Here is a 144,179-nt window from a genome sequence, read left to right as displayed (position 1 = left end):
AGGGCACTTTGCCAGAGATTGTCCCAACATGGATATTTGTGCTAAATAGTTGAGTTGCAACGAGAAATATAGTAGTAGTAGTGGGGACATTTCTTTTATTAGTGAGGTGTTGAGTTGAGGCATGTAAGGGATGTGCAAGAGATTATAATAAATTCATGAAGTCAATAAAGTTAGCATCGTTGTTACTGATTTGGATTTTATGAGTAGTTACTTTATGAAAAAAGAATTTGACCATTTTCAAGGATATGAGAAATATGGTCTATGGATGAATTTTGCATTTCAAGGGTGGTAGTACCTTGTGAGGACACTTGACCACTGGAAAAGATAATGATATTTCCACGGACTGGACTTCGGATAAAGTAAGTACAAGTTTTGTCTCGATATGTGGGATACCCCAAGAATATGAAGGGATGAAGTACTATTGGATATAAAGGAGGTATAATGTTGGTAATATGGAGCAATTGTAACTCCATAATGAGTTGAGTAATCACATCTTAGTTTGGTACAAACAGAAGGAAGGGTGTGATGCCCGGATAATTAAGCTACAGTAATCCCCGCTAATGGTGCCATGTCATCATGTTACTGTTGCTAACCTGTGCTTGATTCAAATCATAATTCAAATTCAAATTAAAGACCAAAATTCAAAATTCTCAAACACGCAAAATAAAATGTTCAAAGTGTGGCAAATATTCCATAACCAATTATGGTGGTTACCCAACACTTTTGAAAAGTATTTTAATGCTCTTTTGTGAATAAAACAGTGCCAAAATAGCAATATTTATCCCATTTATAATTAATACAAATACAAATGAAATCATCTTGCCATCAAACCTTTTTCTGATAGTGCTAAGTATTGCATGTAATTTATTGAGCCAAGTCTCATATTTTACAAATGTGAATGGGTGGTCTAACAATTTGCAAATCAAAGTAGAAATAAAAGAAACAGAGAACAAAACATAGGGGAAGACCTAAACCTATTGGGCCACTTGGCCCCTTTAGCCAACAAGGTCAGGTCCAACCACCCTCCTCCCACCTCCTATTCACCGGGAGGGGGCCGTGGCAGCCATCCACGGCACCTTGCCGCGGTGACAGCCATTGGCCGGCTCTGCCCTCGCCTACAAGACCATGTCCGTTCGCCCCTCGAACCCTAGATCCCCAGTTCCCCCTCTCCTCTCCCCTCGCTCCCTTTCTCGATCTGGACCGGCGCCCGAGCGCTGCCATGGCTGCGCCATCGTCGTCCACGTAGCCGCCGGCCTCCTCCCGCTGCTCCGTCGAGTCCATGAGCTCCGCCCGCTTCCTCTACGTCGTCCTCAACCACAAGTCTGAGTCAAGGATCACTACATCGCCGCCACGCCTCGTCATCTTCTTCCTCGGCTCCAACGCACTCTGGCGATGGTTCCGGCACCAGCGAGCCTTCCCCAAGCCGCCTTTTGCACACCTACAGGCTACCTGTGAGCCCCTACATCTCTCCCCTCTTCCCCTAGCTCGATCCCGTGCCTCGGTTAAGCTGCTGCTGTTGCCGAGCCCCTGTCGCCGCCGATGGGCTCGCCCCCATCGATGCCGTTCGTTCCAGAGCATGTGGAGCACGCCACCGTGCTCGTGGCCTAGCGTAGGAGTTGCCTGGGCCACGTGATTGTCGAACCTGGGCGCATGAGCTCGATTCCTTCGGGCTCCAACTCTGGCCACTGCCCGCAGTTGCTCGCTGCCATCGCACGCCCACGCCCCTGCACGCCCTCGCGTCACGCCCCTGGTTGCCTTGCGCCCCCCTCCGCGCTCACTCGCCGGCTCCGCCCTGCTGCTTCTGCCAGCACCGTCCGCTGTGCCGCTGCACGAGCTGCTTCTGCTGCTACATAATGCTGCTGCTGCCTTGCATTGTCGCTCGTCTGTCGCGCTGCACGTCACCGTCGCCGCGTGCTACCGCTGCTGGCTGCTGACGCTCGCTGCCCCAACTGCCGCTACTCGTCGCCTGCAGCGCCTGAACCACACCACTGCCTGCCTGCTGCTTGCTCTGCCTCGCTCGTCGACCGCTTGCTGCTACACGCTGCTACTGCGGTGCCTCACGCGCATGCAGTCGCGTCCGCCGCAGCTCCGGGCCGCCCGCGGTGGCCTGCTGCCGCCGCTGCCTCCGGCGGCCACCTGCTACTGGCGCTGCCTTGCACACCCGCGCACGCACCCAGCTGTGCCAGCCCGCGCCCTTCCGCCGCTGCCTCTCACGCGCGTCCCAGCTGCCTGTTGCTGCCGCCGTTGTTGCTGCCCACCGATGCTCTGCCTATACTACTGCTAGTTGCTAGTTATTGTAGCTACGCTAGCTAGCTTTGCTAAATCTACAAAGACTAACCCTCTAGACAGTCTCTAAACTGCGGTTAACATGAGTGAAAATAATATGAGTAGAAAGTATACATGACAAACTTCAATATACCCAACTAGACCAAATCCATTTGATGCGCGGATTAAATCCTACAAAAATCAAAAAATGCTAAGTTCTATCAAGTGAAAAACTAAAAAACGGCTTTATTTTCATAGCTACTTTAGTGCTGTTGATGATCAAGCAAATGAACTCTAATATGGATGTAATTGGTACTAACATGTAGATCACAGAAAAATGCTCAAAATTGATATAAGGCACAAAATCATTGGATGTACAGAACAATAGTTGTAGCATTTTGAAAACAGCTAAAACATGTTTAAAACTGGCGAATTCTCAGACTTAGCAAAATTTCAGGGAATTTAGGAATATTGTTTAAAACTTTAGAAAGTCATATAAAATAATCCGTAACTCGGATGAAAAAGTTTTATACATGAAAGTTGCTCAGAACGACGAGACGAATCGGAATGCTCTCCATTCATCTGTCACATGCCCCTAGCATAGTGAACATCGAACTTTTCCCCTTCGGTTCGTCTGTCCGAAAATGCCTAACTCAGGGAAAACTTTCCGGATGTTATCACCCTTCGCCGTTATCATGTAGCACCGCGTTAGAACACCCCTAGCTCTGCTTATTCTCTTGTCATGCATAGTGTTGCACTTGTTTGCTCTGTATTTATTGTTTCTTCCCCCTCTTCTCTCCGGTAGACCCTGAGACTGATGTTACCCCTGTGATCGACTACATCAACGATGACCCTTCTTCCCTTTCAGCGGAGCTTCCAGGAAAGCCCCCCTTTGACCATCCCGATATCGCCCATTCCATTCTCTCATGCTTGCATTAGATTTTGCTACTGTACTTGATTGCTCCTGTTCTGATGCATAGCCTGCTTTTGTACCTGCTGTTGTTACCTACCTGCTTACCCTAAATTGCTTAGTATAGGTTGGTTAGTGATCCATCAGTGACCCCCACCTTGTCCTTGTTGCCCCTGCTTCATCATTGACGACTCGATCAACGTGATCGACGACCAGAGCCCAACACCTCACATCACTTCACGCCCCTTTTTGTTGCTCGACTCTGCAGAGTTACCATCGAGTGCCGAGGGTGGAACCTCATACATCACTCTTGATGAGATCTCTGTAGTGTAGCTATTCGGTTGTGGTCATCGAGGGTGATTTCCTCCTTAACCACTTCTGATACGGCTCTGTCGTGCAACACCTTAAGTGTGAACCTCAAGGGTGGTTCCTCTTACGTTCACCTTGATGATTACATCGAGTGGAATCCACCGGGGGTGATTCCTCGGGTTTTCCCCTTGATGTCTAGACACACAGTTACCTTGACTTTACTTGAGACCGTTGTGAAAGCCGGGCGGGCCCGGAGAGCACCCGTGGGATGTGACGGTGGCGGCTGGCTGTTTAGCGGTATCACCCAGGAGGGGTGATAGCTCGGGACTTGTCTTGACAGCCGTCACTACTTTAATTGTTAATGCACTAACAGGTTTGGGTATTTGTTCTGAATTGGCCTTTGGCCTTTACGCACTAACCACCACGTGAGAATAGTTATGGGCCTCGACGACGTAGTATTAGCCGAAGCTTTGTCAGACGTCTAGTTCAGCATTGCGGCACGGCTGGGCCGGCACCATCCTGTAGTGGTGGAGCCTGGTCCGCCCTGCTCGCAACGACCCGGAGTGCAACGGGCGATGGGCCCAGACCCCGGAGTGCTTAGAATGTAGACCGGCGGGGACCTCTCTGCTGAGCCTAGGTAGGGCTACAACGTGTTGATCTTCCGAGGCCGGGCATTGACCGCAGAAAGGTGTGTCCGGCCAGAGTGATCGAGCGTGTTGGAAAACGTGGTGCACCCCTGCAGGGAAGACATATATGCGAATACCGTGTCCACGGTAATGGACGTTCAGACTTGTATCCTGATCTTATACAACTAGAAATGGATACTTGATACATGTGATGGATATGTGGCTCCGGGATTGCTTTCTCGCAGGGAGTCGAGGAAGGATCTCTGGGCATTAATGTTACGACATGCTTGTTAATTATAAACTGCTATTCTTTACTCTTCTACATGCTGCAAGATGATTGGAGCTGCTTGAAGATGCTAGTCTTCGATAGGCTAGGCCTTCCCCTCTATTCTGGCATTCTGCAGTTCAGTCCACAGATACAACCATTCCATTTGATACCAATGCATACTTAGTATAGATCTGATGCTTGCGAGTACTTTGGATGAGTACTGACGGTTGCTTTGCTCCCCCTTTCCCCCCTTCTTTCTTCTTTCAGGTTGTTGCAACCAGATGGTGGATCCCAGGAGCCAGATGCCACCCCAGTCGACTACTACTACCACCCCGAGGGTGCCTACTACTACGTGGACCGCCGGCGACTAGGAGTAGTTAGGAGCCTCTTCGATCATTGTTGCTTTTGTGTTTGCCTTCTTAAGGCAGTCTTGTTTAACTAATGTCTGTACTCAGATATTATTGCTTCCGCTGACTCTTGTGTATCGAGCTATGTATTCGAGCCCTCGAGGCCCCTGGCTTGTAATATGAAGCTTGGATCTTTTCAATTTGTGTTTAGAGTTGTGTTGTGATATCTTCCCGTGAGTCCCTGATCTTGATCGTACACGTTTGCGTGTATGATTAGCGTACGACTGAATCGGGGGCGTCACAAAGGGAGATAGTACAATTGGATGGATTTAAGAATGCTAGGAAGCTGGATGTTGGAATAATGATCAGTTGCCCCTGATGATGAGTTCAAGGTTTACAAGTGATGAGATGGGCCATAACCCATAGGCCCCAGGACCTGCCAAGAAGCAAGCACACTCTTGCTGAAGGAAAAAACCCTGGAAGAGATTACGACCTTACCCACTGATGATCTTATAGGAGTAACGCAAAACCTGAGAGTTGTGAAGGAACGATAGATGTTTGGTTGGCTTGCAGAATTAATGGATTTATCCGAACTTAGTTCGGATACAAGAGAAATTTTGCAATGTTTGTGAGGATGACCGAGTGTTAGAATGCGAGATTCGCTAAACCATATACAAGGTAATGATTTGGGTGCGGGATGGATTGATCACCATACCGACTTACTCTTATTATTCGCCTTGCTATACGGGATGGTAAATCTGAGTGACTTACCCATAGTAGAGAGACGACGATCAAAACCTTGTTTAAACCTTAGAATGGTATGAAGATTTTGCCTTGTACAAGGCAGCTGTTACCAACCGTAGGTCATACGGTGAGGTTCAACCCAGACTCATTTCCTGCAGGAGAAACCATAAATGGTTGACCACCATGAGATATCGATAGTTGTTTAGTATTGGCGCCAGACCCGTCAGCTAAGAAGACCCAGTCACAGAAGAACCGTACCAAGATGAAGGGACAGAAGAATTGAGGAAAAGGGTATGCCACTACCAGAAGAGCCAGAGAAGGAATTTTCCCGAGGATATGAGAAGACCGACCCTGTCAACAATAAGGATGGAGTATAAAAGTTTTGATGGAACCGTAACCATGTTTCTAAGGGTGGTAGCACCCCAGACCCCCTATGACGATCGATGGATTTTGAGAAGACCCCCGAACCTAACATATTTCTTTCTAGCCTCTCCGAATCTCGAGGGCGAGATTCATCTTAAGGGTGGTAGGTTTGTAACATCCCAAAATTCTTAATTTTGGAATATTATATTAAATAAATAGTTTTGATTGATTGTTTCATTGTGGTGTGGTTGCTTGTGTGAAATTGAGTGAAATTTGAAACTTTTTGAAAATTAAATGAGAGGGAATAAAAGGACTTTCCCAAACTTTCACCTGGCATTTATGATCTCCATGAATTCAAATTCATTTCATCACAAAACCCTAGAGAGAAGATGACATGACTTCTTCCATTTAAATAAATGAAAAGGGTTTTGAAAAGATTTGAATTCCATTTGGAACTATTTCAAATTCAGAAACTTTCAGCAACTCAATGATTTTCATGAGAGAAGATAAAATGACTTCTTCAAAACATATGAAATATGAGTTTGAAGTTTAAAAGAATCAAATTGAAAGTCTCTTTGAAATTATTTTCAATTTGGAGTTATTTGATTTTTATTCAAATTATTTTTCTCGAAAATAAAATATACGGAAATTAGGGTAAAATGATTCCCTACAGTAGAAAAATGGATAGAAATAAATTTGAAATTATTTTGGTATTTTTAAAATGATTTTTATGAGGTTTTATTGCAACAGTCGCACTGTTTGCTTTACATAATTATTGTGGATTTTATTTGACACTAGAAAAATGATCATGTTGTAGAAAATCTTTTTCTGAAAATTTTGATATATAATATGCCTATATAAAATTTTATTTTTATTTTCTTTATTCAGTTTTTCCTTTTCTGTTTCTATTAAAAAAACAAACTGCGTGTGTGGCCTATAACTATCCGTCACCCACGTGCGCAACATAGTCAGCAGACAGGCCCGTAACTATTTTTATTTTATTTTTTGGTTATGCTTAGTGAGAAAAAAATATTATTTTCAAAAATATTACAAAAAAACTCTGCCACATGCGCGCACACGAGTAGGCCGGCCGAAGCTTTTGGCCCATGACGCACCCCTTCTTTCTTTCTCTTTTCGTCTACGTTTAGTCCCACATTGCCTAGCCTTTGACCCCTAAGCCTTTTTTCCACCTATAAATATAGACCCATACAGCCTCCAAAAATCATCCGATTCGGGTTAAATCAATATTTTGGTTTGACTAGATTCACTAAAGAAAAATATATTAATATATTTCTTCTCTCCGGCGGGACTTCTGGAAGTTGTCTCTTCTTTCTGTAGTCGTCTTTTGTCTACCTTATAAAGGTATCTTTGTTCGTTTTTTATACTTCCGTAGTTTATTATTTCTAGACTAGTACGGTAAAATAATTAGATTATCAATTAGTCTATGTATTTATACATTAGACCTAGAATTCTTTTAGCCGTAGCTATTTTTCTTCCGTAAAACAGCTTGGCCCTGATTTTTCAAATAGCATAATTTTTACTCGTTCATCCAAATTAGATGAAACCAGCGCCTATAGTTTCGTCTTGTTTTCACCTATCCAGTGAACCTGTCAAATTTCAAAATTTGTTCAGATTCATATTCAAACTTCTTTTGTTCATAACTTGAGTTTCATAACTCCGATTTGATAAATTCTTTTTGCAAATCGAAGATCTTGACCTAAAATTTTTGATAAGACCAAATCCACCTAATTTTGGTACTGTTAGAATTTTTTTTCTGTTGCAAGAGTTAATTACTTGTTGTCTAGGTTTTCTGAGATCTTTTCTTCGATTATTTTGCATGATTGCTTATGTGTGGTTACTTTGCTTGCTTACGATAGATTGACCAGAGTGTGACGAGTAGAACTATCAGGAGTTATGAGTGCGAATCATCTTCAACAACAGTACAAGGCAAGTTCATACTTTGATCATACTTTTTATTACCCAGTTTTTATGCATTAGTTTCAACTCTCAAACATTGCATGAGTAGGATTGATAACATGTGGGTATTGGGAAGTAGTTGATGAGGTAGAACCTATTGTCTTGCAATTCAAACCTCGGGTGTTACTATGTTATGCTTACTGCTATGCTATGCTCGTAGACGTGGTTCGGTTTTGAGAGAATTCATGAAACACTACTAGGAAAAGGCCTGCTAGTGGCGCACCAGTTTTGCCTACTAATGGCGCACTACTAGTGCGCCACTAGTACCACGCCACTAGTATTTTTACTAATGGCGCACCACTGGTGCGCCATTAGTATCTGGTATACTAATGGCGCACCAGGCAGTGCGCCATTAGTATAGGCCACAGTGCGCCATTAGTATGCCCCCCGGGGCCATATTTACCCATGTGCCTAGCCATACTAATGGCGCACCACGGGGTGATGCGCCATTAGTATCCTTTGGCATACTAATGGTGCACTGCGGGGTGATGCGCCATTAGTATTCTTTGGCATACTAATGGCGCACTGCGGTGTGATGTGCCATTAGTATCCTTTGGCATACTAATGGCGCACGTTGGGGTGATGCGCCATTAGTATGTATATTAGGGATTATTTTTTTCCTTTTTTGATTTTTGCACAGATTACAAAATATATTATTGGACAGAATATAAGCAGCACCACACAGCAACAGCAGATTCATCAAATACAATAGAAGATTAGTCTCTGAATACAATTCATCATATTAGTCTCCAAATTCAGAAGACCGAACAAAGATAGAACATTACAAGTCTCGAGACCGCGAGTAGCGAGTTTGTCTTCACATTACAAGTCGATATCGATCATCTAAACTACCATCACATAGAAGAGAGCTGCGGTCATCATGATGAGCATCATCGCGATGAAACTGGTCTTCATCCGGTTCCTCCAACGCTCCCTCCTCTCTCCCGCTAGATAGCGCACGTATCTAGATTCCGCCTCCGCCCTAGTGGTGTACCCTTTGTAACTGTTACCGCTGAAACGGTGAACCTGTCTCCGACACTCCTCCCAGTCGTCGTAGACTCCGGGAACCTTACCCTTGTACACGACATACGACGGCATCTCTATGCACTAGCCAAACAACAGACAATACATAAGCAATATATAAGTATGCAACAAAAGGATCGGAAGAGAAAATCAAGACATTAATAGCATGATTCATGGTCCTACTAATAAATAGCATTGATTACATCTAAGTTGAACGACTGTCCAAACCAAAGAGACATACAAGTTCATTAAAGTTTAATTACAACATGAGCTAATCAATGTTTCAGAACTACACATAGCATCACTACTTTTGACTCGACTCATGGGACCGGAGCGTGGATGAAGCCACCGTCTGTCGTGATGGTCATGAAGTCGCGGGCGTTGTCAGCCTGCATTTGTAGCGTTGTGTCTATCTCACTGTTGGACGGTTGAAATTTGAGGTAGAACTGCCCCGAGGTATGAAGGACATCTTGATGGATGATTTCTGCAAACTCTGACTGGATGCGAAAGAATTCTTGTCGGATGTCCGCGTCCTGGATTGCCGCCAAGCTTGCGGCCCAATCTTTGAGATTATTTGGTAGCAGAAGGTGATTATGGTCCCGCACGATCGCCCGCATGTGATGGAGGGCGTAGTAGGCATCCTTCTGACCGCCAGGCGGCTGCTTGACGCAGGGGAACGTCGTATTGTGGGTGAACACGTGCCTGCCGTACCTACGAACTGGCCTCTTAAAGGTGCCTCCAGATGCCGCGTAGCCGGGGAGAGCATCATCAAGAACTTTCTTGATATTTTTGTAGTCTATCTTGGAGTCACGGTCCGGGTCGAAAGACGTGGCCATGGAATATTTCGGGCTTAAGAGGATGAGTGTGCAATGTGTGTCACTGCACAGAACACGGAATGTTAGAAAAAAAAAGAACGATCGAAATCTAAGAAATCATATGTTACGGGGCGGCTAGGAGATGACTTACTCGGGAAAGTAAGGCACGAGGAAGTTATCCTTATCTGGGTTTGCCAGAATGACGCCTTCGAGGTGTGAACTCGCGACTTGCCGGTCCCCAGCGCTGCCCAAGATCTTGGCACGCATGTAGAAGGGGTCGACTATCACAATGTCCGGGGTCTTGTCTCTAATGATCCGCATCTCCATACTCAGCGAAAACAGCCGAACGAAGGTGTAGTGCAGCGGATGAAGGTTAAGCATAGCAAAGATGTCATCAAACCGCAGGACGATCGTACCCCCGACGGCGCTATCCACAAAGCCCTTGCCCTCTGGCACCTTGGCCACGAAAACTGGGTATGCCACATCATTCTCTCTGAGATGCCGCTTCTCCAAAGAAAGAACACTGTCATGGAGACTCCGCATAGCACCGGTTGCAGCATTGAGCATATTTGTCGGTAGCATCGGCCTACCCGCCACATGCACCCTCCTCGAGATATCCTTAGGTGAAGGTGGCCCGTCCTGAGCACGGATCGTACTCGGTGCCGGCTGGCTCGCACTGGCGCCCTTGTTAGTCTTTCGTTTCCGTCCCTTCTTCCTGATCTGCTGTAATGGGATCGAGTTCTGCTCACAGACCGCCTTCTTGAGCGTGTTGGGGCTGATAATATTTGGCACCTCAGCTATCTGAGGCTCGGTGAAGGCGGCAGCTGGAGGCGTCTCCTGAGAACTGAACGCCAGACGACGCCTGTTGCAATTGGGTTTCTCCGTCGTACCAGCTAGATCGCGGTCGTCTTTTTCAGGGTTGGGTTCTTGAGAAGGAGGCCCGCAGAACTCGTCACTGTACCCATGTTCGGCAAAGTACTTATCGACGTTGGAAAATGTACCGTCGTCGTTGTCGTCGTCGTCCGGATCCTGTGCCATATGCATGTCCGGATCCTGTGCCATAGGGATGTCCGGCATGTCCGGTAGCATTGCGGCGTTCTTGCCATGGCTTGGCGCTGGCACGACTGGCGGTCTTGTCTGTGGGGTGGTGTCCCCCGCCCCCAAACGAATCTGGCTCTTCGGCCAAAGCAGGGGCCAGCTTACGCAGGCGCTGAGGGTCATCACATCATCTTCGTTGGCCCCAGCGGGCCGAATCGGAGGTAACAACTCATCGCAGCCTGGCAGCACCCGAACCAGTTCAACCCTATACAAGGTGGGTGGCATCGGATTACCGTGGAACACGCGGTTGCCCGGTTGAACGATTCTGCCCTTGGCGACATCGACCAACTCGCCGCCCACGAAGTGCAGGAGAGTGCAAGGAACATCGGTGGCGCCCTGCGAAAACATGTAGGGCGTCAGGGATGCCCAGTCAAAGGCAAGGAGATGAAATCATCGGCCGAGAGGCTTAGTTACCCTGATGCCGTCGAGCTCGGCTAATGTCAAGGCACCGCCAACGGCGGGCGTGCGCGTGCAACTGACGGAGGGGCCGCTTGCTGGCGAGGTGCCGGCCGGCGTACACCCGGGTGCATTAAGCTCCAATGCCCGTGCCGGCGCCGGAGACACGAATACCGCCTCCGCCGGAGACACCAATGGCGCCGCCTGCGCGTTGTGCGAGTTGCTAGCCGTGAAGCTAGGAACCGGGGGAGGCCCCTGTTGGCCGCCCGCAATCCACGTCGTCAGCCCCTGAATCAAGGTAGGCACAATGGCGGTGAGCGTCGTTCCCAGTTGTTGTTGCACTTGCTCTTGGACAATCTCCGGAATCCGCGCCACTTGTGTCTTGAGTTCTTGAACCTCGCGCGACTGGCTTTCCGAGCTGGTCTTTTTCTCCTTTCGCCCACCAGCGGTATAGTATGACGACCATTTTGTGGACAAGCCTTTGCCGGCCACACGACCAGCTGACGACGGCTTACTGAGCTTATCCTTGTTTTTCATTATGTTCAACGCCCTATTTAAAGGGGTGTCAAAAGGGGAGCTCTGAGACGACCCCGCGCTACTGCTTTCAGCCTCCTGCGGAAGGAATGTGAACCATTTAGAAATTTGGCTTCATTAATTAGAATGCAACCATATGGAGCTAATTACGCGGGGGTGTATTCCTTACCAGAACAAGCTCAAGCGCCCTGGTCTTCGGATCCGTGGTAAGCTCCTTTGTTACCGGGTCCTCCTTGTACCGGGCCCTGACAAAGTTCCTGGTCTGCTTGTCACGTAATTTCTCGAAGCAGGGCGGTAGGCCTTGCTCGGCACGCTCCGCGTCCTCCTTGTCCCATATAGGCTCCGCCACTCTGTAACTGCCGGGACCGAGTTGGTGGACCCCTAAGTTCAACTCCCGCATTTCTTTCCCCCACTGACTTGATTCGGAGGTTGCGCTGCTCTCGCACTTGATCTTGAACTCCTTGTAGTCATCTTCGCTCATCAAAGGATATTTCACCTTGATCTTCTCATAACTATCACCTTTTTCAATCATTGCCTTCACCGTGCTTCTCCATGTAGACAGGGCCGTGCTCATCCTCGTGAGGGCGGCACTGTTCACTTTATTCCCTGAGAGGCGTGTGTTTGCAAACTCAGCGGGGAACTTGTATCGTTCGTGCAGCTTCGTGAAGAGGAGGCTGCGCAAATTCCCTCGGTCCTTATGCCTTAGGTTCTCGGTGTTGATCGAGACGGTGCTCCGGAGAATGCACCCGAGCTGAACCGAGTACCCCTTGACTACATGTTTGGGCGCCGTTGGATGCCCGTCGGAGTTCACTTCAGTAAATTCCTCCTTGACGGTGCCGAGCACGTTCGGGCGCCGGTCCTTCCGTTGCCTCTTCGGTTGGCTGCCATCTGTGCGTGCGCCGCCATCATCAGTGGTGGCATCCTCGGCGGCACCATCAGTGGTGTCATCCCCGACGCCACTAGGGGTTGTGTAGTCAGGATCGGTGTCTTCCGCAGCGGCGTCCTCATAGCGGTGAGGTTCTTCCTCCATCTCCTGGGACAGCTCCCAGAATTGCTTGCCGCCCGAACCACCGGCCTCATCATTGTGGGCCATGTTTCGCTCTAAATAGGAAAAAAGTTTGGTCAAAAAGTTGGTTATTGTCAAGGAACAAGATCATGGTCTCATCATTTAGGGTTTGTCGACACCGAGGCATCCTAAAAGCTAAGCTTTTATCATTTAGGGTTTGTCGACGCCGAGGCACCCTAAAAGCCTAAGCGTACATCATTTAGGTTCTCATCGACACCGAGGCACCCTAGATGCTAAGTTAAGTTTTCATCATTTAGGGTTTATCGATGCCGAGGCACCCTAGGTTGACTGATATATATGGGTATCTTCTAATAATATACCCTACTTAATTAAGGACAAACACCAAGAGACAGTAAACATATCACACTTCTATATGTATAACACAAGAGGCAGTTGATCCTACTTAATTAAGTACTAAGATACCCCGGCCCATGCATTAGTCGCAAGTACCCCATATGTCCTATTTTTAGCAAAGTCATGCTAAAATTCACGGAAAATTTCAACATGACCTTTGCTGAAAATAGGACATATGGAGTACCCGAATTTGCCGGAACGGAAGTTAATCGACATTCCGGCAAACTCAAGGGCCTCTCGGGGTACCTGCAAAATCATCATGACACGATGGTCGGAGACAAAACCCAGCAAACTAGCACCACAATGTGCCTCTACTTTCATATGGATGAAAAGGCCATAGACCATATGGTCCTCTGCTTTCATATGGACAAAAAGCAGCTCAACTTATGTGAGCTTCCATTCCAGATCTAATAGCAGCAAGTTGTTCACTTGTACTTGCAGGCTAAGAAACATTCCAGATCTACATTCCAGTTCTTTCCAACTTATCTAACAGATTCTAGGACTATAGAATCGGAAGCTAAGAGGTAAAACAGTTCGGAAAACTCATATTCGACGTAAAACAGCTCAAAACTACTCAGTGTTAGCAGCTCAACATACAGTTCAAGTGTAGAGGCACTACATAGTTCAGCACACGACTCATACTAAAATCCATACTGCAACACCTGAAAAGAATTCTGCACACTCTAGATACATAAATCTCCAAATTAAGGGCACTTCAGTCCTATCTTTTCTGTTGTTGATAAACGGAAGAAAGCATAATATAAGGAGAACCTTTTTCCAGTGTATCTTTCTTAGCAGTGACAAATGAAAGAAGAAGTTTTCTTTTTTGCAGTGAGCCATTGACAAAGACAAGATCATTTGCTGAACCAAATGACACAAGATTTTCAGAATGCATAAGCTAGAAAATTGGCTGGTACTTTAAACAAAAAAGATTTCAGATCTTCAGTTGTATGGGCACAAACACAACCACACAAGCATATGTAGATCACAAGTACAGCAGCTGCTGCAGTGAATACAGGCATAACAGCAGCAGCAGCAAGTTTAATTAACTACTGTCAACATCACATTGAAATCACATCACATTGCCTACAAACAACGATTCTTTCCTTTCTTTTCATTTTTGCCAAGTGATAGCAAATGATTAGCCACTTATTAAACGAGATGAAAAAGAAAGAAGCTCCATCTACTCTAAATGAGAGATAACTTGTTGAGCAACCACAACAATCAATAGTAGTAGTTTGTTTGAATTAAAACAAAGAAGCTCCATCTACTCTAAATTTTTTTATATGAATACTCTCCGCTTCATGTCTTGGCTACTGAAACTTCTTCGCTATGATAAACACCAAAAAATTAATTGTTTGTCCATCAACCACCTTTAATTACCAGCAAGTACAGACCAAAAAGTGCTGGAGAAAATTGATTGGATTTAATTGTTTGTCCATCAACCACCTTTAACCAGCAAGTACAGACCAAAAAAGTATTGCACTAAAATCGTAGGTACCAGAAACACAGAGCTCTAAAACAAATAGTCAAACCAGCTGTCACCCAAAAACTTGGTCATGGTATATAATTCAACATGCATACAGTTTATGTAAACAAAAAGTAACACTGGGGAAAGGTTAAAAAACAGTGGATGGTTTTATTTTCTAAGCTACTAATACAGCAAGCGGATAACTGGGGTACCAATGAGTATTACAGATTTAAAAGTGGCAGCAAGATTTCAACAGTAGAATAGTGCTGACTGTAGGCTGTAGCTACATAAAGAGCATGTAGGAGTAGGACAGTAGAAGTCCTATGGCATATGCACATCTACTGCTGGTTCAGTAACTTGTCCCCTTGCAACTAGGGATTATAAAGATTGGCAGACTTTGTGTGAGGATAAACTAGTCTTGTTAACTTGATACTGAGCGGAGCAATCATACGCTGTCAACATAAGTGAGCCAAGCCTGACAGGCATTAGCAGTTTAGCACCAATATGGACCATTTGATGTATTACAGTGAGAAAAATCTGTAGCTATACACTGCAAAACGCTGAAGAAACAGAGCACAAACACACAGCAGGCCCAAATTTGCGTGGAGTCAAGGTCCTGCAACCAGTTCACTGAAGAAACAAAAATGATCCATGGAAGAACTCACCTCGGTGGACGCGGTCGCAGACGAGGTCGTAGACGGCGGCGGAGCAAAGATGAGGTCGCAGACGCAGTCGTGGTGCTCCGGTGGACGCGGCTGCATCAATCGTTTGAATTGACATTTAATCAAACACCTCACAGGCAAGAACAGAAGGTGGAGACAGAGAAGAGAGGGGATCAAGCAGGGAGGGAGAGGGCAAGGAGGAAGGAGCAGAGAGGGAGAGGGCAGGGCGTGGTGGCTCACCGGTGACGTCGGAGGAGAGGCCCCGACGAGCACGTCTACAACGGCGAGCACGTCTACTAGGGGCGGGCGAGCACGTCTACAATGGCGAGTTCGGCTCTGCTTCCGCTTCGGCTCTGCTTCCCCGAGGAAGAAGAGGCGGAGATGGTGGGGGCGGAAGGGCTCGTCGCCGCCGGTGAAGACTGAAGACTACGGCTGGAGCGCGAGGGTCGGAGCGGGGGAGGCGGCGGGGGCGCGGGGGCAGCGGCGGCGCAGTACGGGTCGGGGCAGTGGGCGGGTGAGAGAGATGGGGAAGATAGAAAGGACTTGGGGATTTTAGTGGGGGGGAAGGGTTAGCAATGGCGCACCCCCGAGCGGTGCGCCATTATAAAAAAAATTGTATAGCAATGGCACATCCCGGAGAGGTGCGCCATCAGTAATCTTTTTTTTTGAATAGCAATGGCACACCCCAGAGAGGTGCGCCATTAGTAATCTTTTTTTTGTATAGCAATGGCGCTCGGGGGGGGGGACGGAAGGGGAACCGAGCGAGGAGACAGGGGATGGTGCGGGGGGTCGGCGGCGGCGGTGGAGCGGGGAGGATGCGGGGGGTCGGCGGAGGCGGTGGAGCGGGGAGGGTGCGGGGGGGTCGGCGGCGGCGGTGGAGCGGGGAAGGGTGCGGTGGGTGCTCGGCGGCAGTGGAGCGGGGGGTCGGTGGCGGCGGTGGAGCGGGGAGGGTGCGGGGGGTCGGCAGCGGCGGTGGAGCGGGGGAGGGTGCGGTGGGTGCTCGGCGGCGGTGGAGCGGGGAAGGGTGCGGGGGGTCGGCGGCGGCGGTGGAGCGGGGAAGGGTGGGGGGTGCTCGGCGGCGAGGGGGATCTGGCGAGGGGGATAGCGATCGAGATGGAGGGGGATCGAGATCGAGTGTCGACCTCATGAATATTCAATATTTTTTCATATTGAATATGAAAAAATATCATCAAATTTAAAAAATATTCATGAATTCAAAAAGTGCCCATGAAATTTAATATGTCGAAATACAATCGAGAAATGGAGTTCTTAGCTAGCTATCTGTTCACAATCTTCTTGTCCTTATTTTTCGTAAATGGAGTTCTTCTCTTGAACGGACGTCCTTTAGGTAGGGTGGTCCTGCTTCTTCTTGTGGTGTATGCTGATACTTCATCGTCGTCGTCATGTTCCATCTTCGGGTCACCGTACTTGTCGAAGTCTTGCTCATTGGCAACTCCATCCATTCCGATGATCTTCCTTTTGCCTCTCCTCACGACAACACGACTGGGCTTTGACGGGTCGGTAATGAAGAAGCATTGGTCCACTTGGGAAGCCAGTACCCATGGCTCATTTTTCGCGGTGACGTTCGCACCTGCGGTCTTGGATTTGGCTTCGGGTATAACCATGGTGGTGAAATACCGGTCTTCTTTTATGACGCTCTTGGCCCATCTGACACGGAACATCGGGACCTTCTCTCCAGCGTAGCTCAGCTCCCAGGTCTCCTCGACCCTTCCGTAGTATCTGTCCTTGTCGTTACCGGTGTAGGATTCCATTGTTACCGCGGAGTTCTGATAACCATCGCTTTTCATGTCCTTGTCCTCGGTGTAGAATGTGTAGCCGTAGATATCGTACGCCTCATACGTCATCAGGTTGTGCTCGGCGCCCTGTGACAAGGCGAATATGAGTTGTTTTTCCGCGGAAGAATCCTCATGTAAAGGGTACGACAGAAGCTTCTGCTTGAACCAACGCGTGAAACATGAGTTGTGCTCTTTGATTATATCTCCGTCCGTCCTCTGTTGGCCTCGGTCATTGTACGTCTTCTCAATAAACGTTTTGTGCTGTACCACCCAAGGATCGACCATGTCTATGTGTTGTAGCGCGACTAGGTTTGCTCTTTCAAAGTCGGCGAGTCGACCCTCGAAGTCGACATGCATTTCGCGGCGACCCTCACGGTGACCCCATCCAGCGAGCCTGCCGAGGTGCCTGTTGACGGGCAGACCAACGGGGTTCTCGATGCCTAGATAATTCGTGCAGTAGGAGATGCACTCTTCGGTCAGAAAGCCCCTGGCTATGCTTCCCTCTGGACGTGACATGTTGCGAACGTATCCTTTGATGACACCATTCATCCTTTCGAACGGCATCATGCTGTGCAGGAACGTCGGCCCGAGTTGGATGATATCGTCCACGATATGGACCAGCAGATGCACCATAACGTCGAAGAATGCGGGCGGGAAGTACATCTCAAGCTCGCATAGTATCACCACGATCTCTTCCTGTAGCCTTCTGAGTTGCCTCACGCCAACAGACTTCCGAGAGATGACGTCGAAAAAGTTGCATAGGCCAAAGAGCGTTTCACGGACGTGCGCGTCCATGATCCCACGGATTGCAACTGGAAGTATCTGCGTCATCAGCACGTGACAGTCGTGAGACTTCATCCCGCTGAACTTCTGCTTCGCTGAGTCTAGGTATCTGCTTATCTTCCCCGCGTAACCGTAAGGAAGTTTTACTCCTACGAGGCAGGTGAAAAACTGATCGATCTCCTCCTGACTTAGAGTGAAGCACGCGGGAGGGAAGTCATTTCCGGTCTTCTTGGCCTTTTTGCCTTTGCGACGACTTTCCGTGTCCTGCTTCGCCTCATCATCATCATCATCATTAGCGTGAAGCTCCTCCCTCATGCCCATTGATTTCAAGTCTGCCCTTGCTTTCGGCCCATCTTTGGTCCTCTCTGGCATGTTGAGCAGGGTACCAAGCAGACTCTCGCACACGTTCTTCGTGATATGCATGAGATCAAGGCTGTGAGGCACACGGTGGATCTTCCAGTACGGCAAGTCCCAGAAAACAGACCTCGTTTTCCATACCTTCAGTAGTGGCTCTGGCGCCTTTCGCTTCTTTCCCGGCTCTGGCGCCTTTTGCTTCTTTCCCGGCAGTGGGCAATCTTTCCAATTTTTCAACAACTCGTCTATTTCCTCGCCGCTCCTCGTACGCGGGCGTCTTCGGGGTTCGGTTTCACCATCGAACAGATCCTTGCGTTTCCTCCACGGGTCATCATCGCGAAGCCACCTTCGATGTCCCATGAACACGGTTTTCGAAGACCCGAGATCTCTATCTAGCTGGCGATACGTTGTGTCATCCATGCACCTGACGCATCCAGAAAATCCGTGGACCACCTGCCCCGCGAGATATCCGAAACCGAGATAGTCGTGCACCGTCGTGAGCAGTGCGGCTCCCATAGGGAAATATTCTTTCTCTGCAGCGCCCCACGTATTGGCTGGCATTTTCCACAGCGTGTCTAGCTCCTCTTTCAGCAGCCCCAGATACAGATTTATGTCGTTCCCTGGTTGTTTCGGCCCTTCAATTAGCATACTCATGTGAATGTACTTCCTCTTCATGCACAACCAGGGGGAAAGGTTGTACATCCACACAAACACAGGCCAGGTGCTATGTGTGCTTCTCTGGCTGCCAAACGGATTGACTCCATCGGTGCTCACGCCTAGCACGATGTTCCTTGGATCATTCCCAAATTCTGGGTGTTCGAAGTTCAACGCTTGCCACTGGCTCCCATCCTTAGGGTGACTCAGCATCTTGTCTTTTTTATTTATCTCCGGATCATTTGCGTCATCTTCTCGCTTCTTCTCCTTCCTATCCGCGTGCCAATGCAGGAGCTTTGCTACCTTAGGGTCCGTGAAATACCGCTGCAGACGAGGAGTGATCGGAAAGTACCACACCACTTTTCGAGGAGCTTTCTTCCTCTTCTTGTATCGAGTGACGCCGCACACCGGACATATGGTAGACTCCGCGTGCTCGTCCCGATAAATGATGCAATTGTTCATGCACACATGGTATTTCACGTGCGGTAAATCCAGAGGACACACGATTTTCTTCGCCTCCTCGAAACTGGTCGGGCACTTGTTCCCCTTGGGAAGACGTTCGTGCCAGAATGACATGTTCTCGTTGAAGCATGCGTCGGTCATTTTGTGTTTTACCTTCATCTCCAGAGCCATGAGCGTTACTTTCAGGCGGGTATCCTCGGGCCTGCATCCTTCATACAATGGAGTAACCGCGTCTATCTCCAGTTGATCCATCTTGGCTTTCTCTCGGGCGGCAGCTCTTGCGTTATCCGTCTGCTTGAGAAGCAGCTCTTGAATATGAGGGTCCTGCACCCAGCCCATCGATGGTCCATCGTCGTCTGCTCCGCCGGCATCTTCATCTTCATGATCATGCCCTTTGTCTGCTCCCGCATCTTCCTCATCATCAAGTCTGGCATCTTCTACATGATGACTGTGTACAGCATCACCGTCGTGATCATGTCCTGGAGATTCTTCGTCTTCTCGCCCGCCCGAGCCACGGTGGTTGTCTTGCTGCCCATCCTCATTTCTTGCCCGACCCCCATGGACGACTTCATAGTCATCATCATCACCTTGCCACCGATAGCCATCCATGAAACCACGCAAGAGCAAGTGGTCCCGCACCTGCCCCGAATCCGGGTCCGTAATAAGGCTCTTCAGCTTGCATCTTCGACACGGACATCTTATCTCTGTCTCGTTCTTTTCAAGCATCTCGGCCTTTGCGGAGCTCAAAAACCTATTCACGATGCCTTCGGTCATCGTGCGGACCATGGTCGCCTACGGGGTAGAGCAAAACGATATTTTAGAACCAAGAAAAAATTTGGCATTACTTTCCCTAAAAATAGGACCAAAAAGAATGCATAGTGCCAAAATTCTCGCCGAAACGGAAATGAATCAACATTCCGGCAAAATATTGGCAACTATCGCATTTCAAATACCGGTACCTGCAAACACAAACATATATGCAACACCACAAACATATGCAACACCACTAACATACATAGATCTAGCTAGGCCATAAAAAGTGCATGTGCACGTTGTTCGAGAGGGAGAACAACATAAAGATAGCTTCCCCTTACTTACCTATCAAAAAAAGGTAATTTAACCACTTAATTTGGATGAATTTATGGTGCAAATGAGGTGAGGAGGAGGAGGCAGCCGAGACAAGCTTGGAGGAGGAGGTGGAGAGAATGAAGTGGGGAAATTGAGTGGGTAGGTGTGGCTGTCCAAAATATCTAGCTCATCCCAGGTTACTAATGGCGCACCACCACCCAATGTGCCATTAGTAACCCTGGTTACTAATGGCGCACCTGCTGGTGGTGCACCATTAGTAGTTTTGCAAAAAAAATATACACTAATGGTGCACCAGGGAACAGTGCGCCATTACTAGTTTAAACTAGTAATGGCGCACTTTTCTCTGGTGCGCCATTAGTAGTTTTGCAAAAAAATAAAAATAAAAAAATATAGTAGTGGCGCACTATGTGGCTGGTGCGCCATTACTAGTTAGAACTAGTAATGGCGCACTGTGCCCTGGTGCGCCATTAGTATGTTTGGAAAAAAAATTGTTACTAATGGCGCACCGTGTGTCTGGTGCGCCATTAGTGTCTTTCACACTAATGGCGCACCAGCACATGGTGCGCGACTGCTATATAGCAATGGCGCACCACATGTCTGGTGCGCCATTAGTGGCCATTCCATCTATAGCCCTTTTCCTAGTAGTGAAAGATGTGAGAGTTATTGTTAACTAAGGTTTAACTTAAGTTGGCAACATTAACACACATATGGGTGGAATGGTTGGGGCACCCTGGAGCACCCAGTGGTTTGCCTGGGCACCTGGAGAACCTAGTGCTTGCCCAAGGGGATCCCGGAGTACCCATGTGATCACCCTATGGAATGCCACCCAGGCTCAAACGGATCATAAGATTATTCATGCTAGAAACTTCTGTGTGCAGCCACAAGCCATTATGGGCTCTGGCATACTTGAGTAAGTTGTGGGAAACCTTTCCATGATGGGCTAGCAGATGTAGGGGATTGTAGGTGTACCGTCCTATCTATCGGTTAAGGGGACCTCTTCGGAAAGACTGTGTCTCGGTCATCCATTTCTCAAACATCAGGTAGTGCAGAAATCCAACGGAGGAGATCGAGTCTTGTGGGGAAAAGTGCGCAAACCTCTGCAGAGTGTACAAACTAACCATGATTAGCCGTGTCCCCGGTTATGGACATCTTGAGTATCTGGTACTTGAATTATTGATTTGATCTCATCACTTTACTTAAATTAATTTGTTGGGTTATAATTATTATTTTGGGATTGAGTTGGAGGAACCTTCTAAATAATTTTTCAACCAACTTGGTAGTTAAATAAAAATATATTCCTTTGTTGTAGGGAAAAAATAGCTTTATGCAAAAAATAAACTTGGAGCCTCCACTAGCCAAATATGCATGTAGTGATAGCCATTATTCAGCATTTCTTTACAGTGTGAAATTGCCAGTACATTCAATGTACTGACCTATATGGCTGCAACGTCTCATGTTGCAGGAATCTTACGACGAGTAAGTGATACGTTAGGGTTACGATTTCTACACTCAACTTTCCCGTTGGTGTTGATGGGAATCCACAACCTTATTGTTACTTCCGCTATATGGATTGAGGTAATAGTATTTACGTTACTTTACACATGTGATTTACCTCTGTTATAAATCGTCGAGTACTGTGTGTGTCAGCATACCGATCCAGGGATGACACTTAAGCACAGAGACTTGACCGTCTGAGGTCGGGTCGCTACAGAAGGGGGGCACCCCAAAGGCACAACAGTTGTTTCTTAGCCGTGTGCGGTGCCCCCCTCCACCGTTTACCACCTCAGTCATATTGTCGTAGTGCTTAGGCGAAGCCCTGCGTGGATCACATCACCAACACCGTCGCCATGCCGTCGTGCTGACGGAACTCTCCCTCGACCCTCTACTGGACAAGAGCTTGAGGGACGTCATCGAGCTGAATGTGTGCTGAACACGGAGGTACCGTACGTTCGGTACTTGGATCGGTTGGACCGGGAAGACGTTCGACTACATCAACCGTGTTAACTAAACGCTTCCGCTTTCGGTCTATGAGGGTACGTGGACACACTCTCCCCTCTCGTTGCTATGCATCTCCTAGATAGATCTTGCGTGATCGTAGGATTTTTTTGATTTACCACGTTCCCCAACAAAGTTAATCGTGCTCGGGCTGGAGTAGTCCAAGGATGGGTGACCCGGTGGGAAGTTGCATATCTCAAGCTTCATTTATCTCTATAATGACCGTGTCATGGCGATTATATAAACCTTGGGATCCTTGTTTTGCTAATTTGTAGACTATGTTTTTATTGATTATTTTTTGCTCCAAAATAATTAAAGAATGATTGACTCTATAGTGACCTATCATGGCGATTATATAAACCTTTTTCAGGTCGCATGCAGGGTATAGGGGGCAGGGTGTTCTGATCGAGCATGTCTTCCTTGTGCGGTTTATAGACGCTGCACATATCTGTGGGCTCCCCGAGGTATATATATTATCCATTACCGACAATGAGGGGGCCCCCCACAATCTATCCCTTTAACCCAACAACAAGAAGGGTTTGACCATGATGGTTTCCTATTGATACTAGTAAGGTACACGTGCATTGCACGCATGAGATTTGGTAACCAAATTATGAATAAATACCACACTATAGCATGTAAGCTTTGAGTCATATATGCATGATGTAGATGTTTGTTTAATTCTTATAGTTCATCTCATTCAAAATCAATTAGTTTTATAAAAAAATCTATTTTAAGATTCATGGAATTATGCATTGTAAAGCATAAAGTAAAAACAATAGTGATAATTCATTTAGAAAAAAAAGTTTGGGCAATTAAGATATGGAAGATTCTAGAACAAAGGAGAAGTGCTTGTGTTTTGAGGTTTGTGCATTATGCTTAAGTTCAACCATGGAGTCTTCTAGATTGTAGATGTGGCAGAATCTGGTGGAATGTAGATGATATCCAACAGCTAGTTGTGCTCAGATTTGCCATCTCTGTACCGTCGGATTGGCTTCATCCAACGACCAACTTTCAAAGTCATCCGCACACTATATAGGAGTATAGATGTGTGCCATGCTAGACCAAAAAAAGTTTGAGTGCATGCGTGGGACGACCCCCCCCCCCCCCCCCCCGCCGCCTCAAAGTTGGGAAACCGACATCGTACGTATTGAACCAGGCTTGGAGTCGGGTATGGTGTTCGGTTTGTAATGTAGTTGGTGGCCCATCGAAGTTGTGCATTCGGGATTTAAACACATCACACTCCATCGTACCCATACATATTTTCTGGCCGCATGCATTGTATACGGGGTCTTCTGATCGACCACGTCTCCCTTGTGCGAATTTTTTGTGACGACACGCATATCTGTGGGCTCCCCGAGTGTGTGTATATATATATATCATCCCTTTGATGGATAACGAGGGGTATGTGTTGTCCATGAATGGATTCCACCTAGTTCATGTTAGGGCCGGTCACCGTCACATGTCTCTCAACCAAAGCTCAAGCTCATGCGTTGTCAGGATTCCCTCCCACATGCTTGGATTGCTGGGTTCGACCTACATCGTACCCTGCGTATCTCGTCCTTAACTACCTTGCATTCATGGTTGTTGTCTGTATCGAGAGGTAGGCACCACATCTAAATTGTACATTATTCTATATTGAAAACACACATCATCCCTTCCCAACGTACATCATTTTGGTCTGCATGCAATAAGTGCTGGTTTTGTGGTCCCTCTTGTGCGATTTTTATGATGGTTCAATCTATTGGCCCAAGCGGTTTACCGACAACAATAGTTGTCGTTTGACCAAACGATAGATTCATTGGTCCGTCTTATGGTAGGTCATGGCGACATGCATGTATGACCAAAGTATCATTACGTGTCCGCCTCGCTGACACGAAGTTGGAGGTGGTGGGCCAAGCATCCTATCTAGCTACGACATTATGTCATTATAGATATATCCAAGGGTGATTTCGGGTTTGCGAGGCAGGTGCCACCAAAGTTGTGCATTGTGTATTTAAAGTTTTAAACATCACACCCAATATTCCTACATATATTTGGCCACTTCCAAGTGGTTCTTGACTTCTGGCCCCTCTCATCGATCTTCGAGCGCCCAACCATGGGCCCGTGCGGTCATGTGCATTGGAATTTTGAACATCACAGACCACCCTTTTCACTCATATATATTTGGGCCACATGCTGGTGTGGCTGTCTTCTGACCCTCTCTAACGTTTTTTTGCTGCAAAGACTCCGATGACGCTCAACGGACACGGGTATAATGTCTTAACAGTGTGCGATGCAAGTGCGCTATGAATCACGATGATTGCGCAAGCGCGAGCAAAGGTGGAGGTACTGGCTCAACCGTGTGCGATGCAAGTGCGCTGTAAAATCACCACGACTGCGCAAGCGCGAGCAAAGGGTGGACGTACTGGCTTAACCATGTGTGATGCAAATGCGCTATAAAATCATGATAACCCACAAGTATAGGGGATCAATTGTAGCCTCTTTCGATAAGTAAGAGTGTCGAACCCAACGAGGAGCTAAAGGTAGAACAAATATTCCCTCAAGTTTTATCGACCACCGATACAACTCTACGCACGCTTGACGTTCGCTTTACCTAGAACAAGTATGAAACTAGAAGTACTTTGTAGGTGTTGTTGGATAGGTTTGCAAGATAATAAGAGAATGTAAATAAAATCTAGGGGCTATTTAGGTAAAGACACAACTAAGTTAGTTTTAGTAGAGATTTTTTGTCAACAAGAAAGTTATTTGTCCCTAGGCAATCGATAACTAGACCAGTAATCATTATTGCAATTTTATTTGAGGGGGAGGCATAAGCTAACATACTTTCTCTTCTTGGATCATATGCACTTATGATTGGAACTCTAGCAAGCAGCCGCAACTACTAAAGATCATTAAGGTAAAACCCAACCATAGCATTATAAGGCATCAAGTCCTCTTTATTCCCATACGCAAACAACCTACTTACTCGGGTTTGTGCTTCTGTCACTCACGCCACCCACCATAAGCAAATCATGAACATATTGCGAACCCTACAGTGGGGATCCCTCACGCTTGCGCGACAAGGAGAGCACCATAGGACAGCGCCAATAATAAAACATGCAACTCAAAACAATCACGATCATCAATTAACCCATAGGACAAAACGGATCTACTCAAACATCATAGGATAGCCATACATCATTGGGAAATAATATATAGCATTGAGCACCATGTTTAAGTAGAGATTACAGTGGGTAAAAGAGGGGTTACACCGCTGCATAGAGGGGGGGGAGAGTTGGTGATGATGGCGGTGAAGTTGTTGGTGTAGATCGTTGTCGCGATGATGGCCCCGGCGGCGTTCCGGCGCCACCGGGAGAGAGGGGGAGAGAGCCCCCCTTATTATTTTTCTTCTTCTTCTTCTTCTTCTTCTTCTTCTTCTTCCTTGACCTTCCCCCTAGATGGGAGAAGGGTTTCCCCTCTCGTCCTTGGCTTCCATGGCGGCGGAGGGGCGGGAGCCCCTCCAAAATTGGATCTCTCTCTCTGTTTCCTTCTGTTTCTGCGCTCCCTGATTCTGCCCTTTCACCGTTTCTTAAATTCCCGGAGATCCGTAACTCCGATTGGGCTGAAATTTGGACATGACTTTTATCCGGATATTGGCTTTCTTGCGGTGAAAGAAGGGCACCAACCGCCTTACGGAGTGGCCACGAGGGCCGAGGGCGCGCCCTACCCCCTGGGGGGCGCCCCTCACCCTCGTGGGCCCCTCGGGCACCGTCTCGCGTTAATTCCACTTCCCAAAATTCACATATATTCCAAAAAAATCTTCGTCAGTTTTTATCCTGTTTGGACTCTGTTTGATATGGATTTTCTGCAAAACAAAAAACATGCAACAAACAGGAACTGGCACTGGGCACTGGATCAATATGTTAGTCCCAAAAATAGTATAAAAAGTTGCCAAAAGTATGTAAAAGCTGTAGAATATTGGCATGGAACAATATAAAATTATAGATACAACAGAGACGTATCAAATCACCACCTGCGCAAGCTAAAGGCGGGTAAGTTTATTTAGAAATTAGGACAAACCATGTGTGATAGACCAGCTAGCTAGAAATATAAAAACAAACTACCTGCCTTGAGCGTTGCAAAAATTGGCGGTTCCGCCACTTTTCCTTATTATCATACACACATATTCTTATTGGACCATGCCCGATCTTGGGCACTCCCGCCCCGCATCAATTCCTTTACCCAAATTTTAGTAGCCGCCGTACTTCAACCGTCGCCCACACTCCTCTAGCACCGACCTTATAGTAAAATTGCAGTAGCTGAGGCATTTGAACCGTTGCCCTCACCACCATCTCCACCCACCATTACTAAAATTTTCAGTAGCCGCGGCGTGTCCTCAAACACCATCCCCCCTCCACAGTCCCCCACCCACCCCCTCCCCCCTCGAACCCTAGCTCGAGGCCGCCGCCGGCGCCGCCTCCAACCCCTGCCGGTCTGCCCATTCCTCCTAGCTTAGATAATAAAGTTCAGGTTACCCAGCGATTCCTATACCGTCGCCCCACTCCCCTAAGTTTTTAGATGAGGCCTACGGTGTCCCTCCCCGCCAGATCCACATCCCCTGCTCCTTAATGTCGCGGCCTAAGCTCGACCACGTATCCCAGGGAGCCCGACGAGCGTTCGGCCAAGAAGAGGTTTATCATGGCCTCTCCGACGGATGTTGGCGAGGTGGCCGCTGTTTGCCCCGACCTGTCGATCCCGGAGCAACACGTCACCGCGGAAGCCGGCAAAGACGTTGACTACGTTGCCATGCCAAAGGCTTCATGTTAGCGGGCTAGCGGATTACTGTATCTCGGGAAAGCTGGCTACGACATCCGGCTCGTCGACAACGACGACTTCACGCAGGCCATGTCATAGGTTAAGTGGTCCATCCCCAACACCTCTGGTCCAACCGCCGTCGATCTCTTCGATGGTCCTGCCGCTGATTGCCTTCGCCAAGCGGTCAAGGATTTGCGATCCTTATACGCCATCGAGCCCATTTTGTCATTTCTGAATGACACGTCCTACGGTAGCGGCTTGGGATTCTCAATTGCCAAGTCAGATCTCATCGACCACGACCACGGCCACGAGGAGGGCACCCACAAAGGTTCTTCCAAGGTGAAAAAACCCATGTCTGACATCATAGAGAACACCATGGGTCTGTGCTTCCAACTGGAAGGATCTCATCCATGAAATGTGAGGCAACATCCTATCAGCAAATCTTACCTTTTCTAGCTTGCCAACCCATACCCTTTGTTGTAGTAGCATTTGCCGTGCGGTGCTTTAACTGTGCCATGTTTAATTATTTCAGTTATGCAAAAATGTATTGTCCAATAGGGCTATGTGATGTTTAAGTATGAATTGTCCACTTCAGTTTCACGAATGGCTATATTTGGTTGTTTATAGTGAGCAGATGCCTTGTTTATCTGTATTTGGTTGTTAGGATGGTTGAAGTGAGCATGTATCCAGTTATCGAGCAGATGCCTTGTTTATATGTATTTGGTTCTTACTTTGGTTGAAGTGAGCATTTGTCCAGTTATTAAGCAGATGCCTTGTTTATCTGTATTTGGTTGTTAGGTTGTTTTTTTAGCATTTGTCCCGTTATCAAGCAGATGCCTTGTTTATATGTATTTGCTTGTTAGGTTGGTTGAAGTGAGCATTTGTCCAGTTTTCAAGCATATGCCCTGTTTACCTGTATTTGCTTGTTAGGTTGGTTGCAGTGAGACTTTGTCCAGTTTTTAATGGCCATATTTGGTTGTTATACTGATCATTTATGCCTTGTTTATCTCAGTCATTCACAATGTGTTGTTCATTATGTGCAAGTCGGAACTGTGCTGCTCGACTGCATCAATACCAGTTTGAATGGCTATATTTGGTTCCAGTTATGCCTGGTGTAGTTAACACATGCCCTTTATTTCAGTTTTACACATTTATCCAGTGTGATGTTTAAGCATTACCTACGTTCTATTTATTTTCAACAATACCAGTTTGAATTGCAATATTTGATGGCTGTTAAGCCTGCTGTCGGTAACATTGCCTTCCATTTTATATCTGCTTTAATAGCATGCTGAAACCAACACATTCAAGCTATCATTTGGACATGATATTGTTTACCTTTGCTATATTTGTTTGATGTTAAGGTTGCTATACTTATCATGCCTTTCCACTACTTATGCAGGACAACAATGGGAGTGGCCACCATTTTCCGCCGAGGTTAGCTTTATCCCTCGGCTTGTACTCCCCCCGTCGTTCCATAATGTAGTGCATATAGATCCAGGCCTGGACACTTGTTAGCTTCTAATATTGACTTGTTGCTTGTAGGTACCATGATGGTCTCCTATTAATACTAGTAAGGTGCACGTGCATTGCATGCATGATATTTGGTAACCAAATTATGAATAAATACCACACTATAGCATGTAAGCTTCGAGTCATATATGCATGATATAGATGTTGGTTTAATTCTTATAGTTCATCTCATCCAAAATCAATTAGTTTTATAAAAAATCTATTTTAAGATTCATGAAATTGTGCATTGTAAAGCATAAAGTAAAAACAAAAAGTGACAATTCATTTAAAAAAGTTTGGGAAATTAAGATATGGAAGATTCTAGAGAACAAAGGATAAGTGCTTGTGTTTTGAGGTTTGTGCATTATGCTTAAGTTCAACCATGGAGTCTTCTAGATTGTACATGTGGCAGAATCTGGTGGTATGTAGATGATATCCAACGGCCAGTAGTGCTCGGATTTGCCATTTCTGTACCGTCGGATTGTCTTCGTCCAACGACCAACTTTCAAAGTTATTCGCACACTATATAGGGGTATAGATATATATGTATCCCATGCTAGACCAAATAAAGTTTGAGCGCATGCGTGGGACGACCACCCCCCCCCCCCCCCCCGGCGCCGCCACCGCCTTGAAGTTGGGTGTGACGCCCCCGATTTGACCGTACACTAATCATGCACGCAAATGTGTACGACCAAGATCAGGGACTCACAGGAAGATATCACAACACAACTGTAAAACATAAATAAGTCATACAAGCATCATAATACAAGCCAGGGGCCTCGAGGGCTCGAATACAAGTGCTCGGTCATAAACGAGTCAGCGGAAGCAATAATATCTGAGTACAGACATAAGTTAAACAAGTTTGCCTTAAGAAGGCTAGCACAAACTGGGATACAGATCGAACGAGGCGCAAGCCTCCTGCCTGGGATCCTCCTAACTACTCCTGGTCATCGTCAGCGACCTGCACGTAGTAGTAGGCACCTCCAGTGTCGTAGGAGTCGTCGTCGACGGTGGCGTCTGGCTCCTGGGCTCCAGCATCTGGTTGCGACAACCAGGTAGAAAGGAAAGGGGGAAAAGAGGGAGAGAAGCAACCGTGAGTACTCATCCAAAGTACTCGCAAGCAAGGAGCTACACTACATATGCATGGGTATATGTGTAAAGGGCCATATCAGTGGACAGAACTGCAGAATGCCAGAATAAGAGGGGGATAGCTAGTCCTGTCGAAGACTACGCTTCTGGCCATCTCCATCTTGCAGCATGTAGAAGAGAGTAGATTGAAGTCCTCCAAGTAGCATCGCATAGCATAATCCTACCCGGCGATCCCCTCCTCGTTGCCCTGTTAGAGAGCGATCACCGGGTTGCATCTGGCACTTGGAAGGGTGTGTTTTATAAAGTATCCGGTTCTAGTTGTCATAAGGTCAAGGTACAACTCCGGGTCGTCCTTTTACCGAGGGACACGGCTATTCGAATAGATAAACTTCCCTGCAGGGGTGCACCACATAACCCAACACGCTCGATCCCATTTGGCCGGACACACTTTTCTGGGTCATGCCCGGCCTCGGAAGATCAACACGTCGCAGCCCCACCTAGGCTCAACAGAGAGGTCAGCACGCCGGTCTAAACCCTATGCGCGCAGGGGTCTGGGCCCATCGCCCATTGCACACCTGCACGTTGCGTACGTGGCCGGAAGCAGACCTAGCCCCCTTAATACAAGCGTGAGCTTACGGTCCAATGCGGCGCGCGCCACTCAATCGCTGACGTCAAAAAGAGCTTCGGCTGATACCACTACGTCGAGTGCCATAACTGTTCCCGCGTAGCTGGTTAGTGCGTATAGACCAAATGGCCAGACTCAGATCAAATACCAAGAACTCGTTAAGCGTGTTATTTTGAAGTAACCGCGGACGCCGTCCAGGGCCAGGCCCACCTCTCGCCTAGGTGGTCTCAACCTGCCCTGTCGCTCCGCCACAAAGATCCACTTGCGGGTACTCCTACGAGCCGACCGGACTTTAGTCACCACATGTGTCATGTATATAGTACATAAATATATACCCGTGATCACCGCCCAAGTGATCACGGCCCGATAGTATAGCACAGCAGACGGACAAGAATGTAGGGCCACTGATGGAAAACTAGCATCCTATTCTAAGCATGTAGGATTGCAGGTAAAGGTAACAACAGTAGAAGCAAGGACAAGCTATGCATCAGTATAGGATTAACGAAAAGCAGTAACATGTTACACTACTCTAATGCAAGCAGTATAGAGAAGAATAGGCGATATCTGGTGATCAAGGGGGGGGGGCTTGCCTGGTTGCTCTGGCAAGTAGGAGGGGTCGTCAACTTCGTAGTCGAACTGGACAGCAGCAGCGTCGGTCTTGTAGTCTACTGGAGAGAAGAGGGGGAAGAAACTGTAAATACAATGCAAACATAAGCATGACGATGCGTGACATGACAATGAGCGGTGCTAGGTGTGTCCTAACGCGGCAGTAGGCGGTACCGGCGAAGGGGGGAACATCCGGGAAAGTATTCCCAATGTTTCGCGTTTTTGGACAGACGGACCGGAGGGGGAAAGTTGCGAGTTCGATAGGTTAGGGATGTGTGGCGGACGAACGGGCTGCGTATCCGGATTCATCTCGTCGTTCGTAGCAACTTTCATGTACAAAGTTTTTCCATCCGAGCTACGGTTTATTTTATATTAAATTTTAAAGATTTAAATCATTTTTAGAATTTAATAAATTAATTTAATTCGAAATTTAATTAATGCATCAGCATGACGTCAGCATGACGCCAGCAGTCAACGTTGACCGTTGACCTGGTCAACCTGACAGGTGGGTCCCACCTGTCAGGGGCTGTTAGCTAATTAACTACTGTTTAATTAAATTAACTAATTAATTAGAGTAATTTAAACAGGATTAATTAACTTAATTAATTTAGTTAATTAATTAATTAATTTTATTTTTATTATTTATTTATTTATTTTTATTAATTTACTTTTTTAAATCATTTTTTTATTACGTTCTGGGCGCGGGGGCCCACCTGTCTGTGGCCCAGAGGGGCCATAGCGGGTTTGGTCCAGCGGGTGCGGGCGCACCCGAGCGAGCGCTCGCCCGCAGGGTAGGAGAGGGGAAGGGCTCGCGCGAAGACGAGCGCGGCGGCGGGGCTCACATTGCCGGTAGGGGAGTGGCAGCGGGGCGCGAGGTGGAGCTCGGGGACAACGCGCGTAGAGGGAAGCAGGCCGGCGAGGGGGTCCGGCGAGGTCCAGGCGACTCCGGGCGGCGGACGAGGACGAGGCGTCGGCGGTGGTCGCGGGGCGGCGCGGTCGTTGGGGAGAGGTGGCGGGGTCGGGACGAGGCCGACGGGGGGGCATCGGGGGCGAGCGGGGCGACGGGGTCGTCGGGGCGGCGTCGAGCCCGATCCGATCTGGATCGGGGGAGGGAGGGGGAGAGTGGGGGCGCGAGTGGGGGAGTGGGTTAGGGTTTGGGGGGAGTGGATAAGGGGAGAGTGGGGCTGGGCCGGCCGGCTGGGCCTGGGGGTTGGCCCAGTTGGGCCACGGTCGAGAGGGGGTTTTCTTCTTTCTTTTTTTTGTTTGTTTTCTCTTTTGTATTTTCTTTCTTTTATTTATTTGCTTTTCTGTTTTATTTCAATTTAAATTATTTAGGCATTTTATAAAAATGTGTTTACTACACCATATTTACTTATGCAAAATATGTCACCTCCCGAACATTTTTGTTGTATATTTTGAAAAACTTTTATTGTTGACATTAATTTGAATTTGAATTTTGAAACGGTTTGACCTAACGGTAGCTTAGCAACAGTAACTGTGGTGACGTGGCACCATTAGCGTGGGATTACTGTAGCTTGATTATCCGGGCGTTACAAAACTCCTCCACTACAAGAAATCTCGTCCCGAGATTTAGGAGGTAGAAGGAAACAATGCGGGGTATTCATCACGCAGGCGATCCTCGCGTTCCCAAGTGGCCTCATCTTCAGAATGGTGCGACCACTGGACCTTGAGAAACTTGATCGCCTTCTGACGTGTGCGGCGTTCAGCTTGGTCGAGAATGCGGACCGGATGCTCCTTATAGGAGAGGTCCTGCTGCAATTCGAGCACTCCATGATCCACTACTCGGATTGGGTCCTTGAAGCAACGGCGGAGCTGTGACACATGGAACACATCGTGAACCTGAGAAAGGTTCGGCGGAAGCTCCAGTTGGTATGCCACTTTTCCACGCCTTTAGAGAATAGTGAATGGGCCAATATATCGAGGAGCTAGTTTGCCCTTGATTCCGAAGCGGTGAGCACCCTTCATTGGTGTGACTCGAAGATAAGCCTTTTCGCCAGGTTGATAGACCATGTCTTTATGATGACGGTCATACTGACTCTTCTGACGTGACTGAGCAGTCTTGAGATTCTCACGAATAATGCGGACTTGTTCTTCGGCATGTTGGATAATATCCGGACCGAAGAGTGGCCGTTTCCCAGTTTCTGACCAGTTCAGAGGGGTTCGGCACTTTCGTCCATATAACACTTCGAAGGGGGCCATCTTCAGACTAGCTTGATAGCTATTATTATAAAAGAACTCAGCATACGGGAGAGATTCCTCCCATTTCTTGTTGAAGGAAATAACACAAGCTCGAAGCATGTCTTCGAGGACTTGGTTGATGCGTTCAACTTGCCCTTGCGACTGAGGATGAAACGCAGTACTGAATGACAGATGAGTTCCCATAGCTTCTTGGAAACTTGCCCAGAATCTTGAAGTGAATAAGCTGCCACGGTCTGAGCTGATAACCAATGGAATACCGTGGAGTGAAACAATCCTAGACATATAGAGCGTTGCCAGCTGATTAGCAGTGATCGTTTCTTTGACCGCCAGGAAATGTGCAACTTTGGAAAGCCGGTCAATGACGACAAGAATAGCATCATTACCTTTCTGTGATTTGGGAAATCCAGTGACGAAGTCCATCTCAACATGGTCCCATTTCCATTCAGGAATAGAGATAGGTTGCAGAGTTCCAGCAGGCCTTTGATGTTCTGCTTTGATACGATGACAAACGTCACACTCAGCAACATAACGAGAAATGTCTTGCTTCATATTAGACCACCAGAATCTCTCACGGATGTCTTAGTACATCTTTGTACTACCAGGATGGATACATAGAGCCGTATCATGAGCTTCTTTCATAACTTCCTGTGTCATATCCAGGTTTTTCTCTGCACATGGCACCACTAGGCGGCCCTTGAAGTACAAAGTGCCATCTTCAGCAATAGTGAAGAATGAGGGCTTTCCTTCTGCGAGGTAGCGCTTAATCTTGTGGGCTTCAGAGTCATATCCCTGTATTCTCTTGATGGAGTCCAAGAGATCTGGTTCGACGGCCAGGGTATTGAGGGAACCCTGGGAAACAACACGGAGGTTCATCTGGCGAAACTCCTTAGGAGGGGGAGCGAGTGCACCCGGAGGAACAATATGGAGGTTCAGCTTCCTAAATTCTTCAACAAGCGAGGGCTAAACTTTGTGAACCTGGAGGTGGTTGCAGTAAGACTTGCAGCTCAAGGCATCAGCCATTACATTAGCCTTGCCTGGCGTATAGGAAATACCCGAGTCAAAGTCTGCAACAAGCTCCATCCATCTCTGCTGACGGAGGTTCAGGTCTGGCTGAGTAAACAGATACTTCAGACTTTGGTGGTCAGTGAAGATCTCGCAACGATTACCAAGAAGGTAATGTCGTTGCCACTGCTTCAGCGCATGAATGACAGCAGCAAGTTCGAGGTCGTGAACTGGGTAGTTCTCTTCGTGAGGGCGCAATTGCCAAGAGGCATAAGCAATCACTTTGCGGTCTTGCGTTAGGACACAGCCTAATCCTTGACGGGAAGCGTCGCAGTAAATGACGAAGTCCTTCTTAGTATCAGGTGGAGCTAGAACTGGGGCAGAAGTCAACTTGTCTTTGAGTGCCTGGAAACTTTCCTGACATTTGTCTGTCCATTGGAACTTGACGCCCTTATGCAACAGGTTAGTCAGAGGCCTGGCGATCTTGGAGAAGTTCTCGACGAGTCGACGGCAATAGCTGGCGAGAACGAGAAAACTTCTGACTTGCTTAACGTTCTTGGGAGGAGTCCAATCAAGGATAGCCTGGACTCGTTTAGGGTTGACGGCAATACCATCCTTAGAGATGACATGCCCAAGATAGGTTACTTCCGGTAGCTAGAATTCACATTTGGAGAACTTGGCATATAGTTGATGCTCTCGTAGCTTTTCCAGCACAAGTCGAAGATGTTCAGCATGTTCTTCTTCGTTCTTGGAAAATACCAGGATATCATCCAGATAAACCACGACGAACTTGTCGAGGTAATCCATGAATATATAGTTCATCAGACGAGAGAAGGTGGCTGGAGCATTGGTTAAACCGAAAGACATGACGGTGTACTCGTATGAACCATATCGAGTCACGAAGGCGGTCTTTGGGATATCCCCTTCGCGAACACGGATCTGGTGGTAACCCAACCTCAAGTCGAGCTTAGAGAACACTGATGAACCCGCCAGTTGATCATATAGATCATTGATCCGAGGAAGAGGGTATTTATTCTGAATGGTAGCTTAGTTTATAGGATGGTAGTCTTGAACTAATCGGTTTGTCCCATCCTTCTTTTTGACAAAGAGAGAAGGTGCTCCCCAAGGAGAGCAACTTTGGCGAATGAATCCTTTGCGAAGAGATTTGTCGATTTCCTCCTTAAGCTCAAGGAGTTCATGCGGCGGCATTTTGTAGGGTCGCTTGGCTATAGGAGTGGTGCTTGGTTTCAAGTCGATGATGAATTCGACAGCTCTAGCAGGGGGAATCCCTGGAAGTTCTTCAGGGAAGACGTCGAGGAATTCACGCACGACGGGAATGTTTTCAATGCCCTCGAGTGGTGCGGCGTTCAATGCATTCAATGCATAGAGCCTAGCCTCGGCAGTTTGCACCAGATGAGCTTGGTAAGCAACTATTTCATCTGAAGGGTGTAGCAGATGGACGGTCTTAGTGGCGCAAACGATTGAAGCAGTATGCGCTTTCAACCAATCCATCCCCAAAATGAGGTCGATGTTAGACGACTTCAGGATAATGGGAGAGGCATAGAATTCCAGCCCTTCGATTTCCACGGGGACGTCGATGCCAACCAGGGAGGTTTGACACTGTCCCACTGGGGTTTTGACCAATACCGAGGTGTTCATCTCCTCACATTTAACGTCGTGCTTGTATGCAAAATCTTCTGACATGAATGAATGCGATGCACCTGTATCAAATAAAATGGATGCTGGTACTGAATTTACGAGGAGTGTACCCATCACAGTAGCAGGTTGGTCTTGAGCTTAGTTCAGATCAACGTGGTTGGCATGAGCACGACCATAAGACTTAACATTGTTGTTGCGGGGTTGGTTGTTACCACGGCCAGCTGCGGGAAGGGCAAGTTGATTCTGATTCTAATTGCAGTCCCTGGCACGGTGACCTGGTTGCCCACACTTGTAGCACAGACCATTATTGGAGTGGGAACAGGAGCTTGGGATGGTGGAGCTGGAAGTCTTGACTGCCTAGATGGTGGTGGAGGCAGACGAGGTGCAGCATAGGTCTGCCTTGGGGCAGATGCATTTGGACGGTACATGCTGTTCGGGATCCATATCTTACGCTTCTGTGAGGGCGGGCCCGAAGATGAGCCCGTGTCATGGTTGCGCCTGTGAGAACTCTGGTATTCCTGCAGACCAGTTTCAACATTGATGGCCTTGTTCACTAGGGTGGCGAAATCAGCAAAGTCATGCACTAGAAGTGCGAGCTTGATGTCAGCTTGAAGGCCATCACGGAACTTCTCCTGTCTGCGTGCATCAGTTGCAATGTCCTCTTCAGCATAGCGAGACAAGTCCAGAAACTCCCGCTGATAAGCTTCAACAGTTTTGTTGCCTTGGGTGAGGTTGCAGAACTCACGATTCTTCCGGTCCATGACTCCCTGAGGAATGAAGCGGGCACGAAAAGCAGCTTGGAAGTATGGCCAGGTGATGATTGTTCCAGCTGGCAGAGTACGCCTGTGGCTGTCCCACCATTGAGCTGCGGGTCCCTTCAGAAAGAAGGAAGCAAAGTTGACATAGCTGGCAGGGGCTACATTGGCAGACTCCATCTCATAGGTGATGTCACGGAGCCAGTCATCAGCATCCAGAGGCTGAGTTGAGCTGCGGTACACAGTTGGATTGAGGCGCATGAATTCCTGCAGAGTTACTGGGGTTGGTTGCTGGTCCATATTGGGGTGAGGAAACTGAGCCATCATATTTTCCATGAATTGGCGGTTCAGTTCGAACTGTTGGATCATACCAGCCATGTACTCAGGTGGTGGTGGGGCATTGCCACCACTACCACGACCACCTGGTCTAACCATCCTGCTCATATATAACAGGGGTAGTTCAGCATTGAGGAATTTGCAAAGACAAGAATCATTCATGATGAAACATGCATAATGAAAGGAGCACGATAGCTACTACATAGTAGTCGGCCTAACTTACAAAAGGGGTCATGCATAGAGTTCAGTACACCGAGTTCAGTACATAGACTAAAACAACATAGGCGGCACACAGGCCCGCGGCGAATGCATCTAACACTACAAGCAAGCCTACATCAGTCCCAAGAGGTACTGTGGAGGTAGGTGTAGCCTGAAAGCTGGTAGTGTCGCATCGGGAACTCCACGTCAGCAACCTGGGGTCCGGGAATACTCTGGTGCAGAACCTGACGCTCAGGTGGCAGAAGAGGTCCAAGTGCGGGAGAGTGGCCTTCCACATCTGGCCAGCCGACACCCTGGGGCATCACAGTCCTGGCTGGGTAGATCGCAGAACGGGGCAGCTCCCTAGATCGGACAAAGGGGTGCAACAGCGTCAGAGCACGGTAAAGGTGCTGACGGGTGGTGTACAACTTGTGGCGAAGAGCTCGGTTAGCTCGATCCAGCCCATTAGCATGCAGAACCAGGTTCTGATGGTAGAAGGGCTCTCGGGTGACAGTGGAGTAGGCAGCAGTATAGTATCCCTCCGCACCAACATCAGATGCGATAGCAATGTGCCTGAAAGGGGAGGTGTCCAACTCCCGTTACTCTCCATGAAGACGTGTCAGAGCAGCATAAGCAGCATCGTTGACAGCCATATCGATGGTCACTCCAACACCATGAGCGGTGTGCAGCACAGTAGTGGAGTCATACTCCCGCGAGTAGAGGTGGACGATGGCACGGTACTGCTCCTGGTTAAAGTCCTGGTACTCCTCGTAGACGGTGTACTCAGGGTGCCAGCGATAACCCAGATAGGTCATCATCTCAGCTAGCACAGCAGGTGATCTCGAGGCACCAATGGCCGTCGTGTGGCGCACGACCTGCCTCGTGGGTTCCATCTAAAAGGAAAGATGTTTCAAAGGAGTCAAATGACAGTGTGTGAATTGTTCAAAATACTATTCTAAGAAATAACTATGGCTTATCCAACTTTGGGGTGAATGCGGTCACGGGATCCTAGTGTTAGAGTTAGTAAATTCGTTTAACCCGAGTAGAAGAGAGTTCAGAGTCCCAGAGTAAAGGTCGAGGAGTAAAAGATCCTAGTACCACCCAATGGCGACGTGGGCCCGTAAGACACACAACCATGTTAGTAAAAGTTTTGTAATGTCTAGACTCGACTTCGCCCAAGGAGTGTGGAAAGGGGGATTCCTACAGGCAGTCGGCTCTGATACCAACTTGTGACGCCCCCGATTTGACCGTACACTAATCATGCACGCAAATGTGTACGACCAAGATCAGGGACTCACGGGAAGATATCACAACACAACTCTAAAACATAAATAAGTCATACAAGCATCATAATACAAGCCAGGGGCCTCGAGGGCTCGAATACAAGTGCTCGATCGTAGACGAGTCAGCGGAAGCAATAATTTCTGAGTACAGACATAAGTTAAACAAGTTTGCCTTAAGAATGCTAGCACAAACTGGGATACAGATCGAATGAGGCGCAGGCCTCCTGCCTGGGATCCTCCTAACTACTCCTGGTCATCGTCAGCGGCCTGCACGTAGTAGTAGGCACCTCCAGTGTCATAGGAGTCGTCGTCGACGGTGGCGTCTGGCTCCTGGGCTCCAGCATCTGGTTGCGACAACCAGGTAGAAAGGAAAGGGGGAAAAGACGGAGAGAAGCAACCGTGAGTACTCATCCAAAGTACTCGCAAGCAAGGAGCTACACTACATATGCATGGGTATATGTGTAAAGGGCCATATCAGTGGACTGAACTGCAGAATGCCAGAATAAGAGGGGGATAGCTAATCCTATCGAAGACTACGCTTCTGGCAGCCTCCATCTTGCAGCATGTAGAAGAGAGTATATGGTAAGTTCACCAAGTATCATCGCATAGCATAAACCTACCCGGCGATCCTCCCCTTGTCGCCCTGTGTGAGAGAGATCACTTGGTTATATCTGGCACTTGGAAGGGTGTGTTTTATAAAGTATCCGGTTCTAGTTGTCATAAGGTCAAGGTACAACTCCAGGTCGTCCTTTTACCGAGGGACACGGCTATTCGAATAGATAAACTTCCCTGCAGGGGTGCACCACATAACCCAACACGCTCGATCCCATTTGGCCGGACACACTTTTCTGGGTCATGCCCGGCCTCGGAAGATCAACACGTCGCAGCCCCACCTAGGCTCAACAGAGAGGTCAGCACGCCGGTCTAAACCCTATGCGCGCAGGGGTGTGGGCCCATCGCCCATTGCACACCTGCACGTTGCGTACGCGGCCGGAAGCAGACCTAGCCCCCTTAATACAAGCGCAAGCTTACAGTCCAATGCGGCGCGCGCCACTCAGTCGCTGACGTCAAAAAGAGCTTCGGCTGATACCACGACGTCGAGTGCCCATAACTGTTCCCGCGTAGCTGGTTAGTGCGTATAGACCAAATGGCCAGACTCAGATCAAATACCAAGAACTCGTTAAGTGTGTTACTTTGAAGTAACCGTGGACGCCGTCCAGGGCCAGGCCCACCTCTCGCCTAGGTGGTCTCAACCTGCCCTGTCGCTCCGCCACAAAGATCCACTTGCGGGTACTCCTACGAGCCGACCGGACTTTAGTCACCACATGTGTCATGTATATAGTACATAAATATATACCCGTGATCACCGCCCAAGTGATCACGGCCCGATAGTATAGCACAACAGATGGACAAGAATGTAGGGCCACTGATGGAAAACTAGCATCCTATTCTAAGCATGTAGGATTGCAGGTAAAGGTAACAACAGTAGAAGCAAGGACAGGCTATGCATCAGTATAGGATTAACGGAAAGCAGTAACATGTTACACTACTCTAATGCAAGCAGTATAGAGAAGAATAGGTGATATCTGGTGATCAAGGGGGGGCTTGCCTGGTTGCTCTGGCAAGTAGGAGGGGTCGTCAACTCCGTAGTCGAACTGGACAGCAGCAGCGTCGGTCTCGTAGTCTACCGGAGAGAAGAGGGGGGAAGAAACAGTAAATACAATGCAAACATAAGCATGACGATGCGTGACATGACAATGAGCGGTGCTAGGTGTGTCCTAACGCGGCAGTAGGTGGTACCGGCGAAGGGGGGGGACATCCGGGAAAGTATTCCCAATGTTTCGCGTTTTCGGACAAACGGACCGGAGGGGGAAAGTTGCGAGTTCGATAGGTTAGGGATGTGTGGCGGACGAACGGGTTGCGTATCCGGATTCGTCTCGTCGTTCTGAGCAACTTTCATGTACAAAGTTTTTCCATCCGAGCTACGGTTAATTTTGTATTAAATTTTAAAGATTTAAATCATTTTTAGAATTTAATAAATTAATTTAATTCGAAATTTAATTAATGCATCAGCCTGACGTCAGCATGACGCCAGCAGTCAACGTTGACCGTTGACCTGGTCAACCTGGTCAACCTGACAGGTGGGTCCCACTTGTCAGGGGCTGTTAGCTAATTAACTACTGTTTAATTAAATTAACTAATTAATTAGATTAATTTAAACAGGATTAATTAACTTAATTAATTTAGTTAATTAATTAATTAATTAATTAAATTTATTTTTATTATTTATTTATTTATTTTTATTAATTTACTTTTTTTTAATCATTTTTTTATTACGTTCTGGGCGCGGGGGCCCACCTGTCTGTGGCCCAGAGGGGCCATAGCGGGTTTGGTCCAGCGGGTGTGGGCGCACCCGAGCGAGCGCTCGCCCGCAGGGCGGGACGAGGATGCCAGGGTACCGATGGCGGGGCTCGCCGGCGCGGCCAGGGGCCACGGCGGGTGGAGGCGAGGGGTGGCGCCGGTGCGGCCATTGGCGCGCGGGCGGGCGCGGTGGCGTGGCCACAGGAGGAGGAGATGGCGGGGACGAGGGGCCATGGGGCGCCGGCCGGAGCAGGGGAAACGTCGGGAGCCGGAGGGCGGGGCGGTGGTCGCGGGGCGCGGTGAGCGCAGGGAGGGGCGCCCGCGCGTGCGGGTGGCCGCGGCGAGTGGAGCGGCAGAGCGAGGCGAGGCTCGGGCGCGCGCGCGGGGGTAGGGCGCGGCCCCGAGCGGCGAGCAGGGGAGAGGACGAGCACAGAGCGAGGGAGAGGGTAGGAGAGGGGGAAGGGCTCGCGCGAAGACGAGCGCGGTGGCGGGGCTCACATTGCCGGTAGGGGAGTGGCAGCGGGGCGCGAGGTGGAGGTCGGGGACATCGCGCGTAGAGGGAAGTAGGCCGGCGAGGGGGTCCGGCGAGGTCCAGGCGACTCCCGGCGGCGGACGAGGACGAGGCGTCGGCGGTGGTCACGGGGCGGCGCGGTCGCTGGGGAGAGGTGGCGGGGTCGGGACGAGGCCGACGGGAGGGGCATCGGGGGCGAGCGGGGCGACGGGGTCGTCGGGGTGGCGTCGAGCCCGATCCGATCTGGATCGGGGGAGGGAGGGGGAGAGTGGGGGCGCGAGTGGGGGAGTGGGTTAGGGTTTGGGGGGGGGGGAGTGGATAAGGGTAGAGTGGGGGTGGGCCGGCCGGCTGGGCCTGGGGGGTTGGCCCAGTTGGGCCACGGTCCAGAGGGGGTTTTCTTCTTTCTTTTTTTCTTTGTTTTCTCTTTTGTATTTTCTTTCTTTTATTTATTTGCTTTTCTGTTTTATTTCAATTTAAATTATTTAGGCATTTTATAAAAATGTGTTTACTACACCATATTTACTTATGCAAAATATGGCACCTCCCGAACATTTTTCTTGTAAATTTTGAAAAACTTTTATTGTTGACATTAATTTGAATTTGAATTTTGAAACGGTTTGACCTAACGGTAGCTTAGCAACAGTAACTGTGGTGACGTGGCACCATTAGCGTGGGATTACTGTAGCTTGATTATCCGGGCGTTACATTGGGAAACTAACATCGTACGTATTGAACTAGGCTTGGAGTCGGGTACGGTGTTTGGTTTGTAATGTAGTTGGTGGCCCATCGAAGTTGTGCATTTGGGATTTAAACACATCACACACTACCGTACCCATACATATTTTCGGGCCGCATGTAGTGTATACGGGGTCTTCTGATCGACCACGTCTCCCTTGTGCGGTTTTTTACGACGACACGCATATCTGTGGGCTCCCCGAGTGTATATATATCATCCCTTTGACCGATAATGAGGGGTATATGTTGGCCATGAATGGATTCCTCCTAGTTCTTGTTAGGGCCGGTCACCGTCACATGTCACTCAACCAAAGCTCGAGCTCATGCGTTGTCAGGATTCCCTCCTACATGCTCGGATTGCTGGGTTCGACCTACATCATACCCTGCGTATCTCGTCCTTCACTACCTTGCCTTCATGGTTGTTGTCGGTATCGAGAGGTAGGCACCACATCTAAATTGTACATTATTCTATATTGAAAACACACATCACCCCTTCCCAACATACATCATTTTGGGCCGCATGCAAGAGGTGCTGGTTTTGTGGTCCGTCTCGTGCGATTTTTATGATGGTTCAATCTATTGGCCCAAGCGGTTTATCGACAACAACAGTTGTCGTTTGACTAAAAGATAGATTCATTGGTCCGTCTTATGGTAGGTCATTGCGACATGCATGTATGACCAAAGTATCGATCATTACGTGCATCTGCCCCGCTGACATGAAGTGGGAGGTGGTGGGCCAAGCATCCTAGCTAGGTACGACATTATGTCATTATATATATATATATGTATATCCAAGGGTGCTTTCGGGTTTGCGAGGCAAGTGCCACCAAAGTTATGCATTGTGTATTTAAAGTTCTAAACATCCCCAATATTCCTACATATATTTGGCGACTTTGAGGTGGTTCTTGACTTCTGGCCCCTCTCAACGATCTTCGACGACACTCCCAACCGTGGGCCCGCGCGGTCAAAGTTGTGCATTGGAATTTTGAACATCATAGACCACCCTTTTCACTCATATATATTTGGGCCACATGCTGGTGTGGCTATCTTCTGACCCTCTAACGTTATTTTTTGCTACAAAGACTCAACGGACACGGGTATAATATCTTAACCGTGTGCGATACAAGTGCGTTGTGAATCACCATGCCTGCGCAAGCGCGGGCAAAGGTGGAGGTACTGGCTCAACAGTGTGTGATGCAAGTGCGCTGTAAAATCACCACGACCGCCAAGCGCGAGCAAAGGGTGGAGGTACTGGCTTAACTGTGTGCGATGCAAGTGCGCTGTAAAAGCACCTCCTGTGCGGGCTAAAGGTGGGTAAGTTTGTTTGGAAATTAGGATGAACTGTGTGCGATAGACCAGCTAGCTAGAAATATAAAAACAAACTACCCGCCTTGAGCGTTGCAAAAATCGGCGGTCCCGCGCCACTTTTCCTTATTATCATACACGCATATTCTTATTGGACCGTGCGCGATCTTGGGCACTCCTGCCGTGCATCAATTCCTTTACCCAAATTTTCGTAGCCATCATACTTCAACCGTCGCCCACACTCCTCCAGCACCGACCTTATAGTAAAATTGCAGTAGCCGAGAAATTTTAACCGTCGCCCTCCCTCATCCACCACCATCTCCACCCACCATTACTAAAATTTTCAGTAGCCGCGGCGTATCCTCAAACACGCCCCTCCCCCCTCGAACCCTAGCTCGTGGCCGCCGCCGGCGCCACCGACGCCGCCGCCAACCCTTGCCGGTCTGCCCGTTCCTCCTAGCTTAGATAATAAAGTTCAGGTTACCCAGCGATTCCCGTACCGTCACCCCACTCCCCTGAGTTTTTAGATGAGGCCTGCGGTGTCCCTCCCTGCCAGATCCACATCCCCTGCTCTAGAATGTCGCAGCCTAAGCTCGATCACGTATCCCGGGGAGCCTGATGAGCGTTCGGCCAAGAAGAGGTTTATCATGGCCTCTCCGGCGGACGTCGGCGAGGTGGCCACCGTTTGCCCCGACTTGTCGATCCCGGAGCAACACGTCGTCGCGGAAGCCGGCGAAGATGTTGACTACGTTGCCATGTCGAAGGCTTCATGTCAGCGGGCTAGCGTATTACTGTACCTCGGGAAAGCTGGCTACGACATCAAGCTCGTCCACAGCGACGGCTTCACGCGGCCATGTCACAGGTTAAGTGGTCCATCCCCAACCCCTCTGATTCAACCACCGTCGATCTCTTCGACGGCCCTGCCGCTCATCTCCTTCGCCAAGCGGTTAAGGATTTGCGATCTTTATAAGCCATCGAGCCCATTTTGTCATTTCTGAAGGACACGTTCTATGCTGGCGGCTTGGGATCCTCAATTGCCAAGTCAGATGTCATCGACCATGACCATGACCATGAGGAGGGCACCCACAAAGGTCCTTCCAAGGTGAAACATCCCATCTGTGACATCAGAGAGCGCACCATGGGTCTGTGCTCTTCCAACTGGAAGGATCCCGTCCATGAAATGTGAGGCAACATTCTATCAGCAAATCTTACCTTTTCTAGCTTGCCAACCTGTACCCTTTGTTGTAGTAGCATTTGTCGTGTGGTGCTTTAACTGTGCCGTGTTTAATTATTTCAGTTATGCAGAAATGTATTGTTCAATAGTGTTGTGTGATGTTTAAGTATGAATTGTCCACTTCAGTTTCATGAATGGCTATATTTGGTTGTTTATAGTGAGTAGATGCCTTTGTTTATCTGTATTTGGTTGTTAGGTTGGTTGGAGTGAGCATATTTCCGGTTATCGAGCAGATGCCTTGTTTATATGTATTTGGTTCTTAGTCTGGTTGCAGTGAGCATTTGTCCAGTTATCAAGTAGATGCCTTGTTTATCTGTATTTGGTTGTTAGGTTGCTTTTTTAGCATTTGTCCAGTTATCAAGCAGATGCCTCGTTTATCTGTATCTGCTTGTTAGGTTGGTTGCAGTGAGCATTTGTCCAGTTTTCAAGCATATGCCATGTTTATCTGTATTTGCTTGTTAGGGTGGTTGCAGTAAGACTCTGTCCAGTTTTCAATGGCTATATTTGGTTGTTATACTGGTCATTTATGCCTTGTTTATTTCAGTCATTCACAATGTGTTGTTCATTATGTGCAAGCCAGAATTGTGCCGCTCGACTACATCAATACCAGTTTGAATGGCTATATTTGGTTCCTGTTATTCCTGGTGTAGTTAACACATGCCCTTTATTTTAGTTTTACACATTTATCCAGTGTGATGTTTAAGGAGTACCTACGTTCTATTCATTTTCAACAATACCAGTTTGAATTGCAATATTTAATGGCTGTTAAGCCTGTTGTCGGTAACATTGCCTTCCATTTTATATATGCTTTAACAGCATGCTAAAACCAACACATTCAAGGTATCATTTGGAGATGATGTTGTTTACCTTTGCTATATTTGTTTGATGTTAAGGTTGTTGTACTTATCATGCCTTTCCACTACTTATGCAGGACAACAACAGGAGTGGCCACCATTTTCCACCGAGGTTAGCTTCATCCCTCGGCTTGTACTCCCCCCGTCGTTCCCTAATGTAGTGCATATAGATTCAGGCCTGGGCGCTTGTTAGCTTCTAATATTGACTTGTTGCTTGTAGGTACATATGCCCTTGGCAAGGATGCACACACATCGACCCTTTTTGCGTATGGGGCAATGAGATATTCATGAACAAGCATCAAGTGAGGAAACTGATAAGGATTATTAGCAAAAATATACGAATGGTGGCAAGCAAATTATTTGTTTATGCTCTATCCAACACAACAGTGAGCTGTAGGATGGTAACTGCAAACTCTGCAGCCTTCTCCTTTTACTGCCCTAATGAGTTGTTAGACAGCAATGTCTGAATCTTTTTCGTTCGCAGTGGTTCCCGAAGCAGTTCACTCAAGATTACCTCGCAAAGTACATGATTGGTGGACACACAATGAAGGTTAAAGTATTTCATCCAGACTACAATGAGCATCAAGAAGTCGTAATGAAGATAGTGAAGGACAGACGGACAACCATCACAAGGGGTTGACCTAGAGTCGTGCGCGCATTACGCATGGAGGAGGGCACAATATGGGCATTCCGCTTCACCTTCTCCAGCAACCAGAATGTCTTTCGCCTCTCTCTTTACAGTGTTTAGTACAACTTTGGTTTATCATTCTTTACTTGGTGCTTCTATAGTTCTTCAGTATATGTACCTGTGTATCGAATTATGCATTCGTGGTTGAACCTATATTTGTAATAAACATGGTTGGATATGAAATAAGTGATTGCCTACTTTCAAATTCAAAACATGTGATTTTTAAATTAGGGATTACACTGCACACGGTTTGCGAAAGCGAAAAGTCTGCGATAGACGTGGAGATCAGACACGTTTCTAGGATCCACTACGTGTACGATCAATCTCCGTTGCACACACGATCAACCAAGAAAAAACGTGTGCGATTAACAATAGCATCGCACACAGTTCTTTCTTATTAAATGCTTGTGATAGTAACCTTATCACACACGCTTTGAAATTATGGACTGTTTGTGATGTTGTGCGCATCGCAAACGATTGGTCATAGAAGAACGCGTGCGATAGGTACTTCTTGGATTAACTGTGTGGGATGTACATACTAACGGGAACATATTCCTTGGATTGACTATGTGGAATGTACACACGAATGGAAACGTTCAGTGGGGACTGACTGCGTGGGATGTACTTACGACCGGAAACGATTTCGCCTGTATAATTGTATTTTTAGCACTACTGTACGTACAACCATATTTGAGCGCTCTCCGGTCGCACACAACCTCATTTTGCCGAGCGTGTGTGTGCCAGGAGGGCATATCCCCGACAGTTTCTGGGTCGTGTGGGAAGGACCCCCTATCGCAGTCACTCACTCGGCGACGGTTCTGAAAGCCGTCGCGGAAAGGGGTTAAAAACTATTTGTATAGCACCTCGTTGTACCAGTGCCTACATGCTTTTCCAGCCCTGCTGGGCTGCAAATATTTAAAGACAAGGAGGGATGTATTTGCTTGCCTAGATTGCACTTCTATCACCATCTCTTCGCCGAACTAGTGCGCCTATACAATTTGCCATTGTATTGGGTGTGTTGGGGACACAAGATATTTCTTGTATTTGGATGCAGGGTTGTTTGAGAGAGGCTATCTTCATCCTACGCCTCCCACAGATTGATAAACCTTAGGTCATCTACTTGAGGGAGAATTGCTACTGTCCTACAAAACTCTGCGCTTGGAGGCCCACCACGAGTCTACAAGAATAAAGTTGCGTAGTAGACATTAGCGTGGGCATCCACTATCTCGTCTTCCCTGGATCTGTGTCGTTCCCTTCCTATGCCTCCTCCTCATCCACCGCCTTGATGCTCTCGGTGCGGCGTGGTCAATGAAGTCAACGAACGACAACCATCGGAAGAGGACTTTAGGCAGTGAGGCTGATAGCTGGACCCACCAGCTACATCTTCACACGCAAGGAGGTGCCTCCTTATTACTCACAAAATATGATTTCTCCCCATGACAGTTGGGACCCAGCAGCTATATCTTCGCACCCAAGGAAGTGCGTCCTTATACTCCCTGATAGCTAGGACCCTCCCGGTCGAAGTGTACATAGCGTTGTCTGTCTCATCGAACGTGTACGTACATACTGGTCGATCAGTCTCTCTGCAAGGATGAACCGTGGTCGAGTAAGTAGCGGCACGTGTTGTACCCCGATGTAGCAGTTCAGGTAGTCCTATCTAAATCGTGTACACGTACTGTTGGAATCGGGGCTCCGGTGACCCAAAGGTTCGAACTCTGGGGTGCACTCGTTCCTACTGCCCTATCCTTCCTTGCAGCTAACCACGACAAGGCTACGGCGAGAGCGAGCTCGGGGAGCGGGCCGGCGACATAGCGGTTACCGAGGTCCGGGCCACCTTGCGGTGTAAAACCCTAGTCCTACTTGGTTTGGGATTGCACTGGTGAGATAGAATGAGAGTACAAGGGTAGAGGATCAAAATGGTCGACCCCCTCTATGGCGGCACCCTGCCCTCCTTTTATATCTGCCTTAGTCCTCTTCCCCCGAAAACATTGGCGGGAAGGGTTGCCACACAATGGCAATTTTGAAGGGGAACATGGGCACAGTCTATCCCGACAAAAGGTGGTCTTCGCCTGCAAAACCACCGTCCATGACGCGCCGGTGGGCTCAGGGATGACCTCCGCCCTGCGCGCCCGTCGTCTTGGTCTTCTCGCACCGATCGGGCAACCTTTGGGGGTTGCTTTGGGAACTAGCATGCTGGCCTTGATCCCTTAACACAAAAGAGGAAATCCTCCTCATCTGTGCCTGCTAGCACAACCTGTGGCGCCGTTCTTCACCGCGCGCGTCACCCATGTGATTACATGGGACAACGCGACCAAGCCGGGCGATGCCTGCCTCGTACGCCTCAGGGACGGTGCCTTGGGAGGCAGCCTCGCGAGGCTCTTGGTGAAGCCGCCTAGCCTGCTCAAGATTCCCACCTCCTGAGGAGGTGTCTCGTGAGGCCAAGCTTTGGTGAAGGGTCTTGTCCATGGTGCCCGCTGGTGGGCCACTCGTCGGGTTCTTAACATGCACCGCGTCCTGGGCCGAAGGTAGACGGGCCTGGGTACCTCCGGTCCCATGGGCCCGACAGTAGCCCTCGGGCTCGCGGCGTGCACATCTCCGTCTATTAGGGGCAAAATGGTGCGGGCCCTAACCGCGTGCGGCCCAGGCGTGCCGCGTGGCGCACGATCAAACGAGGGATGCTCCCACTTCTCCCACGACACCTCGGCAACCGTCTGGGCTGACATAAAGCTTGCCCGTGCGCGGCGCGAGGCCATCGTTGCCTTCCTTGTTCGCATCCACCTTCCCGCGTCCATCGAAGGCAAAGAAGCATGGACCGCTCCTCTTTCGAGCGCTATAAAGACGAGGGTGAAGGACTTCCTGGCCCAACTTCTTCCTCCAGATCCTCCCTCCTGCTCCATGATCTGGGGTTTCTGTAACAATGGCGAGGGGGAGAGGCCGTGCTCATGCATCCGCCGTGGTGCCTAGGGTGCCACCCCGGGGGCACAGGTGCTCTTCTGCGACCAGCGATGTTGGTCCAACGGCCATGGGAGGGACACCGCACGCAAGCACGGGCACGGAGGGTGAGGTGCCCGTGGCCAAGGTGGCCAAGGCGGCGCGGCTGCCCTGCCTCCCCAGGAGGGAAGCCACTCAGCCGAGGCAGCTCGCGAGTTTATCATGGACATGGACCTCCGGACCTGCATCTGGCTCCGGCTTCCGGACTCCTTTGCGGAAAAGATGTCGGACCACACGCCAATGGGAATGTGGGTGCAGGCAGATGGCTGCTGTAATGGCCCTTCCTGGGTGGTGACGGAGTTCACCCCCACGGGCTTCATGTTCTTGAGGTAGGGGTGGAAGTCATTTGCCCTTGCTCGCGGCCTGAATAGCGGGCAGGTCCTCTAGTTCAAGTATGACAAGGCCGCCACGCTCTTCATGAAGATCTTCGGGGTCACTGGCAGCCGTGTGAAGTGATGCACGAAGAATGAGGATAGCGACACCTCCGGCGAAGATGACGCTGATGGCGATGCGTCCCCCTCCAGCGGGAGCGGGAGCAGTGATGGCTCCCCCAGTGTCAAGAGTGAGGATGAAGAATCCGACTAGGCGCGGACGACACCCGAGCCGGAGCCCCGAGGACGGTTGCACCCCGCCTTAGGCTTCCCTCTTCATTTTGTCCTTTACCCTACACCGGATTGGTGTAGGCCCCATGAGGGGTGTGAAAAGCAATGGCCTCCGCGTTTTTATTTTAATGCTTTTGTGGTTCAAATCATATGTTCCCTCCTAAAGTTTCCTCGCGAGGTTTGCCCCTCTTTTTCTTGCTCGCCTAAGTGCTCTACGTTCTCAGGACCCAGCCCTCGAGCGAGCCTCAGCCGCCGCTGGTATGTCAGGTCGCGATGCCTGGAGAAGGCCAAGAGGTGAGGGGCACCGGGAGCTAGTGAGGGCCCCTGAGACACGATTCTCTAGGAGCCCCCCTTTAATGTGCAAGCGGCTCACGTGAAAAGGAGGCGACAACCTTCGCCAAGGTCGCGAGAAGAGGGAATCTTAGTGGTGATAGTTGCGTCTCGTGAGGTGGTTATACTTAGCTTTCGCGGAGGGCGGTGCTGAGCGGGCCACGGCCCGCGAGGAATCCACGCGGCTCTCGAGATGCACCTCTCTAGGCCTGGCCCCTGAAGCCTTCATCCTGCGAGGCCTTCCGGATAGGCGGTCATCGCCATTTGGTGCGCGAGACACCGCCTGCGTGACTCCCGAGCGCCTGGTTCTTGGGGAAACTGCATGTTGACAAATTTTGGGGTACGGGGAGCGATGCACACTCACCAACTTGCTCATGGCTGTTTCGTGAGGAGATTAGGCACCAAAGATCTTGGTGAGGTGGCATGCATGGGGGCAGGCCCGCGAGCTAGAGCTCGATCACTTGGATTTATCGGCGCTGCAGGGACGGACCCGAGCATAGACATCGTGCCCAGCTCCCACTCATGGAACGGTAAGGAGAGGAGTCGCAAGCGTCGTTCGCTCTCAAGGTGGCATTGCATCGGACACATAATTATGTAAGAAACATAAATTTATCATGGCATAACCAAGATTCGTTACACAACCAAAAAGTGACGCGGCTGCCGTGTCTGGCACGGGTCAGCTCGAGGTTGGTGCAGCCCATGGGGCGCCCTCAATTTGAATAACAAAAATTCACCTGGCGATACAATGCTGCCGGGACGCTCGACGAGGCGTGTCACGGAAGCTCACCCTTTAGGGTCCGAGGGGCTCTCGGCACCCGAAGGGCCCGCAGGGGCTGATGTTTTGTGAGGCCCCAGCGCAATTCGTGCCAGCCTTTGGAAGGTGGCACCGGCATTCATCAGGTTGAACGGCATGTGGGCGTAGTTGGTGGTGGGGCCCACGCCTCAACCAACGCGCGACATCCAAATGGGGTCCTGAGGGCAGGCCCCGTTGAGGCTCGCAAAGTTGACTCACACACGCACCTTGCCGCCCTTCTTAGGGGCGACGATCAGGCTGGCGAGCCATGTGGAGTGGCGCTCCCCACGAATGGATCGAGCTTCTTGCGACTTGCAAACTTCCTGAACGATGAACTCTTGCTCCTCCGATACCTGGCACCGTGCTCTTTGCTTGGCGAGGAGTGCGCTGGGGCACACTGCTAAGTGGTGCTCGATCACCTTCCTCGGCACGCCAGGCAAGTCGGACGCTTTCCAGGAGGAAACATCCGAACTTGCCCGAAGGAAGGTGATGAGCGCGCCTTCCTATGCGGGAGGGAGGCAGGTGCCAACGGCGAGGGCAGGGCCTGAGCTGCTGCCATCGACTAATGCCTTCTTCGGCTCGATGGGGTCTTGGGAGAGCAGTTGCTTGTTCTTCATGGGAGCGGCCTCGGGAGGCATGACGGCATCCTCGCCATCCGAATGTGCGGCCGCCGCGGACCTGTAGGCGTACTCGAGGGAGCAGACCACGTCCTTCTCATCGCAGGCGATGGTGATGACGCCGCTGCAGCCAGGCATCTTGAGGACGTTGTAGCCGTGGTGGATCATCACCATGAACTTGGCGAGTGTCTGGTACCCCAGGATGACGTTGTATGGCATGTGCGCCATGTCGAAGTCGATGAGCTCGGTGTGGTAGTTATGGCGGGTGCCAAACATGACGGGGAGGCGCACTTGCCCCAGGGGATGGTAGACCCATCAGTCACCTCGGAGAAGGGCCTGGTCAGCATCAGCTGGTCGTAGGCCACTTGGAGCGTCTCGAAGGTCTCGGTGAAGATCACGTTGAGGCCGGCGCCCCCGTTGATGAGGGTCTTGGTGACTGCAACGTTGCTGATGGTGGGGGTGCACAGCATGGGAAGCACGCTTGCAGTGGCCGTGGACTTGAGGTGGTCCTTGGAGTCGAAGGTGATGGCATACTGCAACCACTTGAGGGCCGCACAGTTTCAGGCCTCGGGAGGGCGGCGTTCACCTCGCGAGTGAACTGCTTAAAGAGGCGATTAGACATGGGGCCCTGCACAAACTAACAAACACTTGCACACAACGCGAAAAAGGGTTCCCTTCATGGTCACGAATAAGAGTGAGATCTAATAGAGATAGGTATAAAAGATAAATAAAAGAGCAAACTAAAGTAAATATAAATAAGCTGCAACAAGGTATTTTTGTGTTTTTTGGTTTATAGATCCGAAAATATATGATGGAGAATAGACCCGAGGGCCATAGGTTTCACTAGAGGCTTCTCTTTTGAAAGAAAACATACGGTGGGTAAACAAATTACTATCTAGCAATTGATAGAAAAGCGCATAGTTATGATGATATCTAAGGCAATGATCATGAATATAGGCATCACGTCCGTGACAAGTAGACCGAAACGATTCTTCATCTACTACTATTACTCCAGACATCGACCGCTATCTAGCATGCATCTAGAGTATTAAGTTCATAAGAACAGAGTAACGCCTTAAGTAAGATGACATGATGTAGAGGGATAAACTCAAGCAATATGAAATAAATCCCATATTTTTATCCTTGATGGCAACAATACAATACATGCCTTGCTACCGCTTCTGTCACTGGGTGCGGACACCGCAAGATTGAACCCAAAACTAAGCACCTCTCCCATTGCAAGGAAAACCATTCTTGGCCAAACCAAACCGATAGTTCGAAGAGAAATACAAAGATATTTCAATCATGCATAAAAGAGTTCAGAGAAGACTCAAATAATATTCATAGATAATCTAATCATAAATCCACAAATCATCGAATCTCGACAAACACACCGCAAAAGAATATTACATTGGATAGAACTCCAAGAACATCGAGGAGAACATTGTATTGAAGATCAAAGAGAGAGAATAAGCCATCTAGCTACTAGCTATGGACCCGTAGGTCTGTGGCAAACTACTCACGCTTCATCGTAAGGGCCGCAAGGTTGATGTAGAGGCCCTCCGTGATCGAATCCCCCTCTGGCAGGGTGACGGAAAAGGCCCCAAGATGGGATCGCACGGGAACAGAGGCTTGCGGCTGCGAAAAAGTATTTTGATGGACGCTTCTGATGTTTGGGGAATATTTGGGAATTTATAGTGCAAATATTAGGGTTGGGGGACTCCTGAGGGGTCCACAAGCCAGTGGGCGCGCCCCCTAGGGCGCGCCCTAAGGGCTTGTGGACTCCTCATGAGTCTTCTGACCCCCTCCCCAATTCTTCTGGGTGTCTTCTGGTCCAAGAAAAATCATCGCGAAAGTTTTATTCGTTTGGACTCCGTTTGATATTCCTTTTCTGTAAAACTCAAAAACAAGGAAAAAATAGAAACTGGCACTGGGCTCTAGGTTAATAGGTTAGTCCCAAAAATAATAGAAAATAGCATATTAATGCATATAAAACATCCAAAATAGATAATATAATAGCATGGAACAATAAAAAATTATAGATCGTTGGAGACGTTGATACATCTCCATTGTATCTACTTTTCCAAACTCTTTTTCCCTTGTTTTGGACTCTAATTTGCATGTTTTGAATGGAACTAACCCGGACTGACGCTATTTTCAGCAGAATTGCCTTGGTGCTATTTTTGTGCAGAAATAAAAGTTCTCGGAATGAGCTAAAAATTTACGAAGAATATTTTTGGAATAAATAATAATACTGGCGAAAGAATCAACCAGAGGGGACCCACCAGGTGACCACAAGGGTGGGGGGCGCGCCCCCTGCCTTGTGGGTCCCCTGGACCTCCTCCAACCCTAACTCCAACTCTATATATTCACATCCGTGGAGAAAAAATCAGAGAGAAGGATTCATCACGTTTTACGATATGGAGCCGCCGCCGCCTCCCGTTCTTTATCGGGAGGGCTGATCTGGAGTCTGTTCGAGGCTCCGGTGAGGGGGATTCGTCGCCATCATCATCACCAACCTTCCTCCATCACCAATTTCATGATGCTCACCGCCGTGCGTGAGCAATTCCGTCGTAGGCTTGCTGGACAGTGATGGGTTGGATGAGATTTATCATGTAATCGAGTTCGTTTTGTTAGGGTTTGATCCATAGTATCCACTATGTTCTGAGATTGATGTTGCTACGACTTTGCTATTCTTAATGCTTATCACTAGGGCCCGAGTGGCATGATTTCAGATCTGAACCTATTAGGTTTTCATGAATATATTTGTGTTCTTGATAGTATCTTGCAAGTTGTAGACACCTATTACGAGTTACGATCCGCATACCCCAAGGTGACAATAATTGGGATTCTTTCCGGTGATTACTATAGTTTGAGGAGTTCATGTATTCACTAAGTGCTAATGCTTTGGTCTGGTTCTCTATTAAAAGGAGGCCTTAATATCCCTTAGTTTCCGTTAGGACCCCACTGCCACAGGAGGGTAGGACAAAAGATGTCATGCAAGTTCTTTTCCATAAGCATGTATGACTATATACGGAATACGTGCCTACATTATATTGATGAATTGGAGCTAGTTCCGTGTCACCCTAGGTTATGACTGCTACATGGTGAATATCATCCGACATAATTATCATTGCCGATCGATTGCCTACAAGCTTTTCACATATTGATCCTTGTTAAGTTACTTTCGTTACAATCACTACAAAACTGCTACTGTTACTTTTGCCACCGTTACCGTTACTTCCATACTACTTTGCTACTAAATATTTTGCTGCAGATATTAAGTCTTTCAGGTGTGGTTGAATTGACAACTCAACTGCTAATACTTGAGAATATTCTTTGGCTCCAATTGTGTCAAATCAATAAATTTGGGTTGAATACTCTACCCTCAAAAACTATTGCGATCCCCTATATTTGTGGGTTATCAGACGTATCAAGCATCCCCAAGCTTAATTCCTATTCGTCCTCGAGTAGGTAAATGATAAAAACGTAATTTTTGATGTGGAATGATACCTTACATATTTATCCATGTAATCTTGTTTATTGTGGCATGAATATTCAGATCCATAAGATTCAAAACAAATGTTTAATATTGACATAAAACAGTAATACTTCAAGCATACTAATAAAGCAATCATGTCTTCTCAAAATAACATGGCAAAAGAAAATTATCCCTACAAAATCATATAGTCTGGCTATGCTCCATCTTCATCACACAAAGTACTTCATCATGCACAATCCCGGTATTAGCCAAGCAATTGTTTCATACTTTAGTATTCTCAAACTTTTTCAACTTTCACGCAATACATGAGCGTGAGACATGGATATAGCACTATAGGTGAAATAGAATATGGTGGTTGTAGAGAAGACAAAAAGAAGGAGAAAGTCTCACTTTAACTAGGCAAATTAATGGGCTATGGAGATGCCCATCAATTGATATCAATGCGAGTGAGTAGGGATTGCCATGCAACGGATGCACTAGAGCTATAAGTGTATGAAAGCTCAAAAATAAACTAAGTGGGAGTGCATCCAACTTGCTTGCTCATGAAGACCTAGGGAAATTTGAGGAAGCCCACCATCGGAATATACAAGCCAAGTTCTATAATGAAAATTTCCCACTAGTATATGAAACTGAAAAAATGGAGACTCTCTATCATGAAGAACATGGTGCTATTTTGAATCACAAGTGTGGAAAAAGGGTAGTAACATTGTCCCTTCTCTCTTTTTCTCTCATTTTTTTGGGCTTCTTTGGCCTCTTTTATTTTATTTGGGCTTCTTTGGCCTCTTTTATTTTATTTGGGCTTCTTTGGCCTCTTTTATTTTTTTATAAAGTTCGGAGACTCATCCCAACTTGTGAGGGAACCATAGCTTCCATCATCCTTTCCTCACATGGGACAATGCTCTAATAATGATGATCATCACACTTTTATTTACTCACAACTCAAGAATTAGAACTCGATACTAGAAGAAAATATGACTATATGAATGCATCCGGTGGTGTACTGGGATGTGCAATGATCAAGAGTGACATTTATAAAAAAATATGAACGGTGGCCTTGCCACAAATACTATGTCAACTACATGATCATGCAAAGCAATATGACAATGATGGTATGTGTCATAATAAAACAGAACGATGGAAGTTGCATGGCAATATATCTCGGAATGGCTATGGAAATGCCATAATAGGTAGGTATGGTGGCTGTTTTGAGGAAGGGTATATGGTGGGTTTAATGCACCGGCGAAAGTTGCGCGGTACTAGAGAGGCTAGCAATGGTGGAAGGGTGAGAGTGCGTGTAATACATGGACTCAACATTAGTCATAAAGAACTCACATACTTATTGCAAAAAGCATAAAAACAAAATAGTACATGCATGCTCCTAGGGGATAGGTTGGTAGGAGTTAACCATCACGCGCTCTCGACCTCCACACAAAGGATGGCAATCAAAAAATAAATCATGCTGTGACTTCATCACATAACGGTTCACCATACGTGCATGCTACGGGAATCAGAAACTTTAACACAAGTATTCCTACCAATCCACAATTACTCAGTAGCATTACTCTAATATCACCATCTTTATATCTCAAAGCAAATGCAAGGAATCAAACTTCTCATAGTATTCAATGCTCCTTATATGAAAGTTTTTATTATATCCCTCTTGGATGCCCATCATATTAGGAATAAATTCATAACCTAAGCAAATTACCATGATGTTTAAAGACTCTCAAAATAATATAAGTGAAGCATGAGAGTTCAGCAATTTCTATAAAATAAAGCCACCGTCGTGCTCTAAAAAGGTATAAGTGAAGCACCAGAGCAAACTGCCTAGCTCAAAAGATATAAGTGAAACACATAGAGTATTATAATAAATTCACGATTAATGCGTGTCCCTCTCAAAAGGTGTGTAGAGCAAGTATGATTGTGGAAAACTAAAAAGCAAAGACTCATATCATACAAGACGCTCCAAGCAAAACACATATCATGTGGTGAATAAAAATATAGCCTCAAGTAAATTTACCATTGGATTGAAGACGAAAGAGGGGATGCCATCCGGGGCATCCCCAAGCTTAGATGCTTGCTCGTCCTTGAATATTACCTTGGGTGCCTTGGGTATCCACAAGCTTAGGCTCTTGCCACTCCTTATTCCATAGTCCATCAAATCTTTACCCAAAACTTGAAAACTTCACAACGCAAAACTCAACAGAAAACTCGTAAGCTCCGTTAGTATAACAAAATAAATCACCACTTAGTTAGTGTTGTGAACTCATTCTAAATTTATTTTGGTGTAATATCTACTGTATTTCAGCTTCTCCATGGCTCATACCCCCTGATACTACCCACAGATTCATGAAAATAAGCAAACAACACATAGAAAATAGAATCTGTCAAAAACAGAACAATCTGTAGCAATCTAGAAACTTCTTATACTTCTTAAACTCCAAAAATTCTGAAAATTAGGACAATCTGGGAAATTTGTATATAAATCTTGTTTAAAACATTTAGATCAAAAATCACGTTTCTGTGATTTTTTAAAATTCTGGCAATGAGCGCAAAAGTTTCTGTTTTTCAGCAAGATCAAATCAACTATCACCATAGACCATCCCAAAGGTCTTACTTGGCTCAAACACTAATTAAAAAACCAAATCACAATCACTACAGAAGTAATAATGTGTATTCACATAAAAAAAGAAAAATATTGGGTTGTGTCCCAACAAGCGCTTTTGTTTAAAGCCTTTTGGCTAGGCATCGATAATTTTAATGATGCTCACATGAAAGATAGCAATTGAAACACAAGAGAGCATCATAAAATATGTGAAAAACACTTTAAGTCTAACATACTTCCCATGCGTAGGAATTTTATAAGCAAACAAATTATCATAGCAAGCAAAAACTAGCATATTCAAGGAAGAAGAAAGAAACAATATCAATCTCAACATAACGAGAGGTAATTTAGTAACATGAAAATTTCAACAACAATATTTTCCTCTCTCATAATAATTACATGCAGGACTATAATCAAATTCAACAATATAGCTATCACATAATATATTCTCTGCATGATCCACATGTATGCAAAGTTGACACTCTTCCAAAATAGTGAGATTTTTATTACCTAGAGTTGACACTCTTCCAAACCCACTTTCAATATTATTGCAAACATATTCATCACGAGGCTTAAATAAATTTTCAAGATCATAAAAAGCATTATCACCCCAATCATGATCATTGCAATAAGTAGTAGACATAGCAAAATTAGCATCCCCAAGCTTAGGGTTTTGCATATTATTGGCACCATTGACATTAATAGAATTTATAATAACATCATTGCAATCATGCTTTTCATTGAAGGAACTATCAAGTTGGGTGCAATATCAGTAATTTCATGTTTAACATAAGGAACTATAGGAAGTTCATCTCCATAAGCATAACTAATATTGGCACCATGGCCATAAGAATAGCAAGCATCATGTTCATCAAGGGGGGATATTTCAATCAAATCAACGAAATCGTAATTATCTATAGATTCATGCATAGCATTATTTTCTTCCAAAGCAGCGGACATTCTCTCAATAAATTCTTTAACATAGGCACTAGAAGCATAATTTTCATAGCAATATTTAAGTATGTCAAAATTTTGAGATTTGTAGAGAGTAATATCATACTTTTCAATCAAAGAAGCAACTTCATAGGCACCCTTAAAAGCAACAAATTCTTCAATTTGTTTGATATCATAGTAACTATAAACACCTTTGGCATAAGAAGATAGGATTTCATTATCATTAAACTCACATAGGTAGGGAAGGTGTTTTTTAGGGTTCTTCGAGCAACAAGTAAAATCATAAATTTCACATAGATTCCAAGCATAGCATAGCAAACAATTTATTTGATTCCATAAGAGTCCCCCCTTTTGAGACAAACGGTGATGCACAAAATGAGCATGCTCATCTAATGATTTTAGCTCAACTAAACTAGTTGGGGTTTCAGCACGAGCACATATGGATCAAAGATGATCCAAGTAGAAGACTTTAAGTGGATCCATATCAATAGATTTTTAGCAAGCAAAGATGCAAGCAAATAGAAGACACATGGCATCACAAGTAAAGATAGCAAACGAGCAAAAAGGCATACAGAAAGAAGGCAAATAAAAAGGAAAAAATTTCTGTGATTTTCTGAAAAATGTTTTAGATGTGGGGGAGAGGAAAAAGAGAGGCAAATGGCAAATAATGTAAGTGCAAGAGATGAGAGCATATGATGGGTACTTGGTAGGCTTGATGTAGAACCTCCCCGCAACGGCGCCAGAAATTCTTCCTGCTACTTCTTGAGCGTGTGTTGATTTTTCCCTTGAAGAGGAAAGGGTGATGCAGAAAAGTAGAGATAAGTATTTCCCTTAGTTAAGAACCAATGTATCAATCCAGTAGGAGGCACAAGCAAGCCCCAATATATGCACCTGCACAAACTAACAAACACTTGCACACAACGCGAAAAAGGGGTTTGATACGTCTCCGACGTATCTATAATTTATGAACTATTCATGCCATGTTTACAACAAGTTTATATGGTTTTGGTATGATTGGATTACAACTAACCCAGACCGGCGCTGTTCTCAGCAGAACTACTGTGGTGTCGTTTTTTGTGCAGAAATAAAAGTTCTCGGAATGGGCTGAAAATTTACGGTGATTTTTTATGGACAAAAAGAGAACCCCGAAGCACAAGACTTGGACCAGAAGAGTCCCGAGGCGGCGACAAGGTAGGGGGCGCGCCCTACCCCCTGGGAGGGTGCTCCTACCTTGTTGCTTCCTCGTGGACCCCCTTGACGTGAGACGGACGCCAAAAATTCCTATAAATACCAAAACCCCCAGAAATAAACCTAGATCGGGAGTTCCGCCGTCGCAAGCCTCTATAGCCACAAAAAATCAATCTAGGCCCTCTCCGGCACCCTGCCGGAGGGGGCCATCATCACTGGAGGCCATGGAGGAGGACCCGGAGGGGGCCATCATCACCATGGAGCCCAAGGACCAAAAGGAGAACCTCTCCCCATTTAGGGGGGGCATGGAGGAGGAAGCACAAGGGAGAGACCCTCTCCCCCTCTCTCTTGGTGGCGCCGGAGTGCCGCCGGGGAACCATCGCCGCGGTGATCATCTTCATCAACATCACCATCCTCATCTCTTTTACGTGGTCCTCTCTCCCGAACCCCGCTGTAATCCCCTACTTGAACATGGTGCTTTATGCCACATATTATGATCCAATGATGTGGTTCCATCCTATGATTTTTTGAGTAGATTTATTTTGTCTTTTGGGTTGATTGATGATCAAGATTGGTTTGAGTTGTATGTTTTCTTTGGTGTTGTCCTATGGTGCCTTCGTGCCGCGCACACGTAGAGGATTCCCGCTGTAGGGTGTTGCAATACATTGATGATTCGCTTATAGTGGGTTGCTAGAGTGACAGAAGCTTAAACCCGAGTAAGGGGGTTGTTGCGTATGGGATAAAGGGGACTTGATACTTTAATGCTATGTTTGGTTTTACCTTAATGATCTTTAGTAGTTGCAGATTCTTGCTAGAGTTCCAATCATAAGTGCAAATGATCCAAGAAGAGAAAGTATACATGTTATCTTATGCCTCTCCCTCATATGAAATTGCAATAATGACCACCGATCTTGTTAACACTTGCCTAGGATAATTTTGCATCGATCCATCATTATTCCACACTCGCTATTTATAATATATAGTAATATATTCTAACTTTATGTTAACAGCACCTACTTTTATATTTCAGTTCTCCGATATCATGCAAAGCTATCATCTTTATACCCACAACGTAGTTTTATTTCTCGTTTCTAGATGGAAGCAAACGTTCAGTGTACGTAGGGTCATATCAGCGGCAGATAGGACTTGAGAGAATATTGATCTTACCTTTAGCTCCTTGTGGGTTCTACGCTCCATACTTATCAATTCCACCTTTAGAAATTGCTACGATGATTCCTTGCACTTGGGGATTATCAAGCTCTTTTCTGGCGCCGTTGCCGGGGAGGAATAGCGTGGGGTTGATATTTTCGTGTATGCTTGTTTGCTTTCTTCACTAAGTAGATTTTGTTTTTGTTTTCTTTAGTTGTGGGTTAAACATAAAAATAAATTAAAAATGAAAATACAAAAAAATTACTTGCCTCTTATGCCTAAAAACTTTTTCTAAAAGAGAAGTGATTGGAAGATTATGCATTCGAAAAGTGAGGGTCGACCTTGAACACTTGTGTTCATTCTCATGGAGACAATGTAGAATTTTTCATGGAAGTTTCTAAAAAAAGTATCCCGTTGTATATATTCATTGTATTATAAAAATAATATGCCAAGCTTTGGCTTTAGAATGTTTATATTGCTTGTTTGGTGTGTGCAGCAGAAAAAACAGAAACTTTTGCTGTAGTAATTGAATTTACATTTTTTTACTGGAGCATGATAAAATCTTGAAATTTTTACACAGTACTGCTATGCAAATTGTATTTTTTCCTAACGTTTTAGAATTTTTGGAGTTACAGAGCTATACGAAGTTTCCAGATTACTGCAGATTGTCTTGTTTTTGACAGCTTCTGTTTTCTATGTGTTGTTCACTTATTTTAATGAATCTATGGGTTGTATCAGTGGGTATGAACCATGGTGAAGTTGGAATACAGTAGATATAATGCTAATATGAAATTGGAATGAGTTTACAATAGTACCTAAAGGTAGTGATTTGCTTTATTATACTAACAGATCTCACAAGGTTTTTTGTTAAGTGTGGATGAAGTGTTCGAAGATCGAGGAGCTATCGATATGAGAAGAATAAGGAGAGGCAAGAGTTAAAGCTTGGGGATGCCCAAGGCACCCAAGTAAATATTTCAAGGATACTCAAGCATCTAAGCTTGGGATGCCCCGGTTGGCATCCCATCTTTATTCCCCAACAATTATCGGTATACCTTGGTTTTTGTTTTGTTCACATGATATATGTCTTTTGAGTTTATTTTTTCCTTTCTGTTCCTTTATGGACCACGCTAGTATGAGATAGTCCTTGATTGATTTATAGAATGCTTCATGTGCTTCACTTAAATCTTTTGAGTATGGCTTTATAGAATGCTCTTTGTGCATCAGTTAAATCTTTTGAGTATGGCTTTATAGAATGCTTCATGTGCTTCACTTATATATTTTGAGCTTGGATATTAGTAAATCTTTGTAGAATGCTCTATGAGCTTCACTTATATCTTTTAGAGTATGAATAAAATTATCATCGGAATTGGGCTTGAAAGAGTATCATTAAAATATCATGCCTAGCTAAAAAGGCATTAAAGAAAAGCGCTTGTTGGGAGACAACCCAATATTTACCCCTACTGTTTTTGTGTGTTCACATGATTAAGATACTGTATTATTAATCATGTTTTATAGTTTTTGTTCCAATAAAGTGCCAAGTAAAGCCTTTGGGATAGTGTGGATGATAGTTAACTTGATTCTGTGCAAAAACAGAAACTTTTGCTCTCAGTCCAGGAATTTTAAAAATTCATTGGAACACGATAAAATTCTGAATTGTTTACACAAGATTGATAGACAAATTTCCACGTTTTCCCAATTTTTCAGAATTTTTGGATTTATAGAAATATGGTTGTTATTCAGATCATTACAGACTGTTCTGTTTCTGGCAGATTCTGTTTTCAATGCATAGTTTGCTTATTTTCTAGTTTCTATGGCTTATATTGCTCAATATAAATTGTAGAAATGATATGGTATAGTATGCATTGTGTGAGAACAATTATGAATCTTGTCTTTGACAGTACCAAAGTGAATGCTTTACTCTTTATCATACTAACCCATCTCACGAAGTTCCGTTAAGTTTTGTGTGATTGAAGTTTTCATGTTTTGGGTGAGATATCGATACGAGGAGAATAAGGAGTGGAAAGAACCTAAGCTTGGGGATTCCCACGGCACCCCAAGGTAATATTCAAGAAAGAATCAAGCGCCTAAGATTGGGGATGCCCCAGAAGGCATCCCCTCTTTCGTCTTCAAAACCATCGGTATACCTTACTCGGAGCTATATTTTTATTCGTCACATGACATGTGTTTCGCTTGGAGCGTATTTTAATTTTACTTGTTGTTTGAATAAAATCATTGGATCTGAAATCTTGAATGAGAGAGTCCTCCCGTGGCTAGTTAATTATTTGACTACTCATTGTTCTTCACTTATATCTTTTTGGAGTAGTTTGTCATTTACTCTCATGCTTCACTTATATCGTATGAGTAAATAGTTGAATGAATTAAATATCATAAATCTGAAATTATATATGATTCATATGCTTATCCCATGGGGAGTAATGACTTCACATATAAGAAGTATAGGTGGTAAAATTTATTGAAAGTTAGCAAACACCGCATTGGTCACTTGAACAATTCATGAACGAATATTTAAGTAAGAGAGATTTCACATATAAATATACTATCTTGGACATCTTCTATGATTGTGAGCTCCATTAATTATTTTCAAACTTGAGCAAATTAGTTGAAGTTGGACAAGGAAGACAACGTAATGAGTTATGTTCGGGTATATGCATAGAAGTTATATTGTTATGGATCCTCCAACATGTGGTGCTTGCTTAGGATCTTTTGCTAGCCAAAATTTTGTACTAAATAGAGATACTACTTGTGCATCCAAAACCCCTTAAACCCCGTTTCATGCCATGAGTGTCCACCATATCTACCTATGGATTGAATAAGATCCTTCAAGTAAGTTGTCATCGATGCAAAAAACAATGGTCCTAAATATGTATGATCTTCTATTGTAAGGGAAAATAAGAATTGTACAAACTTGTGATGGTAAAGAAATAAAAGCAACGGACTGCATAATAAAGGCTGCTATCACAAAGGGCAATACAACATGACGTTCCTTTGCATTAAGGGTTTGCACATCCAGAATTAAAAAGCACATGACAACCTCTGCTTCCCTCTGCGAAGGGCCTATCTTTTACTTTCATGTATTTTCTTTTATGCAAGCGTCAATAGTATTCCTTCTTATTTCAACCTCAATTATTCTTTATTTGGCAAGCATCATGTGGTGGGGAAAGATCCAAGCATATATGGACATTCAAATATGTTTGATCATGAATTATTATTGTTGACAATTATATATATGATAAATAAGTTGGGAGGCGAAACATTAAGCCCCTATCTTTCTCTGTGTTTGACGGATGCTATTTGTTCAAAAAATATGCTTTGAGTGTTAGCAATCATGGAAGACTATATGATAGTTGAGTATGTGGAATTTTCTAAATCAAAGCCCTTACATAGACCCTTCCTGAAAATAAGATGAATTGCAATTGTTTGGTGTCTAAAAGCCTAGTTTGTTAGTTCTCAAGAAACTTTATGGTCTATACTTTAACATGTGAATAGGTTGCCACTTGATCATGAGAAGTTTTATGAGATGATCTACTGTTTATGATAAATAATAATGCTAGAAAAAGTGTTTGGAACTATCATTGATCAAATTTATGCACTATGCTAGCATTCACATGTCATAAATTATTTCTTTTATCATTTACTTACTCGAGGACGAGCAGGAATTAAGCTTGGGGATGTTGATACGTCTCCGATGTATCTATAATTTATGAAGTATTCATGCCATGTTTACAACAATTTTATGTGGTTTTCGTATGATTTTATTAGAGCTAACCCAGACTGACGCTGCTTTTAGCAGAACTACCGTGGTGTCGTTTTTTGTGCAGAAATAAAAGTTCTCGGAATGGGCTGAAAATTTATGGTGATTTTTTTGGACCAAAAGAGAACCCCGAAGCATAGGAGTTGGACCAGAGGAGACCCGAGGCGACGACAAGTCAGGGGGGCGCGCCCTACCCCCCCCCCCCCGAGAGGGTGCTCCTACCTTGTCGCTGCCTCGTGAACTCCCTTGATGTGAGATGAACGCCAAAAGTTCCTATAAATACCAAAACCCCCAGAAATAAACCTAGATCGGGAGTTCCGCTGCTGCAAGCCTCTGTAGCCACTAAAAATCAATGTAGGCCCTCTCCGGCACCCTGCCGGAGGGGGCCATCATCACCGGAGGCCATGAAGGAGGATCCCAGAGGGGGCCATCATCACCATGGAGACCAAGGACCAGAGGTTGAACCTATACCCATCTAGGGGGGAGGCCATGGAGGAGGAAGCACAAGGGGGAGACCCTCTCCCCTCTCTCGGTGGCGCCAGAGTGCTGTTGGTGGAACCATCGCCGCGGTGATCCTCTTCATCAACATCACCATCCTCATCTCTTTTACGCGGTCCACTCTCCCGAACCCCGCTGTAATCGCCTACTTGAACATGGTGCTTTATGCCACATATTATGATCCAATGATGTGTTGCCATCCTATGATGTTTTGAGTAGATTTCTTTTGTCTTTTGGGGTTATTGATGATCTAGATTGGTTTGAGTTGTATGTTTTATTTAGTGCTGTCCTATGGTGCCTTTCATGCCGCGCGCATGTGAAGGGTTCCCGCTTTAGGGTGTTACAATATGTTCATGATTCGCTTATAGTGGGTTGCTAGAGTGACAGAAGCTTAAACCCGAGTAAGGGGGTTGTTGCGTATGGGATAAAGGGGACTTGATACTTTAATACTATGGTTGAGTTTTACCTTAATGATCTTTAGTAGTTGCGAATGCTTGCTAGAGTTCCAATCCTAAGTGCATATGATCCAAGAAGAGAAAGTATGTTAGCTTATGCCTCTCCCTCATATGAAATTGCAATAACGACCACCGATCTTGTTAACACTTGCCTAGGATAATTCCGCACACCGATCCATAATTATTCCACACTCGCTATTTATAATATATAGTAATATATTCTAACTTTATGTTAACATCACCTATTTTTATATTTTAGTTCTCCGATATCATGCAAAGCTATCCTCTTCATACCCACAACGTAGTTTTATTCTCGTTTCTAGATGGAAGCAAACGTTCGGTGTACGTAGGGTCATATCAGTGGCAGATAGGACTTGAGAGAATATTGATCGTACCTTTAGCTCCTTGCTGGTTCGACACTCCATACTTATCACTTCCACCTTTGGAAATTGCAACGATGATTCCTTGCACTTGGGGATTATCAAGGTTGTCAATCCCTTCACGGTCACGAACAAGAGTGGGATCTAATAGAGATAGGTATAAAAGATAAATAAAAGAGAAAACTAAAGTAAAAAATAAATATATTGCAGCAAGGTATTTTTGGGTTTTTTTGGTTATAGATCTGAAAATATAGGATGGAAAATAGACCCGTTGGCCACAAGTTTCACTGGAGGCTTCTTTCTTGAAAGAAAACATACGATGTGTAAACAAATTACTATTGAGCAATTGAAAGAAAAGCGCATAGTTATGACAATATCTAAGGCAATGATCATGAATATAGTCATCACATCCGTGACAAGTAGATCGAAATGATTCCGCATCTACTACTATTACTCCACACATCGACCGCTATCCAGCATACATCTTGAGTATTAAGTTCATAAGAACAGAGTAATGCCTTAAGTATGATGACATGACGTGGAGGGATAAACTCAAGTAATATGACCTAAACCCCATCTTTTTATCCTTGATGGCAACAATACAATACGTGCCTTGCTACCCCTTCTGTCACTGGGTGAGGACACCACAAGATTGAACCCAAAACTAAGCATCTCTCCCATTGCAAGAAAATCCAATCTAGTTGGCCAAACCAAACCGATAGTTCGAAGAGAAATACAAAGATATCTTAATCATGCATAAAAGAGTTCAGAGAAGACTCAAATAATATTCATAGATAATCTAATCATAAATCCACAATTCATCGGATCTCAACATGCACACCACAAAAGAATATTGCATCGGATAGAACTCCAAGAACATTGAGGAGACATTGTATTGAAGATCAAAGAGAGAGAAGAAACCATCCAACTACTAGCTATGGACCCGTAGGTCTATGGTAAACTACTCACGCTTCATCGGAAGGGCAGCAAGGTTGATGTAGTGGCCCTCCATGATCGAATCCCCCTCTAGCAAGGTGTTGGAAAGGCCCCAAGATGATATCTCACGGGAACAGAGGTTTACGGCGGTGGAAAAGTATTTTGGTGGATGCTTCTGATGTTTGGGGAATATTTGGGAAATTATAGTGCAAAGATTAGGGTTGGGGGACTCCCGAGGGGTCCACAAGCAAGGGGACGCCCCCCCCTAAGGTGCATCCCAAGGGCTTGTGGACTCCTCGTGAGTCCTCTGACCCCCTTCCCAGGTCTTCTGGGTGTCTTCTGGTCAGAGAAAAATCATCGCGAAAGTTTTATTCCGTCTGGACTCCGTTTGATATTCCTTTTCTATAAAACTCAAAAACAAGGAAAAAACAGAAACTGGCACTGGGCTCTAGGTTAATAGGTTAGTCCCAAAAATAATATAAAATAGCATTTTAATGCATATAAAACATCCAAAATAGATAATATAATAGCATGGAACAATAAAAAATTATAGATACGTTGGAGACGTATCATCCCTCACGAGGTTAGCCGCGCCAGCCCTGGCGGGGGTTGCCATTGCCGTTGCGCCTGTCTCATCGGTCGCCGCCACGACCTCCTCCACTACCGGTGCCGCGGTGGTCTCCTCGACGGCCCAAGCGCTCGCCGCGGAGCGACTTGAGCTCCTGGCAGTCTTCGATGTTGTGGGTGTGCACGTTGTGGTAGACGCAGAACGGGCGGTTGTCCTTCTGGGGTTCATAGCGGTCACAGCCGCGCTTCTGCTCAGGCTCTGCCACAAGTACGACAGGGCCTTTGCATTTGATGTCCTTGCCCTTAGCCTTGGCGGCGTCGAGCGTAGCGTCAGGGTCGTTGTGGACGAAGAGGCGACCTTCTTCAGTTTTGGAACACTTGTCGGCGAGGTCGAACAACTTGAGCACCGATTCCAACTCGTCGTTGATGGCGAGATTCTCGCGCATCCTGACGTCCGTGACGCCGGTGGAGAACGCAGAGATGATGCCCGTGTCAGAGGCACGCGAGATCTTGTTGCGCACCTGGCTGAACCACTGGATGTACTTGCGGAGGGTCTTCCCAGGGCGCTGCCGCACATGTCGCAGGTTGTTGATGGCGAGGGGGCCGTCATGCGTGCCCTTGAAGTTAGCGACGAACTGGTCACAGAGCTCACTCCACGAAGAGATCGATGCCTCAGGTAGGTTCATGAGCCAAGAGCGCAGGCCATCCTTGAGGGCCATTGGGAACCAGGTCGCCATGACCTTGTCCTCGCTGTTCGCCGACTCGATGCTCAGCGCATAGAGTTGAAGGAACTCCGCGGGGTTGCGGATGCCATCGTAGCACGGCGGTAGCTCCGGCTTGAACTTTGTGGGCCAGACCACCCGACGCAGCTCGCGGGTGAAAGCTCGGCAGCCCACGCCGCTTGAAGGAACGCCACCTGCGAGGGCGGCGCAGTTCTGGCACCCGGCCGCCGCGACCTCCTATACCACCCGGTCCTAGCGCTGGCACTACTGCTCGAGGACCATGCGCGCGTCAGGCGGCGCGCGATGGACAATCTGGCAGCTGGCCTCATCTCAGGCTGGCGGTGGCGCTCCGTGGGACGGGTCACGTGCCCGCGCGTGGTACGTCTCCGTCTTATCTATAATTTTTGATTGTTTCATGCCAATATTATACAATCTTCACATATTTTTGGCAACATTTTATATGATTTATTGGACTAACCTATTCATCTAGTGCCCAGTGCCAGTTCCTGTTTGTTGCATGTTTTTTGTTTCATAGAATATCCATATCAAACAAAGTCCAAACGTGATAGAAATTTATGGAGAATTATTTTTGACTATTCGTGATTTTTGGGAGGTGGAATCAACGCAAACAGGGGCCCACAACCCCCAAGATACACCAGGGCGCGCCCTAGGCCCCAGGTGTGCCCAGGTGTCTTATGCCCTCCTCGTAAGTCGGTTGGAGTCCTTCTTCGGGCGCAAGAAAGATGATTTATGGAAAAAATGGTGTAAATTTTTTAGCGCAATCGGAGTTACGGATCTCTGGGAATTTAAGAAACGGTGAAGGGCCAAAAAATAGGAACGCGAAACAGAAGAGAACATAGGGATAGATCCAATCTCGGAGGGGCTCCCGCCCCTCCGCCGCCATGGAGGCCATGGACCAGAGGGGGAACTCTTCTCCCATCTAGGGGGGAGGCCAAGGAGGAAGAATAAGAAGGAGGGGGGGTTCTCTCCCCCTCTCTCCCAGTGATGTCGGAACGCCACCGGGGCAGTATCGTGTGACGGAGATCTACTCCAACAACTCCGTCATCTTCACCAACAACTCCATCACCTTCCCCCATCTATATTCAACGGTCCACTCTCTCGCAACCCGATGTACCCTCTACCAGAACATGGTGCTTTATGCTTCATATTATTATCCAATACTATGTTGCCATCCTATGATGTTTGAGTAGATCTTTTTTGTCCTATGGGTTACTCGTGATCTTGGTTGGTATGAGTGTATATTTTATTATGGTGCTATCCTATAGTGCCATTCGTCTCGCGCAAATGTGAGGGGTCCCCGCTGTAGGGTGTTGCAATATGTTCATGGTTCTCTTATGGTGGGTGGCGTGAGTGACAGAAGCATAGACCCGAGTTTGGGGGTTATGGCGTATCTGAGTAAAGAGGACTTGGTACTTAATGCTATGGTTGGGTTTTACCTTAATGATCTTTGGTAGTTGCAGATGCTTGCTAGAGTTCCAATCATAAGTGCATATGATCCAAGTAAGGAAAGTATGTTAGCTCATGCCTCTCCCTCATATAAGATTGCAAGAATGATTATGGTCTAGTTATTGATTGCCTAGGGCAATTCCGCAAATCCTATCACCACTTTTCAACACTCGTTTCATTAAATTCTACTTTTATTAAAACAACACCTAACTTTTATTTTCATGTTCTTTATTATCTTGCAAACCTATCCACACCTACGAAGTACTTCTAGTTTTATTCTTGTTCTAGGTAAAGCAAACGTCAAGTGTGCATAGAGTTGTATCGACGGTCGATAGAACTTGAGGGAATATTCATTCTACCTTTAGCTCCTCGTTGGGTTTGACACTCTTATTTATCGAAAAAGGCTACAAACGATCCCCTATACCTGTGGGTTATCAAGCCCTTTTCTGGCACCGTTGCCTGAGAGCAATAGCGTGGCGTGAATATTCTCGTGTTTACTTATTTGCTTTATTAGTAAGCAGATTTTATTTTCTGTTCTAAGTTGTTCTCTATCTTTAGTTATGGATATGGAACACGAAATACCAGAAATGAAATAGCTATACTTGTTACTCATGGAGATGGGGAACCTCCTAAAATCCTCGATGCTCATTATGTGAAAAATATTAAACACTACTTTGATAATCCCGAGAAAACCCCATTCAACGTGATAAAGGGAGACACGTTGGATCAACGTGAATACTTTAGGGATTATTGCTTGACACAAAAAGGGAAACTGTTATGGGATCAAATTGAAATGTTGTATTGGTATGCTCAGGATTTATGCTTGAGACATGATTATACTTGTTGTTCTAGGATGAGCTCTTCACACCTTCCCTTTTCATGAAAATTTAATGATAATGAAACCTTAGCTTCTTATGCTAATGGTATATATGATTACTATGATGTGGAGCAAATAGAAGATTTTATTGCTTTTAAGGGTGATTATGAAATTGAATCTACGTTTGAAAAGTATGAAGATTTTGATGATTCAGTTTATAGACTTGAAAATTTTGCTATACTTAAATATTGTTATGAGAATTATTAATACAATTCTGATAATGATGTCTTTATTGAGGAAGTCTCCGCTGTCCAAGAAGAGATTAATATTTTGCAGGAGTCTATGGAAGAAGGAATTGATGAAACCGTGAGCTCATTGGATGAAAAAGATGACGAGGAGAGTGAAGAACAAAAGGAGGAAGAGCGGATTACCTACCCGTGCCCACCTTCTAATGAGAGTAACTCTTCAACTCATACATTATTTAATTTCCCTTTATGCTTACCGAAGGATGAATGCTACGATAATTGCTATGATCCCGTTGATTTGTTTGAAATATCCCTTTTTGATGAACTTGATGCTTGCTATGCTTGTGGCCATGATGCCAATATGAATTATGCTTATGGAGATGAAATTTCTATAGTTACTTATATTAAGAATGAAATTGTTACTATTTCACCCTACTATCTTTTTGAATTCTCCCAACTACACTATATCGGAGAAGTTTGTTCTTATTGAGGATTATATTGATGGGTTGCATTCCACCATTACACATGATGATTTTCATGAATATAATATGCATGTGCTTGCTGCTCCTACTTGCAATTATTATGAGAGAGGAACTACATCTCCGCCTCTCTATGTTTCCAACACGATAAAATTGCAAGAAACTGTTTATGCTATGTATTGGCCTTTATTTGATGTGCATGAATTGTTCTTCTACGACATGCCAATGCATAGGAAGAGAGTTATACTTCGTCATTGCATGATATACTAGATCATTCGTGGCACACATTGTCGTGCCCGTGTATTTATACAATAAAATAATAATATTGTTATAAATTTACTGTACATGAATTACGTAACTTAAATTTGCATAAACAAACTAATTGAAGGGGATTTCACACTAAGCAAAAGCTCCCAGATACAATTTGCTATGTGAACAACATAGATGACAATATCATGCAAGGTTAAATTGACAGTGAAAACAAAATAAAAATAGAAAAACGCAACACGTGCATGCTCTTCTAGTGAAGAAGATAAAATGTGTCGAGGATAATGTAGACATGCGAGTAAAAAGTAAGCAAAAACTGAGAAATAAAATGTTCATTAGCACATATATGGCTGCATGAAACATGTTTATTTGCCGGGTCCATACATTTGTACAATAGAATTTTAGAAAATTTCATAAATACATGGCTACATGAAACGAGCAATCTATCCACATTAATGGGAAGAGAAGCTGCAAAAAATGTACAGTACAGAAATTTATCACATTCTATCCTCTTGAAAGGGTAGCACTTCCAGCTTTTAAAAAAAATTAACTCTTGGAGTTTGAACATATCACTCTCAAGAAATCTCCTTGCAGTGGAATATTATCCTGAAATTCCCTAGCATTCATGGAGCTAACTATCTCCTTATGTATACACTAAACCATAAGATTCTAAAACTTAATTTGCCGAAAAAGGCTCCATGTCTCGCTTTATAAATAAACCCAAACCAAATGATGTACAAGCACAGCTAAATAGAGGTCCACGAATGTAAGGGTGTTGGGGGCGGGGGATTACAAATAGTCACTGGGATAGTAGCAAGAAAAAATAAATAAAAACCTAACAATCCTACATTTGATCAAGCCGATAGCAGCCAAATCCGTCAATCAAATCAACAAACCATTGGATTGCCTCACCATGAGATAAAGGGCTATCCTTCATGCAGGATCAAGAGCACAAACAATTCCTAGAGAAACAATCAATGCAAGTCTGTAATAACTCAAGAAAGGGAACATTTAAATATAGAAAAAGTATGACAGAAACAAGACAAGCAATTGGCAGTATGATCTGATCTAAAATAAGCCTAGCATGCTATAGCATATGATGCTTCATGTGTTGGGAAGGTAGACAATTGTCATTTCCATAGAAAAATCAATTCAAGGTCTATTCATCACAATAGATGTGATATCATCTTATATTCGGAAGGAGGGTATAGATGAATGTACTTTTTTTTACCTGCCCCACAACCCACATCAATATGCTTCATCCCAGGAAATAGATTCAATGTTGAAATCAATGTGAAAAAAGCATCAGCGAGTATAGAGAATAGCACAGGTGTGTTGCCATTACCAGCCCAAACACTAATACAACAACCTTAATGCACAAGCCAACAAGTAATCAAGAAAGTAATTGTTACATTAATAGGTTCTTCATTATCTGAGAGGTTTCTTGCTGCTTACCTTTTCCTTGTTGCCACTCAACAGTTGGGATTACCATACCTTCAAAGTTTATAACTTGTATATGGCACAAATATTATCAGATGATCCTGCCATTTGAAGCCGCTTTAGAAGTTTAGTTATCATAAATGTGCATATATAGGGTGGCTCGATCATATAATTCTCTGAACAATTTTCAAAATACATAGAATATTACGAACATGATTGAACCAATGATACAAACATTATTGCTGCCTAACATTGATACATTTTGCCTATTTTGGCACATTGAACTATTTAAAAACTCAAGCGTGATTGATTTTACCTTTAAGATTATCACATTTAGTCTACTCAAACACACTGGTTATCTATATTCTACTATCATGTACGTCCACGGTAACACAGAAGTAAATTGAAGCCACCCCTAGAATAATAAGCTTCAATCCAAAAGACAGAGGAAGGTTATCATTGTTGTCATAACCATCATGGGGAAGGGAAGAGCTTGGTTGGTGAGGTAATAATTTACCATCATGACCATTACTCCATGAGGTTTCCACCATAATTTTTTGTTTTATGCGAGAATAAGATTCTCACTTTGGGAAGGAGCATTCACCTACAGGTTACAAGGCAATCTATCATGCATAACATGCATTAATAAACCAATCAGAATTATATTTGAACTGTACTATTCAGTCTAATTGCCATCTAAAATGTGCATTACCTCAGTTGTGGTTCTTGTAGACACCAGTGTTCCAACTTTATAAATCGATCATCACAACAGCGCACAACAATGTTATCATTTCATCAAGCGCACTCCAGCACCAATGGACCCCAAGAACAAATGCACATGTGTCTGCTTGCCTTGGTTGCCTTGGCGTCGAACAAGTGCATATTCACCATCTGGACATTGTCTATTAGCTTGGTGTCACTCTCAAACTACGTAAAGGGCATGCTAATGTCCTTGTCTGTTTATCCAAGCACATCGAATAGGCCCAATCAAATCTACACAAGAGTTGGAGGGTGGCCATAAACAATTCTTTTTTACACAAATAACATATAAGATAGATGTGGCATATAGCTGCTACTTTAAATCTTCACAGAACAAGTAGCCCAAAAATAGGTGTTCCACCATCAAAGTTCAAGTGAAACTGCGCGCTGGTGGTGGGATGACCAAACACTCGCCCTCGCGATCCTAGATTTTGAATATTTGCATGGGGTTGCTGGACTCAAACTCTGGAGCCACTCCCATAACAAGAAGGACATGACATGAGGCTTGCTTCCCACCAGAAGATCCTGAAGCGAAGAAGAATAGTGAAGCATTGATTTGAGAGATGATTCAGATTTCTAACTTGGGAAAAGGTGGACGGTTAGGCTTTACCTGGTTGATGTGAACCAATATGGTCTCCATCACCGTGAAAGTGGAGACGCGAATGCAGAGAAGGGGATCCAACCGGCGCGTGGCTCATGAGATTAGTTGTCATCGCCGTCCTTGCCCACCATCGCTTGTGTTCCTCTCGGAGGGGCACATGATGATCCACTCCCTTGTGTCGTTCCCATCTAGGTCTAGTTGGAAAGGTACAGGGGGAGCCGCGGGGATGGCAGCGATGTTACAGTGGATCGAAGCGTTGGAGTGCTAGATGGCCTTTATGCACAAGGCAGGCCCAGTTAACCACAATGCACCAAATTTTCCATTGGAGTAGCTGCCCTCTAGGACAGCTGACCCATTCGCGACAAAGCACTAGATTACACAGCAATGAACGTTCGAAAACTAGCCCGATGACACAATCTGACGGCTAGAAAGTGTGGACACATGAGAGGGTAGGGAAGAGGTTCGGTTTTACTATCCTAAAATATTGCTTTGTGCTCACTACTAAATTATAAATCATTGTTAATTAAAATTGGCTTTGATATACCTTGGGATCCGGGTGGATCCATTACTTGAGCACTTTATGCCTAGCTTAATGGCTTTAAAGAAAGCACGGCCAGGGAGACAACCTGGAAGTTTTAGGAAGTCATTTTTATTCTGTTGAGTGCTTTTATAAAGTTCAAAAACAAAAAAATATAGAGGGGAACTTAAAACTTCACAAAAAGAAAAGTGAAAGTGAGAAAGACGAGCACCGTGGAAGTGGGGGATATCCTTGAACTTTGTTCATGCCCACGGAAACTTTGTGAATCTCGATTACAGAAAATTTTCAGCAAAAATAATTATCCCCTTGTACAAATCCATTGTATCATAAAAATAATGTGCCAAGATTTGCCTTTAGGATGATTAGATTGCTTGCTGGTATGTGTGGTACAAAAAACAGAAACTTTGGCTGTAGTGCACGAATTTACATTTTTACTAGAATGTCGAAAGTTTCTGAAACTTTTTGCACAGTATTGCTACACAAATTGTTTATTGTTTCCTAATTTTTCAGAATTTTTGGTGTACCAGAAGGATGGTCAAAGTTCAAATTGCTACAGATTGTCATGTTTTTGGCATATTATGTTTTTGATGCATTGTTTTGCTTGTTTTGATGAAACTATCGATTCTATCGGTGGTATAGGCCATGGAAAAGTTATAATACAGTAGCTACAATGCAAAAACAAAATATGAATTGGTTTGCAATAGTACTTAAAGTAGTGATTTGCTTTATTGTACTAACGGATCTCACCAGTTTTGTATTAAGTTTTGTGTGGATGAAGTGTTCAAAGATCGAGGAGGTCTCGATATGAGGAGAAGGAGGAGAGGCAAGAGTTCAAGCTTGGGGATGCCCAAGGAACCCCAAATAAATATCCAAGGAGACTCAAGCATCTAAGCTTGGGGATGCCCCAGAACGCATCCCATCTTTCTTCAACAATTATCAGCATGTTTTTGTTTTCATTTCGTTCATGTGATATGTGTAAATCTTGGAGCGTCTTTTGTGTTTAGTTTTCATTTTTATTTTATGCACCATGCTGGTATGAGATAGTTCATGGTTGATTTATAGAATGCTCATTGCACTTCACTTATATCTTTTGAGTGTGGCTTTATACAATGCTTCATGTGCTTCACTTATATCATTTGAAGTTTGGATTGCGTGTTTCTCTTCACATAGAAAACTGTTATTCGTAGAATGCTCTTTTGCTTCACTTATATTTATTACAGCATGGTCTCTTGTAGAAAGAATTAAACTCTCATGCTTCACTTATATCTATTTAGAGAGTCAACAAGAATTGCTCATTTGCATGGTTAGTCATAAAATCCTGCATAAAACTTGTGGATCACTAAATATGATATGTTTGATTCCTTGCAATAGTTTTGTAATATAGAGATGGAATATGTGGGAGGTACTAGTAAACAGTTGTGGTTAGTAAGAATATTGGTGTTAAGGTTTGTGATTCCCGAAGCATGCATGTATAGTCTCTCGTTATGCTATGAAGTTGGAGCATGATTTATTATTGATTGTCTTCCTTACGAGTGGCGGTCGGGGACGAGCGATGGTCTTTTCCTACCAATCTATCCCCCTAGGGGCATGCATAGTAGTACTTTGCTTTGAGGGCTAATAAACTTTTGCATAGTAGTGGCGGTCGGGGACGACCGATGGTCTTTTCCTACCAATCTATCCCCCTAGGGGCATGCATAGTAGTACTTTGCTTTGAGGGCTAATAAACTTTTGCAATAAGTATATGAGTTCTTTATGACTAATGTGAGCTCATGGATTATACGCACTCTTACCTTTCCGCAATTTGCTAGCCTCTACAGTACCGTGCATTGCCCTTTCTCACCTCGAGATGTGGTGCAAACTTCGCAGGTGCATCCAAACCCCGTGATATGATACGATCTATCACACATAAGCCTTATTATATCTTCCTCAAAATAGCCACCATACCTACCTATTATGGCCTTTCCATAGCCATTCCAAGATACATTGTCATGCAACTTCCAGCGCTTCCGTTTTGATGACTTAAGCATTCATTGTCATATTGCTTTGCATGGTCGTATAGCTCACATAGTATTTGTGGCTCAGCCACCGTTCATCGTTTTTTATACATGTTACGCTAGATCATTGCACATCCTGGCACACTGCCAGAGGCATTCATATAGAGTCATACTTTGTTCTAGGTATCCAGTTGTAATTTTATTTCTTTTGACTTGTAAGTAAATAGAAGTGTGATGATCATCGTTATTCATTATTAGAGCATTGCCCCAGTGAGGAAAGGATGATGGAGACTATGATTCCCCCACAAGTCGGGATGAGACTCCGGACAAAGAGAGAAAAAGAAAAGAGAAAAAGAAAAAAAAGGGAAAAAGGAAAAAAATAAAGAAAAAGAAAAAGAAAAAAATGACAAAGAGAGAAGGGGCATGATAATTCCACACTTGTGCTTCAAAGTAGCACCATGTTTTTCATATAGAGAGTCTCCTATGTTGTCACTTTCATATACTAGTGGGAATCTATAGGATTAGATGCACACCCACTTAGTTTTCATGATGAGCTTTCATACACTTATAGCTCTTAGTGCTTTTGTTGCATGGCAATCCCTAGTCCTCGCATTGATATCAATTGATGGGCGTCTCCATAGCCAGTTGGTCAGCCGCGTCGATGTGAGACTTTCTTAATTTTTTGTCTTCTCTATATTTACCCCTATCATCATACTCTATTCCACCCGTAGTGCTATATCCATGGCTCGCGCTCATGTATGCTGTGGGGGTTGAAAAAGCTGAAGCGCGTTAAAAAGTATGAATCAATTGATCAGCTTGTCATCGGGGTTGTGCGTGATAAATACTTTGAGTTAAGAAGACAGAGCATGACAAGACTATATGATTTTGTAGGGATAACTTTCTTTAGCGTTGATATTTTGAAAGACACGTTTGTTTGTTGGGATGCCTGAGTATTGATGTCTTTATGTCAAATTATGGACTATTGCTTTGAATCATTCGTGTCTTAATATTCATGCCATGATTAGATATATGATCAAGATTATGCTAGGTAGCATTCCACATCAAAAAATATTCTTTTTATCATTTACCTACTCGAGGACGAGAAGGAATCAAGCTTGGGGATGCTGATACGTCTGTGTCGTATCTATAATTTTTGATTGTTTCATGCCAATAATATACAACTTTCACATATTTCGGCAACATTTTATATGATTTATTCGATTAACATATTGATCCAGTGCTAGCGCCAGTTCCTGTTTGTTGCATGTTTTTTGTTTTGCAGAATATCCATATCAAATGAAGTCCAAATGCGATAAAAATTTATGGGGAATTATTTTGGAATATTTGTGATTTTTGGGAGGTGGAATCAACTCAAACGGGGGCCCACAAACCCCATGATACACCGGGGCGCACCCCAGGCCCCAGGCGCGCCCAGGTGTCTGGTGCCCTCCTCGTAAGTCGGTTGGAGCCCTTCTTCGGGTGCAAGAATGATAATTTATGGAAAAATTGTGTAACATTTCAGCGCAATCGGAGTTACGGATCTCCGGGAATTTAAGAAACGGTGAAGGGCCAGAAAACAGGAACGCGAAACAGAAGAGAACCGAGGGATAGATCCAATCTCGGAGGGGTTCCCGCCCCTCCACTGCCATGGAGGCCATGGACCAGAGGGGGAACTCTCCTCCCATCTAGGGGGGAGTCCAAGGAAGAAGAAGAAGGAGGGGGGCTCTCTCCCTCTCTCTCCCGGTGGCACTGGAACGCCGCCGGGGCAATATTGTATGACGGCGATCTACTCCAACAACTCTGTCATCTTCACCAACAACTCCATCACCTTCCCCCATCTATATTCCGTGGTCCACTCTCCTGCAACCCACTGTACCCTCTACTTGAACGTGGTGCTTTATGCTTCATAGTATTATCCAATACTATGTTGCCATCCTATGATGTTTGAGTAGATCTTTTTGTCCTATGGGCTAATCATGATCTTGGTTGGTATGAGTGTATATTTTATTATGGTGTTGTCCTACGGTGCCCTCCGTCTCGTGCAAACGTGAGGGGTCTCTGCTGTAGGGTGTTGCAATATGTTCATGGTTATCTTATGGTGGGTGGTGTGAGTGACAGAAGCACATACCCGAGTTTGGGGGTTATGGCATATGGGAGTAAAGAGGACTTGATACTTAATGCTATGGTTGGGTTTTACCTTAATGATCTTTGGTAGTTGCGGATGCTTGCTAGAGTTCCAATCATAAGTGCATATGATCCAAGTAAGGAAAGTATGTTAGCTCATGCCTCTCCCTCATATAAAATTGCAAGAATGATTACCGGTCTAGCTATTGATTGCCTAGGGACAATTCCGCAAATCATATCACCAGTTTTCCACACTCGCTTCATTAAATTGTACTTTTATTAAAACAGCACCTAACTTTTATTTTCACGTTCTTTATTATCTTGCGAACTACACCTACAAAGTACTTCTAGTTTTATTCTTGTTCTAGGTAAAGCAAACGTCAAGTGTGCGTAGAGTTGTATTAGTGGTCGATAGAACTTGTGGGAATATTCATTCTACCTTTAGCTCCTTGTTGGGTTCAACACTCTTATTTATCGAAAAAGGCTACAAATGATCCCATATACTTGTGGGTTATCAGCGCGTCACACTGGAGCTCGCCAGGATTGCTGCGCATGGGAGGTGGCGGAGGCGTGCCATGCGCCACATCCTCGGGACAACACGACAGAGGGCAGGGTGTCTCCGGCGGCGTTGATGAGCCCGGGGATGTGGCCAAGCCAAGAGCCATAGCCGGTGTTAGCTGGGCGGAAGCGGTGCAGCTCGCGCGCCATGAGCAGCGCGGCCTCCATGTTCGGCGGCCCACATCGGGTGAGGGAGGAAGAGGCCATAGCGGTGTGGCCATCTGGCTGCACGGAGGGGTGCATGGAGCAGTCTTGCTTTTCATGTGCAGCAGGGTCGATGGCGGTGGTAGCCGCGGCCCCGGCAGGGCGGCGGCGGTTGTCGTGGCCCAGAGGCTCCATCTGGGCGATTCGACCTTCCCGGCGCTCGGCACGCTCGCGACGAGCATCAGCCATGGAGCTGGCGAAGCGCAAGGCGGATCAGAGCGGGGGAACGGCGACGCACCCCTACCCGGCGCGCCGAATGTCGGAATCAGGGCTATGAAGACCGAACGGTTCGAACCCTAGGGTGCACTCATTCCTACCGCGCTATCCTTCCTTGCAGCTAACCACGACGAGGCTAAGGAAAGAGCAAGCTAGCGGGAGCGGGCCGACGACACAGCGGTTACCCAGGTTCGGGCCACCTTGCGGTGTAAAACCCTATTCCTGCTTGGTTTGGGGTTGCACTGGTGAGATAGAACGAGATTACAAGGGTGGAGGATCAAAATGGCCGACCCCCTCTACGGCGGCACCCTGGCCTTCTCTTATACCTACCTTGCCCCTCTTCCCCCAAAAACATTGGCGGGAAGGGTTACCACACAATGGCAATTTTGAAGGGGGACAGGGGCAGAGTCTATCCCGACAAAAGGTGGTCTTCGCCTGCAAAGCCACCGTCCATGACACGCAGGTGGGCTCGGGGATGACTTCCGCCCTACGAGCCTATCGTCTTGGTCTTCTTGCACCGATCGGGTAACCTTTCAGGGTTGCTTTGGGAACCGGCGTGTTAGCCTTGCTCCCTTAGCACAAAAGAGGAAATACTCCTCCACGCATACTCGTCACCTCGCATGGCCTCTGACGCCATTCGTCGCCGTGCGCATAACCCACATGATGACATGGGACCGCATGACATGGGACCGCGCGACCAAGCCGGGCGACGCATGCCTCGCACACCTCAGGGAGGGTGCCTCGGGAGGCCGCCTCGCTAGTGGACCTCACGAGGCTCTTGGTGAAGCCACCTAGCCCGCTCAAGATGCCCGCTTCCGAAGGAGGGGTCTCATGAGGACAAGCTCTGGTGAAGGGACTTGTTCGTGGTGCCCGCTGGTGGGCCACTCGCCGAGCTCTTGACATGCGCCGCGTCCTGGGCCGAAGGCAGACGGGCCTGGGTACCCCCAGTCCCATGGGCCCGACACGTATGTACAGCCACACGGCAAAACATACGGCGACGTACGTACATATGGGCAGGGTCTCGAATGCGTACAGCAACAGCGTCCTATTCATCAGCAGCCAACCGGCTAGGTCAGAATGGAGAAACAACGTTGTGTTCATCGAGAGGCAACCGACTAGGTCGGAATGTGTCTTGTTCATCGGGAGCTAGCCGGCTTGGACAAAACAACTGAAACGGGGTCTGGCGTACTGCAAAACAAAGGAAACGGCCTTCTGTTTGACCTCCTACAATCGAAATGGGATCCTATTCATTAAGAGGGGTTTGGAGTACCGCAAAACAGTGGAAATGGACTTCTCTCCAAGCGCCTACGGTCGAAACGGGGTCCTGTTCATCGGGGGGGTGTGGCATACCACAAAACAGAGGTAACAGACTTCTCTCCAACCGCCTACGGTCAAAACGGGGTCCTGTTCACTGGAAGGGGTGTGGCATACCGCAAAATGGGACTCCACGAGCTGCTGTTCATCCACCGTCTGCTGCCTCGCTCCAGCCTCCATGGGCTACTGCTCATCCACCATCGACTTCCTCCAGCTTCCACCGGCTACTATTCATCCAGCCTCCACGGGGTCCTGTTCATCCACCCCAACCAGTTGGGGTGTAGCAGCCTACTCGGGGTCCTGTTCATCCAACGCCAACCACCTACACGGACAGGGTCCTGTTCATACAACCCCCATCGGCTGGGGTGGGGCGTATGAGCGGGTGGCAGCAACGGGAACTGGTAATCCACAACCAACCAACTGGCTGGTCAACTCACCATGTCTCGACTCGTTCTACATATCGCGCGCACGGCGGCAACATGCACTGTTCATCGAGAGGCAACCCAACACCGGCTAGCTATGTATGGCACAGGGGCTCGATCAGCTTCAGTAAGTAGCAAGAATGATCGATCAGGTTCAGTTAGCAGCGAAGGAATCGCACGGGTTCAGTTAGCAGGGAAGGGATCGATTGATTGACTTCAGTACGCAGTGGCATCGATCGCTCGTGTTCAATACGTAGCTAGTGCAATCGCTCGGGTTCAGTAAGAGAATGCCTCGCTCGGGTTTAGTTAGCGAATGCCTCGCACACACATGCGTACGAGAGAGAGAAACGCGCAAACCACACTGCATCGCTCGGCCCCAACCATCCACTATAACAGGGAACTCCCAGAAAATTTCCTTGCCCTCACTTCCACCATGATTTTTTACATCATGGATGGCCCAAAGAATGTCATGCAGGTGTGTCTCCAGCCCACCCAGGACGAGAAAGCCCATTTTCTGTCATATTTTTGTCACAGAAGTAGGAGCCCACCACATCTATGATGATACGTGTTTTGTCACAACTATCATCACATAAGTGTCATAACCATGACAGAAAAAGTTTTCGTTCGGGGCATAATGTCACAGATGTGTCTTTTTTGTAGTGGACTTATAAATAGGGGGCAGGTTTACTAGGACAGAGGCCTGTCTGACAAGCATGCTGGTGTTTTGTTTCTCAATGTACATATTCCCTAAAAGTAATCTAGACATAATGAATAAAGCTATTAGGATATTTTTTGGCAAGGGAGCAATGAAAAAAGAAATATCACCTGGTTAAGGGGCAGTTGATATGCAGACCTAAAAAGAAAGGAGGTTTAGGAATTAAAGATTTGGAAAAGTTTCCCATCAGTTTGCTATGTAAATGGTTGTGGAAGGACATTGTGAAAAAGAATATAAAATTGACAATGGTATTAGGCATGTCAAATTTACGGCAAGAGGCCCCCCTTGTTGGTCTAATTTACTGAAGATTAGAGATATTTCCCTACAAGGGAGGAGGATGCAGGTAAATAATGAGAGATAGACTGACTTTTGGAATGATGGCTGGATAGGTAATAATACATTGAGAGCGCAATTTAGGGAGCTGTATGCAATTTGTTAGGAACAAAACATCTCCATAAGGAGAATGGCTAAGAAAGTTTAGTTTCAGAAGGTGGTTGTCCGCCAATCAAATGATCTAGTTGAATAGGTTCTGAAGAATGTTTTGACTATTGAGATAAATGATGAGGGGGAGGATACTCCATTTGGGTGTGGAATAACAAGAAGTTTTTTTTATAGTGAAATCAGTCAATAGCCACATGTTTGATTTATGCCTAGATAGATCTTTTGATCATCTGTCAAAGCTAACATCCCACTAAAAATCAAAATCTAGTTGTGGTTGATATGGCATAATGCCATGGCGACAAAAGATAATATGATAAGGTAAAAATGGATAGCTGACCCTGTGTGTTAATTCTGTCATGAACATGAAGCGATTCACCATCTCTTTTTTGGATGCTCGGCTGATAAATACTGTTGGGGGTCATTTGTAATGCCTTGGGGTCTGTTTGTAGACCCACATGCTTTACGCGATATTTCTGGTGATATCTCATTTTATTCCACACAATACAAACTTGCATATAGTTGGGGTGGCTGCCTTATGCTTGCCCCATCTAAAAGCTTAGGAATAGAGCTTGTTTTGAAGGGAAACTTGTAAAATCTCCAGCTGAGTTTATTTGCTATGCTTGTTCTTTCCTTCTATATTTGGTAGGCCTTCAAAATGAGGTGGATAGAAGTATGGTGGAGCAATGAGCTGATGGGGTGGCGGTGGGGATGCACACAACCGATCCGCTATCGAGTGGTGATGGCCCTTTGATCTTGATAGATGAAGAGAAGATGCAGGAAGATGAAGCTGGGAAAGAAAAATTGAAGTGGGACAATGTTTGAAGATAGGTGTGCTACCACCTTAGCGTGGCAATGGGAGGGGATGCGAACATGTGTTGGTGATGTTTCTTGTAGTGGGTTGCTTCTGTTTGACTCTTCAGTGTCGTGATTCCTGCTCTCCCCACTAGCGGTGCATGCAGTGGTTTAGACCATGGTGGGACCTTGAGAGAGTGTTTTTTAAAACTTTTGGTGTGTATCGCCTTTGCGTCATGTTTGAACGCTTTGAACCTCTCTTTCCCGTTATCTCTTGATAGTGGAACCAGATCCATGTCTGGATCATATGGGGAAAAACTAAGTTCCTCTAGACAATTTAATTGACAAGTGCTATTGAGTCTATTAAAATTAACAATATGGCGTTGAGTACCTCTAACATCATTTTATCTACAAATTTTCTGAACACCCAAGTCTTTGAAGACTTCCTCTTGTGCATGGTTATTCTTGGTTAAGATAACTTTCTTTTAAAAATAATCCCATGGCAAGTCTTGGTTATCTAGATTAAACAGAACAAAGGCTACAAAATTGTTTCGGCTACTAGAAGAAAACCTTTGTTTAAATTATCAAGACTTACTCCCTCTTACACATATCACACATACTACTACTACTACATCTATTCTAAGCATTTCAAGTGCGATGGGAGTCATAGGACATACCTTCGTGATCATGAATGTACACACTTCTCTTCCTTAAGTTTGCATTCCTCGTGGTCCAGCATAGATCAACTCCTCTGAAATATAAACAAGAATGCAAACGTACTCCAGAGGAAAACAGGAAAGGAAAAGAGCAAAGCAAACTTATTCTATTTTGGGGGTTTTGGGTTTTTTGAAACTAACTTGCAAATGAAAAATCACAGCGGCAAAAAGAAAAACGAAAGCAAATAAAAAGCAAAGTGTTGGAACAAACCAACACGAGTGTTTGAAGCTCAAAGAGCTGAAGTACAACCTCATTACAATTTATTCAAATAATACCGCCACATCTTGATGTAGACGTGGTAGTGACCTCCCCAAAGCTTAAGCGTTTGCAAGACCGAGCTGGTGTGATCATTGTGGCGGCTGGTCAGGAGCCCATCCTTGGTTCCAGTTGGAGATGCTTGTGTTCATGTAGGCGAATGTGATTCGAAGGGACTCGGCGAGGTTGCTCATGTGATTTGTGGAGCCCTGAAGACTATAGAGGTCCATTTAGGTGGTGTAGGTTTCTTGTTGTGGCTCTTCCTCTTGGGGCTCCTCCTCCTCTTCATCGGGTGAGAGTTCTTCTTCATCAACTTGTTCGGGTTTTGGGCCTTCTTGGTCAAAAGCTGCACTTCCTTCCTATGGCACATAATGCAATTGTCCATTTTCCATGGAGAAACGGTTAGGCATAGGAGTACGCAACAAGTACCTAACTCCAAGAATTTGAACGCAATGATGACCACAACGAACTACAACCATTCTAGCGCTAGAAAGGACACGGATATTAAAAGGGTTGCTACCAACAAATGGCACATGGATGATTGTAATTGAGGCCTGCTACTTCTGAAATGCGTTGGGATTTCCCTGAAGAGGAATGGTGAAGTAGTATAGTAGCAGAAAGTATTTTCCTCAGTAAAGAACCAAGGTTTATCGAACCAATAGGAGATTCACGCAAACGACCTTTAGCAGTACCTACACACACAAGAGCAAATACTTGCACCCAACACGGGCAAGAGGGTTGTCAATCCCCTTGTACTCGTTAATTGCAAGGATTAATTCTGATAGTAGGAGATAAAAAAATTGCAAACAAAATAAAAGTAAATAAATTGCACCAAGGTATTTAAGGTTTTCGAAATATGATTTAAATGGACCCAGGGGCCATAGCTTTCACTAGAGTCATCTGATACGTCTCCAACGTATCTATAATTTTTTATTATTCCACGCTGTTATATTATTAATCTTGGAAGTTTTACAATCATTTTATAGTAACTTTATATCATTTTTTGGGACTAACCTATTGACATAGTGCCTAGTGCCAGTTGTTGTTGTTTTGCTTGTTTTTTTACTTCGCAGAATATCCCTACCAAACGGAGTCCAAACGCAGCGAAACTTTTTGGAGATTTTGTTGGACTAGAAGACAACTTGGGAGTCAAGGAATCACCTGCGAGGAGGCCCGTGGGGCCCACAAGACACCAGGGCATGCCAGAGGCCCCTACACGTCCTGATGGTTTGTGGGGCCCATGGGGGTCTCCTCCACCGCCTCTCAGCTCTATAAATACCCAAATATTCCAGAATCCCTAGGGGAGTCGACGAAACACAATTCCAGCCCCTGCAAGTTCTAGAACCACGAGATCCAATCTAGAGCCCTATTTTGACACTCCGCCAGAGGGGAACACGATCACGGAGGGGTTCATCATCCTCATTGGTGCCTCTCCGATGATGCACGAGTAGTTCACCATGGACCTACGCGTCCGTAGGCAGTAGCTAGATGGATTCTTTTCTCTTTTTGATTCTCAATACAATGGTCACTTGGAGATCTATTTGATGTAATGACTTTTTGTGGTGTGTTTGTTGGGATCCGATGAAGTTTGAGTTTATGATTCGATCTATATCCATGAATATTATTTGAGTCTTCTTTGATCTCTTATATGCATGATTATTTATAGACTCATATTTCTTCTCCGAATCTTTGGTTTAGTTAAGCGAACTAGATTGATTTTTCTTGCAATGGGAAGAGGTGCTTTGTGACGGGTTCGATCTTGCGGTGTCCTCACCCAGTGACAGAAGGGGTAGCAAGGCACGCATGTATTGTTGTTATTAAGGATAAAAAGATGGGGTCTATTCCTACATGAATAGATCTTGCCTACATCATGTCATTGTTCTTATTGCATTACTCCGCTTCTTCATGAACTTAATACACTAGATGCATGCTGGATAGCGGTCGATGTGTGGAGTAATAGTAGTAGCTGCAGGCAGGAGTCGGTCTACTAATCTTGGATGGTGATGCCTATATTCATGATCGTTGCCTTGGATATCGTCATAATTATTTGTTCTTCTATAAATTTCCCAACAGTAATTTGTATACCCACCGTGTGCTATTTCCTCGAGAGAAGCCGCTAGCGAAATCTACGGTCCCCGAGTCTATTCTTTATCATATTTGCTTTCCGATCTATCTTTTGCCATATTTATTTTCAGATCTATATTTCCAGAAACTCAAGAATACTTTGCTGCACTTTTTCTTTACTTATTTTATTTCGCATTTTATCAAGATCTATTTATCCAATCTCATACAAAACAATTTATCTTTTTACCGTGGAGGGATTGACAACCCCTCTTACGTGTCGGGTTGCAAGTATTTGTTCTTTGTGTGCAGGTACCGTTTACATATTGTTGCTTGGTTCTCCTACTGGATTGATACCTTGGTTTCACAACTGAGGGAAATACCTACCGTAGCTGTACTGCATCATCCCTACCTCTTTCGGGAAATACCGACGCAGTTTCAAGCCGCATCAGCATCTCTCTAGAGATCCTTGATACGTCTCCAACATATCTACTTTTCCTAATGCTTTTCCTCTTGTTTTGGACTCTAATTTGCATGATTTGAATGAAAGTAACCCCGGACTGACGCTATTTTCAGCAGAACTACCATGGTGTTGTTTTTGTGCAGAAATAAAAGTTCTCGGAATGGATCAAAACTTTGCAAGGATTTTTTATACAATAAATAAGAATTTCTTGATCCAAGACCCACCGGAGGGGGGCACCTGGGTGGGAAAAACCCACCAGGGCGCGCCCCCTCCTGGCGCGCCCAGGTGGGTTGTCCCCACCTGGTGGCCCCGCTGACCCTGAAACCGACGCTATAAAATCACATCATTCCAGAAAAAAATCAGGGAGAAAGAATTATCGCGATCCACGAGACGGAGCCGCCGTCACCTCCTGTTCTTCATCTTGAGGCCAGGTTTGGAGTCCGTTTGGGGCTCCGAAGAGGGGGATTTTCGTTCTTCATCATCACCAACCCTTCTCCATCGCCAATTCCATGATGCTCCCCACCGGGAATGAGTAATTCCTTCGTAGGCTCACTGGTCGGTGAGGAGTTGGATCAGATTCATCATGTAATTGAGTTAGTTTTGTTAGGGCCTGGTCCCTAGTATCCACTATGTTCTAAGATTGATGTTGCTATGACTTTGCCATGCTTAATGCTTGTCACTTTGGGCCCGGGTGCCATGAACTCAGATCTGAACCATTTATGTTATCATCATTATATCCATGTTTTAGATCCGGTCTTGCAAGTTATAGTCACCTACTACGTGTTATGATCCGGCAACCCCAGAGTGACAATAGTCGGGACCACTCCAGGTGATGACCGTAGTTTGAGGAGTTCATGTATTCACTATGTGTTAATGCTTTGTTCGGGTTCTATATTAGAAGGAGGCCTTAATATCCCTTAGTTTCCAATAGGACCCCGCTGTCACGGGAGGGTAGGACAAAAGATGTCAGGCAAGTTCTTTCCATAAGCACGTATGACTATTTACGGAATACATGCCTACATTATATTGACGAACTGGAGCTAGTGTCGTATCGCCCGAGGTTATAACTGTCTCATGATGAATATCATCCAACAAGTCACCGATCCAATGCCTACGAATCTATCTTATATTGATCTTGCTAAGTTACTACTGCTGCTGTTACTGTTGCACTTACTACAAAATTACCGCTATCATTGTTACCGTTATCGTTGCTGCTGTTACTATTATCAAAACTATCAAACTACTTTGCTACTGATCACTTTCCTGCAGATAATTAATCGCCAGGTGTGGTTGAATTGACAACTCAGCTGCTAATACCTTCAAATATTCTTTGGCTCCCCTTGTGTCGAATCTATAAATTTGGGTTGAATACTCTACCCTCAAAAACTGTTGCGATGCCCTATACTTGTCGGTTATCAAGACCTTTTTCTGGCGTTGTTGCCGGGGAGCATAGCTATATTTGTTGAGTCACTTGGGATTATTATCAATTTATCACTATGAAGAATCTGAAGGATGCTAAGACTATGATTTATTCCTCCAAGACGAGGGGAGGTAAGGAACTACCATCCAGTTCTGCTTTAGATTCACCTTCTGTTATAAGTAAACTTGCACCACCACCACATGCTATTAATTCTAATATGTCGCAAGTTATTGATGATGCTACTTCTGCTATGGATAATGCTTATGATGATGCTAGTGCCCTGCTTGATAATGATGATGTGCCACTTGGTGACTTTCTTGATGAACAAATTGCTAGAGTAATACAACATGATGTTGTTGAATCTGATGATGAGCTTGAAACTGAAACTCCTGAAACACCTGCTAGAACTAGCCTTCCTAGATATGAATTGCCTAAGGTACTGAAAGGTTATTTTATGAATGAGGAGACAACTAGAGATATTCTTGCTTGTAAGGATAGAGATGATCTAGAGAAATTATTATGCAAGTATAAAGAAAAATCTCTTAATGCTATAATGAAATATGATCCTAAGTTCGCTACTTCACTGATCTTTATTGATGATAAGGATTATGAATTCTCTGTCGACCCAGAGTTAATTACTTTGGTTGAATCTGATCCTTTCCATGGTTATAAAACTGAAACTGTTGTGGCACATCTTACTAAGTTGAATGACATAGCCACCCTTTTTACTCATGTTGAGAAGACTCGCTATTACTTTATTCTCAAATTATATCCGTTCTCATTAAAGGGTGATGCTAAAGCTTGGTACAATAATCTTGCTCCTGGTTGTGTGCGTAGTCCCCAGGATATGATTTATTACTTCTCTGAAAAATATTTCCCTGCTCATAAGAAACAAGCTGCTTTACAGGAAATATTTAACTTTGTGCAAACTAAAGAAGAGAGTCTCCCACAAGCTTGGGGGAGGCTTTGCCAATTACTTAATGCTTTGCCTGATCATCCTCTTAAGAAAAATGAAATACTTGATATCTTCTATAATGGACTAACCGATGCTTCTAGGGACTTCCTGGATAGTTGTGCTGGTTGTGATTTTAGGGAACGAACTGTTGGACAAGCTGAAGAATTATTGAATAACATATTGAAAAATTATGATGATTGGACTCTTCCTGAACCACCGCCTAAATCCACTCCGAATAAGAGGGGTATATTATATCTCAGTCCTGAAGATATGCAAGAGGCAAAGAAATCTATGAAGGAAAAAGGTATTAAAGCTGAGGATGTTAAAAACTTACCTCCTATTGAAGAAATACATGGGCTTAATACACCACCACTGCCCAAGGTGGTAGAGGTAAATTCTTTAATGAAGTTCAATGATAATGACAATCCTCACAATATGCATCCTAGCCAATGCCTTTATGAGTTTGAAAACTACATTAGAAAACAAGACTTCAATGCAAATGTTATGAAACAATTGAAATATAATTCTGATATGATTGCTCGCTTGAGTGACTTGTTATTTAGAATCTCAAATGATGTTAGAGGTGTTGGAAAGCATGCTTCTATGGTTCATACTCAGTTAGAACAAGTTGCTAAATCTCAAAGAGAATTACTTGATAAAATGAATAATAATAATATGCATGACTTTGCTGTTAGAGTTGCAACTAGAGGAGGTAAAATGACTCAGGAACCACTTTATCCTAAGGGACACCCAAAAAGAATTGAACAAGATTCACAAAGAATTAACACTGATGCACCTAGTCCTTCTAGAAAGAAAAAGAAGAAGAAAAATGATAGGACCTTGCATGCTTCTAGTGAACCTGAAATAGAAAAACCTCCTGATAATGATAATGAAACTTCTATCTCTGATGCTGAAACTCAGTCTTGTAATGAACACTCACCTTATGATAATGAAAAAGATAATGATGAGGTTCATAAAGACACTCAACCAAATAATGAAAAAGAACCAGACAATGATGTTGAGATAGAACCACCAGTTGATCTTAATAACCCACAACCTAAAAATAAAAGATCTGATAAAAGAGACTTCATTGCTAGAAAACACGGTAAAGAAAGAGAACCGTGGGTTCAAGAACCTATGCCTTTTCCACCCAAGTCAACTAAAAAGAAAGACGATGAAGAATTTGAACGCTTTGCTAAAATGCCGAGGCCAGTCTTTTTGCGTACTCGCTTGACTGATATCTTAAAAATGCCTCCTTATGCAAAGTATATGGAAGACATCATCACTCATAAGAGAAAAATACCGGAAGCTGAAATCTCCACTATGCTTGCTAATTATACTTTCAAAGATGGAGTACCTAAAAAACTTGGAGATCCGGGAATACCAACTATACCTTGCTCCATCAAAAAAATTATGTGAAAACTGCTTTGTGTGACTTAGGAGCTGGTGTTAGTGTTATTCCTTTCTCTTTATATAAAAGACTTGATTTGAATAAACTCACACCTACTGAAATATCTTTGCAAATGGCTGACAAATCAACTGCCATACCTATCGGTATCTGTGAGGATGTGCCCGTTGTTGTTGCTAATGTTACTATTTTGACTGACTTTGTTATACTTGAGATGCCCGAGGACACCAACATGTCGATTATCCTTGGTAGACCCTTCTTGAATACTACAGGGGTTGTTATTGATTGCAAAAAAGCAAGGTCACTTTCATATCAATCGTAATGAGCATACGGTGCACTTTCCGAAGAAAAAATTCCAAGTGAATGGTATTAATGTTATTGAAAAATCTCTGACAATCACTATTGGAAGGTTTCAAATACCTCTACCTACTATCAAAAAGAAATATGAAATGCTTATTGTTGGCGACATTCATGTCCCCGTTGAGGTAACTTAGTGATTTACCAAAGTTCTTTGGTTTCATGCTAATCGAAAGTGGTTGTTAATAAGACCTGATCAACCTTATTAATGATTCATTTTTTAGCGGTATGAAATTGATGAATTTAGTAAGCACTACCTTCTGTCCCTACTTTTTGTTTTCTGTTTTTATTTGTTAAATAAAATAAAATGCCATGTTTTGTCTGTTTTCTAAATTTCCCGTGCAATAAAAAAATCACCCAAAAATAAAAGTTCTCGGAATGCTCTGAAAATTTAATACGATTTTTTCTGAATATTTAAGAATTTCTAGTGCAAATAATATCAGAGGGAGGTGCACCAGGTGGGAACAACCCACCTAGGAGCGCCAGGACCCCCAGGCACGCCCTGATGAATCTCAACCGTGTTCTTGCTCTCGAACCCACGAATTTTGATCTCTTTGCTCGAAGCTCCGTTTTCGAAACTGTTTCGGGAGATTGTTGCTTGGTATGTGACTCCACCGTTTCTCCAATTAGTTTTTGTTTTAGTGGTTTATAATTTGAATAATTAGCTACTTTTGGTGCTACTGTAGATGAGCTTGCATGTTAAATTCTTAGAGTTCTAAGTAGTTTGAATGCTTGCTATGTCCTCTATGTATCCCTATGAGTAGTTGCTATCAATTTAATAAAGTTCTCCTGACAAATTTTTGTCACCCAAAAAATTTCAGAAAATTGTACGCGAATATGATGAACCTATTTGGAAGGAGTTCTTCGAGGAGGAGATCCTCGGGGGCATCTTCTAGCGACAATTCCGCTTGCCGGTCTGATGTTGAACCAAGTGAAAGTTCCATTCGAGATGCAGCTACCAAAACATGCTTATGGCCTTGCGATGATTATATGGTGCGTGTGGGCATTAAGGAGGAATTTGAGCAATATGTTCACAATGCCGGTCTCGGTCCCTACATTGCAGATAAGTGCGAACAACACCACACTCTCACTGAATCTTTTGCTAAAGGATTTAAATTCCATCCCCGTGAGGCTAGGGTGTTATTTAAACTTTATGAAACTTCATTTACCATTTCACTAGAGAGTTTTGCTCACCACTGCAAACTCCTGTTTTGGGGTTCATTTGACAAAACACCAAGGGCTGAGTACCAATCATTCTTGACTAGTCTTTGCTACTGTGAGATGAGGGGAGTGATACAAGGTAGAATAAAGAGCATTCATTTTCCCGCAATCCAGTATTTGCATTATTTAACGGGAAATGTATAGTAGGCAAGCCAGACGGTAGTACACTTTGTGCTCCATACTTGAGCCTCATACGCACCGCTCTCACTGGTGAAAGGAGTTATAACCTTGGAGCGACTGTTGCACGCAGACTACAGCATAACGCTAATAGTGGCTATTTCTATGGTGGAATATATGCCATGCGTTTAGCACGAGGGTTGGGTGTTCCACCTTTGCCCTTTGACCCTATCCTACCCACGTAGTATTTAGACTTTGATGCTTTGAAAAGTCATAAGATCCTCACAGGAAAGATTCATAATTTCACTTACAATCTGTTGTTTAACCAAAAATCTATTGTGCACACATATTTGCCTGCGCCTGCTCTTTTTGACTATCACATCAAAGGAAGATACTTTGTTCTTGAGAGCGAGGCCTGAGCGCACAACGCGGCAGTGGAGGCAGCACAGCGGGCCGAGGCATCCGCACCGAGAGCTTCCGTGAGCTACCACGCCAACTATTATCCAGACCACTGATCGATTACCAAGTTTGGCCAAAATCCTAAGCTTGGGGGAGTACGTGTTTTTCACCGACATTACATTCATGTTCACACATTTCATTCCAGTTGTCGGTGTTCACACTTTTTCATTATATCATCCATGCTTATATTTATTTTCTTGCTTTCTTCTTGTGTGTTTGAAAAACTTCAGAAAATAAAAAAATTAGTTGTAGTTAGCTTACTTTCTATGCATGCTTAGTTGTAATATTAAAAAGAAAACCCAAAAAGATTTCCTTGTTCTTCTTCTGCTTGTTGGGAGCTTTCCCGTGTAAATAGTTTTTTCTTGTTTTTGCTTTTCCCTTTTATTTGCTTGTTCAAGAAAACCAAAAACTCCAAAAATATTTCAGTGTGTTTCTCTGAACTTCTTTTCTTTTTATTTGAGTTGTATCAAGGACAAGACCACGATGAAAATGTTGAGTGGCTCTCATATGAATAAATGTTGATCTAATAAATAGCCCATTTTACCTTGTCTTCTCTTGTTGAGTAAAATGGTTGCAGATTCCAGCTTAGTCCACGGCACTCTTGCACTATTATTATTTTCACATCGTTCGGGCGTGCAAGTGAAAGGCAATAATGATGATATTCGATGAACTGGCCGTGGCAGAGAGAAATGGGTATGAACTCAACTTGTTCTGTTTGTGTAAATATGTTTAACCTAGTATCCATGATTCAGCCCATTATGATTAAACATGTTTGCAATGACAATTAGAGATTATAGTTTCTCATGCCATGCATAAGTAGCTGGGAGTGGATAATGATTTATCTTGGATATCAACATTGCGTTAAAATGATTGTGATGTAGTATGATGATATGGTATCCTCCTCTGAATGTTCGAGTGACTTGACTTGGCACGTGTTCATGCATGTAGTTGAACCAAAACCAACATAGCCTCTATGATATTTATGTTCATGGTGTTCATATCCTACTCATGCTAGTGTCCAATGTTACTTATGCATAATGCATGTTCATGACCGTTGTTGCTCTCTAGCTGGCCGCTTATCAATCTATTTGCTAGCCTTCGCCTGTACTAAGTGGGAATTCTGCTTGTACATCAAAAACCTTGAACCCAAAGTTTTTCCAGATGAGTCCACCATACCTACCTATATGTGGTATTACCCTGTCTTCCTAAGTAAATTTGCATGTGCCACCTCTAAAAACTTCTAATAAATATCCTTTTTGTGTTCCTGGATCGTTCATGGAACGACAGGAGGTGGTCGGTATCTTCCATGCTAAGCGGGTTATTAGCAGGTCGAGTGTTTATTCACTCGCCATCGCACGAGAGAAGGGCGGTAATAGGGATGCCCAGTCCTAAACTGCAAAAGAAATGATCTCTCAAATAATCAAACAAAAACTCCCAATGGAGTCAAAACCTTTACTTTTATTACTTGGGAACCGCCACTAGCGTGCTTAGCATGGAAGATATTGATAACTGATGGTCGTGAAGTAAATGAGATCAGTGCATGTCTCAAAATATCATTTACCTCTGTTTTAAAACTTGAGCTCTGACACCTCTGCAAATCATTGCTTCCCTCTGCGAAGGGACTATCTATTTACTTTTATGTTGTGTCATCGCCTTCTAAAACAAGCGCCGGAACCTGAGAGCACTGCTGTCATGACTTATGCATTCTGTATAGCTAATGTTGGGTGCATCATGACTGGATCTTTTCTACCATGAATTACAATGTTTAGTCGTTGCTTGAACTTTGGAGGTGATCTGCATTTATGTTTTGTGGTCTCCGAAAGGGCTAGCGAGATACCACTATTGTCATATTATATCATGGTTGTTTTGATAATGTGTTGCCGTTTGAGATATCTTATTATTGCTCGCTAGCTAATTATGTCATTGATATGAGTTAATATAATCTTTAAGAGTTATTGTCGGTATGGTTGGTTATAATGTTGGCTGAAAACCTGGGTGTTGTTTAAGCTTATTTATGCAAACAAGAGCAAAAATGTTCGTAAAAGCTTTTCTTTTTCACTTTCAGTTTATCAACTGAATTGCTTGAGGACAAGCAAAGGTTTAAGCTTGGGGGAGTTGATACGTCTCCAACGTATCTACTTCTCCTAACGATTTTCCTCTTGTTTTGGACTCTAACTTGCATGATTTGAATGAAACTAACCCCTGACTGACGCTGTTTTCAGCAAAACTACCATGTTGTTGTTTTTGTGCAGAAATAAAAGTTCTCGGAATGGAACGAAACTTTGCGAGGATTTTTTATACAATAAATAAGAATTTCTGGAGCCAAGACCCACTGGAGGGGGGCACCTGGGTGGGCACAACCCACCAGGGCGCGCCCCCCTCCTGGCGCGCCCAGGTGGGTTGTCCCCACCCGGTGGCCCCACTGACCCTGAAACCGATGCAATAAAATCACATTATTCCAAAAAAATCAGGGAGAAATAATTATCGTGATCCATGAGACGGAGCCGTTGTCACCTCCTATTCTTCATCGGGAGGCCAGATCCGGAGTCCGTTTGGGGCTTCGGAGAGGGGGTTCTTCGTTCTTCATCATCACCAACCATTCTCCATCGCCAATTCCATGATGCTCCCCACCGGGAGTGAGTAATTCCTTCGTAAGCTCGCTGGTCGGTGAGGAGTTGGTTGAGATTCATCATGTAATCGAGTTAGTTTTGTTAGGGCCAGATCCCTAGTATCCACTATGTTCTAAGATTGATGTTGCTATGACTTTGCCATGCTTAATGCTTGTCACTTTGGGCCCGGGTGCCATGAACTCAGATCTGAACCGTTTATGTTATCATCATTGTATCCATGTTTTAGATCCGATCTTGCAAGTTACAATCACCTACTATGTGTTATGATCCAGCAACCCCGGAGTGACAATAGTCGGGAGCACTCCCGGTGATGACCGTAGTTTGAGGAGTTCATGTATTCACTATGTGTTAATGCTTTGTTCCAGTTCTCTATTAAAAGGATGCCTTAATATCCCTTAGTTTCCAATAGGACCCCACTGCCACGGCAGGGTAGGACAAAAGATGTCATGCAAGTTCTTTCCATAAGCACGTATGACTATTTACGGAATACATGCCTACATTATATTGACGAACTGGAGCTAGTGCTGTATCTCTCTAGGTTATAATTGTATCATGATGAATATCATCCAACAAGTCACCGATCCAATGCCTACGAATCTATCTTATATTGATCTTGCTAAGTTACTACTGCTGCTGTTACTGTTGCACTTGCTACAAAATTACTGCTATCATTGTTACCGTTATCGTTGCTGCTCTTACTATTATCAAAACTATCAAACTACTTTGCTACTGATCACTTTGCAGCAGATAATTAATCTCGAGGTGCGGTTGAATTGACAACTCAGCTACTAATACCTTTAAATATTCTTTGGCTCCCCTTGTGTCGAATCTATAAATATGGGTTGAATACTCTACCCTCGAAAACTGTTGCGATCCCCTATACTTGTGGGTTATCAATCCTAGCAAATGGTGGGTGCACAAATTACTGCTGGGCTATTGATAGAAAAGTGCATAGTTATCATGTTATTCATGGCATGATCAGTACATAGGCATTTTTTGGGACTAACCTACTAACCCAGTGACCAGAGCCAGTTGTTGCTTTCTGCTTGTTTTTGGCTTTTCAAAAAATCAATGCCAAATGAAGTTCAAAGACGAAGAAACTTTACGGTGATTTTTCTGGACCAGAAGGGACCCTAGAAGGTTCGGGAGGAGGCCAGAAGAGCTACGAGAGAGCGCGAGCTCACAGGGCGCGCCCCAGGGGGGTAGGCGTGCCCCTGAGCTCGTGGGCCCCATGCAACTTGGTTTGATCTAAAACCACTTATATAAATTCCCAAATATTTCCAAACCTGCATAGAGCCACCGGAAACACTTTTTCCTATGCCGCAAGCTTCTGTTCTTCTGTGATTCCATCTGGAGGCCTTTTCCAGTACTCTGCCAAAGGGGGAATCGATCAAGGAGGGCTTATACATCATCCTTGTTGCCTTCCGATGATGCGTGAGTAGTCTATCATAGACCTCCTGGTCCATATCTAGTAGCTAGGTGGCTTCTTCTCTCTCTTTGATCTTCAATACCATGTTCTCCTTAATCTTCTTGGAGTTCTATCAGATGTAATGTTATTTTGCAGTGTGTTTGTTGGGATCCAATGAATTGTGGGTTTATGATCACATTATTGATTGAAAGTAAATGAGTATTTTCTAAACTTTATTATGCATGATTGTTATAGCTTTGTAGTCTTCTCCGATCTATCCGTTTGGTTTAGCCAACTAGATTGAATTATCTTCAGTGGGAGGGTGCTTTGTGATGGGTTCAATCCTGCGGTGTCCTCACCCAGTGACAGAAAGGGTGGCAAGGAATGTATAGTGTTGTTGCCATTAAGGGTAAAACGACGGGGTTTATTCATATTGATTGGGTTTACTTTGTCTACATCATGTCATCTTGCTTAAGGCGTTACTCTGTTTTCATGAACTTAATACCATAGATGATGCTGGATAGCAGTCGATTGGTGGAGTACCAGTAGTAGATGCACATAGGAGTCGATCTACTTCTCACAGATGTGATGCCTATATACATGATCATTTCCATGAATAACATCATAACTATGCACTTTTCTATTAATTGCCCAACACTAATTTGTTCACCCACTGTATGCTATGTGTCCGGGTGAGAAGCCTCTAGCAAAAACTATGGGCCCGGGTCTACTTTTACATACTATTAAAACCAAAAATACCTTGTTGCAATTTATTTACCTTTGTTTTGTTTTGCAATTTACTATCTATCTATCACTATCAGAATTAATCCTTACAAGTAACGAGTTCAAGGGGATTGACAACCCTCTTGCCAACGTTGGGTGTAAGTATTTGCTTTTGTGTGTGTAGGTGCCGTCAAAGGGGGGTTTGCTTGGTTCTCCTATTGGTTCGGTAAACTTGGTTCCCACTGAGGGAAATACTTATCTCTACTTTACTGCTTCACCCCTCCTCTTCGGGGAAATCCCAACACAGTTCACAAGTAGCAGTTATGAATTGAGATAATATCGTCTATAATAAATTGTAATAACATGGAGTGTTGACATGTGATCTTGCTCCTTAGACCATGAAAGTATCATGGTCACTTCTTACCGTACGGTGGGATTTGGGGTTGCTCAAACGTCACTTGTAACACGGTAATCATAACGACAACTTGCAGGTTCATCGGAAAGTTTGACAAGTGGCTGGATAGCTCAAGAGTGGTTTTGCTCCTCCAACGACAGAGAGATATTCTTAGGGCCCTCTCGGTGTGATGGCATCCATCATCGTCCGGCCAGACACAGGTGACTTCGTCACAGGGATGTTGGAACACGACAACGTGAAACAAGAACAAAACCTGCAACAAGGATAACTGTATAGTGAGCATGGTGATGACTCAGGAGGATGCCAGTACATCCCGGGTTTTGTGAAGTATCGTGAAGCAAAGGGAACATCACATGATAACCAAAGGTTCACTCAAATATCATTCGTGTGCTCATAGGGACCGATGTGGACGTCCACGGTTCCGTTGTAGGTCATCGAACGAAGGGGTTTCATTCATGCCTATGAGTTACCGAACCTACGAGGTCACAAGTTTAAGGTAATCAAGATCTCTTGGATGTTAGTAGGCCGGGCGTGATGATAACATATTTGTGGAATTGTTTTATTAATATTCTAAATAGTTCCAAGAGGACCCGGAGGCGTTACGGGGTCACCGGAAGGGTTTCGGTGAATATCAGGTAATACCAGATATTACCGATAAATATATATATAGGTGGACAATATTTCCGGGAATGTTAAATTATATAAAAAATGGTCTGAAAGTATTTAGAACTATTTTATATTTAATTAAATATCAATGGGCCTTGAAAGGCCAAGAGGTGGAACGCAACTTGTAACATCCCGATAATCATGCTATAGTAATCTCCCCCTAATGGTGCCATGCCATCACCTCTGTGCTAATCCATTTGTCACTTAATCAAAATTCAAATCAAATTCAAATTCAAATTATAAGTGAAATAAACAAATTCACAAACATGAAAAGAAAATTATTCAAAGTGTTGCAAATATTCACTGAATAAATTTCATGGTGGAACCAACATTTTATAAAGTGGTTAAGTGCCCTAAAGTAATTAAAATAGGGGCCAAATCATTATTTAAAATGACTTTTCTAATTTATGAAAATACAAACTATTTTATTTAAATCCCAAACTTTTTGTGACAGTGGCTTAGTTTATAACTCTAATTGTGGAGCAAGTTTTATATTTTATAAAAGTACAATAATATTGAAACAAAAAAGAAAACAATAGTTACATAAAAGAAAAATAGAAAAGAAATAAGAAAAGGAAAAGGGGGCATTGTGCACTAGGCCTAGTGCACAGTGCCGGCACATCTGGCCTAGCTGGCCCAGCCCCGAGCCTTCCCCTTCCTCCCCCTATTCACCGCCGCGTTGGACGACGCACCAGCGTCCATGGCATGGATGGCCACGCGTCTGCCATCCACGACCACCAAGTCGCCCCCCGGCGTCCTACTTGACTCGCCCGCGACCCCGACCGAAATCCTAGCCCCCTACTCGCCCCTCTCCGCGCCTCATGCCCCTCGCTCTCCAGATCCGCCAGCGCCCAACGCCGCATCGACATGGCCACCGTCGCCCTCACGCTCATCGGCACCCCCGAACCCCACTAGCATGTCTAGGACCTCCGCCGCGTTCCGCTATGCCGTCTGCGACCACGAGCCCAAGCCGGGAGCCATCGCATCGCCCGCTCCATCCTCGTCTTCTTCCTCGACCCCGACAAGCGCCGTCGTCGACTCCGGCCACCTCGAGTCTTCCCTGGGCCTTCTCTGCAACGCCAGTGAGCCCCGATCCTCCTCCTCCTCTCTCTGGCCATTGTGCACGTCCCCTCTAGCTTGCTCGCCGCGAGGCCGAGCTCAGCCGTCGCTGCGCTCACCGCTGCTGCCGCTCGTGTCCAAGCCCACAGACGACTCCTAGGTCTCCCAGGAGGCCAATGCCACATTCGGTTCCTCCTCCTGTGCCCCCTAGCACCGTCCTCGCCGAGCTCGAACACCGCCGCCGCCTCTACTCATCGTCGGCGCCGTTCTCGGCCACTACAGCTCGCGCGATCGCCCCCACTCGACGCGCGCCGACGCGTGTGTTCGAACGCACCTGGCCGGACCCAAAACTGCGCCCTCTAGCCATGAGCCCGACTGCGGCCGAATACCGACGCTGCCATAGCTGTTGGCATTCTAGGAACAGGGGTACCCAGACTTGCCTGCCTGCGGCCCATGGCGTGGCTCCTTCGACGGCCTGGTACGACCCATCTGCAAGACCACCAAGACAAGACCCTCACGAGGGCCTCACGAGGCGGACGACGCCAAGACCTCCCAAGGGAGCGGCCTCCCCAGGCGGCCTCCCGAGGAGCGGAGATTTCTATGCAGGTACCAAGCCTCACGAGGTTGCGATGACGTGAGCCATGACGTCCATGGTCAAGCGGGCGCCAGCGGGTGCAGAGGATACAGTTTCCCTTTCGGTGCTAAGGGAGCAAGGACAAGCACAGGTTCCCGAGGAATCTCCCAAAGGTTTCCATTCCGGTGCGACAAGGCCAAGACCACGAGGACCAGAAGCTTTGCAGGTGAAGACCACCTTTCGCCGGGATTGGATGTACTACTTGTCCCCTTTCAAATTGGCCGATGTCGGATCCCTTCCCGCCTAAGTTTCAAGGGAAGAGGACCGAGGCCACTATAAATATAGGTTAGCCACCACCGTATAAGGGATCCCCCGATCTGATCTTTTCCACCCTCACCACCATAGCCCTCACGAGGCTGTTCATACACTGTACTTGTTCATCCTCGGCCCCTCATGAGGCTAATCCACCACAAAGCAGGAGTAGGGTTTTACACCGCAAGGTGGTTGTAGGATCGAAAGTATGTCTAGAGGGGGGGGGGTGATTAGACTACTTGACCAAATAAAAATCTAGCCTTTTCCCAATTTTAGTTGGCAGATTTTAGCAACTTAGCACAAGTCAAGCAATCAACCTATACATGCAATTCTAAGAGTATAGCAGCGGAATGTAAAACAATTGCACATCAAGGTAAATGGATGAGATTGAGGGAGCAAACGCAATGTTGACACGAAGATTTTTTATCCGTGGTTCCGATAGGTGGTGCTATCGTACATCCACGTTGATGGAGACTTCAACCCATGAAGGGTAACGGTTGCGCGAGTCCACGGAGGGCTCCACCCACGAAGGGTCCACGAAGAAGCAACCTTGTCTATCCCACCATGGCCGTCGCCCACGAAGGACTTGCCTCACTAGGGTAGATCTTCACGAAGTAGGCGATCTCCTTGCCCTTACAAACTCCTTGGTTCAACTCCACAATCTTGTCGGAGGCTCCCAAGTGACACCTAGCCAATCTAGGAGACACCACTCTCCAAGAAGTAACAAATGGTGTGTTGATGATGAACTCCTTGCTCTTGTGCTTCAAATGATAGTCTCCCCGACACTCAACTCTCTCTCATAGGATTGGATTTGGTAGAAGGAAGATTTGAGTGGAAAGCAACTTGGGGAAGGCTAGAGATCAAGATTTATGTGGTTGGAATGGAATATCTTGACCTCAACACAAGTGTAGGTGGTTCTCTCTCAGAAAATATGTATTGGAAGTGTAGGCATGTTCTGATGGCTCTCTCCACGAATGAAGAGTGGGTGGAGGGGTATATATAGCCTCCACACAAAATCTAACCGTTACACACAAATCACTAAACTCGGTGGGACCGATTCAGAGAACTCGGTCGGACCGATTTAGTTCAAAATGTGAACGTTAGGATTCTCGGTGGGACCGACATGTCAACTCGGTGGGACCGATGTCATTAGGGTTAGGGCATAATGTAATCTCGGTGAGACCGATTACACAAACTCGGTGAGACCGATTTTGGTAACAGCCAAACAGAGAGTTGGTCAGGCAAACTCGGTGGGACCGATTCGCTCATCTCGGTTGGACCGAAACGTTACGAAAAGGAAACTGAGAGTTTGCATTGCAATCTCGGTGGGACCGATCGCTCATCTTAGTTTCACCGAAACGCTACGAAGGGAAACAGAGAGTTTGCAATCCCATCTCGGTGAGACCGAGATCCCTATCGGTGAGACCGAATTGATTAGGGTTTCTGGCAGTGGCTGTGTCAACTGAACTCGGTGGCTCCGGATGGAAAGATTCGGTGGGGCCGAGTTGGACTTTTTGGTTTAGGACATATGTGGATATGAGAAAGTAGTGGAGGGTTTTGGAGCATATCACTAAGCATTTTGAGCAAGATCCTCATTAAGCAACACCTCATCCCTTCTTAATAGTATTGGCTTTTCCTATAGACTCAATGTGATCTTGGATCACTAAAATAGAAAATGTAGAGTCTTGTGCTTTGAGCTTGAGCCAATCCTTTGTCCTTAGCATTTTGAAGGGTCCACTTTCTAATCCATGCCATGCCAAACATTGAGCTTTCCTGAAATATTTATCTTGGAATAGCATTAGCTCAATGAGCTATATGTTGTTAGGAATTACCAAAACCACCCAGGGATAGTTGCACTTTCAATCTCCCCCTTTTTGGTAAGACAACATATAGATCAAAGCTTCGACAAATGATAGATAAGATTGAAAAACATCGTCGCTTTGAAAAGTATGTGATAAGCAAGAGCTCCCCCTAAATTTGTGCATTATTTAAGATTTGCTTTTGAATGCAAATGCACAATCGATTAGGATCATGGGTTACTATTCCATGTCACATACATCTTGGTGGAGCGCTCAAAATGATAGAGATTAAAAGCATGCACTCATCACCAAGCAGAGTGAATGATCATAATAGGATATGAAAGATAGCATTATCCAACAAGAATTAAGGGTAGCATATGATCAAACACTTGACCAAATAAGTATCTCACAAGGACATAAAGTAGTATCACACAAGCACGCAATAAAGTTTCAAACCAACCAAAAAGAGTGCAAAGAGAGAGAAAACCAACACTCTCTCTCTCGAAGCCTATGATCTATACATTTTTCTCCCCCTTTGGCAACAAGTTACCAAAAAGTTTGAAAATGCATAGTGCTAAACGACTCTCAGGATTGATCTTCGGGAGGTGGTGTTGAGAGAACGCCAAGGACGAAAGCTTCTGATGAAGTGGCTGGAGCTGGTGGAGTAGCTGCTGGAGTTGGAACTGGAGCTGTAGCTGCTGGTGCTGATGCTGTAGCTCTAGTGTCTGTCACTGGCACTGCAGCAGATCTCCTCTGGGCACTCTAGCAAATGCATCTGTGGTAGACTTGCCCTTCTTCTCCTCTGCTTCCTCCTCAAGTTGCTCAACTGTAGTTTGGATCTCTGTGATCTTGACGTCAGGGTCATAGAATGTTGTCTCAACAATCCTTTCCAAGCTCTCCTGGTTCTTGGTCAGGGTGGCCAGGCCCTGCTCAATCCTCAAAGTGGATTGGATCAGATATCCAAGCTGGTCTTGCTTGCTCTTCAAGAAGACCTGAGATGCCTCTTCCATAGTTGGCATCTTTGCAGCCTTCTCAGCTTTAGCTTTGGCTTTCTTCTCTTGTGCTTGCACAGATGATGGTTCATTCTCAGTCATGACAACTGTGTTGTCCTCAAATTCAGGATAGATGGGTAGATGCTCTTTGTCCAAGATGTACTTGCCCTTGCCCACCTTTGAGTTGATGAGATCTTGGATGTGTGGGGCATATCCACAACTTCTCTTCTGATCAGCTGCAGTCCTCTTGATTGTTTCCACAATCAGGCTCATAACCTTGAACTTCTGTGGGACATCAAATATGTGCAGCAAGTTGATAGCATGTCCTATGATCATCTTGTGATCACCTGACTTGGGTAGAAGTGTGTGCCTCAGAATCCAATTGATTGTTGGCAGTCCAGACAACAAATAGTGTACAGATCCAAACTTATGTGTGTCCAAAGCATCATCAGGGATCTCTTTGTACATATTGGCCATAGAGTTGTGGTCTTTCTTCTTCTTGGCATAGACATCCAAGTCATCCTCATGTTCCTCAAGAGCATTTATGAGTTTTGCCCATTCTTCAACTGTGGACTGGTACCTAGTACCCTCAGACATCCACACAATCCTTCCATCTGGATAGAAGTGTGCAGTGGAGTAAAATTGCATAATGAGCTCATCATTTCCACTTGGTGAACTTCTGAGCCACAAACTCATCAACTCCACATGCCTTGAAACTTTCATATACACCAGGGAAGTGATCCTCATTCTCCTTGATGAATTTCCAATCAACCCATCTCATGTCACACACTATGGGCTTCTTGTCAAGTAAAACAGTCTCATAGATGTCCTGCTGTTCTTTAGTGTGGAATCTGTAGTCCACAGCAGTCCGTCTCCTGGTGGCATATGGATCAGACTCTCTCCATAGCCTCAATCCTGAATCCTTCCTGATTTTCATATTCTCTGCAACTAGGTGTGCATCATTGTGATCAGGGATCTTTGGCTTCAGCTTCCTCAAAATAACAGAATCATCTTCCTCTTCTTCTTAAGAGGCCTGAGGCACTGGGGCCTTGTTCTTCTCCCCAGCAGGGATGTTCCTGGTGCTCCTCTTGGGTTTTGGCTTTGGAGCTGGAGTAGCAGTCTTAGGAGCAGTTTTGGGCTTAGATGGAGCAGCCCCTGATCTGATTGCATCTCCCATGAGCTTTTGAGCTTTGGGTGCTGGTGCTGCATCCTCTTCCTCTTCCTCTTCTTCAGAATCTTTCCTCATTGAGGGCTTGCCAAGAACTCTGGCAGTAGTGGTTCTGGCCCTCTTCTTCTTCTTATCTTCTCCAGCTGCCTCTTCTTCAGACTCAATAGTGAACTTCATAGTTTCACCTGTGGCAACTTTTCTTGGCTTAGACATGGGCTGTCTTCTTGCTGGCATCTTAGTTTTTAGACCAGGCTTTGTTGCAGCAGCTGTGCCATATTCTTTCTTCAGCACTTTCTTCTTAGAAGTGGCTTCATCTTCAACAGCCACATAGTCTTCATCCTCTGAATCAGAAGTTCTCTTCTTCCTTGTTCTGGTAGCAGCCTTTGGCAAGTTGCTTGGTGTGCTCCTGCTGCCATCATCATAGCTGCTAGAGGGACTAGTGCCCTCACTTAACTGAACCTGTTCCTCTGACTTGTTCTGGCTGTCACTTTGGTCAGACATCTTGCAAGCAAACTGTCAGCAGACCCTGTGAATAGGTTATAGATGAGGTAGAGTAGATGAGCATCACAAAGTACATGAGTTTTTGCAAAACAGATGACTTAAAAACTTAGTTTTAGTTCTTCACAGAAAGCATTTCGGATCTACCGATTTGTAAACTCGGTGATACCGAAGCAGCTTTTGGAACCTGAACTAGTGAACTCGGTCAGACCGAGTCACCGTTCGGTGGTACCGAGACTGCTAGGGTTTCACAAAGAATCGAACTCGGTCACACCAATTTGCAATTTTCGGTCGGACCGAAAATGCGTGTGCTCTGGCCTAAGCCAAAATCGGTGAGACAGATTTCTACAACTCGGTCGGTCCGAGATGAATTCGGCGGAGACCTAACCCTAAATTTTCAAATCAAAACTAATCCACGGGACTTTTTCGCTAGACAGGATGATTTCAATTATGGCAAGAAACATGGCAGAGCAATGTGCTAGGAATTGGAGTTAAATATTAGCACAATGATCAAGTCCGTACCCTAGTGCGGTGATGAACTTGCTACAGCAACAACGGCGGAGAAGATTTCAGTTGACGGCGGCGGAGACCAGCGGCAGGAGGTCACTGGCGACGAGAGGGCGATTCGGAGACCAGAGGAGGCAGAGTAGGTTACGCGCGGGCGAAGGGGTTCGGAGAAATTTCCAAATTTGACCCAGTGGTATATATAACCTGACCCTGTCGGTGTGACCGAGTGGAATGACTCAGTGGCACCGAGATGCAAAACTGCAAGTAGCTACTGCAACTCGGTGTCACCGAAAAGTTATAATCGGTTGCACCTAGATTGAAAACCCTAGATCAACTTGGTGACTCGGTAGGACCGAAAAGGATAAATCGGTCAGACCGAGATGCACAAAGAGGTTTTGGAGGTTTAAGTCTATGACAAATCGGGATCTTCGAGTGCTCCTCACACAGAGTGGTTCGAATCTGACTTGATCAAACTTTGTGATGTAGCATGAATAGAGTTTGAGACGAGAAAAGCATAGAAAGCTAGAGGGTGTTCTTAGGCATTCTTGTCCATCCATTTGGCAAAAGAGAAAGAGCCAAACAATCATAGCAACAAATGGATGTCCTCGAATGAGTAAAATAGGCATCTAACATGCTCACACAATAAAATGGCAAATGAAATATGTGTCAAAGCATGCACAAACATTCTAGCATCTATCAAGCAATTGGCGATGACTAGGTCATCTATATATGAGTATATTGACTTAGGAGTCAAATGAGAACATTTGATCATAGGTCATACTCATCGTTTAAGCACAAGTGGGGTTACCACTTTTACATAAAGCATTGTTGTGTTCACACCATTAGATTTGCTTTAGCTCATTGATTTGAGTAAAGCTCCCCCTAGATGTGATATTCCCCCTAAAGGGAATGAACTAACCTTGGGTTTTGTCGATGATGACTTCATGTAGGTGTTGAAGATGTAGATGCTCAATGTTGATGTAGATCATTTGGAGCAATCCTTTGGAGTGAGTTGCACTTTCAATACCTACATGGGTTAGTCCCACAAGGAACAAACAAGGATATCCCTAGACATAGAGTGATGCATACACAAAATGATGTCCATGAAGTCGTTAGGTTACCTTGTCCCTTGTCTTACCAACAAGAGGGTTTGTGACTCCTTGAACTAGTGCAAGATATGGAAGTTGTTTGCACTTGTCCTTGCCAAAATCATAGGAGTGAAGTATGTTGGCGGAGTCACCCTCAAGAACTCTCTAGTTCTTCTTCTTCTGGATCCACACCATCTTGATGGGAATCCTTGGAGTCGTAGTTGTACTTGATGAAGTGGAACTTGATGTAGTCTTGGGAACCCACTTGACCAAGGCCTTAGGTGCTTCTTCAAATGCATCAATTTCCTCTTGAAGCTTATCCTTGCCTTTTTGCTTGTGGTCTTGTGGTGGAAGATCATCTTGAGCTTGTATTCCTTTGAAGGAAGTAGGATCATACTTCTCTTGTTGAGGAACAAACTTCGTCTTGGGGTATTGATCTTCTTCCCACTCAACTCCATTGGCATTGAACTTTCGTTCAAAACCAACACCTTGATTCTTCCGGTGTCTTCCTTGCTTGCGCACAATTTCCTCAAACTGCTTACATCCGGCAAGACTCTTGTAAACAGCTTTCTCTATGATTCCCTTCAATAAGCTATTTTCTTGCTCAAGTGTAACTTGGCTAAGAGAATCATTAGTGGAATCAGAGAACTACTAGAAGCATCAACATTGGATTTAGCATGATTGTTGTTACTACTAGATGAAGAATCTTTCTTGTTCTTGTTGCTAGATTTAACTTGTGGCATGCAAGTAGACAAGAGTAAATGCTTGGCAATGTAAGAAGAACTTTTCTTGCGAAGATCATCATTGATTGCCTTTAAAAACTCATGCTCTTGCTCAAGGTTGAGCTTTTCAAAGCGTAGCTTATCATGAGTCTTTAAAAGTTCTCGATGATTTTCCAAGGTAGTTTCATGAGCTAACTTAAGAGTGCTTAGTTCTTTGGTTAGACGCTCAATCTCCTTCTTATCATCATCACTCGTTTTATCTTGATTAGCATGATTAATTGACGTTTTATCATAGTTTTCATCACTAGAGTTGTCAACAAGTAAATCATCATCACCTAGCAAATCATCTTCATCACTATTGAAATCAACATACTCGGGATGTGTTACCTTTGGACCTTTGGCCATGAAGCATCTTCCAATTCCTTCATTTGGTGAGTCAAATATGTCATAGGAGTTTGTTGACACAAGTGCTAGACCGGCAACACCTTCATCTTGAGTATATTCGGAGTCGGAGTGATAACTTCTTTCGGAGTGATTGTCGGAGTCGGAGCCGGATACCCACTCACCAACATGAGCTTGATGTCTTCTTTTTGTGTAGCTCCTTGATGACTTTTCCTTTCTTTCCGAATCCTTGCTTCTCCGAGAGGGTCTTCGTTCATAACGATCATCTCTACTCCTCCTTTCTCTTGGTGGTGATTCTTCTCTTCTACTTCTTCTTTTGGGAGAATCTTCTCGTCTTTTGTAGGGGGGCGTACACTCATTGGAGTAGTGTCCAGGTCTTCCACAATTGTAGCAATTACGCTCATGACTAGAAGAGCTTTTGTCATTGTAGGACCTTGACTTGGAACTTCTTTCTTTGCTTCTACTCTTGTACAACTTGTTGAATTTCTTTACCATTAGGCTCAATTCTTCATTGAAGTTTTGTTTCTCGCTTGAAGATGTGGGAGTATCACATGAGGCTTTGTAAGCACCACTTGACTTGTTGTGAAGCTCTTCCTTATCCTTGAGTGACATCTCATGAGCAACAATTCTTCCAATGACTTCCGTTGGCTTGAGATCTTTGTAATTGGGCATCATTTGGATCAATGTGCACACGGTATCATATTTTCCATCCAAGGCTCTTAGGATCTTCTTGATGATGAATTTGTCGGTCATCTCTTCACTTCCTAAGCCGGCAATCTCATTTGTGATGAGAGCAAGCCTAGAGTACATTTCAGCGACACCATCACCATCCTTCATTTTGAACTTGTCAAGTTGACTTTGAAGCACATCCAATTTGGATTCCTTGACGGAGTCGGTACCTTCGTGCATATCAATCAAAGTATCCCAAATTTCCTTTGCATTCTCAAGACGGCTGACTTTGTTGAATTCTTCGGGGCATAATCCGTTGAAGAGAATATCACAAGCTTGAGCATTGTATTGTAGCATCTTCAACTCTTCCGTGGTAGCTTCACGGTTCGGTTCTCTCCCATCAAAGAATTCACCTTGCTCCCAAGTTTCCAAATAATGGTCAAAGTCGTTAGAACATTCTTAACAAGATGATACGAACTCAGAAAAATGCAAATAAGATATCTGGATGTTCAGAAAACATCACCTAAAGGTAGTTCCAAATAATATTGTTTATACCTTTTTATTTTTAATAATGTTAATAACATTAATTACCTCAGGTAGTTTAAAGGCTGCTTTTGTCCTGAATGCAAATGATATGCACATAAAGGTAATGTTTATCTGAACATTTTGATATCTTATTTTCATTTTTCTGAGTTCATATGAATTAGTTATGAATTTTCAAAGTTTTGGTCAAACGGTCAAAGGGCATTCGAGGGACCACGACGGAAAAAGTAAGGGCAAAACTGAGCAAGCTCCAAAAGTAAGGGCAAAACCCATGGGTAGAACCCAACTAGGGGTAAAAATGCAATTGTCCCAATAAAAATCTAGCCTTTTCCCAATTTTAGTTCTTGGCAGATTTTAGCAACTTAGCACAAGTCAAGCAATCAACCTATACATGCAATTCTAAGAGTATAGCAGCGGAATGTAAAACAATTGCACATCAAGGTAAATGGATGAGATTGAGGGAGCAAACGCAATGTTGACATGAAGATTTTTTATCCGTGGTTCCGATAGGTGGTGCTATCGTACATCCACGTTGATGGAGACTTCAACCCACGAAGGGTAACGGTTGCGCGAGTCCACGGAGGGCTCCACCCACGAAGGGTCCACGAAGAAGCAACCTTGTCTATCCCACCATGGTCGTCGCCCACGAAGGACTTGCCTCACTAGGGTAGATCTTCACGAAGTAGGCGATCTCCTTGCCCTTACAAACTCCTTGGTTCAACTCCACAATCTTGTCGGAGGCTCCCAAGTGACACCTAGCCAATCTAGGAGACACCACTCTCCAAGAAGTAACAAATGGTGTGTTGATGATGAACTCCTTGCTCTTGTGCTTCAAATGATAGTCTCCCCAACACTCAACTCTCTCTCTCTCATAGGATTGGATTTGTTAGAAGAAAGATTTGAGTGGAAAGCAACTTGGGGAAGGCTAGAGATCAAGATTTATGTGGTTGGAATGGAATATCTTGACCTCAACACAAGTGTAGCTGGTTCTCTCTCAGAAAACATGTATTGGAAGTGTAGGCATGTTCTCATGGCTCTCTCCACGAATGAAGAGTGGGTGGAGGGGTATATATAGCCTCCACACAAAATCTAACCGTTACACACAAATCACTAAACTCGGTGGGACCGATTCAGAGAACACGGTCGGACCGATTTAGTTCAAAATGTGAACGTTAGGATTCTCGGTGGGACCGACATCTCAACTCGGTGGGACCGATGTCATTAGGGTTAGGGCATAACGTAATCTCGGTGAGACCAATTACACAAACTCGGTGAGACCGATTTTGGTAATAGCCAAACAGAGAGTTGGTCAGGCAAACTCGGTGGGACCGATTCGCTCATCTCGGTTGGACCGAAACGTTACGAAGAGGAAACAGAGAGTTTGCATTGCAATCTCGGTGGGACCGATCGTTCATATCGGTTTGACCGAAACGTTACGAAGGGAAACCGAGAGTTTGCAATCCCATCTCGGTGAGACTGAGATCCCTATCGGTGAGACCGAATTGATTAGGGTTTCTGGCAGTGGCTATGTCAACTGAACTCGGTGGCTCCGGATGGAAAGATTCGGTGGGGCCGAGTTGGACTTTTTGGTTTAGGACATATGTGGATATGAGAAAGTAGTGGAGGGTTTTGGAGCATATCACTAAGCATTTTGAGCAGGATCCTCATTAAGCAACACCTCATCCCTTCTTAATAGTATTGGCTTTTCCTATAGACTCAATGTGATCTTGGTTCACTAAAATAGAAAATGTAGAGTCTTCTGCTTTGAGCTTGAGCCAATCCTTTGTCCTTAGCATTTTGAAGGGTCCACTTTCTAATCCATGCCATGCCAAACATTGAGCTTTCCTGAAATATTTATCTTGGAATAGCATTAGCTCAATGAGCTATATGTTGTTAGGAATTACCAAAACCACCCAGGGATAGTTGCACTTTCAGTGGCCCAAACCTGGGTAAACTACCGTGTCCATCTTCTTCCCCGCTCACGCGAATCCGGCAAGGCTAGGCTGTAGGGCGACGAGCTTGAGGCTTGAGAGGTTGAGATCTTCGCACACGCCCCAGAGTTCGAACTTTCTTGGGTCTGTGGAGCCCTGAATCCGACATTTGGCGCGCCAGGTAGGGGCGTGTCAAAATCTTTCGTCGAGTTCCACTTCATCCCGCTCTGTCGGCCCCATGGCCGACGCCCGCCGGGTCCGTGCCGAGCGTCGTGCCACTCGCGTCGCTACAACGGTGCCCGTGGTGCCCCGCGCCGCTCTGCTTTCCCTGCGGCCAACGCCGCCACTAACCTTGATATCCATGAGAAGTAGGACTCGTCGCTGCCACCGCACCGCCACTCCGTGGAGCGTGACGGCCGCACCGCCACTCCGTCACCCACTCCAGCCACGGTTGCGTTGCTCATGGCGCGTGAGCTTCTGCCCTACCATCCCGCCGACGACTGGCTTGGCCGCATTGCCGAGCTCGTCAGCACCACGGGCGAAGCACCTGCGCCGTCCCGCTAGCTCCGTCCCCCGCCATCCCAGGCAGGCGACATGGCCCACGGCGCTCCTCTCTGCGCGGCGCCGACCCTGAGCCCGGGCGTGATGTGCAACCACGTGACCCGCCGAATGGGGCACCATCATGCGACGAGGCGAGCTGCCAGGTGGTGCAGCAGCCCCAAGGTGATGTGCGTGCACTTCCTGTGCCGTCGTGCCAAGACCGCGCGCCACTGGAGGCGGTGGCACGTGTACGTCAAGATCGAGCTCCACCCATGAGGCCCGCACCTGTGAGTGCGGCGGGCTGCCATGGCTTCACCCTGGAGCTGCGCCGCATTGTCTTGCCCATCAGGTTTAAGCCAGATCTGCCTCCACGCTATGACGGCACCCCTGACCCCACGGAGTTCCTCTAGCTCTACTCGTTGAGCATCGAGGCGGCAACCGGAGACGAGAAGGTCATGGCGAATTGGTACCCCATGGCCCTCAAGGACGGCGCACGCTCCTGGCTCCTGCACCTCCTGGAGGGGCCGATCTCCTCTTGGGACATGCTTCACGAGCGTGTCATCACCAACTTCGAGGGCACCCGCGACCGTGCTCCTGCAGTGGGTGACCTACGGCACGTGAAGCAGCAGTCGGGCGAGACCTTGCACAAGTATATACAGTGCTTCACGAATGTCCGCCTCAAGATCCCGGAGGCATTGGACGAGGCCATCATCTCAGTGTTCACTCATGGTGTCCGGGATGTCAAGATGACGGAGGAGCTCGCCATCCACGAGGACCTGTGATCGACCATGTAGATGTTCAACCTGGCGAACAAGTGTGCAAGGGCCGAGGAGGGTCGCCTCTCCCTCCTGGAGCTTCCTGAGGCCGACCCTGAATATAAGAAGACCAAGGCTAAGGAGGCAAAGCGCAAGGGTCCCGCCGTGCTTGCGGCTGAACCTGAGATGAAGCATGGTCATGACCACGACGAACCTCCCAGGGGCAATCGCCCATTCTGCATCTTCCACAACGTGCACAGCCACAACACCAAGGACTGCCAGGAGCTTAGGGCCCCCCGCGATGGGAGGCTTGGTCGCCACCCCGAGCGTGGTGACCATAGCTACGGCCGTGGAGGAGGCCGCAACGGAGGCCGCTGGGACAACCTCGCTAGGATTGGCGCGATCAGCCTCGTGAGGACCGCTGGCGCGATGAGCCTCGCGATGGGCCCTGGCGTGACCAGCCTCGTGAGGCTCGTCCTCAGGGCAATGCCGACCTCCCTCCGCTGCCGCCACCGCCAAGGAGAAACGACGACAACCGGCAGGATGACGGGGCTGGGGGCTTCCAAGAACCTCGTGATATCGCCTGCATCCCGGGTGGTGCTCAGGCCCCGGCCTCACACCGCATCTTCAAGCAGTTCTCTCTTGAGGTGAACGCGGCCCTCCTGAGGCTCGAGGCCGCGCGTCCCCTCAAGTGGTCGAAGTACGCTATCACCTTCGACTCCAAGGACCACCTCAAGTGCTCGGCCGCCGAAGGTGCGCTTCCCATGCTCTGCACGCCTACCATTAGCAACGTCCTCATCACCAAGACCCTCATCGACGGTAGCGCGGGGCTCAATGTTCTCTCTGTCGAGATGTTCGAGATGCTCCAAGTGCCTTATGATCAGCTCCTACCGACCAAGCCTTTCTCAGGGGTGACCGACGGCTCCACCATCCCCCTGGGGCAAATACACCTCCCAGTTACCTTCGGCGATCACAACAACTACCACACCAAACTCATCGACTTCGATGTCGCTCACATCGGCCTCCCATACAACGCCATCCTTGGGTATCCGGCCCTCGCCAAGTTCATGGCAGCAACTCACCACGGCTACAATGTCCTCAAGATGCCAGGGAGCAGTGGCATCATCACGGTCGCCTGTGATGAGAAGGATGCGGTGTGCTCCCTCGAGCGCGCCTACCAACCCGCGGTGGCTGACAATCCAGACGATGAGGGCGCCGTCATACCTCCTGAGACCACCCCCAAGAATAAGAAGCAACTCCTCCTCAAGAGTCGTCACAAGGCCGGAGCGCCTGCCGATGGTGCCTCAGGCCCCGCCCCCACTGCTGGGGCGCCCCTTCCTCCTACATAGGAAGGCGCGCCCGGCGCTTCCCCCAGGATGGGCTTGGGGGCTTCTGTCTGGAGAGCTTTTGACCTGACCAGTGCGATGAAGGAGGTGCTCGGGCACCACTTGGAGGCGTGCTTTGATGCGTGTCCCCGCGAGCAAGGTGCACGGCGCGAGGTGCCAGGTGCGCGGAAGTTCATCACCAAGGCGATCTAGGAGCTTCAGGAGGCAAGGGCCATGTACGGCGAGCATCGCCCCGCACGTCCTCCCATTGCAGTTGTGACCCCTGACATGGGCAGCTGATGACCCACAAGTATAGGGGATCTATCATAGTCCGTTCGATAAGTAAGAGTGTCGAACCCAACGAGGAGCAGAAGGAAATGATAAGCGGTTTTCAGCAAGGTATTCTCTGCAAGCACTGACATTATAGGTAACAGATAGTTTTGTGATAAGATAATTGGTAATGAGCAACAAGTAACAAAAGTAAATAAAGTGCAACAAGGTGGCCCAATCCTTTTGTAGCAAAGGAAAAGCCTGGACAATTTCTTATATAATGAAAAGCGCTCCCGAGGACACATGGGAATTATCGTCAAGCTAGTTTTCATCATGTTCATATGATTCACGTTCGGTACTTTGATAATTTGATATGTGGGTGGACCGGTGCTTGGGTGCTGTCCTTACTTGGACAAGCATCCCACTTATGATTAACCCCTATTGCAAGCATCCGCAACTACAAAAGAAGTATTAAGGTAAACCTAACCATAGCATGAAACATGTGGATCCAAATCAGCCCCTTACGAAGCAACGCATAAACTAGGGTTTAAGCTTCTGTCACTCTAGCAACCCATCATCTACTTATCACTTCCCAATGCCTTTCTCTAGGCCCAAATAATGGTGAGGTGTCATGTAGTCGACGTTCACATAACACCACTAGAGGATAGACAACATACATCTCATCAAAATATCGAATGAATACCAAATTCACATGACTACTAATAGCAAGACTTCTCCCATGTCCTCAGGAACAAACGTAACTACTCACAAAGCATATTCATGTTCATAATCAGAGGAGTATTAATATGCATAAAGGATCTGAACATATGATCTTCCACCAAATAAACCAACTAGCATCAACTACAAGGAGTAACCAACACTACTAGCAACCTACAGGTACCAATCCCAGACTATGAGACAAGAATTGGATATAAGAGATGAACTAGGGTTTGAGAGGAGATGGTGCTGGTGAAGATGTTGATGGAGATTGGCCCTCTCCCGATGAGAGGGACGTTGGTGATGACGATGGCGATGATTTCCCCCTCCCGGAGGGAAGTGTCCCCGGCAGAACAGCTCTGCTGAAGCCCTAGATTGGTTCCGCCAAGGTTCCGCCTCGTGGCGGTGGAGTCTCGTCCCGAAAGCTTGCTTATGATTTTTCTTCGGACGGAAGACTTCATATAGCTGAAGATGGGCACCGGAGGGCCAACAGGGGGCCCACGAGGCAGGGGGCGCGCCCCCCACCCTCGTGGACAGGTGGAGGCCCCCTGACGTGGATTCTTCTTCTAGTATTTTTTATTATTTCCAAAAATAACTTTCGTGGAGTTTCAGGACTTTTGGAGTGGTGCAGAATAGGTCTCTAATATTTGCTCCTTTTCCAGCCCAGAATTCCAGCTGCCGGCATTCTCCCTCCTTATGTAAACCTTGTAAAATAAGAGAGAATAGGCATAAGTATTGTGCCATAATGTGTAATAACAGTTCATAATGCAATAAATATCGATATAAAAGCATGATGCAAAATGGACGTATCAACTCCCCCAAGCTTAGACCTCGCTTGTCCTCAAGCGGAAGCCGATAACGATAAATATGTCCAGATGTTTAGAGGTAGAGGCGTCGATAAAAATAAAATACGGACATGAGGGCATCATGATTATTCTCATAACAGCAACATATACGGATAATGTCATATGATCTCTTATGCTCAAGTAATAATCTATTCATGATACAAAGTATGAATAGGAAACATTATTGAGAACTAACAAACTATAATCTCAGTCATTGAGGCAATTGCAATTTATCATAACATCAGAAAGAGTCTATGTCAGAGCTTTCTAGCAAGTCCACATACTCAACTATCATTTAGTCTTTCATAATTGCTAACACTCACGCAATACTTGTGGTTACGGAGTTTTAACCGGACACAGAGAAAGATAGGGGCTTATAGTTTCGCCTCCCAACCTTTTACCTCAAGGGTAATGTCAACAATAATAGTTCATGCTAACTTACATCCAATTAGATATATGTATCAGGATCTTTCCAACATCCTGTGCTTGCCAAAGGATAAAATGTAAAAAGGAAAGGTGAAGATCACCATGACTCTTGCATAAGGTAGAAGATAATAATAAAATATAGGCCCTTCGCAGAGGGAAGCAGAGGTTGCCATGCGCTTTCAGGGTTGGATGCACAAAATCTTAATGCGAAAGAACGTCACTTTATATTGCCACTTGTGATACAGACCTTTATTATGCAGTCCGTCGCTTTTATTTCTTCCACATCACAAGATCGTGTAAAGCTTATTTCCTCCACACCAATCAATCATACATATTTAGAGAGCAATTTTTATTGCTTGCACCGATGACAACTTACTTGAAGGATATTACTCAATCCATAGGTAGATATGGTGGACTCTCATGGCAAAACTGGTTTAAGGTTTTTGGAAGCACAAGTAGTATCTCTACTTGGTGCAAAGAATTTGGCTAGCATGAGGGGGAAAGGCAAGCTCAACATGTTGGATGATCCATGACAATATACTTTATCTCAGATATAAGAAAGCATAACCCATTACATTTTCTTCCTTGTCCAACATCAACTCTTTAGCATGTCATATTTTAATGAGTGCTCCCAATCATAAAAGATGTCCAAGATAGTATATTTATATGTGAAACCTCCCTTTCTTTATTACTTCCTATTAATTGCAACGATGACCAAAGCTATGTTTGCCAACTCCCAACAATTTTTAATCATCATACTCTTTCTATGTGAAGTCATTACTCTCAATAAGATCAATATGATCTCTTTATTTCTTTTTATTCATTTCTCTTTTCTTTTATTCACTCAAGATCATAGCAAGATAATCAAGCCCTTGACTCAACACTAATCTTTATAGCTCACAGACTCGATTACGTAGAGAGATCATAAAGCAAAACTCAAAACTAGATCATACCAAAACTTTATTCTACTAGATCAAGATACTACTAAAAGGATTGAACTAAGAAAAACGGTAAAGATAGGAGATGTGGTGGTGATACGATACCGGGGCACCTCCCCCAAGCTTGGCAGTTGCCAAGGGGAGTGCCCATACCCATGTGATTATGCCTCCTTCTTTGTTGGTGAAGAAGATGATGGTTTAGTTGATGGCGTAGGCTTCTTCCTTAATTTATGCTTGAGGACAGAATTTTCATCCCTTGGGTCATCAATCTCCTGCTCCAGGCTTAATATCTTTTTGCATAAATCCTGCTTGTTTTCCTGCAAGAGGCGAAAAGGGATAAACTCGATCTTAAATTTCTTTGCTCTATCAGGGAGGCTTGACTTTTTGAACTCCACATGCATGTCCCAGGTTGAGGTAATGGGACTTCGTCTTCATCTGAGCTCGTCTCCTCCTTTCTCTTGGGTTCATAGTCCTCTTCTTCTTCCGTAGTCCAACCACAATGCTCCACATCCCCAGAGACCTTAGGATCTGCAAGGTAATCAGCCACATAGCTTTCTCCATCCGAATCCTGGGATGACATGTTGCTCTAATCTGCAGCAGGACAGCTCGAAACAAGAACAGAGGGTAATTGCGTGATACAGGAGTCAAACTCTTCGGGAGATTATATAATGAATTTTTACCGACCAAAATACGTATCGTGCAAGAAAACGGAGTCCGGAGAGCGCACGAGGTGCCCATGAGGCAGGGGGCGCGCCCAGGGGGTAGGGCGCGCCCTCCACCCTCGTGGAGCCCTCATGTCCTTCCCGCACTGCTTCTTATTTTTCTATTTTTCTAAATATTCCAAAACGGAGAAAAATTGCCATTAGAACTGTTTTGGAGTCGGTTTTCTTACCGTACCACATACCTATTCCTTTTCGGAGTCTGAAATGTTCCGGAAAGTGTCCCTTATGTATTCCTCCGGGGTTAGGGTTTCAATAAAATTAGTTTCAACATTTATAGGATTACCTGAGATATAATGTTTAATTCTTTGACCATTCACCACCTTCGGATTTGTGCCCTCGAAGTTGTTGATTTTTATGGCACCGGAACGATAGACCTCCTCGATAACGTCAGGACCTTCCCATTTAGAGAGAAGTTTTCCTGCAAAAAATCTTAAACGAGAGTTGTATAGCAATACATAATCACCTACATTAAACTCACGCTTTTGTATCCTTTTGTCATGCCATCTTTTAACTTTTTCTTTAAAAAATTTGGCATTCTCATAGGCTTGGGTTCTCCATTCTTCAAGTGAGCTAATGTCAAATAACCTCTTCTCACCGGCAAGTTTGAAATCATAATTGAGCTCTTTAATAGCGCAATAAGCCTTATGTTCTAGTTTGAGAGGTAAGTGACATGCTTTTCCATAAACCATTTTATACGGAGACATACCCATAGGATTTTTATATGCAGTTCTATAGGCCCATAATGCATCATCAAGTTTCTTGGACCAATTCTTTCTAGATCTATTAACAGTCTTTTGCAAAATTAATTTGAGCTCTCTATTGCTCAATTCTACTTGACCACTAGACTGCGGGTGATAAGCAAATGCAATTCTATGATTAACATCATACTTAGCAAGCATTTTACGAAAAGCACCATGAATAAAATGTGAACCACCATCAGTCATTAAATATCTAGGGACTCCAAACCTCGGAAAAATAACTTCTTTAAGCATCTTAATAGAGGTGTTATGATCAGCACTACTAGTTGGAATAGCTTCTACCCACTTAGTAACGTAATCAACAGCAACTAAAATATGTGTATATCCATTAGAGGCAGGAAACGGTCCCATATAATCAAAGCCCCAAACATCAAATGGTTCAATAACAAGTGAAGAGTTCATAGGCATTTCTTGACGTCTACTAATATTACCAATTCTTTGACATTCATCACAAGATAAAACAAACTTACGGGCATCCTTGAAGAGAGTAGGCCAGTAAAAACCGGATTGCAATACCTTATGTGCAGTTCTATCTCCAGCGTGGTGTCCTCCATAAGCCTCGGAGGACACTTGCGTAGGATCTGTTCCTGTTCATGCTCAGGTACACAATGTCTAATAACACCATCTACTCCTTCTTTATAAAGATGTGGGTCATCTCAAAAGTAATGTCTTAAATCGTAGAAAAACCTTTTCTTCTGCTGGTATGTGAAACTAGGTGGTATAAATTTAGCAACAATATAATTAGCATAATCAGCATACCATGGAGCAGTACGAGAAGCATTTATGACATTTAATTGTTCATCAGGAAAGCTATCATCAATAGGTAGTGGGTCATCAAGAACATTCTCTAGCCTAGACAAGTTGTCTGCAACGGGGTTCTCAGCTCCCTTTCTATCAATAATATGCAAATCAAATTCTTGTAGCAAGAGAACCCATCTAATAAGTCTAGGTTTAGCATCTTTCTTTTCCATAAGATATTTAATAGCAGCATGATCAGTGTGAATAGTTACTTTAGAATCAACAATATAAGGTCTGAACTTATCACAAGCAAATACAACTGCTAAGAATTCTTTTTCAGTAGTAGCATAATTTCTCTGAGCATTGTCTAGAGTTTTACTAGCATATTGAATAACATTTAATTTCTTATCAACTCTTTGCCCTGGAACAACACCTACAGCATAATCACTGGCATCACACATAATTTCAAAGGGTAAATTCCAATCAGGTGGCTGAACAATAGGTGCAGAGATCAATGCTTTCTTAAGTATTTCAAATGCTTCTACACAATCATCATCAAAGACAAATGGTATATCTTTTTGTAATAAATTAGTCAGAGGCCGAGAGATTTTTGAGAAGTCCTTAATGAACCTCCTATAAAACCCGGCATGACCAAGGAAACTTCTTATACCTTTGATGTCCTTGGGACATGGCATCTTTTCAATAGCATCAACCTTGGCTTTATCAACCTCAATACCTCTTTCAGAAACTTTATGCCCCAAGACAATACCTTCATTAACCATAAAGTGGCACTTTTCCCAATTCAAGACAAGGTTAGTTTCTTCACATCTCTGCAAAACTCGATCAAGGTTTCTTAACCAATCATCAAAAGAGGATCCATAGATGGAGAAATCGTCCATGAAAACCTCACAAATCTTTTCACAAAAGTCAGAGAATATAGCCATCATGCATCTTTGAAAGGTAACAGGTGCATTACATAAACCAAATGGCATACATCTATAAGCAAAAGTACCGAAAGGGCAAGTAAAAGTGGTCTTTGATTGATCATCGGCTGACACAGGTATATGAGAGAAACCAGAATAACCATCTAGAAAGCAAAAATGTGTATGTTTGGATAATCTTTCTAGCATTTGATCGATAAAATGTAAGGGGTAATGATCCTTTTTAGTAGCTTTATTTAGTTTGCGGAAATAAATTACCATCCTATAACCTGTAATAATTCTTTGCGGAATCAATTCATCTTTATCATTAGGAATGACAGTAATACCTCCCTTCTTAGGGACACAATGGACAGGACTTACCCACTGACTATCGCAACGGGATAAATTATACCTGCCTCAAGGAGCTTTAGTATTTCCTTTCTTACCACTTCTTTCATCTTAGGATTCAGCCGTCGTTGGTGATCACGAACTGGTTTGGCATCTTTCTCCAAATTTATTTTGTGTTGACATAGAGTGGGACTAATGCCCTTAAGATCATCAAGAGTATATCCAATAGCAGCACGGTGCTTCTTCAAAGTTTTCAATAATCTCTCTTCTTCATGCTCTGAAAGGTTAGCGCTAATAATAACAGGATATATCTTTTTCTCATCAAGATAAGCATATTTAAGAGTATCAGGTAATGGTTTAAGCTCAAACACGGGATCACCCTTGGGTGGAGGAGGATCCCCTAGGATTTCAACAGGCAAATTGTGTTTCAGGATGGGTTCCTGTTTAAAGAATACTTCATCTATTTCCCTTCTTTCATTCATAAACATATCATTTTCATGATCTAACAAATATTGTTCTAAAGGATCACTAGGAGGTACAGCAATAGAAGCAAGACCAATAATTTCATCTTTACTAGGCAATTCCTCTTCACGGTGTTGTCTACGAAATTTAGAAAAGTTGAACTCATGAGACATATCACCTAGACCAATAGTAACAACATCCTTTTCGTAGTCTATCTTAGCATTAACTGTGTTCAAGAAGGGTCTACCAAAAATAATGGGACAAAAGCTATCTTTTGGGGAACGGAGAACAAGAAAATTAGCAGGATATTTAGTTTTCCCACACAAGACTTCAACATCTCTAACAATTCCAATGGGTGATATGGTATCTCTATTGGCAAGCTTGATGGTAACATCAATATCTTCTATCTCAGCAGGTGCAATATCATGCATAATTTCTTTGTATAAGTCATGAGGTATAGCACTAGAACTGGCACCCATATCACATAAGCCATGATAACAATGATCTCCTATTTTAACAGAAATAACAGGCATGCCTACCACAGGTCTATGTTTATCTTTAGCACAAGGTTTGGCAATTCTAGCAGTTCATCACAGAAATGAATAACATGCCCATCAATATTATCAGACAAGAGATCTTTAACAATAGCAATATTAGGTTCAACTTTAACTTGCTCAGGAGGTGTATAGGTTCTAATATTGCTTTTACGAACCACAGTTGAAGCTTTAGCATGATCTTTTATCCTAACAGGGAAAGGTGGTTTTTCAACATACGCAGTAGGAACAATAGGATCATTATAAGTGATAGACTTTTCTTCAACTTTAATAGGTGCAGCTACTTTTACTTCTATGGGAGGATGATATTTAAACCACTTCTCCTTAGGGAGATCAACATGAGTAGCAAAAGATTCACAGAAAGAAGCTACTATCTCGGAGTCAAGTCCATATTTAGTGCTAAACTTACGGAAAACATCGGTATCCATAAAAGATTTAACACAATCAAACTTAGGTGTCATACCTGACTCCTTACCTTCGTCAAGATCCCAATCTTCAGAGTTGCGTTTAATTCTTTCCAATAAATCCCATTTGAATTCAATAGTCTTCATCATAAAAGAGCCAGCACAAGAAGTATCGAGCATGGTGCGATTGTTATCAGAAAGCCGAGCATAAAAATTTTGAATAATTATTTCTCTTGGGAGCTCATGATTGGGGCATGAATATAACATTGATTTAAGCCTCCCCCAAGCTTGAGCGATGCTTTCTCCTTTGCGATGCCAAAAATTATATATATAATTGCGATCACGATGAACAAGATGCATAGGATAAAACTTTTGATGAAATTCCAATTTCAATAGTTTGTAGTTCCATGATCCCATATCATCACATAGCCTATACCATGTCAATGCATCTCCCTTCAAAGATAAAGTGAACACCTTCTTCTTAATAACATCATCGGGCACACCTGCAAGCTTAAATAATCCACAAACTTCATCCACATATATTAGGTGCTCATCAGGATGCATTGTTCTGTCTCCTACAAAAGGATTAGCTAGCAGTTTTTCTATCATACCCGAAGGAATCTCAAAGTAGACATTTTCATTTTCAGTAGGTTCAGTAGGTTGAGGAGCAACTCTTTGCTCTGCTGGTCGGGATGAAGATACCCCGAACAAGCCCCTCAGAGGATTACTTTCCATAGTAACAAGTGACAGTAAATTTCAGCACACTATATAAATTTTTCCTTACCAAATTCCACCTACCAAAGGCACTTCACTCCCCGGCAACAGCGCCAAAAAAGAGTCTTGATGACCCACAAGTATAGGGGATCTATCGTAGTCCTTTCGATAAGTAAAGAGTGTCGAACCGAACGAGGAGCAGAAGGAATGATAAGCGGTTTTCAGCAAGGTATTCTCTGCAAGCACTGAAATTATAGGTAACAGATAGTTTTGTGATAAGATAATTGGTAACGAGCAACAAGTAACAAAAGTAAATAAAGTGCAGCAAAGGACAAGCCTGGACAATTTCTTATATAAAGAAAAGCGCTCCCGAGGACACATGGGAATTATCTTCAAGCTAGTTTTCATCATGTTCATATGATTCGCGTTCGGTACTTTGATAATTTGATATGTGGGTGGACCGGTGCTTGGGTGATGTCCTTACTTGGACAAGCATCCCACTTATGATTAACCCCTATTGCAAGCATCCGCAACTACAAAATAAGTATTAAGGTAAACCGAACCATAGCATGAAACATGTGGATCCAAATCAGCCCCTTATGAAGCAACGCATAAACTAGGGTTTAAGCTTCTGTCACTCTAGCAACCCATCATCTACTTATCACTTCCCAATGCCTTCCTCTAGGCCCAAATAATGGTGAAGTGTCTTGTAGTCGATGTTCAATAACACCACTAGAGGATAGACAACATACATCTCATCAAAATATCGAACGAATACCAAATTCACATGACTACTAATAGCAAGACTTCTCCCATGTCCTCAGGAACAAACGTAACTACTCACAAAGCATATTCATGTTCATAATCAGAGGAGTATTAATATGCATAAAGGATCTGAACATATAATCTTCCACCAAATAAACCAACTAGCATCAACTACAAGGAGTAATCAACACTACTAGCAACCTACAGGTACCAATCCCAGATTATGAGACAAGAATTGGATACAAGAGATGAACTAGGGTTTGAGAGGAGATGGTGCTGGTGAAGATGTTGATGGAGATTGGCCCTCTCCCGATGAGAGGAACGTTGGTGATGACGATGGCGATGATTTCCCCCTCCCGGAGGGAAGTGTCCCCGGCAGAACAGCTCTGCCGGAGCCCTAGATTGGTTCTGCCAAGGTTCCGCCTCATGGCGGCGGAGTCTCGTCCCGAAAGCTTGCTTATGATTTTTCTTCGGACGAAAGACTTCATATAGCAGAAGATGGGCACCGGAGGGCCAACAGGGGGCCCACGAGGCAGGGGGGCGCGCCCCCCACCCTCATGGACAGGTGGAGCCCCCCTGACGTGGTTTCTTCTTCAAGTATTTTTTATTATTTCCAAAAATAACTTTCGTGGAGTTTCAGGACTTTTGGAGTTGTGCAGAATAGGTCTCTAATATTTGCTCCTTTTCCAGCCCAGAATTCCAGCTGCCGGCATTCTCCCTCCTTATGTAAACCTTGTAAAATAAGAGAGATTAGGCATAAGTATTGTGACATAATGTGTAATAACGGTCCATAATGCAATAAATATCGATATAAAAGCATGATGCAAAATGGACGTATCAGCAGCGAGCTGCGCATCTGCGTCAACATCCTGAGCCTCAACAGGGCCGCTTCGCAGGACCTCTTCTGGCTGTCCCGCATCGGTCGGAGTGGGGGCTATCCCTGCAGCTATGTCCGCATGTCGTTTGGCTTGTTGAACGTGGGCGCCTCATACCAGCGCTTCACGCAGCGCGCAATGGCGTCTCACGAGGCCAGGCGCCAGGCGGTCATGTCGGAGGAGGTTCCAGACCCTCGCGGGCCCGACGGGCCTCGCGAGCTCCCCAGGCCTCCGGAGTTGCCCAGCCCGTGAGGAGCGGCTTCCGCGGTATGTTTCTTCAGCTACCTCAACGCTTCTACAACAATGGTGCTAGGTGACTTTTTGGTTTGTTCAGATTGAGGGTGCACCTCGGGCTACATCATCCTCAGGCTGCTAGGGCCCGACCCCGCAATTGCGTCGTTTCAATTCGTGTATTCTAGACCAGTATGCCTGCTTGAGTTACTATGGCTGTTAACATTCTGCATGACGATCTATCACCTCTGGAGTTACCTATGCGGCCCCCGCGTGTTGCTAGCCCACCCATTGCATGTCCCGCAAGAGGGGGCTACCGGCACGGCACCTATGCTCGGGTCTGTCCCTGCAGCGCTGACAAATCTAAGAGACTGAGCTCTGGCTCGCTGGCCAGCCCCGCGCACGTCACCTCACCAGGTCCTTAGTGCCTTCATCTTCTCGCGGAATGATCACGGGCAGCTCAACAAGCGCGGCCGGCCCTTGTATTTTGCGACTAACTAATGCGCAGGAGCCTCCGGAGACAGGACCTCAAGTGGCTATGTCGACACCTCACCACCTCAGAAGGATGCGCCGTGGTCAAACAGTGTCCCAGTTTGCGAAGGGCTAAGTGGAATCGCTCCATACACCGCGTAACGCTGGGCACAACCCCTCCTAGGCACCCCTACGGGGCGATTCACTCCTATCTTGTGCAAATCGCTTGCACGTTAAAAGGGGGGCCTTGAGCATCACGCCTTAGGGGCTCCTACTGGCTCTCGAACCCTCACCCCCTGGCCTTGACCACGGCATGGGGACCTGGCATACCAGCAGTGGCCGAGCCCCGCTCGAGGGCCGAGTCCTGAGAACGTAGAGCATCATGATGAGTGGGAGAAGTGGGGTCGCAAACCTCGTGGAGGAGTACCGGGGGAGGGGTGTGACCCAACGCCGGTGGCATTTTTCTTTCGAAATATAATGGGCATCAGTCTTCTCACGCGCCCCTCGGGGGGTTCGCCTTAATCTATTACAGGACAGGGAGCATGCCCAAGATAAAAAGGCCGAAGAAGCTCGCCCCCGCGACGAAGGAACCAGCACAGGCCACAAATGCTAAGCTAAGTTATCTCGCACGCATCAGCGTGAGCCTTGCCTCCGACGCTTTGCTTTCTCACGACTTCGCTCTAGCAAGGAATCCCCCCTCTTTATCTTCCGGGAGTCGCTTGCACACTTAAGGGGACCTCCTGAGCATCGCGCCTCGGCGGCTCTTACCGGATCTCGGGCCGCTCACCTCCTGGCCTTGACCATGGCATCGCGACCTGGCATACTAGCGATGGACGAAGCTTGCCTGGGGACTGGGTCCTGTCGGCGTAGAGCACTAAGCTACTGCGAGACTGAAAAGGGGGCCTGTGCCCAAGCGAGAAACACAAAAACAATGTAAGCTGGCAATGTTAACATTAGGGCGCAAACGCCACGGTTCTTACACACACCCGCGGGGCCCTTCATGATTTTCATGCAGGAAATAAAACAAAAAGGTCTCCCGAGGACCACGGCTTAGGAGGCGCCACCCACGACGTCGTGGCACCTAGACGGCGTCATCCCCCTCCTAGACCCGGCGCGGCGGCTCGTCATAGTCGTCGTCGCTTGAGCTTCACCCGGAGGAGGCGCCACTGCTGCTGGAGGAGCAGCGGCCAAGAGCAAGTTCACCGCGGGAGGCCTCGCCGTCGCTATCACCGCCTCTGGGGCAGCACTCCAGGCATTCGCCATCCTCCCCGAAGACCCTGAAGAAGAGCATCGACGCCCCATAGTACCTAAAATGAAGGGCATGCCTCCCTTCAGAGCCGTAGACGCGGGCGACCGTCCCCCATCCTTGGGTCATAAAGACGTCGCCGGAGAAGCTGGCCTCAACCTCTGCCTGCGGGGCTTGGCCACAGCAGCCATCATGTTGTAGCCACAGCTCCACGGGTCCTCGCGTCGGCATCTCCTCAGCCAAGGCACGCGGGAGTCGGATCCAGGTGCGTGGCGGCATCATCACCCACACCACGAACTCGCGGGTAGTGTCGTTGGCATGGGCCCGTGGGTGAGTGGTCGGCCAACAGTCGCCTGCTTCCCTCCACGGCCTCGTCCTCCACAGTGCCCATGGCCACCCCTGTGGGAAGGGCCCTGTGCACGGACGATCGAGCCGGAATGAATCCCGGGCGGTGCGTGATACGTCTCCAACGTATCTATAATTTTTTATTGTTCCATGCTATTATATTATCTGTTTTGGTTGTTTTATATGCATTAATATGCTATTTTATATGATTTTTGGGACTAACCGATTAACCTAGAGTCCAGTGCCAGTTTTTGTTTTTTCCCTTGTTTTAGACTTTCGCAGAAAAGGAATACCAAACGGAATAAAACTTTCGCGATGATTTTTCTTGGACCAGAAGACACCCAGGAGACTTGGAGTGCAAGTCAGAAGAGCCACGAGGCGTCCACAAGGGTGGAGGGCGCGCCCAGGGGGGTAGGGCGCGCCCCCCAACCTTGTGGGCCCCTCGGTGACCCCCTGACCTAGATCTTCCTCCTATATATACTCGTATACCCCAAAAACATCCTGGAGAGCCACGAAACCACTTTTCCACTGCCGCAACCTCCTATACCCATGAGATCCCATCTTGGGGCCTTTTCCGGTATCCTGCCGGAGGGGGATTCGATCACGGATGGCTTCTACATCAACACCATTGCCTCTCCGATGAAGCATGAGTAGTTTACCTCAGACCTACGGGTCCATAGCTAGTAGCTAGATGGCTTCTTCTCTCTCTCTCTGATTCTCAATACAAAGTTGTCCTCGATGTTCTTGGAGATCTATTCGATGTAATACTCTTTTGCGGTGTGTTTGCCGAGATCCGATGAATTGTGGATTTATGATCAGCTTATCTATGAATATTATTTGAATCTCCTCCGAATTTTTATCTGCATGATTTGATATCTTTGCGAGTCTCTTCGAACTATCGATTTGTTTTGGCCAACTAGATTGGTTTTTCTTGAAATGGGAGAAGTGTTTAGCTTTGGGTTCAATCTTGCGGTGTCCTTTCCCAGTGACAGTAGGGGCAGAAAGGCACGTATTGTATTGTTGCCATCGAGGATAAAAAGATGGGGTTTTCATCATAATGCTTGAGTTAATTCCTCTACATCATGTCATCTTGCTTAAAGCGTTACTCCGTTCTTTATGAACTTAATACTCTAGATGCATGCTGGATAGCGGTCGATGTGTGGAGTAATAGTAGTAGATGCAGAATCGTTTCGGTCTACTTGACACGGACGTGATGCCTATATTCATGATCATTGCCTTAGATATTGTCATAACTTTGCGCTTTTCTATCAATTGCTCGGCAGTAATTTGTTCACCCACCATAATAATTTCTATCTCGAGAGAAGCCTCTAGTGAAACCTATGGCCCCCGGGTCTATTTTCCATCATACAAGTTTCTGATCTACAATTCTAGTTTCCTATTTACTTTCTTTGCAATCTTTTACTTTCCGTTCCATAAACCAAAAAAATATTACTTTACCATTTGTCCATCTCTATCAGATATCACGTTGCAAATAACCGTGAAGGGATTGACAACCCCTTTATCGCGTTGGGTGCAAGGTTGGTGTTTGTTTGTGCAGGTATTCGGTGGCTTGCGCGTTGTTTCCTACTGGATTGATACCTTGCTTCTCAAAACTAAGGGAAATACTTATGCTACTTTGCTGCATCACCCTTTCCTCTTCAAGGGAAAAACCAATGCAAGCTCAAGAGGTAGCAAGAAGGATTTCTGGAACTGTTGCAAGGGAGATCTACGCCAAGCCAAGACATACCAAGTACCCATCATAAACTCTCATCCCTCACATTACATTATTCGCCATTCACCTCTTGTTTTGTAACGCCCACGATGCGGCTATATCTCCCACGTGTCGAGGCACGACTTAGAGGCATAACCGCATTGTGGTTTTGTCGCAAGAAGGGTCATCTTCACACAATCCCATGTAATGAACAAGAGTGGGATAACGAGAGTTGGCTTACAATCGCCACTTCACACAATACATAAATATAATTCATACATCATCCAGAATCCACACATATAGACCGACTACGGTCAAAACCAAATGAAAATAAGATAACCCCAAACGCTAGATCCCCGATCGTCCCAACTGGGCTCCACTACTGATCATCAGGAAAAGACACATAGTAACGACCACGTTCCTCGTCGAACTCCCACTTGAGCTCGGTTTCGTCATCTGCACTGGCATCGTCGGCACCTGCAACTGTTTTGGTGGAATCCGTGAGTCACGAGGACTCAGAATCTCACACCCGCGAGATCAAGACTATTTAAGCTTATAGGAAAGGATGGTGTAATGAGGTGGAGTTGCAGCAAGCACTAAGCATATATGGTGGCAAACATACGCAAATGAGAGCAAGAAGAGAAGCAGCGGAATGGTCACGAAGCTAGAAATGATCAAGAAGTGATCCTGAAACTACTTACGTTCATGCATAACTCAAACCGTGTTCACTTCCCGGACTCCGCCGAGAAGAGACCATCACGGCTACACGCACAGTTGATGTATTTTAATTGGGTCAAGTGACAAGTTCTCTACAACCGGACATTAACAAATTCCCATCTGCCTCATAACCGCGAGCACGGCTTTCAAAAGATAACACCCTGGAGGGGTGTCCCAACTTAGCCCATTATAAGCTCTCACGATCAACGAAGGATAAATCTTCTCCCAGGAAGACCCGATCAGTCTCGGAATCCCGGTTTTCAAGACATTTCGACAATGGTAAAACAAGACCAGCAAAGCCACCCGAATGTGCCGACAAATCCCGATAGGAGCTGCACATATCTCGTTCTTAGGGCACACCGGATAAGCGAAGCGTACAGATACCAACATAACCCAAGTTGCCAAGGGACGGTCCCACACGGTGCTCTAGTTTGGACCAGCACTCAGAGGAACACTGGCCCGGGGGTTTAAATAAAGATGACCCTCGGGCTCGCGAAAACCCAAGGGAAAAGGCTTAGGTGGCAAATGGTAAAACCAAGGTTGGGCCTTGCTGGAGGAGTTTTATTCAAGGCGAACTGTCAAGGGGGTCCCATAAATCACCCAACCGCGTAAGGAACGCAAACTCAAGGAACATAATACCGGTATGACGGAAACTAGGGCGGCAAGAGTGGAACAAAACACCAGGCATAAGGCCGAGCCTTCCACCCTTTACCAAATATATAGATGCATTAATTAAATAAGAGATATTGTGATATTCCAAAAATATCCATGTTCCAACATGGAACCAACTTCAACTTCACCTGCAACTAGCAACGCTATAAGAAGGGCTGAGCAAAAGCGGTAACTTAGCCAAACAATGGTTCGCTAGGAAAGGATGGTTAGAGGCTTGACATGGCAAATATGGGAGGCATGATATAGCAAGTGGTAGGTAGCGCAGCATGGCGATAGAACGAACAACTAGCAAAGCAAAGATAGAAGTGATTTCGAGGGTATGGTCATCTTGCCTGCAAGGTTCTCAGAGTTGTCGAAAGCTTGATCCTCGTAAGCGTACTCAACAGGTTCCTCGTTCACGAACTCGTCTCCCGGCTCTACCAAAAACAAGGACACAAGCAACGGAACCACAATCAATCACGGGGAATGCACAAGCAACATGATGCAATACATGAATGATATGCAAGATATGATATGCGATGCATATGCGTGCTCCGGACGAAAAATGATGAACAAGGCAGTAACTTGGCAAACCAAGCATGCCACTGGAAAGATGAGATAATTTCGGTCGAAATCGATATAAATATCACCGGAAACGGATGCACGGTTTGCAAATGGCAAGCAAAACAAGAACGACACGAATCTGCGATTAACAGCATGATAGCACTCAAAATGCAACAAACAACAATGCTACAGCACTCCAACATAGCAACAAAGCATATGGAAGTAATCTACAGAAGATGCTTGACAAAAGATGAACACTGAGCTACGGCTAGAACACAACATAACAAGCTCAAACAAGCATGGCAAAAGTGCAAAAGATAACAGGTTCATAGACTTAGTGAAATTACTGGACATGGCTGAAACAACATCAGGTAGCAATGTACAGAGCACGAAATCAACATGCTACAGGAACTTAACATGGCAAAACAAGGCATTACAGCATTCTACTAAAAGCATATGACAAAAGTCTCTTACTGACCATAAGCCAAAAAGGACCAGACGATATGATGGCAACCATGTAAACATAGCAAGTTTCGTTAACAGGTTTCAGACTTGGCAGATAACAGAGCATGGCAGAAACAAAGGCATTTTGGTGAGCTTGATGCACTCACCACAAAGCAATGCATGACAAAACAAGCATACCTACAGCATGATGGCATGTTTATGAAGCTATCCATGGCAAGAGCAAATACATAGCATGAAAGGAACAACTACAACAAACTTGGCAAAATTGAATATCATGTTAACAATCTGCCAGAAATATTTTATACTAAAAGTAGAGCAAGATTGAGTCATGCTATGGCCCTCCATAATTGCAAACAATGGCATGAATGGATCAATTACGACAATATCTAGAAAACATACTTACTGAACATCTCCAAAAGGAGCATGGATCTCTCTGTAGACACATGGATATAAGGCAACAAAATAACAGCAGTCACAGACTTGGAGAAATTACTAAGTCCCTGAAATCAGAAACATCACGAAGCCTAGTTTGCATGCTTGTGCTAGTCACCACATAGATCACAAAAATACATGGCATACACCCCTGTAAAGATAGCATGGCATACATCAAAACACATGTAGAGCTCATGCCCATAAGATGCACAAATTAAATGCAACAAAAATAACAAATCACCAAGATCTGATAAGTAACAGCAGATAACAACAACTAGCACTCTTGCACCAGAGATTTGGGCATCAAGATGGGATCAAATGAACATGGTGAAATGAAACAAAATGAATAGAATCTTGAGACGAACATTTTAATATATTACACGCACGAAACGGAGCTATATGCAGAGAGTTATGATGCGATGAACGTGAGCATGTACTGTAAAATGCATGGGACTTGGAGAAATTTCGGGGAAAGGAGAGGAAAGTCAACCTCGTGCTTGGATCGAGATCTGGCCCGAGCTGGAAGGGCGCGGCGGCCGGAGATCGCCGGAGCAGAGGTTGGCGCCGCAGAGGAGAGGAAGGAGGCGGCAGCGGAGGACGACGGCGGCCTCGGGTGGCGGGGCACGGCGGCGCCGGCGACGATGGCGGCGGAGGCCGGGCGGCGACCGGCATCGGGCGTGGAGGAGGCAGACGGCGGCGACGCGGGAGTCGCCGGGCGCGGGCGAGGCGCGGGCTCGGCGGCGCGGGAGGAGCGGGCCGGGAGGGCCCCGCACGGGCTCTCCGGGCCGGCGGCGACACGTGGCAGCCTGCGGTTGACTGCGGGCGGCGGCGCGATTCGTCCGGCGCCGGGCGGACACGTCCGGCGCGCGGAGGGAGAGGCTAGGGTTTCGGGGATCCGGAAATTTCGGGGAGTCTCACATATTTATAGCTAGAGGGAGCTAGGAGACTCCAAATGGAGTGCGGTTTTCGCCCACACGATCGTGATCGAACGACCTAGAGCATGGAAGTGACTTAGAGGGGTTTTGGACTGTTTATAGGAGGGTTTTGCTGCAACACACAAACGGACTTTGTGGTTACCCGGTTAACCGTTGGAGCGTCAAACGACCTCCAAATGGCACGAAACTTGACAGGTGGTCTACCGGTGGTATACCAAGGCCACTTGACAAGCCTCGGTCCATTCCGAGAACGTTCAACACCCGCTCACGAAAAGAAACAAGAGGGGTGCGCCGGAGGAGGTGGGAGTGCCGGATTGCAAAACGGACAACGGGGAAAAAGCTCGGATGCATGAGACGAACACGTATGCAAATGAGATGCACATGATGAAATGATATGAGATGCATGGCATGAACAAAATGCAAAACGAAAAAACAAAACCCGACCACGAAGGGAATATCATAACACATAGCCGAAAATGGCAAGAGTTGGAGTTACAAATATGGAAAGTTACATCCGGGGTGTTACATGTTTTCCTCTCCCCCACTTCTAAAACGATTTTCAAAAAGATTCGCCTTTTCTTCGCCCCTCTTCCGTTCATCTTCTTCGTTTACTTTTGTGTGCTCATGTGTTGGATTGCTTGCTTTGTCACGATGGCTCAAGATAACACCAAATTGTGTAACTTTTCCAATACCAGTAATAATGATTTTATTAGTACTCTGATTGCTCCTGATGCTAATGCAGAATCTTGTGAAGTTAATACTGCTTTGCTGAATCTTGTTATGAAAGATCAATTTTCCAGCCTTCCCAATGAAGATGCCGCATCCCATATTAATAATTTCGTTGATCTGTGTGATATGCAAAAGGAAAAGGATGTGGATAATGATATTGTTTAATTGAAGCTATTTCCGTTCTCGCTTAGGGTCGTGCTAAAACTTGGTTTTCATCTTTGCCTAAAAATAGTATTGATTCATGGAACAAGTGTAAAGATGCTTTTATTTCCAAGTATTTTCCTCCCGCTAAGATCATCTCCCTTAGGAATGATATTATGAATTTTAAGCAACTTAATCATGAACATGTTGCACAATCTATGGAGAGGATGAAATTGATGATTAGAAATTGTCCAACTCATGGTTTGAATTTCTGGATGATCATACAAAAAATTTATGCCAGATTGAATTTTGCTTCTAGAAATCTTTTAGATTCGGCCACGGGAGGCACTTTTATGGAAATTACTTTAGGAGAAGCTACTAAACTCCTAGATAATATTATGGTTAATTATTCTCAATGGCATACCGAAAGATCTTCCACTAGTAAAAAAGTGACTGTGATTGAAGAAATAAATGTTTTGAGTGAAAAGATGGATGAGCTTATGAAATTGTTTGCTAATAAGAGTGCTCCTATTTATCCTAATGATATGAGTTTGTCTACTTTGATTGAAAACAATAATGAATCTATGGATGTGAATTTTGTTGGTAGGAACAATTTTGGTAATAACGCGTATAGAGGTAATTTTAATCCTAGGCCGTTTCCTAGTAATTACTCTAATAATTATGGTAATTCCTACAACAATTCTTATGGAAATTATAATAATATGCCCTCTGAATTTCAGAATAGTGTTAAAGAATTTATTAGTTCACAAAAGAATTTCAATGCTTTGATTGAAGAAAAACTGCTTAAGATTGATGATTTGGCTAGGAACGTGGATAGAATTTCTCTTGATGTTGATTCTTTGAAACTTAGATCTATTCCACCTAAGCATGATATTAATGAGTCTCTCAAAGCCATGAGATGTTCCATTGATGAGTGCAAAGAAAGAACCGCTAAGATGCGTGCTATGAAAGATTGGTTTATAAAAGCGTGTTCTTCTAGTTTCCGTGAAAATAATGATGAAGATCTTAAAGTGATTGATGTGACTCCTATTGAATCTTTGTTTTCCAATGTAAATCTTGATAAATATGGGACTAGATATTAGTCAACTTTAGTTAGAAGGCGTCCCAATGATTCGGAGTTTTTAGATCTTGATGCAAAAATTGATAAAAGTGGGATTGGAGAGGTCAAAACTTTAGATAGCAATGAACCCACTATTTTGGATTTCAAGGACTTTAATTATGATAATTTCTCTTTGATAGATGGTATTTACTTGTTGCAAACCATGTTGAATTCTCCTCATGCTTATAATCAAAACAAAGCTTTTACTAAACATATCGTTGACACTATGATGCAATCTTATGAAGAAAAGCTTAATTTGGAAGTTTCTATCCCTAGAAAACTTTATGATGAGTGGGAACCTACTATTCAGATTAAGATTAAATATTATGAATGCTATGCTTTGTGTGATTTGGGTGCTAGTGTTTCCACGATTCCGAAAACGTTATGTGATGTGTTAGGTTTCCGTGAATTTGATGATTGTTCCTTAAATTTGCATCTTGCGGATTCCACTATTAAGAAACCTATGGGAAGAATTAATGATGTTCTTATTGTTGCAAATAGGAATTATGTGCCCGTAGATTTCGTTGTTCTTGATATAGATTGCAATCCTACATGTCCTATTATTCTTGGTAGACCTTTCCTTGGAACGATTGGTTCAATTATTGATATGAAAGAAGGAAACATTAGATTTCAAATTCCTTTAAGGAAAGGCATGGAAGACTTCCCAAGAAAGAAAATTAAATTGCCTTATGAATCTATTATGAGAGCCACTTATGGATTGCATGCCAAAGATCATAACACTTAGATCTATTCGTGTTTTATGCCTAGCTAGGGGCGTTAAACAATAGCGCTTGTTGGGAGGCAACCCAATTTTATTTTTGTTCTTTATTTTTAGGTCCTGTTTAGCAATAAATATTTCATCTAGCCTATGGTTAGATGTGGTTTTGTGTTTTAGTTAGTGTTTGTGCCAAGTAAAACCTATGGGATAACCTACGGTGATAGTTGATTTGATCTTGCTGAAAAACAGAAACTTTGCGCTCAGTCCCAGAATTTTAAAAAATCACAGAAGCGTCTAAAAACTCTGAAGTTTTTACAGTAGATTGATATACAAATTTCCTAGGACGTCCTAGTTTTTCAGGACTTTTTGGAGTTACAGAGATATTCGAAATATTCGGATTGCTACAAACTGTTCTATTTTTGACAGATTCTGTTTTTCGCGTGTTGTTTGCTTATTTTGATGCATCTATGTCTAGTATCGGGGGGTATGAACCATGGAAAAGTTGGAATAAAGTAGATATTACACCAATATAAATAAATAATGAGTTCACAACAGTACCAAAAGTGGTGATTTATTTTCTTATACTAACAGAGCTTACGAGGTTTTCTGTTGAGTTTTGTGTTGTGAAGTTTTCAAGTTTTGGGTAAGATTTGATGGACTATGGAATAAGGAGTGGCAAGAGCCTAAGATTGGGGATGCCCAAGGCACCCCAAGGTAATATTCAAGTATGTCAAAAAGCCTAAGCTTGGGGATGCCACGGGAAGGCATCCCCTCTTTCATCTTCGTCTATCGGTAACTTTACTTGAGGCTATATTTTTATTCACCACATGATATGTGCTTTGCTTGGAGTGTCTGGTATGATTTGAGTCTTTGCTTTTTAGTTTGCCACAATCACCCTTGCTGTACACACCTTTTGGGAGAGACACGCATGAATCATGATTTATTAGAATACTCTATGTGCTTCACTTATATCTTTTGAGCTAGGCAATTTTGCTCTAGTGCTTCACTTATATCTTTTTATAACACGAAGGTGGTTTTATTTTATAGAAACTGATGAACTCTCGTACTTCACTTATATTATTTTGAGAGTCTTTAGAACAGCATGGTAATTTGCTTTGGTTATAAATTTAGTCCTAATATGATAGGCATCCAAGAGGGATATAATAAAAAAATTCATATAAAGTGCATTGAATACTATGAGAAGTTTGATTCCTTATGGTTGTTTTGAGATATGAAGATGGTGATATTAGAGTCATGCTAGTAAGTAGTTGTGAATTTGAGAAATACTTGTGTTAAGGTTTGTGAGTCCCGTAGCATGCACGTATGGTGAACCATTATGTAACGAAGTTGGAGCATGAGATGTTTTTTGATTGTCTTCCTTATGAGTGGCGGTCGGGAACGAGCGATGGTCCTTTCCAATCAATCTATCCCCCTAGGAGCATGCGCATAGTACTTTGTTTTGATGAATAATAGATTTTTGCAATAAGTATGTGAGTTCTTTATAACTAATGTTGAGTCCATGGTTATACGCACTCTCACATTTCCGCCATTGCTAGCCTCTCTTGTACTGCGCAACTTCCACCGGTACCATAAACCCACCACATATCCTTCCTCAAAACAGCCACCATACCTACCTATTATGGCATTTCCATAGCCATTCCGAGATATATTGCCATGCAACTTTCCACCGTTCCGTTTATTATGACACGCATCATCATTGTCATATTGCTTTGCATGATCATGTAGTTGACATCGTATTTGTGGCAAAGCCACGTTCATCATATTTTTTATACATGTCGCTCTTGATTCATTGCACATCCCGGTACACCGCCGGAGGCATTCACATAGAGTCATATTTTTGTTCTAGTATCGAGTTGTAAGTAAATAGAAGTGTGAAGATTTTCATTATTAGAGCATTGTCCCATGTGAGGAAATAAAAAAAGAGAGAAAGGCCAAAAAAAGAGAAGGCCCAAAAAAGGAGAAAAGAAAAAAAAAATGAAGAAAAAATGAGGAAAAAGAGAGAAGGGACAATGTTACTATCCCTGTTGCCACACTTGTGCTTCAAAGTAGCACCATGATCTTCATGATAGACAGTCTCCTATGTTATCACTTTCGTATACATCACTTTCATATACTAGTGGGAATTTTTCATTAGAGAACTTGGCTTGTATATTCCAACGATGGGCGTCCTCAAACGCCCTAGGTCTTCATGAGCAAGCAAGTTGGATGCACACCCACTTAGTTTTCTTTGTGAGATTTCATGAACTTATAGCTCTAGTGCATCCGTTGCATGGCAATCCCTACTCACTCACATTGATATCTATTAATGGGCATCTCCATAGCCCGTTGATACGCCTAGTTGATGTGAGACTATCTCCTTTTTTGTCTTCTCCACAACCACCGTCTATTCCACCTATAATGCTATGTCCATGGCTCACGCTCATGTATTGCGTGAAAGTTGAAAAGGTTTGAGAACGTCAAAAGTATGAAACAATTGCTTGGCTTGTCATCGGGGTTGTGCATGGTTTGAATATTTTGTGTGATGAAGATGGAGCATAGCCAGACTATATGATTTTGTAGGGATAAGCTTTCTTTGGCCATGTTATTTTGAGAAGACATAATTATTTTGTTAGTATGCTTGAAGTATTATTGTTTTTATGTCAATATAAACTTTTGTTTTGAATCTTACGGATCTGAATGTTCATGCCACAATAAAGAGAATTACATGGATAAATATGTTAGGTAGCATTCCACATAAAAAATTCTGTTTTTCTAATTTACCTACTCGAGAACGAGCAGGAATTAAGCTTGGGGATGCTTGATACGTCTCCAATGTATCTATATCTTTTTATTGTTCCATGCTATTATATTATTTGTTTTGGGTGTTTTATATGCACTAATATGCTATTTTATATGATTTTTGGGACTAACCTATTAACCTAGAGCCGAGTGCCAGTTTCTGTTTTTTCCTTGTTTTAGAGTTTCGCAGAAAAGGAATACCAAACGGAGTCCAAACGGAATAAAACTTTGGCGATGATTTTTCTTGACCAGAAGAGACCCAGGAGACTTGGAGTGCAAGTCAGAAGAGCCACGAGGCGGCCACAAGGGTGGAGGGCGCACCCCCCAACCTTGTCGGCCCCTCGGTGACCCCCTAACCTAGATCTTCCTCCTATATATACTCTTATACCCCAAAAACATTCAGGGGAGCCACGAAACCACTTTTCCACCGCCGCGACCTTCTGTGCCCGTGAGATCCCATCTTCGGGCCTTTTCCGGCATCCTGCCGAAGGGGGATTCGATCACCGAGGGCTTCTACATCAACACCATTGCCTCTTTGATGAAGCGTGAGTAGTTTACCTCAGACCTATGGGTCCATAGCTAGTAGCTAGATGGCTTCTTCTCTCTCTTTGATTCTCATACAAAGTTGTCCTCGATGTTCTTGGAGATCTATTCGATGTAATACTCTTTTGCGGTGTGTTTGCCGAGATCCGATGAATTGTGGATTTATGATCAGCTTATCTATGAATATTATTTGAATCTCCTCTGAATTCTTATATGCATGATTTGATATCTTTGCAAGTCTCTTCGAACTATCGATTTGGTTTGGCCAACTAGATTGGTTTTTCTTGCAATGGGAGAAGTGTTTAGCTTTGGGTTCAATCTTGCGGTATCCTTTCCCAGTGACAGTAGGGGCAGCAAGGCATGTATTGTATTGTTGCCATTGAGGATAAAAAGATGGGGTTTTCATCACAATGCTTGAGTTAATTCCTCTACATCATGTCATCTTGCTTAAACCGTTACTCCGTTCTTTATGAACTTAATACTCTAGATGCATGCTGGATAGCGGTCGATGTGTGGAGTAATAGTACTAGATGCAGAATCGTTTCGGTCTACTTGACATGGACGTGATGCCTATATTCATGATCATTGCCTTAGATATCGTCATAACTTTGCGCTTTTCAATCAATTGCTCAGCAGTAATTTGTTCACCCACCGTAATAATTTCTATCTCGAGAGAAGCCTCTAGTGAAACCTATGGCCCCCGGGTCTATTTTCCATCATACAAGTTTCCGATCTACAATTCTAGTTTCCTATTTACTTTCTTTGCAATCTTTTACTTTCCGTTCCATAAACCAAAAATACCAAAAATATTACTTTACCATTTATCCATCTCTATCAGATCTCACGTTGCAAATAACCGTGAAGGGATTGACAACCCCTTTATCATGTTGGGTGCAAGTTTGGTGTTTGTTTGTGCAGGTATTCGGTGGCTTGCACGTTGTCTCCTACTAGATTGATACATTGGTTCTCAAAACTGAGGGAAATACTTACACTACTTTGCTGCATCACCCTTTCCTCTTCAAGGAAAAAACCAACGCAAGCTCAAGAGGTAGCAGTGCGCGCCCGTGTCGGGGAGGAGCTGCCATGGGTGTTGCGGTAGCCCGACAAGGGCGGCCGCGGCCCCTCTTCGGCGGGAGCGGCTCCGATACCTCCTACGGAGCCTTCCCCTTCTCGGCAGCAGAGAATCTTCTGATTGGTGCCATGGAGGTTCCAGCAAGGATGCGAGATGAGAAGAAAGAAGACGAAGATGGGCTAGGGGGCTCCGCCCCCCCTCGCCCTTTTATAGGCGGAAGAAGGATAACCGGCGCCCCTCCATGTTCTGAGTTATGGTGGCCCTGCCACATGCACCAGGCTGATGTCAACTCGGAATGGTTGCCGAGGCGACATGGGGAAGTGGAGGCGTCCGCCTCCCGTCGAGCACCACGCGCCAGCCTGGCCCGCAGGCGATTGGGGACCGTGGTGCTTCACCCTTGCCCCTTGGCTTCTCCTCAAAGCCAGCCCAAGCGCGCCTTGTGCCCGAGGGCTACTGTCGGCGTTTTGGGAACCGGGGTACCCAGACTTGCTTGCATGCGGCCCACGGCATGGCTCCTTCGAAGGCCTGGTATGGCCCATCTGCAAGACCACCAAGACAAGACCTTCGCGAGGGCCCTAGCCTCGCGAGGCGGACGACACCAAGACCTCTCGAGGGAGCAGCCTCCCCAGGCGGCCTCCTAAGGAGCGGAGATTTCTATGTAGGTACCCAGCCTCACGAGGTTGCGATGACGTGAGCCATGACGACCAGGGTTAGGCAGGCGCAGAAGAGGCAGTTTCCCCTTTGGTGCTAAGGAGGCAAGGACAGTCGTGGGTTCCCGAGGAATCCCCCATAGGTTTCCATTCCGGTGCTACAAGACCAAGACCACGAGCTCGGAGGACGGATGTCATCATCGAGCCCACAGCTGCGTTACGACTAGAAGCTTTGCAGGCGAAGACCACCTTTCGTCAGGATTAGATGTACTAATTGTCCCCTTTCAAATTGGCCGTTGTGGGATCCCTTCCTGCCTAAGTTTCAAGGAAAGAGGACCGAGGCCACTATAAATATAGGTTAGCCACCACCGTAGAAGGGATCCCCCAATCCGATCTTTTCCACCCTCACCACCATAGCCCTCGCGAGGCTGTTCATCCACTGTACTTGTTCATCCTCAGCCCCTCGTGAGGCTAATCCACCACAAAGCAGGAGTAGGGTTTTACACCGCAAGGTGGCCCGAACCTAGGTAAACTACCGTGTCCATCTTCTTCCCCGCGCACGCGAATCCGGCAAGGCTAGGCTGTAGGGCGACGAGCTTGAGGCTTGAGAGGTTGAGATCTTCGCATACGCCCCAGAGTTCGAACCTTCTTGGGTCTGTGGAGCCCTGAATCCGACAACAGCTCATTGCCGGTGCCATCTCCGGCGGCCCCAGCTTCGGCTACCACCACCATCCGACGCGGCATCGAGCACGCGTCCAAATAGTGCCTCCCGCGCACCAAAAGACCCCCTAGCACTTTTCCGATGAAGTCTGGTGCCCTCCGCCACATTTTGAGACGTCGGATCTCCTCCGCCGGCGGACCACCACCACCGCTGATGTGGCACTACTCGGGGTCCAACCTGGGTCACTACGAGTGGCCCCGGTGGGTCCCATTGACCACGTTGACTAGTAAACGTGCTGACTGGACTGGGTCCAGTCACTGACGTGTGGCCCCACCGCTAATTTAATTAACTAAACTAATTAATTTAACCTAATTAGACACTGACATGTGGATCGTGCTAGTTAATTAACTAATTTAGTTAAAATTAAACATGTTTAATTTAGCTGAGTCACTGACTGTGGGGCCCCACTTGTTAGTTTGACCAGTGAACTGACTATGTTGACTACTAACGTCATGCTGACACAATAAATCTAATTTTCGAATTATTTTAAATAATAATAATTTCAAAAAATGTTTGAATCTCTTTATATAAATTAATCCGTAAGTCAGATGAAAAAAATTATACATGAAAGTTGCTCAGAAAAATGTAATGAATCCGAATATACTTTCCGCTCATCTGTCACATGCCTCTAACATGATGAGGGCCTCTTTGATTCGTAGGATTTCCAAAACGCAGGAATAGGAAAAACATGGGATTAGAGTGGAATGTCGTCCTGAATCCTACAAGATTGTACGAGTGTTTGACTGTGCATAGAACAAATGTAGGATTCTTTCAAAGAGGTTTGAGTGGATGGAATGTTTCCTATGAAATCTAGTGCAAATGAATCCTATGGAAAAATTCCTGTGGTTTACAATCCTACGAATCAAACAACCAAGATAGGAAAAATTCCTAAGGATTAGAATCCTCCAAAATTCCTTTGAGAATCCTTTGAATCAAAGAAGCCCTGAACATGGATCCTTCCCCTCTGATTCATCTGTTCAAAAAATGCCAAACATCGAGAAAACATTCCCAGATGTTTTCCTGCTTCGTCTGTCTCATGTAGCAATGCGTTAGGTCACCTCTAGCACTGCATATTGCCATGTCATACTGATGCATCTGTTTGCTTTATATTTATTGTTTCTTCCCCCTCTTCTCTCCGGTAGACACCGAGACCGACGCTGCTACCGAGTATGACTACACCCCTTACATTCAGCCACTCTCAACAGAGCTTCCCGACAAGCAAACCCCCCTTGATCATTCCTATATCGCCCATTCCATTCTCTCTCATGCTTGCATTAGATTTTGCTATTGTAATTGATTGCTCCTATTCTGATGCATAGCCTGCTTTTGTAACCTGCTATTGTATCTTACCTACTTATCTTATATGCTTAGTATAGGTTGGTTAGTGATCCATTGATACGTCTCCAATGTACCTATAATTTTTTATTGTCCCATGCTATTATATTATCAATCTGGGATGTTTTATATGTATTTGTATGCTATTTTATATGATTTTTGGGACTAACCTATTAACCTAGAGCCCAGTGCCAGTTTCTGTTTTTTCCTTGTTTTTGAGTTTTACAGAAAAGGAATACCAAGCGGAGTCCAATGGACGTGCCAATTTTTGACGATTTTTTATGGACCAAAAGAAGACCCCGGAGTAAAAGAGTTGGCCCAGAAGAGTCCCGGGCTGTCCACAACGGTGGGGGCGCGCCCACCCCCCCAGCCCCCCCGGGCGCGCCGCCCTATCTCGTGGACGACTCGGGCACCTCCCTGACTTCTTCCCGACGCCAAAAATTCCTATAAATACTGAAACCTCCAGAAAATAACCTAGATCGGGAGTTCCGCCGCCGCAAGCCTCTGTAGCCACCAAAAACCAATCGGGACCCTGTTCCGGCACCCTGCTGGAGGGGGGATCCATCACCGGTGGCCATCTTCATCATCCCGGCGCTCTCCATGACGAGGAGGGGGTAGTTCACCCTCGAGGCTGAGGGTATGTACCAGTAGCTATCTGTTTGATCTCTCTCTCTCTCTCGTGTTCTGATTCGGCACGATCTTGATGTACCGCGAGCTTTGCTATTATAGTTGGATCTTATGATGTTTCTCCCCCTCTACTCTCTTGTAATGGATTGAGTTTTCCCTTTGAAGTTATCTTATCGGATTGAGTCTTTAAGGATTTGAGAACACTTGATGTATGTCTTGCATGTGCTTATCTGTGGTGACAATGGGATATTCACGTGATCTACTTGATGTATATTTTGGTGACCAATTTGCGGGTTCAGTGACCTTGTGAACTTATGCATAGGGGTTGGCACACGTTTTTGTCTTGACTCTCCGGTAGAAACTTTGGGGCACTCTTTGAAGTTCTTTGTGTTGGTTGAATGGATGAATCTGAGATTGTGTGATGCATATCGTATAATCATACCCGCGGATACTTGAGGTGACATTGGAGTATCTAGGTGACATTAGGGTTTTGGTTGATTTGTGTCTTAAGGTGTTATTCTAGTACGAACTCTAGGATAGATCGAACGGAAAGAATAGCTTCATGTTATTTTACTACGGACTCTTGAATAGATCGATCAGAAAGGATAACTTTGACGTGGTTTCGTACCCTACCATAATCTCTTCGTTTGTTCTCCGCTATTAGTGACATTGGAGTGACTATTTGTTGCATGTTGAGGGATAGTTATATAATCCAATTATGTTATTATTGTTGAGAGAACTTGCACTAGTGAAAGTATGAACCCTAGGCCTTGTTTCCTAGCATTGCAATACCGTTTACGCTCACTTTTATCGCTTGTTACCTTTCTGTTTTTATAATTTAAGATTACAAAAACCTATATCTACCATCCATATTGCACTTGTATCACCATCTCTTCGCCGAACTAGTGCACCTATACAATTTACCATTGTATTGGGTGTGTTGGGGACACAACAGACTCTTTGTTATTTGGTTGCAGGGTCGTTTGAGAGAGACCATATTCATCCTATGCCTCCCACGGATTGATAAACCTTAGGTCATCCACTCGAGGGAAATTTGCTACTGTCCTACAAACCTCTGCACTTGGAGGCCCGACAACGTCTACAATAAGAATGTTGTGTAGTAGACATCAAGCAATTTATGGCGCCGTTGCCGGGGAGGTGAGTGCTTGAAGGTATATCTTTAGATCTTGCAATCGAATCTTTTAGTTTCTTGTTTTATCACTAGTTTAGTCTATAAAAGAAAACTAAAAATAGAATTAAGGGTGCCTCATATGCTTCATCTTTTTAATGTCTTTCGTGAGAATGATGGGAAGGAAAATTGTGCTCAAGTACTGGAAGAACAATTACATAGAATGCTTGGCATAAAATATGTGAATGATGAGCATGATTTCAATGTTGTTAGTATGAATTCTTTGAATACCCATGATGCTAATGATATGCAAAGCCACAAGCTTGGGGATGCTATGTTTGATGAAGATGATATGTTTAGTCCCCCAAGTTTTGATGAGCAAATTTATTATGATGAAAGCATGCCTCCTATTTATGATGATTATTGTGATGACACGTATGCTATAAAGAATAAAGATAACCATGAAAATTGTCATCATGATTTTAATTTTCAATTGGATTATGCTTCACATGATAGTTATTTTGTTGAATTTGCTCCTACTACTATTTATGAGAATAAATTTGCTTATGTGGAGAGTAGTAAAATTTCTATGCAAGTAGATCATGAAAAGAATGCTTTATGTCCTGGTTA

This window comes from Aegilops tauschii, chromosome 3 (genome assembly GCF_002575655.3).
Source record: "Aegilops tauschii subsp. strangulata cultivar AL8/78 chromosome 3, Aet v6.0, whole genome shotgun sequence".
NCBI classification, from domain to species: domain Eukaryota; kingdom Viridiplantae; phylum Streptophyta; class Magnoliopsida; order Poales; family Poaceae; genus Aegilops; species Aegilops tauschii.
Note: the sequence above shows the minus strand (reverse complement) of the source record.